General features: G+C 37.5%; 3 protein-coding genes and 1 pseudogene across 10 annotated transcripts in view; 2 read left to right on the top strand and 2 right to left on the bottom strand.

Moving 5' to 3' along the window:
• Positions 1–7,717, bottom strand: part of GPX6 (glutathione peroxidase 6) — an 8,691-nt gene extending 974 nt beyond the window's left edge. The window contains exons 1-5 of one of the 2 annotated variants that reach the window (XM_079148936.1): positions 7,611–7,717; positions 4,949–5,102; positions 2,180–2,297; positions 1,441–1,540; positions 1–191 (exon numbers count right to left, since the gene is read on the bottom strand). The exon at positions 1–191 is cut by the window's left edge and continues 974 nt beyond it. In XM_079148936.1, coding sequence (XP_079005062.1) covers positions 1–191; positions 1,441–1,540; positions 2,180–2,297; positions 4,949–5,102; positions 7,611–7,691 — 644 coding nt within the window. In that variant the 5' untranslated portion in view covers positions 7,692–7,717. Of the gene's footprint in view, positions 192–1,440; positions 1,541–2,179; positions 2,298–4,948; positions 5,103–7,604 lie in introns of both variants that reach the window. The other variant, XM_079148935.1, reaches the window with a different exon arrangement.
• A 13,319-nt stretch (positions 7,718–21,036) lies between these two features.
• LOC306666707 (epididymal secretory glutathione peroxidase-like) lies at positions 21,037–30,854 on the top strand. The gene is made up of 5 exons (XM_079148938.1): positions 21,037–21,191; positions 25,641–25,794; positions 27,876–27,993; positions 28,444–28,543; positions 29,886–30,854. The coding sequence occupies exons 1-5, from the start codon at positions 21,105–21,107 to the stop codon at positions 29,976–29,978; spliced, it is 552 nt and encodes a 183-aa protein (XP_079005064.1). The 5' UTR covers positions 21,037–21,104; the 3' UTR covers positions 29,979–30,854.
• A 19,376-nt stretch (positions 30,855–50,230) lies between these two features.
• SCAND3 (SCAN domain containing 3) lies at positions 50,231–72,898 on the bottom strand. 6 transcript variants are annotated; one of them, XM_079148834.1, is made up of 5 exons: positions 71,933–72,071; positions 70,615–70,678; positions 59,413–59,560; positions 54,657–56,149; positions 50,231–53,404 (listed from the first exon to the last, which is right to left on the bottom strand). In XM_079148834.1, exons 2-5 carry the CDS (start codon positions 70,636–70,638, stop codon positions 51,488–51,490), a joined length of 3,582 nt encoding a protein of 1,193 aa, XP_079004960.1. In that variant the 5' UTR covers positions 70,639–70,678; positions 71,933–72,071; the 3' UTR covers positions 50,231–51,487. The 6 variants fall into 6 exon arrangements, with proteins under 6 accessions (XP_079004960.1, XP_079004962.1, XP_079004959.1 ...); XM_079148836.1 differs by lacking the exon at positions 71,933–72,071 and adding an exon at positions 61,085–61,107 and having other exon boundaries at positions 70,521–70,625; XM_079148833.1 differs by lacking the exon at positions 70,615–70,678 and having other exon boundaries at positions 71,933–72,898.
• Positions 72,899–72,981: 83 nt separating this feature from the next.
• On the top strand, positions 72,982–105,659 carry LOC306665781 (KH domain-containing, RNA-binding, signal transduction-associated protein 1-like; annotated as a pseudogene). Its single transcript has 4 exons — positions 72,982–73,077; positions 75,611–75,855; positions 78,029–79,354; positions 105,415–105,659. The product of its transcript is annotated as a KH domain-containing, RNA-binding, signal transduction-associated protein 1-like (transcript).
• Positions 105,660–144,179: the final 38,520 nt, after the last annotated feature.

Raw genomic sequence — 144,179 nt, 5'->3', positions numbered from 1 at the left:
TGCTTTAGGTACTCTAGGATGTCCGATTTGACTGTGCTGACTGGAATCTGGTGGAACCAGCGCATGACAGGAACTCCATTGGGCCCCACTAGGAACTTCTCAAAGTTCCAGCGGATGTCATGGACCTTCATGGGCTCCCAGAAGAGTTGTTGTGAAGAACCCAAAAGTTCAGAGGTTGGAGGGCAGGAGTTCTGGAGTACAGATATGAAAAATGGAAAGATAAGTTTATTTCTGCTTCTATGTGGTCTGCTCTTCTTCTCACATGTAGGGGGCCTACTCACCATTATATATTTTAATATATTAACTATTGAAAATACTTCCAGTCAACCACGGATATTTCAGTGTATCATCACCAATACACCAAACACCAAACAACCAGAAGTTAGAGTATAATAATAAACAGAAAGCATTCCCCTTCTCTTTGTGTCCCTTTTTTTTTTTCCATTTTTTTTATTAAAAATCATAAATTTACATAGGGCAGTGTTTCTTTGTGTCCCTTTTAAGCCCATGATCTTATCATGGTGTTTCAGTAAAAGAATATCTTCTGTTTCTTTGGTAAGTCATATTCTATAATTTTATTTTCCTTAGGTAAAAAATAATGGATTGGTTTAAAGGACTAATTCCCAGAATTTGGGATTCATAGACAGAAAAAAATTCAATAGCTATTTTTTAAAGCCTAATGTAGAATGATCCACATTCATTTTGACAATAAGAATATGCTATAGCTATAAAGTTAACTATTAAAGGATTTTTTAATATTAGGCTTAGCTGCTTAAAAATGATCACATCACTAGTTTTGAGCAATAAAAGGTCAATTTATACAGTGCAATATAACAGTAATTTGTTATCAATAAATTATGGTCTTTTATATACAAAAAGTTGGGGTTTATTGAAAACTCTCCATATTGTCTCCCCCGCCCCCCAGGTTGCTGTGAATGGGTGAAAATATCAACAAGGATCAGACTTGTTCTGCAGATAAGCATTTGGAGACAAGGGTACTAAGGGATCCTTGGGGATCCTTCTGTCTTGGTATTGTGTTGTTTTAATGTTCTCTAATGCAAAAGGAATTTATCACATGACACTCCACCTGATCCATATCTGTGTTTGTCTCCTGAAAAAATATATGAGTTTCTTCAGGGACGAGACTACATCCTATTAATATTTGTTAATTTATTGTATAACACAGTTCCTTGCATTTTTATGGATTTAATAAATTATTATGAGTGAATGAATTATTGTCATTAAGTAAGGGAGATTAGTCCATGTCAGAGCTATCAGATATTACGTTTCCTCTACTTGAAGCGGAATCTTCATAGGAGATATTGCCATGATCTTTGAACAGAAAATCTTTTTAACCCCAATGATAGACACAATCCCCAACTGCTTTCAGTTTATCTCTACCAATAGAAACCAATCCATGCCAAGTATATGTTTACTCACCTTCAGGAATGTAAAGACCTTCTGTTCTTTTTCTCCATTCACATCACCTTTCTCAAAGAGCTGGAAATTGGGGACAAAGCCACCACCTGGACGCACATACCTGCAGGAACCATTGTTTCCAGGGGGATCCAAATTAAGACAAGAAAAGTTAGTAATGCTACCAAAAATTTACCACAAAAGGAAATCAGAGATAAAAAACGGAGATGTTGTAGACAAGGAAGGTGAAGAAAGAGAAGTCTCTGGGAATAAGCATTTCAAACAGTAGACTCTAAGGAGCTAAGAGAGAATTCCGAGAAATTAGGAAAGCAATATTTTGAGTTTGGATTTACTGATTAATTTTCATTTCCTATATTTCCTCCTTTCCCTTGGACTTCTTTTCTAGTAAATATTCCCCTAGTTTCACCACTAAAAGAATTCAGTGGTAGAGAGAATAGACCAGGGATGTAGTTCAGTGCTTGTTAAGCATGCACCAGACTGGGTACAATCCCCAGTCTGAAAAAAGGGAAAAAAACAAAACAAAACAAAACAACAAAGAAGCAAAACAAAACCAGGGAGAGCGAATATTTGAACACTGCCAACATGGACAGATTGAATTTAAAGCATTATAGCATCATGGTGAGGTTCTTCAACCCATTTGATCTACCAACTACCCTAGAAGTTCCCAGAATGAGAGGGCCTTTAGGCAGAATGAGGAAGGGGAATCATGACAGCCTCTGTAGGGTCCTATGCAGGCACTCACTTGAGCCCAGAAAGAATCTCTGCGTTCTTTCCTGGTTCTTGTTTTCCAAATTGATTACAAGGAAAGCCCAACACAATGACATCCAAATGCTTCAACTCCTCCTGTAGTGCATTCAGTTCTGTAGGTAGAGAATGAACAGTGTGGGTCGACTAGTCAGAAGCCCTACTTCACCCAGTGAAAGACCATTAGATTTCTCCATTTATCACATGAATCAACAGAAGACTGTGAAAGGAGAGGTTCAAGTTACAGACTGGATCGGGCAGAGCAAAAAACTATCACACAGGTTTCAAAAAAAACTCATCCTAGTGGCAGCCAGATTTGTTGTACAGTGGTTCCCATAACTGGCTGTACTTCACCTTCCAATGGAAGCTCTTGTTCAAAGCAAACACAGACTGGTTAGTCTTGCAGGGCATCCTGTTTGATTGTGAAAGAAGCCAGACTTGAATTCCACTGCCTTTGTTAGTTGGTGAGTTGATTGAGCAAATGTTTTTTTTTTTTTTTTCAAGGACAAGGCAAACAGAATGGACATACTACTCTCCCCTCCCCTATATGTCCCAAGATGACACAACCTGACACTTCAGTGAAGTTCCCAGGAGTACTCTTTGGTGGGAGTGGTAGAGGGAATCAGAGAAATTCCAAGCCTGGCTCTAGAGCATTCTCTACCTTCTCATCAATTTCAGTGATCTAACTGATGTCATTTCTCTGGATCACTTGTGGGGTCCCAAGTCACAAACTCCAAACTTTTCTTTGCACTGTCAGGAAACTTCTGATTTACCTGTCTAGATTTGTGCCAGTGTTTCCATCTTTGGCCATTTTCAGTTCAGATTTATTCAGTCCCCAGAACCAGCCCCAGCCTTCCTATGTTTATATGTTTCTTTGATTCTGCCTACACTCAACTCCATCTTCTCTTTAGCAGTCAAGAGTACTTCCTTCCTAAAGCTGAAAACTTAGCAGACCTTGATTCTAGGGCTTTGGCAAGTTCCTTTATGAGTTCATTTCCTCATATGAAGTAAAATTCGAATGAGATGCTCTCTAAAATTCTCATGAACAAGGTCAATAAATTATATTTCAGGAACACAATGTATAACTGTAACTTAAAAATGAATGAGAAAACTCACCATGTACTGACACAGAATAACACCCCAGATATTTTATTGTGTGAAAAGCAAGATACAGAATCATTCGTATGTATACATGTGTGAGAGAGAGAGAGATGCACACAGAGGAAGAGGAGGGGGGGGGGGGAATATTTGCTTATAAATGCATGAAAGATTTCTGGAAATATACACCATAATCTATGACATAAGTTGCCTAAAGGAAAGGGAAGATGGACAGTGTCCCTGTTGAACCCTTTTGTATCTTTTGAATTTTGAATGTTGTGAATGAATTACCTATTCATTCAACACATAAATTTAAATGAGGGAACCTGGGCGTATAGCTCAGTGATAGAGCACAGACCTTGTGCATGTAAGGCCCTGGTTTCAATCCCCAGCACTACAAAGAAAAAGAAAAAAGAAAGAAAGAGAGAGAGAAAGAGAGAAAAAGAAAGAAAGAGAAAGAAGAAAGAGAGGGGGGAGGGAAGGAAGGAAGGAAAGAAGGAAGGAAGAAAGGAAAGAAAGAAAGGTCGGGATTGGAGCGGGTATATAAGGGGGAAAAAAAAAAAAAAAAAAAAGCTACTGAGGCAGACGGCAGCGCACCAAACAGCGACCAATCAAACAGGGGCAGAAAAACTCCACTGACCCTTAGCTCACCTATCACTCAGCAGGACCCCCGCCTATTCCGGCCTATAAAGACCCTGGGCAGCCAGGGCCACGTGAGATTTTCTCCGGTTCTCCACCCTGACCTGTAGGGGGCGGGGGTGCTGGGAATTTCGCGGAGAGCCAAATTCCAATAAAGCTTTGCTTTGGCTACTTTCTGTCCGATTTTGTTTGGCCACTAGCCCTGCCCCTGAGCTTACAAGAAAGAAAGGAAAGAAAGAAAGAAGAAAAGAAAAACAAACAGAGCTAAATTAAAACAGTTTTAAAAGCAGGTTCATGTCCCATGCATCTGCAATTCACACATTATTACTTTTTACATTTACCATATTTTTCAAATTTAACTATTTGAAAGAAAGAAAATTTACACTTGCTAAATGATACTAAACTGTCATTTGAATTCTTATAATTAGATACATTAGGTACTGAGATGTTATAGTCTATAGTTTTTCAGGTTTTCCCGACAGTTGACTGCACATAAAAATAAAATATTTGGGTTCAATCCCTTGCAAGGCAAATAAATAAATAAAAATAAAATATAAAATGACCCCACAATTCTTTTAAATCTCTGGATCTTACCCTAACCTGCTTTCGTTCTCTCTCACTCTTCTCTCTCTCTTTTTGTCCCCAGTGCTGGGACTCAGATCCAGCACTACATTCACAACCCCTGAATCTGTACTTTTGAGAGTATCTTTTTGTTAAACCACATATCTAATACTTTCTGAGAAGCCCAATGGTTGCCTACAAAATATGTCCCCCTCAAGATACAGAGCAGGGTACAGGTATGTCCCTAGTAATCTTTGATCAAATCTTCGAGAATGTCTTAGTTCTCCAATCTGGAGATGAATCTTCTTCATTCTAAGAAGCAGAGCAGTAAAAAGAAATTAGGGGAATAGAGTCACCTCTTCACTATTTCCATCTCCCACTCACAATGACACATTAGTAAAACCTTCGAGAATTAGAATATGGCTGTCTGACAAAGCTAGTTTGCAAAGAGTTGAACTCTAGTGCTTACCAGGATACTGAGCTGTCAAGCCGCAATAGGTGGCCACGTTGACAAAGAGGACATGCTTGCCTGCATACTGTTTGAACTGGATGTACTTGTCATCATTGAGGGTGACAGCTCCATACTCATAGATGGTGCCAGTCACCTCTTTGTTGCAATCCACCTGGAATGTAACAAAAGTACCTGTAAAGTGATCCTATGAATAATTCCTCCCAACACCTGTGGATTTGGGGGGTGGTGGTGTTTGTTTTGTTTTTTCGGGGGGTTACTAGGGATTGAACCTAGTGGGTGCTTTATCCCCAGCTCTTTTGTTTTCTTTTTTATTTTGAGACAGGGCCTGGCTAAGTTGCTGAGGCTGGTCTCGAACTTCCAATCCTCCTGCCTCACACCTGGTTCTGTGGACTTTTTTGAAGAATTTAAAATGCTTCATGGAATATATTGAAATTCTAACAACTGAAGATAATCTTTTCACATAAACTGTTAGAACAGATGCCACAATGAGAATTTGTGTCTTTTAACTTACAAGTAGCCTTTCTTACTATTGTAAGAAAAAGTCACATGGATAACATCCTGTCACTGGTACCTACAAAATTCATTCTCAATATTCCCTTCTTCTCATTCCATGTTGTAGAGAAACAGCCTGATTGTTCATGAATGAGGAATTGTAATTATAAGCACAAATAGCTAAAGTTTTCTACTTACAAGCATGCCAAGATAAAAGGGCAGATAGGACTTGAAATAAAAGGCTAAGATGTTATGTGGTAAGAAAGACCAGATTCCTGGCAATGAGGAAAAAAGTCATAAAACTTTAGAACAATTTTAAATGGGCTTTAAAGAATCTCAGTCCATAAAGCGCTGCCTGGTTCAAGGAAGGAACTGCCTATGGGTGAGTTGCTGTGCAGAGTTTGTTACCTCTTCTGTCACCAGGACATCAGGCAATAGATTCTCCTTCACCTTAGCTCTCCTTTCCTTAGAGAAAAGGAGGCAGGCCCCTTCTGTATGTGTCTATAAATCTGTATATTACTATGTGTATATGTTAATGCAAATATTTGGAAACATGAGCCAAGAAACTCGCTATGATGGGGTTGTCATCTATGTGCCTGCATTTTATTTGCCTTTGTGCCACTTTACCTCTGTGCTATATAATTTCTAGCATTTGCCGTTCTTGCTACTATAAGAAAAAGTTACCTGGAAGTCATCCTATGAACTGTCTTTTGTGTGCCAAATTGCCAAAATTGAAGGGCAGCTTTCAGATTTGCTAAAGAACTGAAGAGTCAGGAAACCCTAGATCATAGTCTTTCATTTATAAGACAGTTTTCTACATCAGGAATTTCACATGCACCAGTGACTGCCATAGACCTGGATGCCCCTAACATGTTGCCCTTTCTAGTAGACTACAATCTCACTTGAAGATAAGCTGTGATCTTACTATAGCTGCTATTTTCAAGCATTTTATGTATAACATCTCAGACATGAACCTCAAAACAGAGGTCAAACCCAAAGCTAAGGTGTGTGAGGACCTGCACAAGTGTCAACTGAGAGTATCTTAGAAATGCAAATTCCTGTTTCTCCCCAAGACAACTGAATCAGAAACTCTAGTGTCTAGTGTCGGGGCCCAGCCATCTGTGCAAGCAGCATTCTGGGTGTCTTTTGTGAGCTCAAATCTGGGAATCACCGCACCATAGGGTAGGCATTGTTCACCTTTTACGGAGGAGAGAAAGAAGCCAACAAAAGATATGTAGCTAGCCTAAGGCCACAAATGAGGTTTTGTTGTTCTGTTTTGTTTTGTTTTGCTGTTACTGAAAGTTTGCATGCTAGAGAAGAGCTCTACCAGTGAGTCACATCCCCAGTTCTGGGACCTTTTTTGAAAGAGTTTGTCTGATTTTAAAGTTAAAATTGTACCTCAAGTCATCTACTTTGGTCTCCACCTTGCATCTGAGGACGTATGCACAACATTCACAGAGGGAGCAACCATTATGGGGACCTTCCTGAATAGCATCAGGCAACTTGGATCAGCACCAAGATCTAAGAAAAAATTCTGTCACTCTGAGCTAAGCCTTTTCTCTACCTCACCACATAACCTTTCCTAAAATCAGTCTAACAGAAAACTATCCTAGCCTTCTTCTTCTTATCATTCTTTATTATTCCCTGAAGAAAAACTCCTTTTTCCCTGACCCTGAAACTCCTGGAGCACATTCCAATAGCAGCTTCTTCATGTTTTTTTTTTTTTGTTTTTTTCTGGGTTTCTGGTCCAACACACTCTCCAAGAGCAACTAGGTCAGTTTCCAATCTATTTGCTATTTTATGCCTCTTTTTCTGAGACCCATAGGGCTACCCCCGAGTCCAGCATGAAAGGGACAGGTGTGGGTCTGTCAAAGGGCACCAGGGGAAAGTGGCAAAGGAGAATGCACCAAGGGAAAACTTCATGCACTGCCTGGTTCATCAGTATTCTGGTCCTTTGAAAGTGCAGAGAAAATATATGTAAAACAGTCAATTAAGGCAAGAGAGAGTCTGCTGCAGAAGACAATGTGGCAAAAGTCTGCAAAGAAAGATTTGGAGGATGGAACTTTGCCCTTCAAAGAGAGGAGAGAACTCCTAGCATCTCTTGGGGCCAAGTTAGTCATCAGATTTTGAAATCAGCCTGTATCCCCTGTGGGACACCCACCTTCACCTTTTGTGACTTCAGGATCTCCTGAGAGAAGCCAACCAGGAATAGCAGGAAAAGACAGGAGACCTGGAACTGCCAGTTCATGGCTCCTATTAGGAGATCTAGGCGAGTCTGAGGTCCCCTGGGATCTTGGCCACTTTTTGAGTCCCTGGCAGGCACCAGTTTGAAGATATGCCATCCAATCTCAGAGCAGCATTCATACACACCCACTCCTTTCCCTCTGTCTTCCTTTTTCTCCTTCCCACCTCTCACCCCACCCCTTGCCCCTCTAGGACATGAGACCTGCACGTGTTCTAATCTTGAAGGTGAAGGCTTCCTTCTTTGGAATCTGAGGTACCATCCCTCCCCTCTCCCAATGATTGGCAGTTCCTCTCTCTAAGCGACTGGCTCCATATCCAGGAAGCAAAGCCACCTCCAATGAATTGGAATCTGCTTTTTAACAAAAGCCTCACATAATTTGTATGCAAACTAAGTTTTGAGACACTTACCCCAGATGACTATTTGTCCTTTCCCCTCAAACTTCCATCACTCAGACAATAGAACATTGTGTTTGCTTATTATGAAGTCCAGTTGTGGGGTCCTGAGTGTCTCAGACTCCATCAGAAGTCCATTCCCTGGAGAAGGGTTTGTTATTGCAGGAGCACAAATGAGGGAAGCACGTTCACAGTGGAAAGTTGTCAAGGAGAAAACTTTAAATCCTGAGTCAGGGAACTTCCCTTGACTTGAGATTCATCCTCTGCTATAAGCCATTATTGTTGAGGTCCTAATAAGACAACAACCAGACAGTTGTTGCAAAGAATTTGGACTGGGAAGTGGTATAGAGTTGTTTTCCCTGGCTACATCCTCTTCCTTTCTGCTATAATCTATCTGGTTTTCACTGCCAGCTTAGGTTTATGAAACCTAGTTGAAGTGAGAAGTTCTTCCTTTTCAGTTCTAAACCTCTTGTCATCCAGCCCCTTCCACCTGCCCTGCCTCTCCTAGGCGTCACAAAAGGCCTTAAACTGCCTCTTGGAACTGAAGTCTGGGTGAACTGAATTCTTGTGAACTCTTCTGGAAGACAAGATTTTTGTTATCTCAGATTTCTGAGCTTTTCTCAAAGACCTGTAATCTACGGCTTGATCCCTGATACCTGATCCAGTCACACAAGTTCCTAAGGCATTTAGGTCAGTCATGCAGAAGGCTTCCCTCTTGTACCACATTCCCAAGCTCTTGAACCTTTTTCAGTTCAAAGAATGACTGAAACTTAGACTATATTTTCCAATTTACAAATGTTAAAATAGATATTTTCCCAAAGTTATAAATCTAGTAATAATGTCAAACTGGGACTTATATTCAAGTGTGTTCTTATCCCAAACCCAAACCTTTCCCTCTCTCTAGTAGGGTAAATGATGGTCCCCACTAATATGAAGCTTTAATCCCTGGAATCTAAATGTTATCTTACACAGCAAATATTTTTCAGGTGTGATTAAAATAAGGCTTTTGAGATGGGGGATTATCCTGGATTATTTTACCAAACCCTAAATCCAATCACATGTATCCTTGGAAGAGGGAGACAGAGGGAGGTCTTACTATACAAGACAGGAGAGGTAAGACAGGAGAGGTAAGACAACGGAGGCTACAGGGTGAAGGGTCATGAGACTGCCTTTCAATTTTATTCCTTTTTTAAAATTTATTTTTCTAATTAAGGAATAAAATTGTATTATCCAAGTACATTAAATTATTTTGAAGTGTATATACCTTGTATAATGACTAAATCTAGCTAATTAACATATGCATCACTTCATATAGTTACCATTTGTTTGGTGAGAACACTTTATATCCACTCCCTTAGCATTTTCAAGACTATGGTATATTGCTAATTATTGTTACCATGTTGTACAATACATATCCTGAATTTATTATTCTTGTTTAACTGAAAACTTTATCTTCTGATCAACATGCCCCCAGCCCTATCCCTAACCACCCTTGTCCCTAGTGTTAGAAATACTGAGGTGCCACAAAAAATCAAAGTGCTCGAAGTGGGTGGGCAACACAAACTTTTCTTCTTGACTTACGGTGTGCTATGGAACATGGCTCTCAAGTGTGCCTGGGTGCGGGTAGTCTGCCTGTTTATGGCAGCATTGCTCTTCGCCCTGACTAAAAGGACTCAGGGGTACAATCTATGCAATTGGCTAATTTTGAAATTAGGGTGGGCAAAGGGAAGGGCTAAAATTAAAATGGCTACAATTTAATCCAATTAAGACTGAATACTGTATTCTGAAAATGGATCACAGGACTTTCTGTTTCTCACACTAGTAACCACTATTCTACTCTCTACTTCCTTGAGATCAACATTTTTGGATACCACATATGAACTAGATCATGTGGTATTTGTCCTTCTGTTCCTGGCTTATTTCACATAAAATAATGTCCTCCAGTTCTATCCATGTTGCTGCAAATGACAAGATTTCCTTTCTTTGTATGAAGAAATAGTATTCCATTGTATATATGGGCCATATTTTCTTTATTCATTATGTGTTCATGAATACTTATATTGATTTCTTTTGATCTTGACTATTGTAAATAAAGTCAATAAACATGAGGGTCAGACATCTGACATACTGATTTCACTTCCTTTGCCTCCTCTTCACACCTTCCATGAGAGCCACACATTAAATCTTTGTGTTACCAGAAGCTTGGTCCTTGTCCCTGATGCCAATCCAATAATGAGGACACAGTTTTGAGAAAAAGGAAGAAGTTTTATTGCTTGGCTAACAAATGAGAAACACAGGGGCTCCTGTCCCGGAGGCTGTGATTCTGCCTATTAGAGGGGACAGGGGGATTTTAAAGAGGTGATTCAAAGGCTACATTCCAGGCGTGCCTTGTCAAATTCACTTGTGGATTTGAGAGGTAGTCATCAAGGACACATAACTTGGCCTATGATGGGAAGAAGGGTAATCTTGCTTCCCCCAGGTTAAGGATGGAAAGAAGGGGAATAAAAAGGAAAAAAATGTCAGTTTTAAAATAAGCCACAGTGGCAGAGCAGTAAGGGTTATGTTCAAGGCATGAAGTGGGTCCCTGTTATATTTGATCGAATATTAGTTCTATTTTTAATTTTTTGAAGACTCCCCATACAGTTTTCTGTGGTAGCTATACTAAGTTGTATTCCTACCAACAGTGTGCAAGGGTCCCATTCTCCACACCCTTGCCAACACTTATTATCTTTAGTCTTTTTATCATATTCATCCTAAAATGTATGAGGTGATATCTCATTATGGGATTGTTTGTTTGTTTTTCTCTGTTTTCCTGTCGTAGGAATTGAACTTGGGACATTCTACCACTGAGCAGCAGACATTAGCAATCCTGCCTACATTGTATTGTTGTACTTTTCCATTGATCTTGATCACAGGTCATGATAATACTACAAGACACCTGAAGAATTTCCCTGTATTCCAGATACAGTCTTCCTTACATCCATTGCGGAGCAGCAGGCCAATGTCCAGTCACCCCAACCGGCACAGTAATTCCCTTCTTAGCCTGCTGATTCAGCCTGTTCATTCAGAGACATTAGGAGCCCCAAGTGAACCAGTGGCAGTCTTAGCCTCTAATTCAATGGAATATTTTTTTCCTGGTAGCAGTATTTCTTACTCTAGAACTAAGAACTCTAGGCCAGCAGAACATAAAGTTGTGGGAACAGGAAGCAAAAATTTGCCAGTGAATGGTACCACTTTTATTTCCACTTCCCTGAACCTGTAAATACTGACTATGGGAGAAATGCCACCATAAATTGGAGGAGGATTAAAAATGTATATAGACTCCTGAAGAAACTTGCCCTAACTCTAGAAGGTATTGCCTACCAGCTGTGGATGGGAAGGGATATGGTACGACTAGTGAATTCCATGAGCACAATGCCACTGCCACATTTCTTTTGCTGTGTAATAATTCCTTTTATTGGAAGTAATGTTATGTACAATTTTATGACAGTATTGCGTGGATGTTAAATCTGTATCTCAGGTATCTATTTCAAGAATAACTACATGCTGCCCCTTACATGATGGAAGTGGTCCCATGTAATCATCTGCCCCAGGGAATGGTGCCACATTGTAGACTCAGTGTTGGTCTCTGCTGCAGGCAGATTAGATAATTAGTAGTGATGATAGCCAGGTCTGTCTTAGTGAATAGAAGTCCAAATAGCTGAACCCACACATAATAATCTCTATCCCTGCCACCATGGCTACATTTTTCACAATCTCATTAGACAATGACAAGAGTGGCTGGGGAAAGAGATTGACTGGTATCCATAGAATAGTCGTCCTATCTACTTGATTATCAAAATCTTCCTCCGCTGTGGTCATCCTTTTTGTAAGCATCCAAATAAGCCAAAATATCATTATGCCTTTTGCTCATTCAGAGAAGTCTATCCATATATTTCTTCCCCAAATTTTCTTGTACTAATTTTCTAATTATGTTCTTTCCAAGAGCCTGACCATCCAGCCAAACTACTGGCCACAGTCCATGAATTGGTATGGAATTGCATGCAAGACAACTTCTCTTTCCAAGCAAAGTTAACAACCAGGTGCATGACTTGAAGTTCTACCTACAGGGAGGATTTTCTTTCATGATTGTCTTTCACAGATGTTCCAGAGGGGGGCTATAACCGTGTAGTTGCCACTTATCAGTAGTGTCTACATGTCATGAAGAACCATCTATAAACAAGGCCCGAATAACCTTTGTTAACTGATTGCATGAACTCTCCATGAAGCCAAAGGTACAGGCTGTGAGAGAGAAGACAGTGTAGCAGCAATGGGGACCATGGATATTTGGGCCTCTTCATGTAGCCCCTTGTGCCTACAGGGCTGCTTAAGCCTGATAATCTATCTCCCACTTCCCTTTTTTTTTTCCTTTACTTTTTTCTTTTTTCTTTCTTTCTTTTTTTTTTTTTTTTTTTTTTTTTTTTTAGAAAAAGTCTTGCTAAGTTGCTCAGACTCACCTCGAACTTGTGATTCTCCTGCCTCAGTCTCCTGAGTCACTGGGCTAACAGGTGTACACCATCACATCTGGCCTATATATAAAATTTATATTTGATAATGGAGAACCTCTTTACATACCAAATTTTATGGCATAGTGATTCAGATAACATTCAGTTCATGATATGGGCAGCTCAGGTCACAAGGTAACTTGGTGGCTCATGATTAAGCGTTCAGTCTCTACTAAGGCTGAGAAGCAGACCAAGAACTATTTCTCAAAAGTATAGTAATTGTTTGTGGAGGATGTCAGGACTTTTCTACAAACTCCTAAAAGCCTGTGCTGTAATTGTCTATAGGGGGCCTACCAAAGTCTCTAAACAGCAATCTTGACTGCCACTGCCACTTCAAGCATCATTGGTTTTGGATCATATGGCCCAAGTGGCAGAGCAGTTTGAATAACAGGCTGACCCACTGCTTTCTCTTTCATCTTGTTTGGAATGCTGTGGGTTACTCAGATTCTTGTAGTTGGGCATGGACACAGTGCTCTATCCTCTATGGCCTCCTCCAGCCCATTCATGCAGGAGTAATAGATAAGAACACTGCCTGGGGGAGTACACATTATTCCTCTCACCACTTCCCACCCCACCCTCCAAGAAGCAGACTCTTTGGGTCAGGTTGGGGGAGGGATGCTTGGCATTAGTGACTGATTCTTCTGGAAGTCTGTGTGTCAGGGTCAGACTCAATGAAAGCTCAGGTTTAGAGCCTCAGTCAGCCTATACCAGTGGTAATATACAAAGTTTATCATGTCTGAGAAGGAGGTCAGAATGTTAAGAACACATGAGGGGGAATATTAAATGCAAAAAGTTATCAGTGAAGTTTCTGGTATTTTCTAATATATATTATGGGACATTGAGCCTAGAGGGTAGAGAGGCAAGATTAATACTATAAAACTCAGGTTTATGATTTAGGTCTACACTATCATAAGACTTTGGCTGAGTCACTTAGCCTTTCCAACTTACTTTTCCATTGTACATTTGAGTTAATGATTTCTGTCTATAACTGACTGTGAGAGTGAAATAAAATTGTTGATATGAAGAGGCTTGTGAATTACAAATTTTTTATACACATAAGTGATATTTCCTTAAAAAGGCAGATTTAGAATAGATCCCATGCTTTACACTTGTAATCCAAAGGATGGAAACTTTTGGAGACTTGAATGGAGATTCTAGAAGTAAGGAGAATGTCTATTTCAGGGAGAATAGTCAAATAAAACCAAAGGGTAGACAAAAATCTCTAAGAATGATTTGGGTGGTTTCAGAGGCTACAGTTTGAATCTGGAATGAAGAGGTGTACCACTTCTTAAAAAGAAATGAACCTGTTTCTTTTGTGATTGAAAGAACTAAAATCAAGAAAATTAGCGTTGAATTTCAGGCTGAATTAAGTCATCAACAGAGGCTGGGGTAGGGAGTCTAAATCCTTCATTCCAGTCTTTAAACTGACACTCACTAGCTATGTGACCTTGGACAAAAGCCTACCCTCAAAAGAATCCCACATCATGGCCGGGTGTGGTGGTGTATGCCTGTAATCCCAGAGACTTGGGAGGCTGAGTCAGGAAGATAGCAGGTTAAAGCCCGCCTCAGCAAATTAGCAAGGCCCTAAGCAACTTATTGACATCCGGTCTCAAAAATTTAAAAAATATAAAAAGATCTGTGGATGTAGCTCAGTGGTTAAGCACCCCTAGGTTCAATCCCTGGTACCAAAAAAAAAAAAAGAATCCTACCTCATGGAAAAATTGGAGTCTGAATAGGAAAAAGAGGCAGTGATTGAGACATTGATTTTTCCCACACTGGTCTTCCTACCACATTTGAGACCATGAACTATTTGTAATTACAGGATTTTTAAAGTCAGTAAGTGACAGACTTCATGGTTCAACTTAAGCTTGGATTTTTTTTTTTTTTTTCAGCCTTAACGTACGCCTTAGTCCACAAACATTTCCACTTAAAATCTTTTTTGTTAAAATTGTTTACTTTGGCCAGTGAGGTTGTGTAATTCCAATGACTCCAGCGGCCGAGGCAGGAGGATCCCATGTTCCAGGACAGCCTTAGTAACTTAGCAAAGCCCTAAGCAATTTAGCAATACCCTGTCTCCAAATAAAAACATTTCTAAAAAATGGTTTAGGGCCGTAGCTCAGTGGAAAGTGCCCTTAGGTTCAGCCCCCAATACCGAACAAACTAACAAACAAAAAACCCAAATTATATTCCTTGTCCTTCTAATGGGAATTCCTAGTCCTTTTAAATTGTGTGTGTGTGTGTTTGGGCATGCTTCACATAAGGACATTCCAGTCAACAGTGAACTGATTATGGTAGTAGTCCTGTGAGATTGTATGTTGTAGCCATCTCAGTTTGTGTAAGTATACTCTGTGACCCTCATGCAATGACAAAATTGTCTAACAATGCATTTCTCAGAACATATTCCCATCATTAAGCAATGTGATTGTATGTGTGTGTGTACATGAGTGTGTATAATCTGAATGAGGGGATGTGGGATCTTTAAGTTCTCAGCACAACTCCAAAATCTCCAAGATCAAGAATCTAAATCCAGCCTGTAATTCCAGCAGTTTTGGGAGACTGAGGAAGGAAGATTGCAAGGTCAAAGCTAGTCTCCACAACTTAGCGAGATCCTAAGCAACTTAGTAAGACCCTGTCTCAAAATTAAAAGTTTAAAAAAAGGGTTGGGAATGTGGCTCAGTGGTTTAGCGCCCCTGAGTTCCGTCTCTGTGTTTTGAGAAATTAAAGAATTCATCTCTGTCTGAGAGATTGGGGTAGGGTGGTGGCGATTACTGGCAGAGAAGGATGGGAAGGAGCTTGAGAGCACAACAGGTCAGCCTTGAATACCACGCTGGAGATTCTGGGTTTGGGGCTATAATAAATTAGTTAACATCATTGGCTTTTTATCAGTAAAGGGATATTATCAGATGGGTATTTAGACTTTGCAGAGACAACAGGGTGGAAGAAAAAGGATTGAAGGGGAAGAGCCTGAAAGAGAAAAGGCATGCAGGTGATTTCATCCTTCTAGGAAAGAATGACAAGGGTTTAATATGTGCTTCTAGTGAAAGATGAGAAGAGGCCGAAGCCTTAAGAGACGGTCTGGAAGTGACAGGAAGTACCCTCCATGTGACCTACGCTGAGCCTCAGCTCCAAGCAGGGGTTCTTGCTCCTGGGAAAACTGAAACAAGGAAACAGAGACTTGGGAAGGCAAGAGTTTTAAGGGCCACTTGATCTGACACTGAGGTAGAGCTTATGCTGAAACATTTCTCTTCCACTCTAGGAGTTACTTATTGTGTGATAAGTAAAGATAAAGTGGCTAAGTAAGGAATTAAGAACAGCGAAGGAATTAAGCCAACGTGTAATAATTTTACCATCACTAAACCCATAACTTAGCTTGTCATTTTTCTTTCTAGTTTAGCCTTAATTTTTTTCATCCACTCAATTTATAAGGCCTGTGCACTTCGGGCCACAAGTTTAAACAAATTATATATTTCCTTTATTTTTTAAATTAACCCTATGAAGTTCATATTAGTGTCCCAGTTTTACAGATAAGGACCAGAGGTACAGAGGGCAATTCACTCAAAGTCACAAAGGTTAGAAAGGATTGAGGAATGAAAGTACATTGTTTTTGAAACTTGATATTTTAATCTGGGAATCAAGATAGAGAGGTAGGGCAGGAAAGTCAGCATCTGTGGGCGGGAAATGCCATAAAACAGAAAACCTGCATAGCTGTTCTGAGGGTTTGGGGAGCTTTGTGGCTGGGTCAGCTGTCATTGTTTGGGGCTCCTCCCCCTAGATTAGAGAGGCCTCTGAGAAGAGATCCAAACTCTGAAACAACAAAAAGCTTCTGTTTTCCAAGAGAGCTCACGAATGCCCAGACTCCACCAGTGTGGAGAATTAAACCCCACTCAGATTTCAGCTCCAAGGAGGAGAAGGCACTTTTTGTGTGACTCTGGAAGGGGAAGAGGGTACTTGGGAAGGAACTTAGAACCAGAGAAGATGAGCTTATTACTTCCCTAAACATGGGAGCTCAGCACAGCTGAGTTGGCAATGCAGGTCCTATGGGAGGAGGGAATGGAAAGTGATAGGTGAGGTAAAGGAGAACAACCTCAAGACTTAACTAATCCAAATAGATTTTAGCATCTCTTTGTTAGTAGTCTCATCAGAACCCAGTTAGTTACTGAATTCAGTCATTTCTTATAGTTCCAAAGCATTAGGAATACCTAGTACACACCAGTATTCACCTGTGTTTTTATCATTTCACCATACACAACAGTTTTACCAAATGTTTTGTTGCAACATAACAAAAGTAACCAATTTTCTAGTCTGTAATATCTGTTTCCTTGCCACCCTTAGAAGGTAGGAAAGTGGGAGTGAATTGGAGAAGAAAAAAACTTTTAATTAGTATAATGAGAGAATTAATTAATATAATTAGAGAATTAGTAATTAGATTCTCTCATTACACTAATGATGATCAAGTGCCATATATTTGAGTTAAAAATCAAACCTTTGGATTTTATCATACAAAAAACCTTCTTCACAGCAAAGGGAACAATCAAGGAAATGGAGAGCCTAAGGAATGGGAGAAAATCTTTGCCATCTGTACCCCAGAGACAGCATTAATCTCTAGGATATTTAGAGAATTCAAAAAACTTAACACCAAAAAACAAATAAATAAATAAAAAGCAACCCAATCAACAAATGGGCAGAGGAACCAAACAGAAGAAACACAATGGTCAACAAATATATGAAAAAAATACTCAACATCTCTAGCAATTAGAGAAATGTAAATTAAAACTGCACTGAGATTCTGTCTCACTCCACTCAGAATGGCAATTATCAAGAATACTAGTAACAATAAATGTTGGCAAGAATGTGGGGGAAAGGCACACTCATACATTGCTGGTGGGACTGCAAATTGGTGCAACCTCTCTGGAAAGCAGTATGCAGTTTCCTCAGAAAACCTGGAATAGAACTATCATTTGACCCAGTTATCCCACTCCTCGGTATATACCCAAAAGACTTAAAATCAGCATACTATAATGATGTAGCCACACCAATGTTCATAGCAGCTTAATTCACAATAGCTAAGCTGTGGAAACAAACTAGGAGCCCTTCAACAGATGAATGGATAAAGAAAATGTGGTGCATTTGCACAATGGAATATTACTCAGTCATAAAGAAGAATAAAATTATGGCATTTGCTGGTAAATGGACGGAACTGGAGACTATTATGCTAACTGAAATAAGTCAATCCCAAAAAACCAAAGGCCAAATGTTCTCTCTGATTTGCGGATGCTGACTTAAAATAGGCAGGGGGGAGGGAGGAGTGGAGGTTCATCAAATTGGACAGGGGGGAGTGGGAGGAAAGGAGGAGGATGGGAATGGGAAAGACAGTAGAATGAATTGGACATAACTTTCCTATGTTCATATATGAATACGTGACCAGTGTAACTCCATATCATGTACAACTACAAGAATGGGAAGTTATACTCCATGTATATATATGTCAAAATATATTCTACTGTCATGTATAACTAAAAAGAATAAATTAAAAAATCAAACCTCTAAAACTGAGATCCAAATTGGGAAAAAAATAATTTTTTAATTTAAGGAATTGATTATTTGATGAGGATATATGTTTTTCAAGCATATGAATATGCATATTAAACATATTAAACAAACCTATGTGTAAGGGGAAGAAAAGTGAAGTTTGGAAATCAAAAGGTATAGATAACAAATAAGACAAGACAGAAGTCTTCCAAGGACAAATGATGGTGATTTTTTGGGGGGCAGGGTGGGGAGGAAGTGTATTGGGAATTGAACCCAGGGGTGCTTTACACCTGAGCTTAACCTCCAGACCTTCATATTTTTTATTTGGAGACGGGGTCTAGCTAAATTGCTTAGGGTCTCTAAGTTGCTTAGGCCCTCACCATATCTGAGGCTGGCCTTGAATTTATGATCTTCCTGCCTCATCCTCCTGAGTCATGAGATTACAGTCAAGCTCTATCACATCTAGCATGATTGCCGCATCTATTTCCTACCACGCCGACACTTGACACAGTTCTGTTGAAAGATCGTCCTCCCTCTTGGGGGCCATAGGCATGGCATGTCTCCATGTATAGTTGCTTTTTAATAGTAATAATCAATATATCATTAGAAACTTAATGGAAAAAAATTGGGAAGGTTGTATTGGGACACAAAATAGTACACAATAAAAATTTAGTAATAATACATAGATAAAATATATGAAAATAAACAATTGTAGCTATGCTTGTGTTAGAAGAAGACTGCGATTACTTTAGTATAATCTAAATATAGATGTGTAAAGAGGCATTCCTCTGAGCTTGGATGCGGTGTTTAGCCTTTGTTGCTTTCCTAGTTTTAATAATTGATTCTAGAGATACTTTACATAATAAAAATATTTAGGTTAGTCATAAATATAATTTGTGTTTTTCCTATGTTTAGTCCAATTCTTTGAGAGTCAAAATAAGATTGTAGTCCACCATTAAGTGAAATAGAATAGACTAAATAATAACTATAGTTGATTTCTTTGCCCTTTGTTAATTTTTATTTGGCAGTGCTGGGGATCAAACCCAGGGCTTTGTGCTTGCAAGGCAAGTACTCTACCAACTGAGCTATCTCCTCAGCCCCTGTGAAAGCTTTTCACTATTAAACACTGGAGTTCATGGTAAGGGTAATTTCTCAGAAAAATCTAGTGACAAATTTGTTCTGGAAATTGAAAGTTGACAGATAATGGTGTCCTCAATTTAGCTGGGGGACAAGGTTGTTTTAATCTAGCTGGGAAATCAGGTTGTTTTGATCTAAACTATCATACAGAAAGAATGTGTACTTTGAGAAGAATCATAGATTGTACTTTGAAGGTTTTTTAAAATTTTGAACCAACTGTAAAATGATATAATCATTACTAAAGAAAAATGTAGAAAAAGGCTGGCAGAAAAATAAAGATAGAGATTCAGCCTCAGAACAGTTGGTGTCTCTGTCTGCTGTTTCTCCACCGGGCTGATGCCTCCCATCCACCTAGGACCCCTGACTGCCGCTAGGGTTGGACCCCGGCACATGATCATGAATTTTGAAGTAAGATTAACTCAAATATTAGCACCTGAGATAAAAAAAGAAAGAAAAAAAGAAAGAAAGAAAAGAAGAAAGAAAGAAAGAAAGAAAGAAAGAAAGAAAGAAAGAAAGAAAGAAAGAAAGAAAGAAAGAGAGAGAGAAAGAAAACAAAGCTGTACTGTCCACAAGAGGAGGGAAGGTCTTGGTCAGCCTTCCATGAGGTTGGTAGGGATTAAATATATTATTTATATGGGAAATTCAGCAATTCCTAGGGCTCAAGGTCTGCACTTATCAATTCATTTATTCCAGAAGACTAAGAGCAGTTGTTGGAAGCTGCTGCCAAATGGATAGAGTTTCATGTGTTGGTTGAAAGGCAGAGCATCTTTATTTTTTCAGTAGCACGTGACTCACTTCCATGATTTTTCTGGGCCCTCGGGCTTTTAGATTCATAGGAATGCTTGCGACTTCTTGTAAACTTATAATTATTTCAAAACCAAATGTCAAAAAAGCTACTTACTATTAAAAAGCATTGTATTCAGAATGGCAGATTATCCTGGGAAAGTGGCAACATTTGTATGTCCCTATTCCCTCACCTAACTTATAAGGCCCTCCAATACAAGACTGCACCCAGGCTGGGCACCCCCATTCCTTTTAACTTTTGCCAATCTGATAATATAAAATGTATCTTTTCTTATTCATACTTCTTTGATTATTGGTGAAAGAGAACATTGTATCCTACCACAGGTGCCATTTGATTTCCTGTCTGGTGTCCGTTTTTCTGTTGTCTGATAGTTTTTCCTACTGATTTATAAACCCTTGAAAGCATTTCTATAATGCATATGATAATGTGCTATCCTCCACATATGTTGTGAATATCTACAACCTATACCCCCAGTTGCCTCTCAACTCTCAGAAAAATCCTAGGTAGTTCATCCTTTGATTTTTAAAAAAACTCAAGTAATAATACTAGGCATGGTACTTACACTTTTTTTCTTTTTCTTTTTTGGTTCTGTATATTGAAGTCGCACTCCACCACTGAACTAAACACCCCCGGTCCTAGAAATAGTATTTGGAATTCTATTTTGACCCATTTGCAGGGAAATCTGGGAGACTGTATCCACATCTAGACATCCCCATCTGCTCAGGAAAAACAAACAATAGACTTCAAGGACCTAAGAAGGATTGCTGTCACCTTCTCATAATTCTCAGAATTTATATGAGTCCTAATCGCACTGATGAGCACTGAGTGCTTGTGGGCATATGTGTAGGCGAAGATGTGATTTGAATTCCCCAGTGCTCATATGGCAGGACTCCTTGAGGCCCTGCAATTGGCCTGCTCAGACTTGGGTCAATCTCTGCCAAAGTAACAAAAGAGTGTGGCGATGCATAAAGACCTCAGGCACTCAGATCAGTGATCTACACCACCAGTCATGACGGTACAGTTAAGAGCCTCCTGTCTTTTCCTCTTTCTTCTGGCTGACTTCATGCAGACGGACACCAAACAAGACAAGATGAAGGTGAGTGAGCTCCAGAGGGGGCGCGGGCGGGGGGCCAAACATGTTACTCTTCTGTCCCACATCTATATCCTACCCTCTGGTACTTCTTGTAAGATCTGTACTTCTGATTTCTATCTCCTTGTGGGTTACCCTAAACCTTTCTTCTCTTTTCCTTGAATCTTCTTCATTCCCCATAAAATGGGATTCCTGAGTTGAATATGAGTAGGGAACACGAGTGTGATCCTTTCTCTCCTTCTTCAAGTGGAGGACTCCTGGAGTCCCCTCCAGTCACATCAGTCAATAACTGATCTGAGTTGGGTCTGAGGGTGACCTCCGTGGGTGTCAGAGTAGGTGGAGATTGAGGTTTGGAAGAGAGGCTGAGCCTAATCATCTTAGACACAAAGGAGGGGTTTCTTGCTAGGTTTCTTACTGAGTCCTTTCTAGTCCACTAACACACTAATGTGAAGAAACACTCATGTGGAAGTTTTAGGGATAAAGTCATAGAGTTATCACAGGAACATAACACATAAAAAAATTAATTGGAGTCTTAAAACAACTGAATTTGGAATCAGGTACTTTTGAATCTGGCCTCAATTTTATTCCCAGTTTATGAATTAGTTGCCTTATTGATAAAACATGTATATATGGCAGTAGAAGGGACAGTTCAAAGAAGGATAGTAATAAATGAGAAGACTGAAAGGCAAAAAGGAATCATGAATTTAGAAACAAGCAGACTTTCATTCACATGGTAGGTAGTCACTTTGGGCCTTGGATATACATTTATTCAATGCTAATTTATTGTAACAGTGTCTAGCTCATGGGTGGATGAGCAACAATCATTACTCCTATAATGTGTTCTACAAAAGACAGCCCTGGTAAGATCTTTCCCTCTATCTGAAATTGCCTAGAAAAGTGGCTGGGTGACTTTCTATTTTGAGAATTGATGGGGTTTTTATGTTACCCAATGTTGCCTAATTGGGTGTGGAGACTCGGGGCTTAGAATTTGCTTAATAAAAGCTGCGTCTGAGCCTTTTTTAACAAACAGTGATGGAAAAACTGGTTAGTCATAGGTACAAAAATGAGACTAGACCTTTATCTCTTACCTTGCACAAAAGTCCAATCAAAATGGATCAAAGACCTAAGAATTAGATCAGAAACTCTACAACTCCTAGAAAACAAAATGTAGCATTAACATTCCAGCACATAAGAATAAGATTCTCAATAGGACCCCTAAAATTAAGAGTTAATAAATAGGATGGCATCAAATTAAAAAGTTTCCGCATAGCAAAGGAAATAATTAAGAAGGTGAAGAGAGAACCTATAGAATGGGAGAAAAATCTTTGCTAATTACTCTTCTCACAGAGAATTAATGTCTAGAATGTATAAAGAACTCAAAAAACTTTACCCCAGGAAATCAAATAACCCAGTTAATAAGTGGGCCTATGAATTAAACAGACACTTCTCAAAAGAAGAAATACAAATAGCCAACAAATACGAAAAAATGTTCAACATCATTAACAATTAGGGAAATGCAAATCAAAACTACACTAAGTCAACATTCCATCATATTGGGGCAGGCACCAACTTCCTTAACAAGAAGACCCCTAAAGCTCAGAAAATAAAACCAAGAACCAATAAGTGGAATGGCATCAAATTTTTAAAAACAAAACAAAACAAAACAACTTCTGCACAGCAAAAAAATTATTAACAGCGTGAGGAGAGCCTCCAGAATGAGAGAAAATCTTTGCCAGCTACTCCTCTGACAGGGATTAATATTCAGAACATATAAAGAACTCAAAAATCTTCACACCAAAAACAAACAAACAAACAAACAAACAAACAAACAAAAAACCCAGTCAATACATGAGCAAAAGAAAGAAGCAGACATTTCTCAAAAGAAGAAACACAGATGGCTAACAAATATATGAAAAAATGTCCAACATCTCCAGCAATCAGGGAAATGCAGATCAAAACTATACTAAGATTTCATCTCACTCCAGTCAGAATGGTAATTATCAAGATTACAAATAATAATAAATGCTGGTAAGGATGTAGGTAAAAAGGTACACTCCTACCTTATTGGCAGGACTGCAAATTAGTGCAACCATTCTGGAAAGCAGTTTGGAGATTTCTCAGATAACTGGGAATGGAACCACCATATAACCCATCACCAGGAATATCCTCCTCAGTATTTATCCTAAAGAATTAAATTCAGCATACTATAGTGATATGTGCATACCTAGGTTTATAGTAGCACAATTCACAATAGCCAAACTATGGAACCAGTAAGGTGTCCATCAATGGATGAACGGGTAAAGAAAATGTAGAAAACACAATGGACTTTTATTCAGCCATAAAGAAGAATTAAATTATGTCATTAGCAGGAAAATGGATGGAACTTGAGAACAATAAGTGAAATAAGCCACTCAGAAAGTTAAGGGTCATAGATTTTTCTCCCATTTGTGGAAGCTAGAGAGGAAAAAGGAAGAGAAAGGTGGTGGTGAAGATCACATGAAAATCAAAGAGGGATCAGTAGAATAAAGGAAAGGGACCAGGCTGGGGTGGGGTGGGGGGAAAACTAGAAAATGGTACTTACCAAATTATATTGTTATATTGTATGCAAGTATGAATATATAACAACAAATCCCACTATTATGTACAGACAACTATAATGCACCAAAAAAAAAAAAAAAAAAAAAAAATGGGAAAAAAGTTGTGTCTGGAGGGGTTCAGACATATCACATAGATTTAAATAAACTGGGAATAACAATCATTATCTGTAGTAAGCTGGACTAAAAGGAGTCTTCAAGTTTAGAGTCTCTGTAAGACCCAGCAAACTGTATATGCAGAGTGATTTTCATTGTGATAGGGGAACAAAAGAAGAGGTGAAAAAGGCAAATTTTTAAAAATGTTTAACCTGGATCTAGACATCATGAAGGTAGAAATGGATGCTCTCATACAATGTTCTCTCATATAATGTACTGGTGCAAGCATGTGTGCAAATTTAGAGAAAGGCACAAAAACTTGTATAGAGAAAACAGCTTTCTCCCTAAAAGAAAGACTGACTAGCTGCAATCTGGTATACTAGTGATATAATCAGTGGATTTATAGAACTGGAAAAAGTTAGGTTTTGTTTCACATTACTCCTGAGTGGGGGCAGAAGGTGTTTAGTTAAAATCCTTTCTGGTTCACTGCATATCCAGGAAGTCTAGTTTAATCCTTGTTTTAAGTCTGGACTTTCCTTAGCAGGTAATACCTTTCTCTCTTTTCAAAAGTTCCTCTGCCTTTTTCTCACTAGGTGGTTCAGACAAGTAGCTTCCTTTTCATACCTCTTATACTCCTTGTATTTCATGGGGAATTTATAACAGCTTCCCCAAAAAGAAAGGGATCGGGTTGTACTGGGGAGTAGTGTGGCTTCAGTGAGGAAAAATAAGATGAGACCTGCTTTGTAGAAGAATTCAACGTAAATACAAGCAATGGAAGTTTCAAGAAGAGCTTATTTCTGTTATGTGAAACTTATTTCTATTTTATGTGGATGTCAGTTCTAGTATGTTCAGGAGATTTGAGAAGGAATGGGATAGATGGAGCTGATAATGATGAGGGTGGGCATTAGATACCTGAAACAGTGGTGGAGGAGCTTGGGAATGCAATAGATCAGAAGTACCAGACGGATCCTAGTGACCTACTTACATATGGTCTTTGGAGCTCTTAATATCTTCTCTTAGGCAGTAGCAGAGGTTACCCCAAGCTGGGATTTCACAATACTGACATATAAGACCATCATATGAGTAAGAGCATGACAGATGAGAGAAAAGTGAGATGGGAATGAATGTTAAACCTGGAGGGTCCCCTTAAGGTTTTACTGGAAATCTTGCATTTTGCTCATGGAGAAACTGAAGTTCAAAGGTGAGAATTGCCTAAGTTCATAGAGGAATTTAATAAAAGATCTGGCTTCTGATTCCCAGCCTAGAGTTCTTTCCATTTTAGCATGTTAATCCATGGATTAAGAAGTCAGAAGACCTAGGGAAAGAGAAGTAACTGAAATACTTAAGCAACTAAAAACTGCCCTTCTTTGAAACATCAATCCAGAGCTAAAACAAAGCTTCATTTTTACAAAACAAAGCTTCATTTTTACAAAACATTGGAAAGCAGTGTGGTGTTCTCTTTGGCCCCACTTACTTTCTGTTCCTCCCTTTGCAGCTCACAAATCTCTTTTCTTTATATTTTTATGCAAGTATTTCCTAGTAGCCTACCTCTGCCCAAATAATAGGAAGACAGAGTTGACTACTTGTTGCTTAAAAAAAAAAAAAAAATTTAAGTTACAAGACCCAAGTTTCAATCTTTTCATTTATTCCTTAGATAATTATTTTTCATTTTCTGAATCTGATAACTGTATTTTTCAAGTGCTTTGAAATCATACACAGATATCAGGAATTATCACTAATACTATCATTTTAAAAAATCTTCCAGATGGATTGCTACAAAGATGTAAAAGGCACCATCTATAACTATGAGGCCCTCACTCTTAATGGGAAGGAACGCATTCAATTCAAGCAGTATGCGGGCAAGCACATCCTCTTTGTCAACGTGGCCACCTATTGCGGTCTGACAGCTCAATATCCTGGTAAGAATTCAGAACCATATATCTTTGGGACTAAATTTTCCAGTTGATTATATTCTAAATCATACTTGGAATTATATTCTAATTCTAATTCTATACCAAAATAAATACTCATAGATGAGTGACTTCATTTTCAATGTCAAAAGTCAATAAACTGTGGCTTACCAGCCAAGTCTGGCCAGTTTTTATAAACCAAGTTTTATTGGGCCACAGCCATGCTCATTCATTTACTTACTGTCTATGGTTGCTTTCATGCCACAAGGCAGAGTTCAGTGGTTGAGTAGTGATGATGGAGACCATGTGATCTGCAAAGTCTAAAATACTATTTAGATTTTATAGAAAAAAAAATTGTTGACCACTTCTCTAAGTTTGGCCTCTGGTTTGTCTAAGGTTTCTAATAAAATTGATATATATCTAAGAACTAGGAGCTTCTTAGAAGATTTCAGAAATCTCCTTGGTAAATAGAGGAGGAAAGATCCACATTTTTGAGACTTTTGTAGGAAATAATAATGACAAGGAAAGAGGGGGGAAAGGTTTATACCTGGAGCTAAATTTGACTAGAGTTAAGCACAGGTAGAAGAGGCTATCTAGAAGCACAAGTACCTTCTCAATCTTGCCTCTTCCCTTGGGTGTAGTTTTCTTCCTCCTTGTTCATTATTCAAGGAAGAATTTTGTCTCTCTCATATTTTAGGGCCATCGGTTTAAAAACAAATGAATAGTGAACAGGATGGATTATACCAAACACAGATGTACTTTATATGTTTAAATTAATAAGAATTTGTTTTTAATTATGTTGTGTTTTACAGAAGTAATAGATTCACAAGGCTCAAAATTCAAAAGGAACAAAGAGGTTTAGAGTGAAAAAAAATCTTTCTACCTCCCTTTCCTCCCTTCAGACAACTAATATTATCATGTTTATAAAATACAGATTCTTTTTCCTGCTTTTTTTCTCAGTTGATAACACAATATAAATATTTTTGCTGTGTTATTTTTTAAATTAGCAACATATTTTTTATTTCAGTTCATTTCCTCATTCCTTTTTAAGACTAAATATTGTTTTTTAAACATAATTCATTTTACTGTTTATAAGGGACTTTAAAAGTGAACTTAATCCATTTCCTTCTGCACATAACAGATGAAGAAACTGAGGAATAGTTGCTCAAGGAATGGAAGACAGGCTTCCCAATTTCTCTTCTTTCCTGGAGGGAGGGATTATCTGTAGTGCTGAAGAAAAGATGGAAGTATGTAGAGAGAGGTTCTGAGGACTCACATGAAAACAGGAAAGCAATCTCTCCTTTAAAAAAAGGGGGGGGGGGAGGTTAAGAGGAGATACCAATTGGGTGAGTGAAATCTGTGTGGTCCTGGTTAGTGTTCGTCAAGGGACTAAAGGCATCTAGTCCAGAAAGGGTTAACATGGATTATTAAAGCCTAAACAGACAAGTTGGAAACTTCCTGGCAGTAGAAGAAAGCAGTTGAAGCTCACATTTGGGCAAACCACTGAGGACTTTTAGTTAGAAAGCATCTTTAACATCCTGAGGATGGTTGAAGAGCATCAGGAAGCTTAACTTGAACTTTTTCTGTTTCTCTTTGGCTCTGTCAGATTGACCTGGACTCTGTCAGCCTGTTCTGAGGACAGAAGCTCAGTTCTCATCATCTTCCTTTAAAAAGAAAGATTCAGTCTATCAATTCACCAACCAGGGAAAGAAAACTGATAAGAATAGTGATGATGTTCCAACCTGACTTGGTTTAAAAATCACTGGATTTTGAATAATAAAAATGACTTGGTCCCATCTCAGAGGAGTAGAATCAGAAACTTCTGGGCATCCTTATTTTTAATGAAAGTCCTCCCATTGATTGGGATGTGGTTACAGGCTTGAGAAATACTGTACTATATTCAAGGGTCTAGAGGGCATGTCCAAAGATCTGGTGTCTAACTCCAGCTATACCACTCCATGCCTCTTTGATCTAGAGATAGTTCCCTCCCTTGTTTCTGTTTCCTTCTCTGAAAAATGAATAACCCCAGGGATCCTTCTCTACATAAAAGTTCTCTGGGCTGGGCCATCATGTCCCTTTTCTAATCACAGAACTGAATGCACTTCAGGAGGAGCTGAAGCCCTTTGGCTTTGTTGTACTGGGCTTTCCCTGCAACCAGTTTGGAAAGCAAGAACCAGGAGACAACACTGAGATTCTTCCTGGACTCAAGTAAGTGCCTGCCTGAAACTCAGTAGGAAGTCCTTGTCCACCTTTCCTGTCTTCAGATATTCTTCCATCTCAGAAACCTCCTGGGAAGGTGGTGGATTATTAGGCTCAGGGGCATCTGCAAACTGATTTTTTAAACATTAATCCTCCTTGATAAGTGTATGATAGAGTCCAGAGATTTTTGTCTCCACCCCTAGTTGAGAACTGGATGGACTGTGGAAGAACAGGAAAACAGAGATAATTGGCACAGAAACAATGAGAGGAGCTGAGACAGATTGTGGAATAACAATAGCAACTCAGAGGACCCAAAGTCCAAAACTGACCTATTTCTGTTACCTCTCCCATCTATTATATCTGTCCCTCATTCTGCCCTTTCCTGTGACTTCAAATCCTGGTGTCCCATCATAACTTTCTCAAATCCTGGAGCTTCCTGGGAACATTTGGTTATTGCAGGTATGTTCGTCCAGGAGGAGGATATACACCTAATTTCCAGCTTTTTGAGAAAGGAGATGTGAATGGTGAAAAAGAACAGAAAGTCTTCACTTTCTTGAAGGTGAGTCAGTTACTGGCTTAAGACTCCTCCTTTTCCCTAATATTCTTAGTGCAGAATTGATATGGTGGAAATGGGCCCAAGAGATCATGCCTAGGGGTTGGACTGATCATTTTAGAGGGAATCTCCAGGTCAGCATGAAGATTTGGGTTTAATCTGTTAGTATCTATGGGGACCTGACTTTCTGTGGTGGAGAGAATTGTGTGAAATGCAGCTTTTACTGGGACCACCCTCTTACTCATTGACATTCAATCATTCATTTATTTAAGGTACATTCAATGAATGTCTACTACCTATAATGCAGGCTAAATAGTAGATTAATAAGGCACAGTTCCTGCCCTTCATGAGATCACAGTTAAGAGACAGAGAAAGAGAGAGAGAGAGAAAGAGAGAGAGAGCTAGAAATCAACAGGGTTAACATAATGTAGTAGGTACTTTTAATGAAACACTGGTTTTTATTTTTTTTGTACTGGGATTGAACACAGAGGTGCTTAACCACTGAGCAACAATCCACAACCCTTTTTTAATTTTGAGGCAGGGTCTCACTAAATTGCTTGGGGCAATGCTAAATTGCTAAGGTTGACCTCCAACTTGTGATCCTCCTGCCTCTTAGTCTCACAAATTGCTGGTATTATAGGCATGTGCCATCATGCCTGGTAGCACTGGTTTTTGGACAAGAGAGGTGCCAGAGCTAAAAAGGATCCTAAATATCACCAGAGAGACTACTTCTAATGCTGGACTGGACCAAGACTAGTCCATGTTAAATTTGTGTATATGCGTCAGTAAATTGAAGAAAATAGAACAGTGTAAGAAGGATTCATTAATTCAACGGCATCTAACTTATAAGGCTGTCCTTTATTTAAAGATTTTGACACACATATAATTTATTCTTAGGATGATCTTTTTAAAATTAGGTGATAAAGTGATGGTATTTGACATTTTTGCTTTGATAAATGTCAGTAACTCTAAGTTGTTCCCAAAGGCATTTATTGAAGTGCTGTTGGCCCCATTAAAACCCTAAAACCTGGGAATCCACATTCTAATCCAAGTCAATCACATTGCAGAAAAAGAAAATGAAGCTTGAGTGGTGACATATCTTACCATGGTGGCATGATTGTGTGATGGGTTCATGGGGAGAATTAGAAGGAAGGAATAGAATTTGGTTACAACAGTTACAACATTCTTGATAGTTGATATTGTTGTGTTTTGGAAATTTTATGGGGAATCGTAGGAAATTAAAATATCTAGATATAGGAGGAAGTGGATTTTATTTCTGGGTAAAATTACCTTGATTATTTGGTATAGAAGTGATACTGTGTTTCTCTTTTCCATCTCTCCACTTCAGCATTCCTGTCCTCACCCCTCTGAGATTTTGGGCTCATTAAAACATATCTCCTGGGAACCCGTAAGAGTTCATGACATCCGTTGGAACTTTTGAAAAGTTCTGGTGGGGCCTGATGGAGTCCCTGTCATTGCGATGGTTTCACCGTGCAACAATCAGTACAGTTAAGTCAGACATCCTGGTGTACCTGAAGCAATTCAAAACGAAATAGGAAGACTGAGTTGGGGGCAGAAGTCATTTTACTTTTCACCTAAAGACCTGTTCTGGAAAAATTTGTCTTCTTACCACATTCTTTTCCTAAATGGCCTCCTTTTGACTAAGTTACGTCCATTCTGCCAAGGTTCCCACTTTTCATCAAGTACATTTGTACTTGGAAGGCTATTCCCCTTTATCTTGGAAAAAGTGGGTCAAGAATAAAAGAATGGAAACTCAAATCCCCAGGTCTCTGTTACAGACTGAATAATTCATATTCATAAAAGGAAAATCATCCTTCCATGAGAATGGCTTAGTTTTCTATCATCTTTGGAAGAAGGCTGTTCCTGGATGTTGACTCCTCCTTTTCCCACCCTGAAGGTGCAGAAATAGTGATGGGGACATAGTCATTCAAATTAGCTTCCACTTCTTAGTAGGACAAACATGTATTGTCAGTTTCCAAGTCTTTTTGGATCAGTTTTCACCCATGACATTTCCTTCCACCTGTCATTCTCCTGTGGGAGCCCTAAGGGAAAGTAGGAGCAAGAACATGATTCAGATGAGGAGAGGGTGTCTCCATGCTAATGGGACCCAGGACTTTTCTCTGTTCTGTCCTACAAAAGTTTTCCTTATTGTCTGATTCTTAGTGTATTCAGATTATGGTTCCTGGGTGGGGATGGATTTTTATCTTTTGAAGGATGAAATTCCCCTCTCAACCCAAGATTTCTCAGCTTCAGAACCAGTCTTGTTACTGTTTCCAATAAAATGTTTTCTGCAGCATCTAAGATCTCTGTGTGGTTTTTAAAATTCCATATTGTACTTGAACTCATCTTATCTCCCTCATAGTGCTTGTTGATGGTGTATTATCCAGAATTCTCGAACTTCCCCTGACAAAGGGATTTATCCTCTCAGATGTCACTTGATGATTCTTAGTTGTCACCAGTCTTTGGGAGTTGCTTTACACCAAGTTTGTCTCCTTCCCTGGATAGCCAATTTCCAATTAGTTGTCCATGAGGAGTTACAAAGGTCTCCATCCCTCATGGTGCTTCTCCAAGTGGTGCCTCCTCTCCCTCAGTGTTTGGTCCAGTGGTGGCTGACTGAATGAGTGACATATATGCACATATGCACAAGCAGATGTGATGAGCTGGTTGCTTGAAAAACATAGGGAGATTGATAATTATTCAGTAATAGGATTGGAGGGTCATTGTTAGAGGAAATTGATGCTTTGGAGATTTTGACAATTAAAAGGTGAGGATGATATTATCACTAAAAAAAATCTCAATGTGAAAGGTGCCTTCATGAGATCCTATTAAAAATCTTTCATATTCTGCAACTCAGGACACAAAAAGTCAAGGGTCTGGCCCCAAGACTTAATCATAGGAATAGCAGAATTTCAAAGAAAGTTATATTCCAAACCTAGATTGTCTTCTATGCCAAGGTCCTGGTAATGATTGGAAAAGAATAAAACTCTGAGACGTTGAATGGACCTTTGGTTTTATGTGTAAAAAATTGAAATCCCCAGATTTGCCAGGACTCCTGAAACTTTTAAAAGTGGTTAAAAGAATGTCTTTCTTGCTTGAAAGCAATGTAGATGTTGCTTGCATTCATTCAGCATCTGCCCATGTACAACTAGAGTCTAAATGTTCCTGAACAAGAGGAGTAGAACATAAGGTCAGTTAAGAAGGGTTTACTGATAGAGTAGCATTTTTCCTGAATACAGACTTTTTATACACTGGCAAGAACCCACCACACTATTAGGATGCCTCCTGCTTGGAAAAAGAAATGGCTTTTGCAAATATAATACAGATGTCAGGACTGTTGTGACAGATGGCAGAATTAAGGAATCAGAAGTTCAGAAAGTGGGCATGTTAGAGTGGATTTAGCATGGGAAACTCACTACATAACTATGTATTGCTGTAGGACCAAAGAACATTCCTTCTGAAAAAATAAAAAGGAATGTGCTGGTAAGAGGGGCAATTTTGTTCAACTTAACACTTTTAACAAAAATGTTTAAAATTATTTAATCTACATCTGTAATCCTTCATTAAAAAAAAAAAAAAGCCTAAACAAAACAAATGTGAAAAATTGAGTTCTCAAGATATGAGACTTGAGAAATTTTTCAAATAATCTTGACTTTTTTGTGCATTTACTTAGCTTGTGTTGCAACCCAAATTTAAGTGTTTTTTTCCTTTTCTTTATTAATAAATAATAATAATTATTATTTGCAGTACTGTAGATCTGAAACAGTATTTTTTTCTGAAGGAAATATTACTTTTAATATTTCAGGGTAGTAAAATATTTTAACATTCTTAGATTAAAAGCCAGCGAGTGACTGAGTCGAGGTGGGAAAATGGCATTCAAAACAAAAGGAAGGTTAGTTGACTGCGGAGTGGAGGTGCAGAAAAGTAGAATGGGGAAGATACAAGGTCCATGTGAAGCGCGGTTTCAGAGCGTCACGTCTGTTTTGCTTGCAGCCATCTTAGCTTCCATTCGTTCTCGAGCTAAGGTGACTTCTTTCATTCTAACCGCGGTGCTGATGACGGCCACCCTCAGTCCGGAGGTGCCTCTGTGTTACCGCGGCGGAGCGCGCTAGGGGAAGACGAACTCGGCTAATTCCAGTTCCCTTGTTTGCTTTTAATCCCATCCGTGGAAACCCTGTACCACAGAGTGTCTTTTTTGTTCATATTATTTAATATCATAAACAAAACTTGAAGAGCAATTAATCTTTAATCTTCACTTATAAATTCATCTTTACTTACGTATGCAACCTACCACCCACAGTGGCTCCAGTGGCGCAATCGGTTAGCGCGCGGTACTTATATGACAGTACGGCTTGTGAGCAATGCCGAGGTTGTGAGTTCGAGCCTCACCTGGAGCAGTTTTGCTGTTCTCTAACCTATGCAAATGAGAAGGGCACATTAAATTTGAATCCTCTTTAAGGAAGTATATTGTGACTTACCCCATTCCCAGACTCTGATTGTGAATTCTTGCTCAAGGTTGCGTATGACCGATGTCATTCTTCCAGACCTTTTGATGTTGCTGCCTTAACCAAAGCTTTAACAACATGTGTTTGGCAGTTGCTGAAAACACCTGTTCACAGTATTCAATTACGTAGCATCTTGAGCATCGTAGTCTCAGGCTTAGAATTCAGGTACACATAAAAATTTGTGAAAAATAACCCTATCCGATTTGTCAACTCTATGAAATGAGGGTGATCTAATTTTTTAAAGTTTTTAAATTTTGGTGGGAAATGTCTTGTCCTTGAACCTGCTTTCCTTACCTCAGTTCTTCATTCTGCTGGACTTTCTCTGAAATTATTATTATTTTTAATAGGTCCATGATGTCTGTAGTTACAACTGAGATACAGGTATTGAGACTTTGAAAAGTCTTGCCCCATTACAACCCTTTAGAGTTGAGCTGGAAGCCTGTGTGGGGCCATTAAGCTTATCCTCCAGATTTTAAATATTGTCTAAGACATCCTGGGAACAGGATTAGAGCTCTCCCACTTTACCAAAGATTTATAATTGCTGTGTGTAAATGTTCTGCACTACCAGTTCTCTTCCAGCTACTGCTACATTTTGGAGTGCTGACATTCTCCCTGGTGTCAACCCTAACTGCCTATCTTGGAAAAGTAAGTTTAAAACCTGACTCAGAGACCAACTTGGACCAAAGCGTGGTAAAAAGTGATCGTGATAATTTACTTACCAAGATGTACAATGGTATGTCAGTAGGAACTACTCACGGTGTTGCTTAATAACCATCAAATATCACCAAGGATATTTGTTTAACGTCACAAATATCCTCTCAACTAACATTCTTTTGTACTATAATTTTGCAGCAGTTTCTTTCAAGAAATGGGATCTATTTCCCGTCCCTTGTTTGTCAGCTGTCTTATGTTTTGCTTTGACCAATAGAAAGCTGTGGAAATTATGTGTGTAAATAATGTTATGGGAGTTGCAGGAAGCCTTGCGACTTCCCCTCCTGCCCTTCTGTTACCTTGAGTCTATGATATAAGGAAACCCCATCTAAACTCTTAAAAAATAAACAACTAGAGTCCCAGTCATCTCAGCCATTCCATTCATTCCAACTGACAAGCCACACAAGATGAATTAGGATTGTCTTGGACCATCCAATCTAAGTTAAAGACAGTCCTCAACTTGGACCATCTATACTGCCAGATGAATACATTTACATGAGTGACCCCAGACAAAACCAGCAACATATTATTAATCACAACTCAGATTGTTTGCCTGAAGAATTGTAAACACAAAAGACAATTGTTGTTTTAAGTCGCTAAATTTGAGTAAGGACTGCTACATGGATATAAAAGATGGATACAAGCATTTACCATAAAGTTCTGAGCATCCAGTAAGAGTTTAAGATAAATTAGCTATTTGTTACTTTTGAGGATCATCTCACTATCCCAAGTATTGGGTACTCTCTGCTCTTGCTACAGCCTTAAGACTCCAGAATCATTTTGACCTCTTACTATTCAAATTTAACAGTGAGGTAAGGTTTCAGGCTTCTTAGGTTCTTGCACCAAGCTCAGTTTTTTTGCCCTGAAAGACCCAGGACTTCCAGATCTCTAGAGTAAGTGGTAGTATGAACGAGCAAGTATGACCCACATTCCACATGCTTGTGAGTGAAATTTATCAGTGATGAATTAAAATGAAGAATGAAGATTGTTGAATAGATAGTTGGTCTATCACATTCTGGGGTGTATGTAGAGTAAAAAAAAAAAAAAACAAAAGGGCTCATTGTATGTTAAAACAGTGAAGAGTTTAGAATTTCATTATTTTCTCATATGTAATATATGCCATATAGTTTGTCTTTTCATTTATTTCGGCCCAATATATTACAATCTATTAGATTTTACAACTCACTATATTATAATAGATCTATTATAATCCAAAAACTTACCTTTGTATACAATCATATCATTTGAAAATAATGGCAGTTTTGTTTCTTCCTTTCCAATCATTTTATCTTTGTTATTATTTGTAAACTGAAGTTTGTAATCTTGAATAGAAGTGATAAGAGGTATCATCCCTGATTTGTCAACAGTGCTGTGAAACAGAATGTTTTCAAGATTATATATTTCCCATTTATGATTGATATCTACTATAAAATTTTTGACTATGTCATTTATAGGCTAAATAACTCACCTTCTATGATGCTTATAGTATTGATCATTATTGAATGTTAAATTTTATCAAATACTTTTTCTATCTATATTTAAGGTGATCACAAATTTTTATTCCAATGTGCTGAATTTAAATGATTTATTTTTTAATGATAAACCAATCTTGTTTTCTTAGTGCCTAGGATAAGTTAGACTCTCAAGACAAAAATGATTTATAATTCATTTTAAACTTAACTTTGTACAGTTCCTTCCTTAACTTTCAGAATAACTTACATCATGTTGCAGAGTGAGAGTGACCATTCCATTTTCCATTCTTGTAATGTTCCAATTGGGTTACATGCAAAAGTGATACCAGTTTGTTTGGCAGTTTCTATTAAAAAATAATAATAATTTAAAAATACAGACCTATCATATGACCCAGCCATTCAACTCCTAGGTATTTACCCAAGAGAAATGAAAGCATATATCCACACAAATCATTATACACAAATGTTCACAGCAGTTTTGTTTATATTAGCCCAAACCTGGATATATTCTAAATGTTCATCAACAGGATAAACAAATTGAAGTATATCCACAGAACAAAGTACTATCCAGTGATAATAATAAATGAATTGTGATGCAAGCAAAAACAATGATGAACCTCAAGATGATGATTATAAGAAAAACAATTTTCTAAAGTTCATACTGTATGGTCCCGCTTAGATCAAATTACAAAAACTACAGACACATGATGTTTCTTTCTAAAAGTACAAATAGAAGGACAGAAAGCAGATCAGTATTGTGGGAGGGATTTCAAAGGTACAAAAGGGCATGAAGAAACTTTGGGGGCTGATGTCTGTGTTCATTGTTTTTATTGTAGTGATGGCTTTATGCATTGTCAATCATATATCATGATTATGTGTAGTTCAGTCTATGGCAATTGTTGCTGGATAAAACCGTTTAAAGTATACATCTGGAATCTCATTATGGCATTCTGCATCCCCCTCCAAACTATGGAAGAGTTTGCATCTCTGTTTTATTTCTTCTTTGAACGTTTTAAATAAATACCTGGGGTTTGGGGGTGTAGCTCAGTGGTGGAGCGCTTGCCTACCACGGGTGAGGAAGGTATTGTGTCCATTCACAACTAAAAATATTAAAAAAAAAAAAAAAAAACAAAAACAAAAACAAAACCTGGTAAGAGAGGAGGCTTGGAATTTTCTCAATATGAAGATATTCGGCGACTAATTAAAAATTTTATAATTTAAGACTATGACTGTTATTCCTTTCTGAATATGATTTGTACGTCATATGGTTCATCAAAATATGCAAGTACAATTCGCCGGATTCTTTCCATTTTTAGAGTAGCTGCTCCCTCCTCATCCTGATCTTTGCCTGGCTCTCTGCTTCTTACTTTTTCAAGACTTTTTAAACCTGGTCCCGGGATCTTGCGGGTAGTCGGACTATCCCCGCCCACTGGGTGGGAGAATGCAGGAGCAGAGAGACCGCAACCTGTCGCCTGCTGCCTCCGCCTGAATCAGAAGCGGGTTTCATAACTTTGTGTTTCTCCAGCTCATCTGAAATGTGGGAAGTTTTCCTCTCGCAAGGGGGCGACATTTAACCTGACTTCAGAAAGACCAAGTTCTCCTGATACAGAGTGCGAGCGTGTGTGCGCGCAGGTCAAGTAGTCACCGAACGCCTGCTGCGGACCAGTGCAGGAGGAAGGGTGGTGGCTCCGCGGGAACAGAGATCCTTAACATGCGTCCCTGACGCTCCCACCTCACTTCCTGAGCCCACCCAAACCGCCAGAAGAGGGTCCTCAAGGATCGGGGTTCACGCTCTGCCTACCCCACCAAACCCACACAAGGGCATGCTCGCCTAGCCGAGTGCTTCTTTCCAAGTTAAGAAAGGAGGGGCTGCTGGCCCCACCTTCTGAATTCGTCAGATCCCAAGAGAGATCTACTGAATGTATAGCTTTATTTCCCACTCGAAAGAGCTGCGGAGAAATAAGGCTCTTTTTCCAAAGTGATCGGAGGATACAGGGAAGAGAGATGGGCAGTGGTGCTTAGGAAATGGAAGGAAAGTGAAAAAGAGAGCGACCAACCACGAAGGGATTCGAACCCTCAATCTTCTGATCCGAAGTCAGACGCCTTATCCATTAGGCCACGTGGTCCTGAGTGCCTAGGCTCTTGAAAAATTATAACAAAGTGTTGGGATTCTGGGCTAAATCCAACATATGGTTTTGTGTAATCTTAGAATGATATAATCTTCATCAATAATCTTATTTCAAATATTGTACAATTAATATACTCAAAAGCTAAGTCATTTCTCCTGTGTCACACAATAGCGGGATAATAATACGAAATGAGAATTCTGATTTTCTCCAAATACTCGCTCTTATTACCAAATTCTACACCAAATTTGCATAATGCAACAGTGTCTCTCTCAGTCGATATTAAACCGTAAAGAAATAGGAAAAGAAAATAAACATTCCTCTGCAATCACGGTTACAAACGCTCAGATTGCAGTCAGAATTGAGACCTTCTGGGAGTACGTGAAAATCACCACAAGAGGGACAAGAAAGACCCTTCCTGCCACCTCCTTAGCTTGGTCTGTCCGCCGCGACGACTTCAACTGGGATTAAAGCGAGACCTCTTCGTAGGCCTGTCGCCTCTCACAAACCGAGACGTGTAGACCGCACTGAGGATTCTCCAGTGTGACGTTTATAAAACGCCCAAGGAAAAACCAAAGGATTATAAAGTGCTTGTGCCACCACCTGGTGCGGGGGTGCGTGCTTTGGCCGGGAGTTCTCCCCAGTCTTATTTTCCCCACCCACCCTCTACGCCTGGGTTCGGACCTCCCACTCGTCGTGTGGGCGCGGGGAAGCTCGCGGGTGGGAGCGGCGCGGGCAGGGCGGACCTGGCGGAGGCCGCGGGGTGCGAGCCGTAGGTCTGGAATCCCAGGCATGTGGAGTGGCCTTCCCGTTACTGGGAGCGCTAGAGCGCCGGATTTGAATCTACGAAACTGGCTTCCTCGCCACTACTTGACTCTCCCAAAGGCTGTCGTGCAGCGTTTCCTTATTTTAGAAATGCAGGAAAAACATTATTTTCTGAAAAAGCTCTGATAATCGAAGCCTGCACCCTGAAGAGGCTGCGCTGTTTTTCTGAAGCCCCCCCAGAAAATCACCTTCTGGGTTCTCTGACCCCAGATCAAAGCGTCACAGTCAGCCAGCCCCGAGGATCTAAACTTACTCTGCGCCTTAAAAGACTTTTCTTTTCTCTCTCTTTAGAGAGAGGGAGAAAGATAGAAGAATGAACAGCATATCCAGAAGATGGATCAATATGTGTAATGGTGTAAAGAATTTTCCCCCAATTAATTAGAAAATTCAAATGAAACAGCAACTTATGCAGAAATATCAATGACAACATTTGATTTAAGAAAAAAAATGACAAAAACGAATAGTCCTAAAACTGTTACATAAACTGAATAGTCAGAAGATTTCTAGCAGAGAAAACTCCAAACTCAGATACTTTAAACTGAGAACTTCTTCAAAACAATCCAGAGAGTATAATTTCATTTAGACACAAACTCTTCCAAATTAGGATGGGAAGACTTTCCATCTCAATTTATAAACCTGACTTCATCCTAATACAAATATCAGACAATGATAGCGTGAGAAAGGAAAGTCATAGAACCCGAACATCAATGCAGTATCCTTTAAAACAAAAACAAAACTGAACACCTAACTGAATTCAACAATGATTATAAATTATAACAAACCTGTTTATACCAAAAATGAGGTGTCAATTAAACATTAGAAAAAACAATTGCTATGATTCAGCACATCAAAAAATTATGTTCACTACAGTAGAGTCAGAAAAAGCATCTGATAAATTTCTGTCCATTCATGATATACGTGTTAATCTAGAAATAGAAGGAAATATCTTTGGATTTTACAAATACAAACATAATTGACAGAAAACATAATAATTACAGGTAAAAAACTTAAAACACTCTGATTAGAATTGGGAACACATGGAGTATACCAGGAATATATTTCTATTCCCTATAAGACAAAAGGCAAAAAATTTAAATATAATGACTAGAAAGAAAAAAAAATTATCTTTTATCTCTTTTTAACATATTGTATGTTTGTGTACCAAAATTAACTAGAAAATCTAAACATAAGTTATTATAATTAGTAAAAATGTCTTAACATATTTTCCTGAAGGCTATAAAATTTCACAAGAGCAATTACATACAATTTAGAAAAACCTAGAAGTCACAGAACAGGAAATATTAACATGATACTATTTCAATAACAAGAAAACATCACAAAATAAATATGGCATGGTTTTATTTATAGAAACTACAAACTAAGTATACTAAAAAACCCATTATTTATGAATACATATATAATTAGTAAAGCTAATACATTAGAGGTAAGAGAGTTATCTCAGGATGAGAGAGGTGTAAAATGGGGTAGAGCAAATGGGACTTCTAACAAACAGGAATTAAAATGTACAAATACAAGTATATAGAGATCACTGAATTTATAAAGATAATATATGTATAAGCTGCCAACTAGATCTTTTGTTTTAATTTATTACCCCTCTTTCCAGCAAATGGGATCCCAGAACTAAGTTTTGTCACTTAGGCTGCCTGTACCAAGAAATAGAACATTGTTAATACCCCCAGAAGTCATTCTCATGCCCCACTCCTATTCACTTTTTCCATAAAAATAATCTCTTTTTTCTTCTTTGCTTCTGACGTCATCTGCTCATTTTGCACATTTTTATTCTTTGTACAAATAGGATTATACAATACACACAGTTAGCCCTCGATATATTCAGGTTCTGTGTCCACTGATTTAACCAAGCATGGATGAAAAATATTTGGGAAAAAAATGACACATGTATTAAACATGTACAGACATTTTATCTTGTTATTATTCCATAAATGATTCAGTGTAACAAATATCTACATGGTGTTTAATTTACATTGTATCATGTATGATACACAATCTAGAGATGTTTCAAAATTTTCAGGAGAGCTGGGAATGATGGCTCAGCAACTTAGAAAGACCTTGTCTCCAAAAAAATTTTTTAAAGAAGTTGCATCTTGCTTTTTGAGATGACTCACATTCTCCCTTGAATTCTTTGTTTTACCACCAAAGCTTCTCACTCTTCTTGAGATGGACCACATTCTCCCTTGAATGTGTCTGCTTTTCTGACTAAATCTGTATCTCTATTAAAAAAAAAAAAAAAAAAAAAAAAAAGGCTGGGGATGTAACTTGGTGATAGTGCACGCCAAGTGCAGTCTACAGTATTACATAATAAATTTAAAAGAAGCATACAGGGGGATGTGCATAGGCTATATACAAATATTATGCCATTTTATATGAGGGATTTGATCAGTCACATATTTGATATCCACGGGAAGTCCTGGAACCAATCCTCCACAAATTCTGATGGACAACTATACTCTATTATACCTTTAGAAAAAACAATATGTGAGATTCATCTGGTTTTGCACAATTATTTTTCCTCACTGATATGTATATTGCATGAATGCAGTACAGTTTATTTACCCATTCTATTGATCGTAGACTGGGTTATTTTCAGTTTGGTGAGATTATGAAGAGGGTGTCTAGGAACAATCCTGTACATTTTGTGTGTGCACATGTGCAGATATTTTGATTGAGTATTAAAGTAAAGAGGCTGAAACTACTTTTTTGTTTTGATGCTGGGAATCAAACCCAGGATCTTACACATGCTAAGCAATGAAACAATTTTTGATGTTTGACTGTTGACAGCTTTCAAGATCCATCACTCCTTCCTACCCTTTTACTTCACTTTTAAGCCAGTCCAGAAGAAAATGCATTGAATCTATAGATTGCTTTGGGCAGTATGAACATTTTAATAACATTAATTATTCCTGTTCATGAACTTGGAATATCTTTCCATTTTTGTGTCTTCATCAATTATATTCATCAATGTATGTAGTTTTCAGTGTATAGATCTTTAACCTCTTTGGTTAAAAATTTTTAAATATTTTTATAAGTGAGATTGTTTTCTTAATTTCTTTTTTGGATAGTTTGCTGTTAGTATAAAAATGCAACTGATTTTTGTTCATTATTTTTATATCCTGCAACTTAGGTGAATTCATTTATTAGTGCTAACAGTTTTTTGGTGAGATCTGTACAGCTTTCTGTATAGAAGATCATGTTGTCAGCAAACAGCAACAATTTAATTTCTCCTTTTCTAATTTGGATGTCCTTTATTTCTTTTACTTGACTGATTAGATTGCTCTGGCAATAAATTCCAGTACTATGTTGAATGCTTAGACTAAGAGTGGGCATCTGTGTTAGTCAGTTTTTCATCACTGTGATAAAATACCCAAGAAAAAAACTTTAAGAAGGAAAGAGTTATTTTGGCTCACAGTTTCAGAGGTTTCACTCCAATGTCAGCTAGCTCCCTTGCTAACTCTTTTATCCCAGGGTCAAATCTCTTTTAATAATTGTACACAATCCTTTTAATGTACTGCTGAGTTCAGTTTTGCTGGGAGTTTGCATTTATGTTCATCAGGGACATTGGTATGTAATTTTTTTTTTATAGAGTCCTCATCTGGTTCTAGTATCTCAGTAATGCTTTCCTTATAAAATGTGTTTGAAAATATTATCTTCAATTGTTTTGGAAGTGTTTGAGAACAGTGGGTATTCACTCTGATTTAAATTCTTGGTAGAATTTATCCATGAAATGACTAGTCCTGGGTTTTTCTATGTTGGAAGATTTTCAACATCTGCCTCAACCTGTTTACTATTTGTATAATCAGATTTCCTGTTTCTTGTTTGTAGGAATTTATCCATTTCTTCTAGTTTATTCAGTTCATTGTTTCCTCTTTCACTTTTAGTTTTGAGTCCTCTTTTTTATTTTTTATTGTTTTGGTAAGTCTAGCTAATGGTTTGTCAATTTTGTTTATCTTTAAAAAAAAACACAGCTCTTCATTTTATTCTCTTTCTATTCTCTATTTCATTTATTTCTGCTTGATCTTTATTATTTCTTTCCTTCTGCTAATTTTGGACTTTGTTCTTCCTTTTCTACTTCCTCAAGATATAAAGTTAGGTTATTTCTGTGATATCTTTCTTTTTTCTTAATGTAGTCCTTTATCTACAAAACTGTCCCTCTTAGCATTGCTTTTGCTGCATACTGTAAGTTTTGGTGTACTTTGTTTCCATTCTCATCTGTCTCAAGCTATTTTTTATTTCCTTTTAATATCTTCTTTGATCCATTTATTCAGGAGTATTTGCTTAATTTCTGCATATTTGCAAATTTCCCAATCTTCATCGTGCTATTGGTGTCTAGTTTCATACCATTGTGACTGGAAATATATTGATATGATTTCTATCATAAAAATATGTTTTCTGGCCTAACATATATATTCTAACCTGGGGAACATTCTGTGTGCACTGATGAAAATGTGACAGATTTTGACTGAAATTTTATTTCATCTGATATAAGTATAGCCATTCCTGATCTCTTTTGGTTACTATTTCTATGGAATATCTCTTTTTATCTCAGTCTATATATACACATAATATATTATTGAGTCTGTTTTTCCCTGTATTCATTCAGTTAATTTTTTATTGAAAAGTTAATTCATTAAAGTAATTACTGACAGGTAAGGACTTAATATTGCCATTTTGTTCGGTTTTTTGGCTATTTTGTTTTTTATATTTATATCTTTAATTTTCATGGCAGAGTTAAAAGTGATTTTTGCACAGCCATTGCAGTATTAGAATTTTTGAAATTTGACTATTTACTTACCTTTACAAGTTAATTTTATGCTTTTTTTCTGTTTTGTTAATTAGCATCTTTTCATTCAATTTGAAGAATTCCTTTTTTTTTTTTTTTTTTGATTTTTTGTAACACGAGCCTAATAGTGATAAACTTTCTCAGCTTTTGTTCATTTAGGAATGTCTGTATATCTCCTTTCTTTCTTTTTTTTTTTTAAACACATTTATTTATTTATTTTATGTGGTGCTGAGGATCAAACCCAGTGCCTCACCCATGCTAGGCAAGTGCTCCACCACTGAGCTACAACCCCAGCCCTCTCCTTTGTTTCTAAAGCACAGTTTTTGCATATAAATCCTTTGTTGGTAGTTTTCTTTCCCTTTCGGCATGTGGAATATTTTATCCCAATGCTTTCTGGCTTGCAAATTTTCTGCTGAGAAATACACTGAAAGAATAGAGGTTCCCTTCAATGTGGAGTCTCTTTTCTTGTCTCCTTTAAAGACTTTCTTTTGACAATTTGATTATAACTTATCTGGATCGTCTGTAGGGAACATTCCTCAAGCTTATCTGACAGCAGTTACTGACACCATGGTCTAAGTAAGCCAAACAGTCTGAACAGAGAATCTGAGGCAATGGTAAAGATTTGCCATGGAATGAAGGTCTTTGCAGTTGCAGAGGCTGAGTTTGAGCTGAAGGGAGGCCTCGTTCTGAAGGGAGGCCTCGTTCTGTCATGCATCACAGAAAGCTGTGATGTGAGCTCACTCACACTGCCTTGCCTCATGCTGTGTGCAGGAGCTTGCCATTCCCCCAGTCCTTTGTCTCAGACCTGTTGCTGGGCAGAGTTGCTTAGGCATGCTTGGTTTGTTTACACTACCTGGACCCTCGACGTACAGTTCACCTATAGGCTGACTCTGTTATACTTTAACAAGCATGTTAACCTGATTGGATAATGTGCCTATATATGTCCTCTGCAACCCTAAATAAAATTAGATCTGTGCCTTCAGAGCTCGATCTCCGATGCCTGAGTAAGCGCATTGGGTAAGGCTAGGTAGGGTAGGCATCGTTCATCCTCACCCTCAGCAAACCCGTCTCTGAACATCTATAGTCGCCTTCTTTGGCTCGATCTTGTTTAGAATCCATTGAGTTTCACGAATCTGGATTTCCACATATCTCCCAAGATTCTGGTCATGTCTGGTGTTATTATTTAAAATAAGCTCTCTGCCCCCTTTTCCTTCTTTCTTTGACTCCCATAATCTGTTTTTTTTTTTTTTTTTTTTTTTATTGATGGTTTCCTATATGTCCCCTAAGTTTTCTTCACTCTTTATTATTTCTTTTATCTTTTTGTTCCTCTAATTGGTGAATATCAACTGACCTGTCTTTCAGCTTACTGATTTTTTTCTTCTGCATGGTTGGGTCTGCTGTTAAAACTCTCTATTGAAATTTCCAATTCTGTTATTGTATTCTTCTGTTGCAAGATTTATATTTGGTTCTTTTTAATGTTTCTGTTTCTCCAGGAAATTTTTAATTTTGTTCATGCTTTGTCTTAGTGATTTCATTGAGCTTCCTATCTGTGTTCTCTTGCAATTCCTTGAGCTTTTCTCAGATGATTATTTTGAATTCTTTACTAGGAAATTTGTAGATCTCCCTTTTTTATGGTTCAGTTACTGATGTTTTATTAGTTTCCTTTGGTGATGTCATGTTTAATTAATTCATCATGTAATTTTGCATTGGTATCTGCACATTCGAAGGAACAAATGCTCCCTCCATTTCTTATAGACTGGTTTTGGCAGATAAACACTTTTTTCTACTGGGTCCCAAAACAACTCTGTGTGTGTGTGTGTGTGTGTGTGTGTGTGTGTGTGTTCTTTTCAAGTGTATATGGAACAATCTTCACAGTGGAACATATGCCAAGTCATAAAGCAAACCTTAATAAACTCAATAAATTTAAAAGAATAAACATACTTCAATTAATTTTCTCTGATCACAATGGAATGAAATCAGAAGCCAACAGGCAGGAGGGAGATGAGAAATGCCCACATATGTTCTGTATAACCAATAAATCAATGAAGAGATCAAAAGGGAAATCAGAAATATTTGAAGATGAATGAAAATGAAGACACAACCTTCTAAAACTTACAGAATACAGCTAGCCAGTGACTAGAAGGAAATTTTTAACACTAAATGCTTCTGTTAAAAAAGAAAAATTTCAAATCACAGATCTAACCTTCTACCTAAATACATGATTAAGAGAATAGCAAACTAAACCTAAAGCAGACAGAAGAAAGGAAATAATAAATATTAAAGAGTTGACATTAATTACATAGAGAATAGAAAAATAATAGAGAAGAACAATTAAATCAAAAGCTGATTCTTTGAAAAGATGAACAGAGTTGATAAACATCTAGCTAGACTGCCTAAGGGGAAAAAAAGGTAAGACCCATCTTACTAGAATCAGAAGTGGCAGAAAAGACATTACTTTTATTCTTAGAAGAATAAAAAGAATTAGAAAGGAATATTAGAAGTAACTAGATACCAACAAGTAAAGAGGTTGAATTAATAATAATATTTTTTAAAAAAATTCACAAAGAAAAACATAGGCCCAGATGGCTTTGCTGCTGAATTTTACCAAGTATTTAAGGAAGAATTAATACTAATTCTTCACCACATTTTTTTAAAAAAATAGAATAGAAAGGAATACTTCTCAAATAATTTTATAAGACCAGAATTGCTATGTCATCTTAAAGAAAAGGTGGACATTAAAGCACACATTCCTAAATGCCCCTTTATGTTCCCCAAAACCTAGCTGAGTTAAGAAAACAATGAAAATGAATCTGGGTCACAATATTCAGATAAATATTATCTCGAAGGGTACTGACTTTCCTTTTGAATATTCTGGAATTGAGGCAAGTTAGTGTCATCTGTAGAGAACTCTGTTTTCTTACATTAGGACAGCTGGTCCTTGGGATGCTGGTTGTACAAGGAGCAAAGTGAATTAACGATGTTACTAATGTTACTATTTCTGTTGCCTAATTTATAAAACATTTCTCCCTGGGGTAACTGGTGAGAATCAGAACACCATGGAGAAGGAAATGCTCATCCAGGTGATCTTGGACAAAGTATCATGAAGGATCGGAGACTCTACTTTCTGGCAAGGCACCAGGGGCACTGGAAGGGGCAGAGGTGCACCTGTCCTTCCTGTCTCCACTGGACTTCCTCTGTAACCATTTCTCAAAAATCCCTACCACATCTCCAGGTATCTTCCTTGGTGTTGGCAATCTATTCTACTGCTCCAACACAACTGGGCTATAATGTTACAATTGCCCTGTCAATTTTTGCTGATGTCGAAACCAGCAAAAGATACTAGGGATATAATAGCAGGGAAAAAGGAATGGTAAATCCCCTGCCTTCGTGGAACTAATATTCTAGTGGAAGAAACATGATAAACAAATAAAAATGAAATGTATTACCTCAAACAGTGATACATTTTAAGGAGAAAAGGCAAAAGGAGCAATAAGATATACTTTAAAAGTTTACTTAGGGTGACAAATGGAAAGCCTCATTGATAAGATGGTTTGTGATAAAAAAAAAAAGACTGAAGGAAATAGAGGAAGTCAACCTTAAAGAGCTCTCAAAAAAAAAAAAAAAAAAAAAAAAAAAAGTCTTAGGCAGAGAGAAGAAAAGTGAAGATGCCTTGAAGCAGGAATGACCCTGAAAAATACAAGAAACCCCAAAGGGACAGTGTAGTTGGAGTGATAACAGATGACATCAGAGGTGAGACACACTTTATAGGATAGATTGCAACACATGGGAAATTCATATTGTCCTTTCAAAATGGACATCAAATTGAGACTTTGTGGTTTAGTTATAGATCACCCTATTCAGTCACGTTTCCCACTAGAGGATTCTATTCTCCTTCTTGAATTTTTCTAGTTACTAGAATAAGAGTACTTGAGTTTTATGAACAGATTTCTGCTCTCCTTATACTTAAATGAAGATTTCTGATCACAAGCCAGAAACTGGATCTTTCCAAAGAAAAATTAAAGAAAGCCCTTGGAACCTCAATGGGAAGAACTATTCCAGGAATTTTTTTTTTTTAAATATTTCTTTGTTGTTCATGGAAACAATGTTTTTATTTTATTTATTTTTACTGGTGCTGAGAATGGAACCCAGTGCCTCATACATATTAGGTGAGCGCATTACCACTAAGCCACAACCCCAGCCCCCCAGGAACTCTTAACTATTTGTACTCCAGGGGGGAAAAAAAGTAAAACCAAAACACTCAGTTCTATATCTAAGACAAATTTTGTTCAAGGACTAGAATAGAACATTAAGATACAGCTCTACCTCCTCTGTGGAGGCAGGTGCTAATTCTGTAATTGTTACTTATCCTTCTTGTTCATATTTTCTGTTTTACTAAATATATGTATATCCACAAACAATAGAAAAATTTGTCTTTAAATGTACAGAAATGAAATAATACTGGAGTATGTACTTGAGTTGCTGTTTTTCATTCAATATATTGAGGAATTAAAAGAACCATTATGTTGTTACCATAATGTTATGCTATCATTATTTCAAGATAAGTTGTTTTTATTTAAAAGGAAACTCCCATTATTTAAAAGAAAAGCGACTTCTCTGACCACCATGTACTTTCTCTGCCTCGGCAGCCAGGGAACAGGAGAGGAGGAGATAGCGGAGATCGCTCCACCTGGAGCCAAGTGGTGGGCTCAGCTGGCCGAGTGTTTCCGGAGGTTTCCGAAGGTGCAGTTTGAAACCCCTTCTGCTGTTACACAGAAAACCTACCCTGCGCTGCCAGACTCAGGAACCCTTCTCTCTTAAGTCTCCAGCTTATCAGTCAATAATTATGTATGACCGGAGCAGAGACTAAAAAGCACTACTTAGGAAAGAGACTTCTGCAAACTACGCCTCAGGATCCGCTAATCCCCAAGTTTCAAGACCGCAAAGTGTCTGAAAGACACACATACATTCTGAATAAAAGAACTTTCCTTCATTACAGAGAGAGAAAGTCTTGCTGGGACCCTGAGGGTAAAAAACATGGACACACAACCCTAATCGGAGGCACCATTCATTTATTTATTCAACAAACACAGCCGAGACTTTGTGCGGGCACAACCGAAGCCCCGCATGGTGTAATGGGCGTCCTCAACCATGCGGATGGGAGCAGGTACACTGCGCTCTTTGGTCAACACAGAAGCGCTACCATTACCTCCCAAACGCCGTACTTCTTATACTAACCAATTGTTGGCTCATGAGTTTATTGAAGCTCTGCTTGAATCACAAAATCTTAGTCCCAGAAAAATCTCAGCATTAGTAATAACCTTTACGTGTTCTTCTGCATGGGACAGAGTTTGAAGCAACAATTGAATCCCTGTTCTCAGCAACTGGACTGTTGAATTCCCCAGCAAGAGATGCTCGGTGGGGTCACGCCCTGGCCACTTGCCGCTCCACCAAAAGAGGTCGAAGCAGGTTAATGTTTGCTCAGGAAGCAACTTAGTAATTACGCTTAGCTTACTCCTTCCTTTCTTTTTATGTTTCGTTCTGTTTTAATGGGAACAAGAGGGAACTCGTTGGAATTCTGCCTTTTCAGGTTAAGAAGGGGCGAGGGGAAGGCGAGGTTCTTACGATCAGTTATCTCCTTTGTTCCTTTTTAACGCTAAAGTAAGATTCACTAAAAGTGGTGGTACGAAAAGGCCCTACTGGGATTCGAACCCAGGATCTCCTGTTTACAAGACAGGCGCTTTAACCAACTAAGCCATAGAGCCAAGCGACCCGGTGGGGTTGCAGACTAACATTTATTTAATTTCCAGTGCCCATGGTCTTGATCATTTATTTAAGAATTTTAAATTTTTTAAAAATTATTATGTATCTTATTTCAATTTTGAAATGACTGAGGAAGTCATCTGTTGAGACAATCCAGGCATTTCCAATCTCAGTTCTTTTTCTATGCCCATCAGGAAAGTTTTACCGAGTTTCTCAGTTCTCTCAACATCTCCTTTCCTAGATTTCTGCTCTCATGATCCTCCTCCGACAGAGAGCCCTATATAGGGCTCTCTGATACTGACTGAGTCTTTGGGGGAGTTTGGGATTCTGAGACAAAACACATGACAACTCGGACGGCCTGCAGGGAAATCCTGCCTTTTGAGTCCTGAACTTTCCAGACGCCAGTCTTTAGGGCCAGAAATTTGTGAATACTTATAAGCAACAGGAGTAGGATGCATTCGCCCTATTTCAGTTTCCAACTCTTCCCTTGAAAGTAGCTGTTTGCAGAACCTTTTTAACTTCTTATAAGCTTTGAAAAAATTCTGCTGATTATTTACCTAAACTCTAATGTATCATTTTCTTTTTAACATCCTCTCTTCAGAATTAGGGACAAATTCTAAAAAGTTTTGCCTACACACACACACACACACACACTTTAAAAACAAAAACAAAAAATAATCTTTCAAATTGTCCCTTGTGTGAACCAAAGAATGATTGACAGAGGGGGAAAAAAAGACATGGCAAACCAAAAAATGTCTCTTGGGTTTTGCTCCAAAGTAACACATTAACTCTGCTCAGAATTAATTTTAAGGCCAAACCTTATGTCTGTGGAGTCTGAGACAGTGGGGAATGGTAATCTTGCCCAGGAAGGAAAAATACTTCTGATACCACAGCTACTACCCAGCATTGTTTCTTATTTGCAAAACTCAGGGTATTTTTTTTTTTAAGTTTTTTTTTTTTCTTTTATGTATTTATCTCCTTTTGTTGAAAATGTTAAATCTTGTGGCTTTTGACATAGTTTTGAAAACATAAATATCAATGTTTCAAAGATGAACTGGACTGTGTGGGCACTATGGAAATCCAATCAATATAATCTATTGTTGGTATCTATGTGGGAAGAGAAGGCAAAAGAACGGAAAATAAGACTGCAGTTAACCAACAGGAGTAAAAACAAGGTGCCCTTGATCTCAGTTCCCAGTAGTCCTGGTCCTACTTTAGTTGCCCTCCCCACTGCCAGAATTGAGGAAGTCTTGCTACTCAATGTGTGGTTTGTGGACAAGGAACATTGGCACCATCTTGGGGTTTGTTAAACATGTGAAATTCTGAACCTCATCCAGACCAACAGAATCAGAATCTGCATTTTAACAGCCTCAAGTGATTCATATGCACATTCCAGTTGAGCATATATTTATAGAAATAAATATAATGTAAAATAAAAATTTTACATTGGAAACACAATACTTTATTTAAGCAATAAAACAAGTGGTAAATGGTTTAATCACATAGGAGAGAAGGTACGTAAGTTGTGGGTTGGAGGAACCAAACCACTTTCTAAATTTATCCACCATTATCACTTTTTTTTTTTTTTTTGTTTCTCGAGAAAGTCATAAGATTTTATTAAAAGCAACACACAATAAAACATAATCCAGCTAAGATTTCAGAACTGCATGTGAATGTTTCTTCTACTTTCAAAGCAAAAACACTTAAGATATTATTGACATTTTATATCACTAAGTATCTTTCTCTTCTTTGTTACATTTCTTTGAGAAGCAGCATATGTGTAAGTTATTACCTTGACCAGGAAAAGACTATCATTTTCTGGCAAATATACAAGATGATTGCTGATAACTTTTAGCAAATGTGCACATATAAATGTGTACATATTTTCAAAACTGTCATCTTTTACCCTAAAGAATCTACCCTGTGCTAATAGTCTATTTTCAGTCAGAAGTGAGTAGACAGATATAAGAACAGAAATGTGTGACATTTTTTTCAAATCACCTCTAAATAGAAGTTGTCTGATGTACTTGAGATGGTAATAATACCTAACTTTGTCCTAAGCACCTTGAAGACAATAGCAAAGTCTAAAAACCTTCTAACAAACTTGTCACTATGGCTCAATCCCGCATACTTTTTTATAAACCAGAATTTGTCAATACGAATTCAAAGCTTTAACACAATTATAAGTGTTTCCTCTACCTTACCTACTAACACACTAGGTAATCATGTAGATACAAAAACTTACTTAACATTGACTTCAAATCTCCCCACGGAATCAGCTTAACTAATTTAACATCTTACTGACCTCCTTTGCATTTGAATTCTAATCCTACCCCTGAATTCAATCTTCACTGACTTACTCTGCCATTTCAAAGAAATCATTCCCCATCCTGAAGTTGTCCTACAATCTTAACATACTAATGAAATACAATAATAAAAAAGACATATAAAAGATAATTTTTAAAATATTAAACAAATTCAAAATTATTTTAATAAGTATAACAAATATAACAGGAAAAAATTATAAAATTATACAAAGTCCTCATTGAAAGTGTACATATAGGCAAATTATCTAGAAAATTGCTATTTTACTCATAACTTTACATTTCCATAATTGTAACTAAACAAAGTTTAAAGTGCTATAGTGAATTCCTCACACTAAATGCCTACATGCATATTTTGAACAACCACCTTGTATATATCAATATTTAAAGTTTTTAATGTGATAAGTGAGCCTGTTTCTTGCTTGTTAATTTGTCTAATCTAGGTTGAATTGATGACAATGCTACTCTCAGGGGATAATGTATATTTAAACTATTTCTATGTTTTGTTTTTATAACACTTAAAGTAGAGAATCCCGTCTCACAGAGGTGTGTTGAGGGGAATAAAAGAAGATATTTTAAAGCAATCTCAGCAAGCTCAGGATATTCATTTTTAACTTTTATCCAAAATGAAGCAAGTGATGCTGTATTTTCAAATTTTATTTTCAATCCTTCATCAGTAGCCAGTTTCAACAACTTATCATGTAGAGTTACCGTTAAATTTAAACTATTTTTTGATGAAAGAAATGGGTTTTGGATCCATGAATTTCCTATGCGTGGATCTTCTTTGGATGGAAAATAAAATTCGAGAAACTCTAACAAATGTCTAAGATGTTCACTGATAATTTTTTGCAGATGTGCAATATCAAGATCATGACCTACTTCATTTATGACTGTTGTTAAATTATGGAACATATCATAACAATCTGTAGAAACTCTGTTTTTCCAACTTTCTAGCTTTTGTTTTTGTCCTTCAATCTTATCAGCCATTGAAAAACATGTTGCATTCTTCCCTTGCATAGAAGCATTAAGATCATTAAAAATACTGAAGATATCAGACAAATAAGCAAGTTTGGCTATCCAATTCACATCTTTAAAAAGTTGAGACCAAACAGGTTTCTTGCCTTGCAGAAACACTAAGAGTTCATTTCGTAGTTCAAATATTCTTGACAAAACTTTTCCCCGTGACAACCACCTTATCTCAGCATGCAGTAGCAATTGCTTATGATCAACTTCCATATTATCACATAATAAAGAGAATAATCTTGAATTCAATGCATTAGATTTTACATAATTCACAATTTTTACTATGTCAGTAAGCACACTATGAAGTTCAGCTGATATTTTTTTCATAGCAAGACTGTCCTGATGAATGAAGCAATGGGTCGTTTTACATTCTGGTGCAAGTTCCTTAATCTGGGTAACCACTTTAGAATGTTTTCCTGTCATTGAAGCTGCACCATCAGAGCATACTCCTACACAAAACTTAAATTCCAAGCCACATTTGTTAACAACATAGTTCTTCACAGCTTCATATAGTTCTGAGCTAGTTGTGTTAATAGGCAAAGAGGCTGAAAAAAAGAATTCTTCTTTTATATCATCATCATGTTCAAACCTCACATATACTAACAGAATTATCAGGTTAGCAATATCTCTGCATTCATCAAGTTGCAATGAAAAATATTTTGCTAATTTTATTTGTTCTATGAGTTGGTCTTCCATATCATTAGCCAGTTCCTGAATACGTCGAGCTATGGTGTCATTGGAAAGTGGTACCTGAGCTACCTTCTTTGCTGCTGATTCACCCAACATTTCTAAGCAAACTTCTTTGATGCAGTCTTTGACTAGTGTCTCAGCAATTGTGTACGGTGTTTTAGACTTAGCAACTGGAAGTGCTACTTTATACGAAGCCCGTAAAGCACTAATATTTATATGAGAAACGTTAAACACCTGCTTTGGCTGAGTTTTTAATTCATTACTCTTTCTTTCAAAGAATTCTTTTGGTTGCGAACTTATTTCTTTATGTTTTGAATATAAATGTCGCTTAAGTTTTGATGGTTTCATTGCTTCATTAGCCAGTACATCTCCACAAATAATACATTGTGGTTTTAGTACTTCTCCATCAATTACAGCTACAAAACCAAACTCAATATATGAAGGATCATATTTCCGAGTAAAACTAGTATGAACTCTTTTGGTTTTCACTTCTTCAGGATGATTACTATTGTTACCATTTCTTTTATTACTACTTCTGTATTCAGAAAAGGCATGTCTTTTCTTGACAAAAAAGTCCAGTGAAGTTTGTTTTGCCATCTGCAAATTAGAATTAAAAATAAAATTTACTTCCCTCTTTTAGTTAATAAAGTATAAATTCAAAACTAGACTTGATTAAAAAGATGATATTAAAATAAATTATAAGGGCTAAGGATGTAGCTCAGTAGTAGAGCCCCCACCCTCTGCACAGTTTGCCTAAGGCCCTGAGTTCAATCCCCAATTCTACAAAAATATAAAATAAAACAAAGTTAAAAAGTTATAAAACAGATGTTTTTTATTTTCTAAGCTTTATATCCATTTGGGTTACAGCTGTCAAACTGCATGAAAACTAGCACACACCATAATGTGAACTGAACTGTGTTTAACTAACATGCAACTCCCACCACCTTTTGAACTTAATAACACCCAAACTATTCTATACTCTATTCAGTAATTTATTAAACAGGTGCTTGAATGTTGCTGCAATGTTGAGTTGTTATAAATATTTCTAATATTGCCAATTTTTATACTTATTTCATTAGGGACTGGTAAAAATTATTTGCAAATCATCACTGGTCTGCAAATTGCACTGGCCTAAATCATGTGTAACCTCCATATTTCAAAACATTAGCTCTACCTCATGAAGCTACTGCTTTAAAATAATTTAGGTTTTAAATCATGCTACTTAAATCCTACAACTGAACTCTTTCCCAGCACAAACCCATATCTTCCAATCAAATTTATTACACTTACCCCTTTTAACTATTTGACTCAAAATGTTCTTTCTTAGCTTATGTTCCCACCCAAATTCACATATAATTGAAAAAAGTTTAACATTAAATTCATTTGTTCCCAATTCATTCTTCTGTAGAAGCATACCATCTGTCATATACACTATTTATCTTCTCACTCTTAGCTTATTCATCACATGAGAAATGCCTGACATCACACTGCAATAAGAGATACTGTTTATAACCACAGAATAAAAAATAAGGCAGCATCTAAGGTTATAAACTCCAAGGTGAAAAAAATGCTGGGGAGAGACATTAAAAGCAATCTGCCAGGGCTGAGGATGTAGCTCAGTTGGTAGAGTGTTTGCCTTGCAAGCATAAGGCCCTGGGTTCAATCCCTAGCACTGCAAAAGAGAAAAGAAAAAAAAAAAAAAAAAAAAAAAAAAAGCAATTTGCCTATCTTTGGGGAAAATGTATGTAAGGTGGCCAAAATGTGTTTTGGTATACCTTGTCAAATAATCTTATTTATCCTGTTCACAGTAAAGTATGAGGCTCTTACACTGTTTTTACTCAAAACTTACCCAGTCTCCTACTGTGTCTGGTGAAAATGGTGTCTCTGATGACTTAAGCATTTTAGAAGGTTGGACTGCCAAACCTCTTTGAATGTCATTATGTTTCCTTTTCATTGTACTGGTCTCATAGCAAAGACTACAAGTTATTTGGTGACCATGGCCCTCAGTCTCATGTTGAGCAGGCACTCCACAGATTGCATGGACATTTCCCAGACATGACGTACAATTATTGGCACCTGTGCATTCTTTTTCACAAACTACACAGGATAAAAATCTTAGCTTGCTTTCAGAAGGGTTTTCTTTAGCCATATTAGGGGTGATAGAAAGATTTTCTTCAATATCACTACTATCTGTTCCAGTCTCAATGTTTTCTTCATATTGGGCTCTTAAAGTATTTTCAAACTCTCTGTTGGCTTGATTTAATTCATTTTCTCCATGCAGTTTGGCAACAAGTTCTTCAGTTAACTGAGAACGGGACAGGTCCAGTTTAGTTTCAGATCTAAATGTACCTTCACATGGAGTCTGCTGTACACCTCTGTGATAGGGTTGGTTTTGGGTCATCTGAATGAACCACAAAAATTCAGTCCAATGTGGAGAGTTGTTTGTTTGCATCCAGGAGAAGATTCTCTTTTGGATCTCATTAGTTTGTTCTGTAGAAATTTGGCTTTGGCAGGCCTGAGGTTTCCCATGGACAATTTTCAATTCTGGCCAAATATTACTGAGTTCACTGACAATCTGGCTTGAAAATTCCCTCCCATTGTTGGACTGCAAGACACTGGGTGCTCCAATAATTGTAAAAATATCTAAAAGAGAATGTGCAACTTCCTCAGGCCTTTTAGATTTTAGTGACCGCAAAAAATTTAACTTTGTATGAAGGTCTTGATAATGCATAATAAATTTATATTCCCCGTCAGGATTCAATTGCATGTCTATGAGATCTACTTGACATCTTGAATTAACTTCCTTAATTGTTTTTGATGTTAGAACTTTTTTGAGTTTAGAGTTTTTCTGTTGGCATGGTTTACAGAGTGTGAGGTATAGCATTATAACTTCTTTTGTGATGTTCTTATATTTTGCTTGTAATTCTTTCTCCATGCGAGTACGTCCACCATGTCCAATGCTGAGATGTGTATCATGAAGAATGTCAAATAAGTCCTCACTGTGTGAATAATAACGTATTTTATCTGTTTCTCCATTTATAGCCTCAATCAGTTTCTCTTTTCCGTGTACAAGGATAACATCAAATCTAGCCAAGCGCCGGTAGTCAACTGATTCTTTTTTTGCTTTAGCTTTAGCCTCCTTTACTTCCCTTATTAATTGACAGTATTTTGCTTTAGAAAATATCTTCGTATTATTACTTTTGTTTTCTAGTAACACTGCTAAGTTTCTGAAGAATTTTTCTCTCATGTTTTCTGGTTCAATTTCTGCTTCATTAGTATCTAAGCTACTAAGGTTATCACTACCCATGCTTTGAGACATCATGGAAAGCCACAAATATGACCCTACAATATAAAGAAAAAATCAATTAGAATATTTGGGAATATAATTTAAAATACATATGTTGCTCAAGTAGCCAAATTAAGCTTGAGTTGAAAATACAACATGAAGGGGGATAAAATTTTGGTTAGAGAGGTTGATCTTGATGGAATAAAGAAAGGGTGAATGAAAAACACCAGCCAGGAACAAAAAGTTCTGATATAGTAAATAGTAGAAAGCCAGTATGTGACTTACCAGAGTAATATTCAGAGTAAGTCTTAAAGCACTGCTTTACATAAAGCAGGATTCAAATTAATGTTTGTATTAATTTATTTACCATATAAGAACATTTTTTTGGCTCAGAAACTCCAGCAATTATATGGTTTGGATCTAGAATGTCCCTCAAAGTTTGTGTGTTGAAAATATTCAAATAACCTGTTTGTGACTGGATGACTTTGTTCTTTATGTTTTTCTGTTTCCTGGAATGTGCATATTAATTTTTAAAACACAAAAGCTATTAAAAAAAAGTTTGTGTGTTCCAAGCATGGTTCAGTGGTAGGCTTTTAGGCAATGATTAGATCATGAAGACTCTTGTCAGTGAATTAATCCATCGATTAGGAGATACACTACAGGAGGTAGGACTTAAAGGAAGTAGGTCACTGAGGATGAAAGGGTTTATCTTCTCCCTGGTCTCTCTCTCTTACTCTCTGCTTCCCAGCTGCTATGAGCTGAGCAGCTTTCCTCCTTCCACCATGATGTTCTGCCTCATGCTTCATTTCAGGTATAGAGCAATAGAGACAGCTGATCATTTGTCTGATTGAATTCTCTGAAACTGTGAGCCAAAATAAACATTTCCTCCTTTGTTATTGTCAGGTATTTTGGTCACAATGACAACAAGTTGACCAACACAGCAATACAGTTATACATTTTTTTTTAACTCCAAATTACAACCACATTTTCTTTTATTCAATCAAGTTATCTGGCATATCAATATTCTGGACTGAAATTTAAAAAAAAAAAAAAAAACATGTTTATATCAGTTCCCTCTGTGGGCCTTGAAACTACAAATTTAGTACAATTACCCTCATCACTAACTTTAATAAAGTAAGAGTAGCAAAGGAGTCCAAACTAGTGAAAAAAATCTCTAATCTAATATTTTTAAATGTTTAGAATATTCACAATAACATAAACACTTGGAATACTTCAAACTTCAAACTTGGCTTACTAAGTCTGAAGAAAACAATTTTGAAAAAATGAAAAAAAATAATCTGGAATAAGTATATTACCTCAACAGCCCTATAGCCATCTCAAAGGTCAATACTGCTTATACTACCAATTTGCATTTGCATACCAAATATTGAATTAGTAGATTTAAATCATTTTCAAATGCTCAAATTTCCCAAACTAGGTTAAAATAATGATATGTTACCCATGTGCTTTGGCCTCATCTAACCCTCAATAGTTCCAATAAGACTTCTTTGATCATTAAATTTAAGCTTACAGCAAGTTCTCCTTTCCTGAGAAACATAATCTATTCAAAACACATATTAGCACTACAGCATTTTCTTTATTAACTCCTTCAAAGATAGAACTAAGGGCTGGAGTTATGGCTCAGTGGTAGAGTGTTTGCTTGCATGTGGTGAGGGACTGGGTTCGATTCTCAGCACCACATATAAATAAATGAATAAAATAAAGGTCTATCAACATCTAAAATAATATTTAAAAAAAGAATTAATAAGATACTAACTTTATAACAGGGATCACAAATTTCTCTAGTATCTTCTCAAAAGTGCTTAATAGTTAGGGCGCGGTGATGCATGCCTATAATCCCAGCTGCTGGGGAAGCTAAGGCAGGATTGAAGCTGAGGCAGGATTGCAAGTTCGAGACAAGTCTGAGCAATTTAGCCAGAACCCATTTCAAAGTAAAAACTAAAAAGGGTTGGGGGTATCCCTCAGTTGTAGAGTGCTCCTGTGTTCAATCCCCAATACCAAACAAAAAATGTGCTTAATAAAATTTGATTGACTGTTGGGCATGCTTGTAATCCCAGTGGCTCAGGAGGCTGAGGCAGGAGAATCTCAAGTTCAAAGCCAGACTCAGCAACTTAGCAAGGCTCTAAGCAACTCAGTGAGACCCTGTCTCTAAATAAAATACAAAAAAGGGCTGGAGATGTGGCTCAGTGGTTAAGTGCCAGTATCAAATAAATAAATAAATAATAAATAAATAAATAAATAGATTTTTGACTGACTAACTCTAAAATGAAATGACAACATTCAAAAGTGCTATCTTAAAATGTAAATAAAGGGCTGGGGTTATGGCTCAGTGGTAGAGCACTTGCCTAGCATGTGTGAGGCCATGGGTTTGATTCTCAACACTGCAAGTAAATAAATAAAACAAAGATCCATTGATAACCCAAAGAAAAAATTTCTTAAAAAAATGCAACTCAAAAACCATTCTATAAACAGTATTTCTTTCCATGCTGATTCATTTTGTGCCATGCTATGGAACTATGAGCAGAAAAGTAAGGGAAACAAGGATGAATTTGGGGAGGAAATGCAGGTCAGTGTAAATGAGAATCATAGCTCATAAAGTTAGAATCAATATGGATAAGTCTAGGAGGAACAGGAAACAGGGACTTGTTAGGGCTGTAAGAGGAAAAAACATTTTATCCATTATCCTTAATTAAAAAAAAAAAAAAAAAAAAAAAAAGGGGGGCTGGGGATATGGCTCAGATGGTAGAGTGCTTGCTTTGCATGCACAAGGCCCTGGGTTCAATTCCCACCACCAAAAAAAACAAACAAACGAAACAAACAAAAAACACTCCAAAACCCAGAACCAGGCCAGTTTAGGCATGCTCCTGCTTCTATTACACATTACACCCTTAAGAGACCTCAGAAAACTAATGTTCTCTTCAGGAGAATTCTAAATGATATTTTCAAGTCATTATGTGAAAAAACTGGGGGTAAGGGCTACAGTACTGGGACTTAGGGTGACACTGACAAGTATTATTTATGTACAGAGGTATCTCTGATTTATCCATAAGTACTAAATTAACTCCATGGCAGAGTACTCATGGAAAATCTTATGTTCAACTATTTTTTGATATTATCACCTGACTACTTAATTCAACTTCTTTAAAAACATTATACTTCACTGATTATTTATACTTGATTTTTCCTTCAAGTACATTTCAGAAACTGAAATACAAAGAGTTTTGATAAACTTTTCAGTGACTAGACGTCCCCCCTCCCCAAGTCTCTCGTATCTTTCCCAGGTCTAAATTATCCTCACCATTATCTTGAAGTGGATGTGGTTCTGGAGATTCACATTCCATTCTGTCTTCTACAGATCGGAGCTGAGTACCTAAGGACTCCTTTCGGAAATCCAGAGGCATTATTTCTTCCATAGGAACTTCCTGCTCATATGTGCCTTGTGGGACCTGAGGACAAATAGGTACATTTGGTAATTGATATGATTACTGCACAAACCCTAGGTAAACCTCAATACATTCTTCTACTGAAACAGAATGTTAAGAAGAAAGGTAGTCTTCACTAAAATCTTAAGAGGAGTGCAAGATAGTGCTTTAAAAAAATAACTGGATTAATAAAGCCAAAGCCATAAATCAAAAACTGTCTTCATTGTATGGAAGTTAATACCATTCCTGTTCTGTTTGAGGGAATACCAATGCAAGCAATTAAGGCATATCTCCTGAATTGTTATAACTGAAAGAAAATTGTAAATGTGTTCAGTGTGATTTCATTAAGAGTAAATATTTTGGGGTGAGGAAAATTATCTAATAGAGATTAATGAGCTATTTAACCCAGGAAGGAATCCAACAGTTGAATAGGACAAAGGTAGAAAATATTAACCTAATGTATTATGGATGAGGACAAAATGACAAAATTGGTTAACTGCATTGGGTAGGAAAAAAGAAACAATCTTCTCCTTAGACTAGTCATTTATTATATGGTTTATAATTAAATATCCCCAATTGCCCCAAAAACACATTTATAGCTTTTAAAAAATCCACAATCCACTCAATATTTATACATCATATTTAGCTATATTTCCTCTTCTTCTTTTAATCAGAAGTAGTTTCCTACTTTTTATGACATTAAATTTGGAAGTCAGAACGAGCTGTGTTATAGAATATCCCACATTAGGAATCTGATTTGTTTTTTCACAAGTAGATTTTGGTTAGACATGTTGAAAGAATACTATATGATGTGTAGTTTTGTGTCACATCACAAGGTACTTTCTATGGGGTTCACTGTTGATAATACTAAATTTTATTGCTTGGTTAAGGCAGTGACCACTAGACCTATCCACTTGAAAAATAATTTGTTCCACTATAAATTATGTCAGTCATAAGTCATGGGATGATAATTTGGGACTATGTGAATATCTTATTCCCCAATGGTTTTAGCATTTGTTGCTGATTGTTGCCTAAATCAGTTTTTATACTGGGGGTTGCAAAAATGGTGACTTCTTTTGTAATTCTTTTTATACCTATTAGCTAGAAATTTTCTCTAAAGTTTTGTCCTTTCACCTTTACCATTTTAAAAAGTTATTACTGTAACTATCGTATTTCCATCCCTAATCACTTTGATGCTCAGACTGCATCAAACTTGGTCAGTGGAAGCCTCTTTAAGCTGCCTCCTACATCATTCTAACATAATTCCACTAGTTTTCTTTTGTTATTGTTTTAGTATATCCTATGCTATTCAAGGCCCACATTTATTTTCCCTATCCCAGACTTGGTTTCAACTATTTTTCCTGTGGTTTTTTTTTTTTTTTTTTTTTTTAAGAGAGCAACGGTGTTTAGTAACAAAAACTCAGTAGAATGTAGGCTTATTGTTAATGAAGTATCATCACCTCTAGGCCCTTTTCATGGTTAGAGCTGGTACATACATTTTTCAAAAAGTGAATTCAATTTAGTTTCATGCCTCAGGGTTTTCCTTACCTTTCCACTTTCCATTTTCGTATCTGCTCTCACAGTTAAAAAAAATGAAATAGTTCAAAACAATGTAAATATATGTATTCATTTGCTCTAGCCTACAAGAATCACAGAATCACTTCCAAATTACTTCCAACAACATACCTACTAAGTAAAATTTGACATATATTTGTAGATTATATATCCATAAGCAGTATCCCACTAAGAATATATGTCAGAATACTGTGTTCAAACCACCTGAATTGTTTTTATTTTGTAATTACTTTGAGATAGTTAGGTTCATTTCTGTTTAATCATTTCAAATTTATTTTTACTTAAAACATTTACATAGTATTAAAAAATCAAAATATATGTTGAGTAGTCTTCCTCATATTCACACAGCCTGCAATCTACTCTCACCCATTCCCATAAGAAACAATAAACATCATATGTGAATACACATGTATGTTTGCACATATATGCATGTGTATGTACTTCTGTGTATATGTAATAGACACAAATCAAATACAATGTGTGTACTTATTTCTTCTTTCATATTATATATACTGGTGCACATCTTCCTTTTGTCACTTAATATAAAATATTGATTGAAAATCATTTCATACCAGTTCATAGATACCTTCCTCGGTCTTCTTTTAGTTCACATAGGATCATATTATATTGATGTACCATAATTTATTCAATCACTCATGTGAGTGGGCATTTAAGTTGTCAACAATATTTTTCTTTTATAAATAATTTAGCAGTGGAAAAACTATTTCTTATTTGTAGACATGTATTTTCAAAGTAAATTCCCTGAAATGATATTGCTAGATCAAAGGATAAATGTGTAAGTTAGTGAAAAAAAATCCCCTCTTTAGGGGTTGTACCATTTTGTAATCATACCAGCAATACATGAGGAAACGTTCTTTTACAAGCAAGCTAACAGACTATTGTCAAGTGGGGCTTATAGGTGAATTTTGCCAGGTTCATAGCTGATAAATGGTACATACCCTGGTGTAATTTTGATTTACTTTTATTATGGCTGAAGTTGAACATCTTGTTATATATTTAAGAATCTTTCTTTCATTTATGAAAACCACTCATGTCTCTTGGCCAATTTTTACTGCATTTCTGTTGAGGAGATTAGCTTTTATCCATGATTCAGTTTGCAAATATTTTCATCAATTTATTATTTTGACTTTGTGAGTTTTTGTCTTATAAAATTTTCATGGAGATGTTGCTACTGGATTTTGAGTAATGATACACAATCAGGTTATAAGTCATTCATGTCTTCTCCTAGTTCCTGTACAATTAAAAATGATAATATTAATCTCTAACACATTTAAAATTACAGAATATGAGGTATGAATCTAATGTTCCTTTCAAATTGGTTACCCTTGCTGGACCTGGTGGTGTACACCTGTAATTCCAGCAGCTCAGAAAGTGGAGGCAGAAGATTCAAAAGTTCAAGTCCAACCTGGGAAACAGTGAGAACCTGTCTCAAAAACAAAATAAAAGGCCCAGGTCTGGTGGCACATGTCTATAATGCAGCAGTTTGGGAGGTCAGCAGGGGGATCAGAAGTTCAAAGCCAGTCTCAGCAACCTAGTGAGGCCCTCTAAATAAAATATTAAAAAGGGCTGGGGATGTGGCTCAGTGGTTAAGCACCCCTGGGTTCAATCCCCTCACAATACAAGGGCTGCTCAGTGTTATAGAGCCCCTGGATGTAAGTCCCCAATACAGCTCCTCCCAAAAGGCTATCCTTTTGTCCTAACATCATTTATTTCCCCTGCCCTGTGATTTGGACTGGCATATTTATCGTATACTATATTTTCAGACATGTTGAGTCTACTTTTATGCTATTGTTTCGTTTTGTTGATCTACCTCTTCATGTGGTCAAAATCAGTTTTACCCAAAGAGGCTTTATGGTACCATTAGTTTCTAGATAACGCTATTTCCCATTTAGTCTTTCCTAGCAATTCTTTCATATTTATTTGCACATCTGAATGAAATTCATGTGTTTTAACCATTTCCTTTTCATAACTAAGCAATTAATTGTTTTTGCTAAGATAGTAGAAATTAATTTTCTGTTGTCTTTAAATTTTGAGTTCAAAGCAGCACAGATTTCTGCACTAGCTATATCCCATTAAATTATTACCTAATTCAAAAATTTCCTTAGAATTCACTTCAGTGGGCAATAGTTGATTGTTCTGTGGACTTACTTCTTTGTTATTTCTAATTAGCAGGTAATTTCTCCTGGACTCTTATTTTACCTGTTTCACTAATGATGTGCTTAATTAAGGAAAAGAGTGAGAAGGAGAGGACATCACTGGTCACAAATAAGTTTATTTGACTGGAATATTCAGGAAAAAAAAGATATTACAGCTGACTTTGGAAAAGTATTGTTGTCATTAAAACATTCGATCCATTTTTTTTTTTATGATAGAGATTAAACCCAGGGGTACTCTATCACTGAGCTGCATGCCCAGTTCTTTTAATTTTTTGAGTCAAGTCTGTTTCCCAGATAAGTCTTGAACTTGTGATACTCCTGCCTTAGACTCCCAAATCTCTGACATTACAAGCATGTGCCACATGTCCAGCTGAAGTGTCTATTACAAAAGAAAAGCATTTGAGTCAGACAGGAGAACTGAAACTTAAACCGAATGATTAGTAGGTTAGAGAATACATAAAATAAATGCTATCTTTAATACAAAAGCATGTTAACCTTCAAATTATCCATATGGCATTGTTATACTACTATTTGGTTAGGTTTCACTTTCTTCACAAATCAGAAGAACATGTTTAGATCTCTAGTGTATTCCTTTTCAGCATTTTGTGTAATTGATTTACTAAATCTTGGTAAAATAAAGGCCTATAAATTCAGGTGTGATACCATCCATTATTTGTGCCAATTCACAAAATGACAGTGTACAACAGGGAATCTTGTAGTAATCCAGGAAGGTGACTAACAGCACACTTGCACAATTGTGAATTTTTGTTGGTCAATTATGCAATACATAAACTGAAAGTATTAGATAAAATCTACTCATAATCTCTGCCATTGTGAAATCTAGTGAACACCTCATGAAAGTGTGTCCAATTACCAATAACCTCCTAAAGACTTCTTGAGAGCAGTCTCTAGGATTAATCACATCTTCATGATTAATTCTAATATTTTTAAACAAGAGATACAGTTTCTCAAAAAGAAAACCTAGTAACTTCCCAAGAACAGAAATTTGAATTTATATTCATCTGGTCTGGACAACAGTGAAAACAGGCCTCATCTCTTCAATTTGAATATGATACCCCTGCTTCCACCTCTGAGTGTGCCACTTAGAATGGAAGTAGCCTGGACATCATACATTCCCGATAAACTTGATTTCTTGCAAATAGCCTTAAGGAAACATACTACACTCAAACTACTTGATCTGCCTTGTGAAATGTTCTTGAGGTCAAGCAAAGGAAAACAATTTGGTATACCAATATATAAGATCTAGCGTGGGAAACTAATTAATTCTAGATTCAGCTTATAAATTTAGTTTATGAATTTGGTTAATTCTGAAATTTTCCTTCACTAGCCTTGTTAAAAGTAACTACTATATGACATCTAGCACCATAAATTCATTTGCTTTTGGAAATTTACATAAACAGAATAATACAACATGCATTCATTTTTGTCTGGCTTCTTTGGTTAACATTGTTTGCAAAATTCATCCCCACTGTTGAATGTAGCAGTTGTTCAATTCATTTTCGTTTTTGTATTCAGTTGTATAAATTTACTGCAATATATTCATCCATCTCATTTCTAATGGGCATGTAAATTTTTGGCAATTATCATAATGCTGCTATATATCCTCTTATATCTTTAAATGTGAGGTACGCTGGCTCATGGAGTATGAGTAAGTGTGGCAGAGATTTCCAAAGTAATCACAACAATTCACTCCTATTAATAGCACATGAGCAGGCTGGGGCTGTAGCTCAGTGGCAGAGCTCCTGCCTAGCACATGTGAGGAACTGGGTTTGATCCTTAGCACCACATTTAAAAAATAAATAAATAAAATAAAGGCTTACTGTCCATCTACAACCACAAAAAAAGAATTAAAAAAAATTAGTACATAAGCATTCCAGTATCTCAACATCCTCACCAAAATTTAGTCATGTTGACACTTTTAATTTTTTAAGTCTTTTCTGATTGGAATAAAATGATATAACTCAATTTGCATTTTCCTAATTACTATTATGTTGTTTATAATTTTGTTGGCCAATTGGTTATTGTTTTTTGTAAAATAGATATTCAAATCCTTTGTTGCTTTTTCTACTGGAGTATGTCTTTTTTCCTATTGATTTGCTGTACTTTATAAGTTCAGATATGAATTTTTTTATGTAATTTGGATTGGGCATAGGGAAAAATGAAATGTTTGTAGGACCTTACTGTTTGGAAGTTATGCTTTCATAGATGTCTTGGATTAATGTTGAGATTTTCAATACTAAGAAGGAACAAATTAAGCAATGGAAAATAATTCCATGGCAAAACAAATAAAGTCTGTTTTAAAAATATACAACTTTAGGTCCATAGTTATACTACGAAAGAAGTTACCATGAGTGCAAACATCAATTATAATGCACAAATAATTTCTTAACCTTGCCTTAGAAATGTTATTTATTGATCGATTTAAATGACAAGTCTTGGAATGAAGTTGTGACATATCTCAACTAAAACACTGTTGACCTCCATGTAATGATTTATTTAAGCTCCCAGCTAAAGTTTATCAACTTCCCATTTGTGTGCACTGAAAAGAAATGGCAAATCAAAAAATCAAAGGTTATCTTATATTTGACAATAAAATGTATTATCTAATGTTTTATGAACTAGGAAAGATGATAATATAGATGTTAACTTATGTATCAGTGACATCTTATTTCCTATGCTAACTGCTAAAATAGGGTTTTCTCTTTAAAAAGAAGGAAAAAAGAAAAGGAAAAAAAAAAAAGGAAAACAGTCCATAACAGTAATTCACGTTAGTCAGTGAAAATGTTTTGCTTTAAAAATGTATAGTAACTTTATACAGATGAAAGATAACTTTATATTTATCAACAGTATCCAATATTATTTCTAATATTGTCATGCTGGTCTCCCAAAATGTATCCTCAACTGAATAAAGAAGTTTCTGAAATGATTTTGGTATGCATAGTGATTCGTATTAAAAAAAAACACACACACATAGTAGAGAAAATTTTCTTGGTCTACCTAACATTAAAGTCTTAGATTATATGATAATAACATTGGGTTTTTATTTGAATTCTACAGATCAGTGAGCCAGCAGAGCCAGGTGGATTCACCAGGTGGAATAAGATGCTTAAAGGGTTAAAGGATTAAAAGTGTGCCAATGGTAGAACTTATTCTGCTGCATGGTTAGAAAAATAGATACTGAACTATACTGCATATAAACCAACATATTCCAAGAGGAAATATTCAACAACATTTGATGCAATGAAAGCCTATGTATATAACGTTATGGTGAGATTTAAGCAATTTGTGTCCTGCTGTTTTCCCCAAATTAGATACACCTTATGATTCTTAGACTGGAGAATACATAAGAAACCAAACCAATATTCTTTTAAAGCAAAATTCACAAAATGGTTAAGAAGTTCCCTTGTTTAATCTTTATAAGATCTTTTGTAGACTGCTTTATATAACATAATTGCATGCATTTGAGTTTGCCTAAATCTTTCCATAACTGAGAAAATATGTTCTGGAAAAGAGAATTACTGCTATTATTAATGTAAGTACCCCAGCTCTTAGGCTAAGGAAAAAACAAATTATGGAACATCCTTCACTGTGTTTGCATTCCCCAATGACGACTCCTCCTCCTTCTTCTTCTTCTTCTTCTTCTTCTTCTTCTTCTTCTTCTCTCTCTCTCACACACACACACACACACACACACACACATATACACACACACACACATTCAGTCTCTTAATTTCTCTACTTTTCCACCAGACATAGGTAGGTCAGAACTTGGAAGGAATACGAGTCTCTCCTGCCTCTACCACATTAGTTTGAAGGGTGACTTGGGGATGTAATAACAAGTTACAAAAGTGAAGTTACTTCAAACTGTTTATGACAGTCATTTATCTTTTACTATGTAATTACAGGTTTTTTTTTTTTTTTTAATTGCTGAAAAGAAACTTCTGGTTGTAAAATGGTGGAGTAAATACTGTTATATTCATTAGAAATGTACATATTTCCATTAAGTTAGGACAATTAACTTACAGTAGCTCAAATAGAGTTTTAAAATTTTTAATTTTATTTATATTTTTGGTACTGGGTATTGAACCCAGGGGCACTCTACCACTGAGCTAAATCCTCAGCACTTTTCATTTTTTATCTGAGACAAGGTCTAAGTTGCTTAGGGCCTTGCTAAATTGCTGAGGTTGGCCTCAAACTTGCAATCCTCTTGTCTCAACCTTCCAAACTGTTGGGACTACAGGTGTGCACCATTGCACCTGGCCAAATAGGGTTTGAATTTTGTCATATAACAAGAAGTTCAGAAGAAGTAGTTGCTGGCACTGGACCACAACAGTTTTGTCAGGAACCCCAGCTGTCTTTATATTTCTGCTCTGCCATTCTTAACATATTGGTACTCATTCTCATATTCATCTTCAACTTAACGGTCACAAGATGGCTACCACAGGAAGTCAGAAAAAAATGGAACTAAACACATCTCTTTCATTTTATCAGGAAAGTAAATCTTTCCTAGAAAACATATTTAGTTCTCCCTGCCCATAACTATGTTGTATGGCTAACTCTAATGCAAGAAAAGCAGGAAAAGAATTTATCTAGGTATACTGCCAGCATGAACAAAAACATTTTGTTAGGGTACAGGAAGGGGAGGATAACTGGGTTGGCAGCTAAAACTGTCTGCCAGTGGTTATTCTCCTCTCAGAAATTACCAAAAGACAAGAAAAATGAGAAACATTTAAGCACATTTGGTCTTCAACAAGACTAAGAGATATTCATAAATTCTGAGTCATAGAAAAACTATCAAATATGACCAAAATATGCAAATGTTACTCACTAACACTAACTCCTACTAGTGGCTGCATTTTTTCAACAAAGCTAGAAGAAATTATAAAGTAATAGGCACGTATTATCAGGAAAAAAAAAAAAAGTTTATTTAAAGCAAAGGAAAAAGATGTGCTAGTTAGAAGTGAGAAACTGCCTTACAGGCATTTGTGCTATAATGTAATGTATGAATCTTCTGAAAGAACATGTTTTCTGCAAAACTGTACAAAAACAACAGAATTCATGAGGAAAATAAGGTTAAAAGGTAGACTATCTAAAAACTAAGTTGTTACTGAGCATGAATCAAATATAGTAACTCCAGTATAAATACATTTGTTAAAAAAGAAATTAAGAAATATTACATAGTGTTTCATCTTAGAAAAGTGATGGTATCTTGTTAGACAGATGTAAGGAAAGGGCAAGGGTAAGGTGGATACTATCATCAGAAGCTGAAGAAGCATTTGCACACTTTCCAAGAATTATTGTAATTATTTTGGCTCATCATCTCATTTTTATTTCTTTGGCACTGACTTATAAAAAAGATACCCAGTATTTTTCTGTTTTAACATTTCCTTTCTTTCCTTCATAAAGAAGTTCCTTCTCTGGCTCTAAATAGGACCCTATGCTAATAAGTACAAACCTGCTGTGTTCTGCACTGTGGTCATTATTTTCTATCTACTACAACCATTTTTCTATCATATTTACAGCAGAAGATAACTGAGAAGTGGAAAGGATTTGAGGGACAGCTTGTTGAATTGTATCATTTTCTTCCTCCACACCTTTCATGTGGGCCTCAGCAAATAACTTGTAGTTCTTGTACAGAAAGATCCTTGGCATGAGACTGCAGCAGTTCCTCCAAACTTCAGTCTCAACTTTAAATTCAACCTCCTTTGCAGGAACAACACAACTTGCTTTGATTTGGGAATATTCTCTGGAAGGCTCAAAGCCTTGGAATCATGTATTAAATCAGGAGAAATTTTATGTTACATCCATGCAACCAGGCTTTTGTGAGATTGTTCTAGATTTCTCCAATAATACAAGCCACAAGTTTAGTATTGATTCAATTCCAGAATTCAAAAACTGTTTGGGTATTATCCCCTTTGCACATGCAATTAACATCTTGAATGTTCACCTCAAATAACAATCTTTAAAGTCTGCAACTGCATCCTGATCAAGGGGCTGGAGTAAATAATTTGCATTAGGAGGTAAAAAGAGAATTTTGGTATTTGAGGAAAATTCAGCAACTAGTAGAAGATGGCATGATATATCACTGACAACTCTTTAAGAATTTTATTTTACTTCATATTTATTTACTTACTTATTTTTTTTTTGGATTGAACCCAGGGGTGCATAACTACTGAGCCACATACCCAGCCCTTCTTTTTTGAGACAGGTTCTTGCTAAATTGCTTAGGACCTCACTAAATTGCTGAGGCTGGCTTTGAAGTTGTGATCCTGTTAACTCAGCCTCTCAAGTCTCTCAAATTACAGACACACATCACCACACCCGGTTAAGAATTTTAAAAGAAATTTTTCCTCTTCAATATTTTATTTTTTGTTACAAGGATTGAACCCAGGGGCATTTTACCACTGAGCTACATCCCCAGTCTTTTTTCTTTTGAGATAGAGATCTCGCTAAGTTGCTTAGGGACTCACTAAATTGATGAGGCTGGCCTCAAACTTGCAATCCTTCTGCCTCAGCCTCGAGAGTCACTAGAATTACAGGAATGCACCACCACACACAGCTCCTCTTAAATATTTTATAAAAGCAACACCCAGAAAATCAGTAAATATCTGCCCTGTCATCTAGCCTCTTGTTAGCTCGCTTGTGGGTTGGCAGAAGAATAAATAAACAGGCTTTAGCTTTATGTGTCCAATGGCTCCACAGCATTATAGTCAGTTGAATCTTTGTAATCTTAAACCCTGGAATTCCTGTTTCTCCTATAGAAAGATCCTTGAAGGCATCTGCTTCCAGTAGAGACTGGTTCATCAAAATTGAAAATCTGGTCCAGGTTCTAGCCCCCTTCATCACTCAGATTTCTTAACACTAGGGGAAATGTCTTTGCAACTTCTTCATCTGCATTCACAGCTTCACTAGACAACTTATTTTGGAAAACAACCATCACTAAATCAGTCACTACTCATGGTAAATGAAGATACTTTTGCAGGATTTTCAGTTTTTTCTTAAGATCTCTATATATTACTAAGGCTCTCTCTTTAATTTTGAGAAAGGATGTACCTGATTGCTTCTTGTTTGGTATTCAACCCACATGTGTGGCAAATATTCCATTTCTTCCATTTCTTTGTCTTGTTCTAACAGATTTTGTAGCACCGGCAGTTTTTCTAGCTAGATAACTTTCTTTTATTTTCCAAATTTGTTCTTATTATAAAATTTACCTCCTTATGACATAGGACCAACATCACAGTTTCTTTCAAAATGTTATAATTTCAAGCTTTTCTTCAGTTAAAGTTTTTCTTCTTTTATACTCACTAGCAGAAACTGTATCACCAGCATGCTTCTGAGGCACTTGCAAACCCCTTTGCTTGCTCATTTTCTGGAACACAAAAAATTTTAACAAAAAGTGCACAAAGATGGAAACCAAGCAAACAACCAATTCCAAGACAGAGAGTATGGCCAAGAGCTCCAAAAGGAAGAATGGGGCTCAGGGGGTAGGAGGGTGAGGCATTATGTAAATATTGTATGTCTTTTTGTATTCGGCTACAATCAGATAGTTTGAATTCAGCTGTTCTTATTTGATGGCCCAAAATATCATCTTACTGGGAAAACTAATGCATGAACAAGCACAATACTGACTCACTTCCAGCATTATACTAATCCCATATGAAAGATTCTACATTCCAGAAACGCATTTTCCAATAGATTAGACTATATACAGAAAAATGTCAAAATTAATAAATTTAAAAAAAGAAAAACATTCATATTCAAAAAGAGTTCAGATAAAAGTATGGATGTCATCATTATAGAAATGTAAGGATGCCTGGCAATAGCCATCGTGTTCTAAAATTACCTTCACAGCCGGTAAATTCTATTAAAAATAACTCTAGTGTAATGGTAACAGTCTTCCAAAATTCTTCTAAAAAGAATACTTGATTCAAAACACTTCACATACCAACATCATTAGGTACTGAAAAAAACCCTAGGAAATGCAACTAATCCTTTCATTGTGTAGATGAAGATATATGTCCCAGAGACGTGTAATATGCCCAAGGCTACACAGTTAATAAGTCATGCAACTTATCTTTTCATTGTATAAATGAAGGTATTAAATTCTTAGAGGCAGTGGGACATGCCAAAGGTTACAGAGCTAATTAGTCATAAAGCCTATCATAGAACCCAGTAGATCTTGTGAGTCACTGTTTCCTGATATTTCCAGTACATTAGGCTCCTTTTCCATTTGTCTCTCCTAGAAAGTATTCCTCATATTCTTATGCTGATTTATCTTCATATGTGATAAAAGTAGTGGACTTCATAAGAAGAAATGGCTACACAAGATATTAGTACCTATTTTACAATTGTTCCTAAGGTATTTGCTTAATCTCACAGTCACTAAATAAATTCCCCACTGGTAAGCAATAGATCAAGGTTTCCCATTTGGTTAGGTCATCTACTTATTTGGATCAGCTCTCATTTACACAAGGGCTGTTATAAACATAATTCTATTCATCCAGTCGGGGACCAAATAAGAAATAATACCCAAAACCAGAACTTGCAGCCACCAGTGCACTTACTATATTCTGGATCTTTGCACCCAAATTCTCTATGTAAAATGGCATCCCCAATTTCTCACCTGCTGTCTAGGTTCATCAAGTTCCCTCTCCAAATCTTCCAGCACAGTTACCACCTCCTCTCCACTCTCAGGATTATGCTCATGCACCCACGCCTGGAGCTCCTCTGGCAGAATGGTCAGGAACTGCTCCAGCACCAACAATTCCAGGATCTGCTCCTTGGTATGTATCTCTGGGCTCAGCCACTGGCAGCAAAGTTCCCGCAGTTGGCTCAGAGCTTCCCTGGGCCCAGGGGTCTCCTGATAGCAGAACTGCCTGAAGCGCTGACGAGAGAGTTCCCTGGTATAAGACAAATCCCTCTGCGGGCAGGACTCCTTATCCCAAATATGGTCTTCTTCTTTAACCTTTACTTTGATAATCTCCCCTGGTTCCTCTGAAACCTGGCCAGTCAAGGCTGGGAGGACCCTAGAGGCTGCCTCCATCGAGAGCTTAGACGGTTCAGGGAAAGGCTCTTTACAATTGTGGTCTAAGCGGGGGATTTTACCTGAGCTCTTTTTTCTTTGGTCACGAAAATGTTCTATATAAGAAAACACTTAACGAAGAGCAATTACAGAGGCAGTTTTAAAGGATTTGTTTACGTCACAACACAGGACAGTTACTAAAACAATTCCATTGACAGTGAAGCCATCCTCTGACAAGACCGGAAATGAGCGCAAAACTACTCACTAAAGCTGCAGGATCACAAATTGAGCGACGGGATACTTGCGAAATAGAAACTGAATTTATCTTGGACACTCTGGCCTTAAATAAAGCCTAGGAAAAGGAAACCAGAGAGAGCTTCGCGCGGAAGACTGGGCCCAGGAGGAAAGGGGCTCCCCCCACACCACGAGCTGCCTGATGAGGAGGCCCGAATGCCGCCACGCACAAGCACCCTTCTCCCTTGCACAGCTTCCTGAGGCGCTCACACAGAAACGCGGAGACTTGGGGGGTGGGGCACACACCAGCCTCAGGGCCAGCGCGTTCCCCCCGCCCCGCGCGCCCCCGGGCCGGCGAGCAAAACTCACTTCCGGTCCGCTCTAGGAGTCCAGGTGGTGCAATCATCTCAGTGGTTATGGTAGCGGGTACTGGTAAAGTTGAGGAGGCGAGTACTCCAGAAGCTTACAAGAGAATTATCTCTGGAGCCATCCCGTTATCTGTCATCGCGATAGTACTGTTAAAGAGGCTGCTCTGGGTTTTCCTGTCATCCTGATAAACCGCCTCTGGCACGCGAAGGAGTGTATTCACATTTGGGTCCTAAAACAAACGTCGAAGAGTGCTTCCTCCCCCGCCTTTTCTAGTTCATTTAGGCCCACTCTCTCTTTTCCCAGTCACTGTAAGTCGGATTTGAAAAAGAACTGAGGTCTAGTTCATTCTTTCCACTTGCGGGTGTGAAAACCAAGATCCATAGAGAATGAGCTTCCCCCTGATGAGTAGCAAGAGTCATTTCTGCCACTTCTATCTGTATGAGCCCAGACTAAGCAATTGTTGGGAAACTGGTTCCAGAAAACGAACAAAATCTGGATAGGTTTTCAGAGTCCAACGACTAGTGTGCAGGTACTGGAATATTCCCACCCGGCTCCTGCTTCTAGCAGCGTGTGCCGCCAGGGAAGATATTTGAAAGTGCACCAGTCTGGTGCCAACTGGAGTGAATATATTTAACTAAAGCGATGATTGTTACCGGAGGAAAAAGCTGAGGCCACCTAATTCAGCCAGAAGTGTAGAAGCACAGAATCCTCCCACACGCTGACCTTGGTTCCTCTTTCCCTCCTCACCCAGCCTGCCCCATGACCTTGAAGAATCTTCAATAAATAACAGATGACCAAAGAAAGTTGTTGATGGATCCCCTTCCCATTCCCTCTTTCCTTCTTTGGTTTCTGTATTATAACATTTTGACAATTCTAGTTTGAGAGGCTTTGAATAATCAGAAACCGTTTCGGAAATCTCTAAATTAAAAAAGAAAAAACAAATTCACAACTAAATTTATTAAAGTTGTGAGTGGTGTTGAGTCGCTGAATCCAATGAAATTACATAAAATTTGTCTATTTGCCTGAAATAGACATAAAATTTTTGTCTATTTACCTGAAATTACACAAAATTTTTGTCTATTTGCCATCAGATCTTCAAAAGAGAGGGAGCCTCCCCATTTATTGTCTTAGCCACTAATAACTTGCTTCACTTATCTTTTGTGTTTTTCCCTAACCCATTGTTAATCTTTTGCATCCAGGGCTTCTGTTGTCTATCTCTTTAATATTCTGCATGGTATAATCACCACCATGTTGCACACAACCAGGCAATCGACATGGAGTAAATGTGACTTCTGAGAAAGTCCTCTACTGAAGGACATTGATTTATTTTTGTAGGTTTGCATTTTTAATTACTAAATTCATATGCACCTGTAATAAAGAAGTCAAATATCACAAAAGTGAACACAACTTTTGAAAACATGAAAACTTCCTTCATCCCCAATTCAATTTTTCAGAAATTTTATTCCAAGAGTTTGGTGTATATTCCTCCAGCCTATTTTTAAATGAATGTATGAACTCATGAGTTATGACTTACAAAAATGTGTAATATTACACATTGAATTCAGCAAATGACTGGATTTTGTTTATTTTAATCTTTAGTCCTCCACAGAAACTACCAAGCCAACATATGGGTGCATAACATACTTCTATCCTGTTCTTTTTAGTGGCTATATATTTCTTCAATTAAATAGAATGGCACATTTCCAAATTTCTGGTGTTATAAACATTGCAATGAATATTCTTAGATGTGTAGATATATATTGTGATGTTTTTGTTTTTCTACATGATGGCTTTTGGGGGGAGAAGAAAAACTGCTGAGATAGAGATTATTTAATAAATATTACCAAATCTCATCCAGAGTGGTATTTATCATGAGTCTCACTAGGAGTGTCAAAATCCCTCACTTGTACAACCCTTTCCATGACCTTGAAAGGGGTTATGTAACTCTGTTTAAAACGTGTTTTTTTTTATTTGTAAAAGTATGCCATTATAATGTAAATTAGAACAGTTACATCTCTCTATCCCATTTTCAAATGAGAGTTCCCTACATTGTGTAAGCTTCAGACCTCACAAAAATCTAGATCTGCTCCCCCACCCCCAAGTTAATATATGCTCCCAAAAGAAGTGCAAGAGTGCCACAATCGTTCTGAATTTTATTTAGAGCCTTGCCTCAACTTTTTTTTTTTTTTTTTAAATCAGCATGAACTCATAGAATTCTGACCTAATGCTTTGGATGTACTACAAAGTTTATTATCCAGGATTCCGGCCCCACCCCACCACTTCCTTTAACCTTTGGTCCCATGATGTGATGGTTAGCACTCTGGACTTTGAATCCAGCAATCCGAGTTCCAATCTCGGTGGGACCTTCCAAGAGAGGAACCTCTAACTTTCCGAGCTGGCATCTGGACCTGGAAAAACTTAACTATCCAGACGTAAGAACCAACGCACTTCTATCGACCTTATCAACTTCTCAGGGGCTAGACAACCACCTAACCTTCTCAACCCCCAAGGATGAACCCTTTGGAAGCCAGGCGCGCAGTACCTGCTCCCTGGAGGTGAACGTTTTGCAGACCTCACATCCCGGGTCACTTCTCACCCCAAATCTCCCTCTTTTTTCCACCTCCAACTCATCTGCTCTTCTGCCTTTCCCTGTTCTCTCACAACCCACCCCAACAGCAACAAGTATCTGGAAACTCCAAAGAGGTGATGCCTGACATCCAAGGCGCTGGAACCCAGCATAGGCAAGGAAACACCTTGCAACAGGATTTGGGCCTCGCTGTGCTGGGAGCTACCATTCCTAATGCAAGACTACATTGGACAGAACACCCTGGGGAGCGACTCAACAGCGTCCACGGGGGAGAGGGGAGGGTGAGGATAGAACATCTTCTGCTCTCTGCGTTTCTCTGGTTTCACCGCCTCAAGTATCAGGGTGAAATGGAGGGAAACTCTGATCTTATTCTCCCCAGAAACTAACTGACATCCTCATCTGAAGCACCGGGGAAGCAGTTCCCCTGAGCTAAAGAAGGAAATGTAACCCCGAACTCTCAGTGTGTAGACTAGGAACGAGTTGGAGACAGAGCTGAACAGAACTGGAAAAGCCAGGAAGTTGAGGACAGACACGTATTTAGTAATTACAATGAGGACTATGTAGGTGAGGGGAAGGAAAGATCTCCCCCAGCAGGACAGAAACTAATGTAGGAAGAAACAAATATTCATGTTTTGTATAAATAATATATTTGTATTAAGAGGCAATCTTTAAATCTGGTGACCCATTTTCAGATTTCCTTCTTATTTCAATATTTTAATTTTCACATACTTAACAAAAGCAAGTTGAGTTCTACTCTCTCCAGATCAGTGATCCATTAAACCATAAATATTTCATTAGCTCATATTGTGAATTGGTTACATAAAGAATCTGTAACAAATTAAGTTTACTAAACTTATAAAAACAGTTCCTGTGGCTCTCATTATGGGCGCTGGTCATTTATGTGTTTTCTGATGGTACCAATGTAGTAGAAGTGATCCTGCCTTCTTTCCATTTTGTTGATGCCACTGTGATGAGGTCTCATCCAAGGTGTTCTCCCTTTTCTAAATGGCCTGACATCCTCCCTTACTGTGTGGGATGCTTATAACTCCAGCTATTCTTCCAACCACCAAATTCCACATGCATTTTTCTCAAGGATTCCCAGCACTGCCTTCCTACCCCAAACAGTCAACTCTTCAAATAGACCTGAGTCCCAAACACCCTCCAGAAACTGTATGAATAGTAACAAGAGAGAAGACTTGTGGAGAGTGGTGAATTGAATCAGGGTCTGACTTCCTCAAGGCTGCGTTTGCATTCTGGGAACTGCCTGTGCCAATGTGCTGGTCAAGATGACCCAATTGCTATGATGATGCAGGCCAGAGAAGGCTACTGGGAAGACACACAGCTGATAAAATCAGTCAGAAACTTGAGCTCAGTCACCAACTCCTAGGAATAGAGAATTCTGAACATAATAAAATAACCCTAATGTCTTGCCAGTCCTGTGTCCTTCAGATTGCCTACTTTGTTAAAACTTTCCCACAAATGACCTTTCGATGAAACCTATATAATAAATGTGCTGAGCTCCATCAGAGTTTGTCTGCCCACCTGGCCCCACCTTTTTCTCTCTTTGTGTGTCTGTCTTTTCTTCATCCCCCATCCCCCCTCTTCAGGTATCTTTCCACAAATGAATGGTAGTAGCTGAGAAATGAGAGGGCAGTGGCAAGGACCGGTTCTCAAAAATTAAAAGACAATTTAATGATGCAATTATGATCACATTCATCATTAAGCATCTATTTGACCTAGCTCAAATCCAGTAACTCAGACTTTATCCCAAAGTCTCTAAATTAAGGTAATAGAAAAGACCCAACTATATGTGGCTCCTGTACCCAAGTGACTTAGGACTGGAAAGAAGTCAAGGGGAAGCTACTACAGTGGAAAAGAACCAGCCACAGCCACTGGGAGAGTCTGGGGATACATGTAGATATTCCCCTGATAACTTATATATTCTGTGGGTCTCCTGTGTCCTTAGGAAGTTGAGAGGATCCCTGGGGAGGGTTTTAAAGACTCCATCTTCAACCAAACTTTAGTTAGGCTTCTTCTGGACTACTTCTTGTACTTGGCCCAACCAGTTTAGTTTTAGCAAGAATCCTACTAAGCCAGGTCACTCTGAATCATTCACTCTCGGTTGTTCAATCAAGTTTCTCTTTCTCCACCCTTGACAAAGAAAATTCCTCTTAGTAATTTCCTGTTCAATGACTCCTTTACCCATTGGCTATAAATTACCAGGTGCTCCTGTTGTATTTGAATCTGAGTTCAATCTCTCTTCTATTGCAATAGTATTGATTAAAGTCTTCCTGTTTAACTCCATTCAATACAATCTTTCTTTGATCCTTCAAAGAAGAAATCCGACTCAGGAGTGAGGATATGATCAGCTGCCTAAAGATGTGTCTAGAATAGAAAACTAAGAAAATTAATGATAGCCAATTTCCTGAGAAAATGAAGACAGGCTTTAATATCTGTCAATAACTGTGATGTATCACATTAATAAAATGGATAAAAACATACAATAGGGGCTGCAGCTGCTCCACGGACCCTCAGGTGCCCACCCCTCGGTGCGTCAGACGCTGTCTGGGTAGCCGCCGCTGCCTCACCAGTCCCGGGGAGGCGGAGGGGGTTTGTGGGGTCGGGGTGGCGCCCGGGACTCACCAGCCATGCAGCCACCACCACTGTTGCTGCCCTCGGCCATGACCAAGGTCAAGATGGAGCCTGAAAACAAGTACCTGCCCGAACTCATGACTGAGAAGGACTCACTGGACCGGTCCTTCACTCATGCCATGCAGCTTCTGACGGCAGAAATTGAGAAGATTCAGAAAGGGATTCAAAAAAGGATGATGAGGAGAATTACTTGGATTTATTTTCTCATAAGAACATGAAGCTGAAAGAGCGGGAGCTGATACCTGTCAAGCAGGACCCAAAGTTCAATTTCGTGGGGAAGATTCTTGGACCACAAGGGAATACGATCAAAAAACTGCTGGAAGAAACTGTACAAAGATCTCTGTGTTGGAAAAGGGCTCAATGAGAGACAAAGCCAAGGAGGATGAGCTTCCCAAAGGTGGAGACCCAAGGTATGCCCACTTGAATATGGATCTGCATGTCTTCATTCAAGTCTTTGGACCCCCATATAAGGCTTATGCTCTTATGGCCCATGCCATGGAAGAAGCGAAGAAATTTTTACTACCAGATATGATGGATGATATCTGCCAGGAGCTATTTCTAGAGCTGTCCTATGCTTGAATAGAGTACCTGAGCCCTCTCGTGGACGTGGGGTGCCAGTGAGAGGCTGGGATGCTGCACCTCCCCCTCCACCTGTTCCCAGGGGCCGTGGTGTTGGACCACCGCGAGGAGCTTTGGTGTGTGGTACCCCAGTGAGAGGCGCCATCACCAGAGGTGCCACTGTGACCCGAGGAGTACCACCCCCACCTACTGTGAGGAGTGCTCCAGCACCAAGAGCATGGACAGGAGGCATCCAGAGAACACCTTTGCCTCCACACCCTGCACCAGAAATATATGAAGAATATGGATATGATGATATATATGCAGAACAGAGCTATGAAGGCTACGAAGGCTATTACAGCCAGAGCCAAGGGGACTCAGAATATTATGACTATGGACATGGGGAGGTTCAAGATTCTTATGAAGCTTATGGCCAAGATGACTGGAATGGGGCCAGGCCATCACTGAAGACCCCTCCAGCTAAGCAGTGAAGGGAGCATACAGAGAGCACCATATGGATGTTATTAAAAACAAACAGGAGGGGGAAATATCAGTTATGAGCAAAGTTGTTACTGATTTCTTGTGTCTCCCAGGATTCCTGTTGCTTTACCCACAACAGACAAGTAATGGTCTAAGTGTTCTTCTTCATGGTCCCCTTCTCCCCACCTTCCTCCATTCTTAACTCTGCATTCTGGCTTCTGTATGCAGCATTTTAAAATGAGTTAAAATAGATTTAGGAATATCAAATTAATTTTTAAGTGTGTAGATGCTTTTTTCTTTTTTGTTTAAATATAAACAGATGGGTACCTTTTATAATAAAAGAAGTTGAGTAAAAAAAAAAAAAAAAAAAAAAAAAACAAACAAAAACCACAAACCTGATAGTTTCAAAAGTGACATTGCTTGCTTAAAGGTTCTGAAGTAAAGGCTTGTTAACTTTCTCTTAGTTTTGATTTGAGGCATCCCATAAAGTTGTAGTTGCAAAATCCCAAACTAGGCTACATTTCAAAATTCAGGGCTGTTTAAGATTAAAATCACAAATGTTAACGGCAGTAGGTGCCACCATGCAAAAGTGAGCTCGGAAGTCTCTAGAAATGTTTTATTTAAAAGCACATGGCAGTTGTAAAACTGACTTTTTCATGATGTGGGTTTTAAAATCTAGCCCCAGACATACAGTGTTGAGAGATACTTAGCGGGGAGTAAGTTTTGAAGAGGATGATTGGGGCAGAGGGGCTGGCCATCTAAATTTAATTTGAGGTAGAGCTTTTTAGCTACATTTTTTCAGTAGTAGTACTAATAATTAAAGTTGCAGTATTCAGGAAGACTAAAAGTATTTTGTCCATTTGAGATCTGCACTCTACAAAAAGCTCATTTGGACACCAGGGCCAAAAGCTGAAGTTTTTCATTAAGTTGACAGTTGTCAATATTGAACTGTTCCCAAGGTAGTCAAGTATGTCTCAACACTAGCATGATATAAAAAGGGACACTGCAGCTGAATGAAAAAGGAATCAAAATCCACTTTGTACATAAGTAAAAGTTCTAATTAGATTTGTACTGCCTCCCATTTCATTCTCGGAAGATTAAATGCTACATGTGTAAGTCTGCCTAAATAGGTAGCTTAAACTTATGTCAAAATGTCTGCAGCAGTTTGTCAATAAAATTTAGCCCTTTTTTAATAAAAAAAATACAATAATCTTAATAAATGGAGAAAAAGCATAGGGCAAAATTCAACATACTTTCATGATAAAAACTCTCAACGGATCAGATATAGTGGAAGTGTACCTCAGCATAATAAAAGGCACATATAACATTGTTAGCTAACATCATATTCAGTGGTAAAAATGAAAGCTTTTCCTCTAATATCAGGGACCAACAAAAATGTCCACTCTTACCACTTCTTTTCAACATAATACTAGAAAGCAGTCAAGAGAAAGAAATAAAAATCATCCTAATAAGAAAAGAAGTGAAATCATCTTTAGATCTCTAATGCTTGTTACCAGAGACTCTTGGATCCAGAGTTGTAGAACCAATGGACCTGGGAAGAATTTAAACTGTCAAGGTTTTATTATACACTTCTGCTGGAGCCAGAAAGGAGATAGCACGTGGTAGGAGTGGGTTGAAGTTTCAAGCAAAGAGCAAAGGGAGCAACTTTTATGGCATCTGTGGGTTAGGCAGGACCTTGGTCTTTTAATGTCATTACATGTAGAAGTGGGATGTCAGTAGCAACTATGCTCTTCATCATGCTTATTAATGTGTTGCATGTCCCAATACCATCTTAAGTATCCTAAACACATACCACATCATCTTAAGTATCATTAGGGTATGTTTTATTATGCTAATAAAGTAAAAGTAACTGTGTGTTACTCTGGTGATTATTCTAATATGCATTTGTACTTCATCACTTGGAGTTGCCCTTATAATCTGGAAAAGTCTCAAGTATTATTTTCAGAGCTAGCATTTCTTCTGACCACACAATCTCAGAGGGCTGAGCTGACTCCTCCCATCTCCCATCTCTTGGTCTGTTATCTCATTCTCATAGCCTTGAAAACTATGAACCTTTTAACTCCTAATTTTCTGGTATAGCTATTAATCCCATAAGAGCTAGCTTGGCTGTCTTATTTCCCTTGAAGGTTTTCTTCCCTTAATCCTAAAGGGTCCTATTTTTGTAGGGGACCCTGAGTGTCAGCACCACAAAAAAGGAAATTGTCTTTATTTAAAAGACAATAAAATTTTTAGATAAAAAATCATGTCATCGAAACTATTAGAATTGGACTGGAGTTGTCCTTCAGTGGTAAAGCACTCGCCTAACGTGTGTGAGGCACTGGGTTCCATCCCCAGCACCACATAAAAAAAGGAAAACAAAATAAAGGTATAGTGTTCATTTACAACTAAGAATATTTTTTTAAAAAACTATTAGAACTGATGAATTCAGTAATTAATATTTTAAAAATCACTGATGTCTCCATGTAACAATAGCGTGTCTCTGAAAATAAAATTAAAAAAAAAATCAATTCCATTTACAATAACAACAACGACCCCAAAAAAGTTTTTAGGTGTAAATTTAAGGAAGTGAAAAAAAATTTAAAAAAAAAGGAAAAGAAGAAAGGAAGTGAAAGACTTGTACACTGAAAACTTGTTGGGGGCTGTGCCATGTTGGCGGCGCCAGGATGGCGCCTGATCACATCGGCAGCGAGGAGGTTAATTGACATAAGCACACTCAGGTGATTTTCTCGTCCACGCACACAATGTATGCACATGTGTTCTCAAGCACTAAGTGCCTGCTCCCAGCATCTCGCCTAATCTTTGCGTAAGAGGCGTGGCCCTGCTCTCCACCTCCTGGAGGTGATATAAGCGTAGGCGGAGCCAAACACGCCCAGCAGCCATTACCAGAAAAGCAGTAGCAGAAGGCACACTGCAGGGCAGTAGCCAGAGAAGACTCAACACAGCAGCCATTAGAAGCAGCCAGAGGGAAAAACACGCGGCAGTAGCTAGTAGGGACATACACGCGTTGGGGCATTAGCCAAACAAGAAGACACGCCACAGCAGCCATTAGCAAAAAAGCCAGAAGAAAGAATACAGCAGCGAGTAGGGGCAGCGGCGGAAGGCAGATTGCGGAACGGAGAACTGAGATGCATCACTAGGGCACCTTATGCAGGACTTTAAGGCGTGGCAGGCCTCTCTCCTTCTAAGCTCTAAGAAAAGCCTGTCTTTCTTTCAAAGTTTCTCTCTTAAGCAAAGTTTCTTTCTCTCTGATAAGCAGGGTCTCTCTCTCTCCTCTCAAAGCAAGTAAACCTCATTTCCTCTATAAATGAACAAGCAAGAAAGCAGTGCACTAAAGAGAAAGATAGAAGTGCCTCAGTTTCCACTCCACCACCCATAAGACCCGTGCAAGTTGTTACTGCAGGTTGTGACAAATATCCACGGATTTTGGAACCACAAAGAGCCAGCAACGAAAACTATAAAACACTGACAAAAAATTTAATAAAACACAAATAAATGGAAAAAAACCAACATTGTTAAAATGTCCATATAACCCAAAGTGATGTACAAATTCAATGCAATCCTTATCAAAATTCCAATGCCATTTTCCCCAGGAATGGAATAAATACTCCTAAAAAATTTGTCTGGAACCACAAAGATCCCAAATAGCCAAAGCAATCTTAAGCAAAAGAGAACAAAGCTGGAGGCATCACATTATCTGATTTCAAAATATGTTATAAAGTGATTATAATAAAGATAAACATATCCAGTGGAACATGATAAAAAGCCCAGAAATAAACTCCTACATTTATGGTCAATTGATTTTTTTAGTAAAGGTACCAAGAAAACACAGTAGGGATGGGTCAGTCTCTTCAATAAACGGTAATGGAAAAACTGGTTTATCTACTTTCAGAAGAATAAAATTGAATTCTTTTCTCACATCATTTACAAAATTGACTCAAAATGTTTAAATGTTAAATGTTTAAATGTTAAAAAGTTTAAATGTTAGATCTGAAACTGTAAAACTACCAGCAGAAAGCATAGAGGAAAAGTTCCATGACATTTGGTTTGGGCAATGATTTTTTGGATATGACTTCAAAGCACAGGCAACAAAACCAGAATTAGATAAATGTGATTAAATTTAAAAACTACTGCACAAAGTAAAGAGACAATCCACAAGATGAGGAAAAATATTTGCAAATTATTTGCTATGTTGTTTGTTCCCAAGGGTTTGTGTGTGTGAAGTGTGATTCCCCAGTGTGGCAGCCTAGGAGGTGATGGGAACTTTAAGAGGTGGGGCCTAGAGGGATGTTCTTAGGTCATTGGTGACATGCCTTCAGAAGGGATTAATGCAGTTCTAGTGGGCCCCCAGTTAGTCCAAGGTGTGTCCCTTTGGTTTCCTGTCTGACCATGTGAGTTCTTTCTCTTGCACACATTTCCACCATGATGCCATCTACCATGAGGTGACACAGCCAGAGGGGAACTCATTAGAACCTCTGCCATGGTCTTTGGACTTGCAGCCTCCAAAACAGTGAACTAAATAAACGTCTTTTCTTTATAAATTACCAAGTCTCAGATATTAGTTATAGTAATGAAAAATGGACAAACACCATACATTTAGTAAGAAGTTAATAACCGAAATATATAAGAAGTTTATACAACTCAGTAGCAAGAAAACAAATAACCTGACTAAAAGATGGTCAGGACCTAAAGAAACGTTTCTCAAAAGATGTCATAAATTCCAAAACATACATGAAAAAATGCTCAACATCACTAATCATCAGAGAATGCAAATTAAAACCACCAATAAGATATAAACCGACACTTGTTAGAATGACTTTCATCAAAAAGAGAAAAAGTACAAGTGTTGGCAAGGATGTGGAGAAAAACTACTGTGTATTACTAGTAGAAATGTAAAATAGTACAGCCATTATGGAAAATGTTAAGGGGGTTCCTCAAAGAACTGGAAATAGAACTGTCATGTGAACAAGCACTCACACTTCTGAATAGACAACCAAAGGTATTGAAATCAATATGTTATAGGGATATATGTACCCCCTTGCTTATTGCAGCATTATTTATAACACCCAAGATATAGAATCAACTGAGTGTCCATCAAGACATGAATAGAGAAAATAATTTGGTATATATACACAATGGAATACTATTCAGCTATAAAAATATTCTGCTGTCATTTGCAACAGCAGAGATGAATCTGAGATGAATAGAGAAATAAGTTCTCTATTATATGCTATACAGCAAGGTAGCTGTAGTCAATAACAGAAAATGAAATGAAATGATAAAAAAATCTGGGAATAAGTTTAGGTATCCATCAGTAGAGGAACAGATAAAGAAAATGTGGTATCTATATACAGTAGAGTTTTATTTAGCCATAAAGAATAATGAAATTATCTCATTTATAGGAAAATAAATAAATAGAGCAGACTGGAGGGAATTAATAGTGGCTATCTGTAGGAAGTATAATCATGTAGTTGAGGAATAAAGGTTAGTGCAAAATTTTGTTGTACAGTTTTATTTACTACTATGTGAATGCAGTGCATAAGTTTAAAATTAAGTAAAGAAATATATATTTCCCTCAAAGGCCCAATGAGTGGAAATCCCAAGAGGGAATCACAGAGGGAATCTTTGGATCTAACTGGGCATATTGTATGAAGTGAATTTTTCAGTCTTATCATATCTCTAAGCAGAGAAACACTCTAGTCTTCATAGCTAGAGATCCTTTGACAATAATAGTTAAGTATTTTATTAGGAGAGAACACTTTAAATTTAGCAAAGATGGTGAAAATTACAGTAAAGTTAAAATTAGGCTAAAAATAACCTATAGGCATAGTATAATTTGTATGTATTTCTGTGAATTATTTTATAGTTTATTTAAATTTGTTAGGCAACGTTTTTCCTATAGCCTTCTCCATTAATTATTCGGTTAGTTCTTTAAAAATTCTGGAGATTCCGTGAAGAATATATCTCCTGTCCTCAAGGAGGTTACTACCAAAGTAAATACCATTCAAATTATTCAGCTAGTTTCATTCACAAGAAATTATCAGTGTCCCTAAGGAAGAACTCTGAGATGTTCAAAGACCCAATATTGGGAACCTGAACTACAGCAAAGGTCAGCGAAGATACCTTTGACAATCTACTTAGTTTGGTGGTGAATACGGGATGAATCTACCAAATATAAATGCTGCATTTAAATTATCCGAAGGATTAAAGAAAACCCTCACACACCGACGAGGATGGGATTCGAACCCACGCGTGCAGAGCACAATGGATTAGCAGTCCATCGCCTTAACCACTCGGCCACCTCGTCACACACATTCCTTTCGGGAATCATTTTATTCCTCCCCATAGCTCATTCTGAAGTAATACTTTTAGTCATCCTTTCTCTGGTTTAGTTCTGACTCAAGACTCACAACCACACCCAGAATCGAGTATTTTTAGGCATGCTTCACAGCAAATATAAAACCGATGAATGACATTTAGAACGATTCCCTTACTTGGCACACATCAAATGAACAGGCAAAACCAGTATGCCCAGCTAGGTATTCAAATGTAGATGCCTGCTGGAAACAGGAATAAAGGAACACCCGGATTTCAATCCTGGTTTGCTGACCCCACTCCAGCCAGCCGCCCAGAGTGGTCTGCCAGAGACTTGACTCCCTGGGTTCCGGCACTCTGCAGGGGAACAAGATTCCCTGCCTTCTAGGGAGAACACTGTCAGGCTTCCTGTTTTCTGGGTGGCGGCTGGGAATAACGACGACAACGTCGTTGCTTCTGAAATATGTGGACAGCTAGGAGACGCCTCCTTGTCTCTCTTGTTTCTTCACTGGGGCTTGAATTGATCCGTCTGCCACACGCACATAGAGCAATAGGTGAAATCGAGACTGGAAAAAGGTAGAAAAACGCAGCGCCCTGATGCGGCCGTTTTAATTCTAAAGTAGAATCCTAAGGTGTAAAATAATTTAGCGTGGGCTACCACCAACACTGAGAAGAGCGGGTGGAGAAATCCAGCGCAGGAAACCAGGATGCCTGAATTCTGTCCCATTCACCGTGTGACCTAGGGCAGGCCACTTCACCAATTCCATCCCCATGCACTCCCGCTCCGCATTTTTTGTCTTTCTAATAGGAGCTAAATTTGACAATATACCTTGAGAATTCACTGTCTGCTTTTCTGTATTTAGCGAAGAATACTGGAGAGAGTCTTGCCAACTTGAGGATGCTTCCTAGTTGTTCTCAGCTTTAACAAGTGGGCCTATTTTCTCTCCCTCTCATATTCCTCTACAGAATGTCGTATACTCCTTGTCCGCATACACTTACCCAGCATGGGAAACGTACCTTCAATCCCTGGGCTAGAGGTCTAAAGATTTGTTCACTTAAAGAGTCTTTTGACAATCTATTTTTTCCTTTGAATGAGGTCAGTTGTTATGATTTTTCTCAATGCCTGAATTAGCACTACCAATCTGCTGTTCAAATCAGTTAATGCTTCATTTCTTTTGTTCCTCTTTCAGGATTCAAAAGAAGCTTAATTTTATACCAATGACTTCTAAACTATTTCTCAATACAAACATCGTGAGGGAAATCTCCTCTGTTAAACTTGCTAAACAAGATTTCATTTAGACAACTTTTTCTCCAAGTAGAGGGCAAGGGTCATATTTCTTTACTCATTGTATTACATCAGCACATAATAGGTATACAACAACTATTTCTGAATGAATTCATAAATAATGAATAAAAATCTAGGTATTTAATAAAAGAACCACCAAAAATCAATGTATTCAGCAAGACTATTTTTAACCCATTAAGTTTCTTGAGCTAGTAAGTTATGTTCATTAGGTTATTGATTGAATTAAGCTGGCACTTCTCAATCACTATTCAAGTGTTTTGCATTATCTCCATCATCCTTAAGGAAAGACAACCCAGTGGGGTGGGGGAGAGACCAATGAATATATTGACCAGAGGTCCACAGAAGTAGACAATGAATACCTGGGTGGGAAAAGTTAAGCTATAGTTATCTAATTACAGGAGACTCGGCAAAGAGTAACTTGAGAATTAAAAACTCCATATGTTCCTGAGTTTTATCTCTACCAAATTTTCTCTGTGTCCATCAAAGAATTTCCCCCATGCTTTTACTACATTCCAACTCTTAAATGTTGCACCAACTCAACACTACCACACTGAGTGCCAAGCTTCCAACACATGAACCCTTGGAAGACAAACCACTTCCAAACCATACCAGTAGCCTAGGACAAAGAGGTTTATCACATAGCTTATGTGTATAGTAAGCTATATCATCTACATTTGTATAGGAATACTCTATAATGTTCACACAACAATGAAATTACTTAATTACACATTTTTGGAATGTATCTCCATTCCTAAGCACATGTGACTGTAACTAAAAACTGGAGTAATTACAACATACACGTAATGGAACACCATAAGGAGAAAAAAGAAAGAAACACAGGATTCAGAGTATACCAAGTAAGAGCAATACCAAAAACTTGACACCAACACAGCATGTTCAAACTGCAGAAGGTAAAAGACCAAGAAAAATCTTGAAAGAAACCAGAGAATAAAAATATCTTATATGCAGAGTAACGAGGGTAAGAATCACATTGGACTTACTTCTCTTCAGAAACCATTCAAAGAATAAGAGAGGAGTGAAATATTTAAATTAATGAAAGAAAAAATATGTCTAGTAAAATTATCCTTCAGAACTGACAAATACGTACATTCTCAGACAAACATTGAGGGAATTTTTCACTAGTAGACCTGCCTTGCAAAAAAATGTTAAATACAAATTCTTCAGCGAGAATAAATGAAAAGATTTAGAAGAGGAATAAATAAATTAGGCCCAGTGATGCATGCCTGTTATTTTGCTACTTGGGAGACAGAGGCCAGAAGACTGCAAGTCTGGGACAAGCAACTAAGTGAGACCCTAGAGGCCTCAGAAAATAAAAGGCCTGGGGATGTAACTCAGTTTGTGAGGCCCTGGGTTCAATCCCCAGGACCAAAAACATAAAAATAAAAAAGGAATAAGTAAAAGTAAAAAAAATCTTGTATTTTTCTTAATCTCAATTGATTTCACAAATTTTTTTTTTAAATAATAACAGCACCAACAACAGTGTACTTGGTGATTATTGTTTATGGATAGGAGAAGTGAATGACAGCAAAGTTATTGGGATAGGAACAAGAAATTGGGAATACTTTTATTATAAGGTTCTTATACTATCTGTGAAGTGACTACTACTTGAAAGTTAAATTCAGTTAGTTTTAAATGTATCTTCTAAACGTTAAGGGAGTCACTAAAAATTTTTTTTCAAAAAAAAAAAAAAAAAAAAAAAGTATAGCTCAGCGGGGTGCTGTAGCACAGGCCTGTAATCCCAGCAGATCTGGAGGAGGATCACCAGTTCAAAGCCTGCCTTAGCAAAAGAGAGGTGCTAAGCAACTCAGTGAGACCCTATCTCTAAATAAAATACAAAATAGGGCTGGGGATGTGGCTCAGTGGTCAGAGTGTCCCTGAGTTCAATCCCCAGGCTCCCCTGCAAAAAAAGAAGAAGAAAAAAAGAAGCATAGTTCATATATTAAAGCAGAACAATAAATGCAATCGAATAAAATGCTCAGTGAAAATCAGAGAAAGCAGAAAAAGAGGTGAAGATATAAACAACAAAGAACTGAGTGCAGCAAAACAGTTACAAGTATGTGTGATTTTTATTTGACTCTACTAATAATCACTTTCAGTGAGGATGGTCTAAATATGCCAAGTAATGAACACAAGAGTGATTTCAAAGACTTGGTTATATGTTGTCTATAAGAAAATCACATTAAATATACAGACAAATAGATTAACAGCAAAGAAGTGGAGAAAAATTAACCGTGCTAACTCCAATCCAAAGAAATCTTGAGTAGCTATATTCATTTTAGACAATACAGATTTCAAAGCAAGGGAAACTAGCAGGGAATATGTTAAGGGAATGAAAAGAAAAACCACACTCAAGAAGAAAATATTTTCAAAATACTTTTCTAATAAAAGAATGTGATCCAAAATATATAGAGAACTCTTAAAATTTCACCAATAAGAAATGAACAACCTAAGAACAATCTAGGCAAAAGATTTGGACACTTCACCAAAGAAGATGTACAGATGGCAACTAAACTCTGAAAAAGATGCTAAGCATCATATAACACTCAGGAATTGAAAATTAAAACAATAATATGATACCATTATGCACCAAAATCCAATACAGTCATAACACCAGATGCTGACAAAATAAAATCTCTCTCTCTCTCTCTTTTTTTTTTTTTTTCTGCTCTGAAAGGAAAATGGTACAGATATTTTTCAAGATAGTTAGGCAAATTTTTTAAAAATAAAACAACATATTTTCACCACACAATCCAGCAATTTCAATCCTTGAAATTTACCCAATTGAGTTGAAAATATGTTCACACAAAAATCTGCACATGTATATTTATAGAAAATTTATTCATAACAGCAAAAAAATTAGAAGCAAACAAGTGTACTTGGATAGCTGAATGGATAAATCAACTGTCATACAACCAGACGAAGGAATATTATTCAGTGCTAAAAAGAAATGACCTACCTGTAGAGAAACAAACCAGTGTGAAATTGTTACTGTGTGATTCCAAACAGATGACATTCTAGAAAAGGCAAAACTACAGAGACTGAAAATATCAATGGTTGCTAGAGTTGGCGATGGGAAGGGTTGAATGGACGGAGCAAATAGAATTTGGGGGATGGATAAATTATTCTTTACATTTCCATAATGGTGAGTACATGTCATTATACATTTGTCAAAATCCATAGAATGCACAACACTCAGAACCAACCATAATATAAACTGTAGACTTGGAATAACAATGATATGTCAATGTAAGTTCATCAATTCTTCCAATGTATAATTTGATGGGGCGTTATGATGTTGGATGTTATGCATATGGGCAGGCAGGGTATACATGGGAACTTTCTTTACTTTCTGTTCAATATTACTGTGAACCCAAAAGTACTCTCAAAAAATAAAATCTATTAAATAATATTGTAAACAAAAATTTATACAGGTTCATCATGTCAGATTAGATTATGGTGTGCTTCAAATCTTTTTAAACTTTGCATACTTTTTTACTAATTTAAAATAGTATTGATTAATAGAAGTGTGTTTAAATTTCCCACAATTATGGTGGATTCGTTAATTTTTTCAAATAGTGCTATGAAATTTTGTTTTGCCCATGTTGAGGCTATTTTGATCACATGCATATATGCTTAATTTTGTCTTCCTAGTGAGTTTTTTTTTATTTTGTAGCATTTTTACCTTGTACTCTATTTCATCTGATATTTTAAAAATATATTTTAGATGTTGATAGACCTTTATTTTATTCATTTATTTATATGTGGTGCTGAGAATCGAACCCAGTGCCTCATACATGCAAGGCAAGCACTCTACCATGAGCCACAACCTCAGCCCCTCATATGATGTTAACATAGCAAACTCAACTTATTTTGGTTAATATTTACCTGATGTAATCTTTATTATCCTTTTGTTTTCATCCTTTCTGTGACCTTAGTTTTAGTAATAGCTTCTCCAAATAGCATAAGGCAAGTTTGGTGTATGTAATTTAACTGTTTTTTAACTGGAGATTTTAGTTCATTTCTACTTATGATTATTGATACATTTGGATTTTTTTCATGTTATTATTTTTGTTAGACATACATTTTATGTCCCCCACTTTTCTTTGTGTCATGGTTTTTTAAACTTATTGGGCTTATGCTTGTTAATGTTCTTTTCTATTTTTTTATATACTGAAGTATTTAAAGAATCTCATGATGCTTGAAAGTAGATTAAGGCACTTCAGAAAAAAAAGGGAAGTGAATGAAGTAAGAATTGCAAATGTTAATCATTGTTGAACCTGGTTAATGTGTGCATGAAGATTCATTATACCATTCTAACTTTATATAAATTTGAATGCTTTAATAATTAAAAAAAAAAAAAAAAAACTAAGAGAAATGTCTTTGGTTCCAGTCTTGGTTATTGCTGTGGTTTGTAGAAATGACCACCAAAGGCCCATGTGTTAAAGGCTTGGTCCCCAGTTGGTGAAGCAATTGAGAGGTGGTGGAACCTTTCAGAAATGAGGCCTAGTGGGAAGTCTTAGATTATTAAGGACCTACCCTTGAAGGGGTTTGAACCCAGCGGCACTTGAAGGACCCCAGTCTCTTCCTCTCTTTTTTTCACTTCCAGTCAAGAAGTGAGCAGCTTTGCTCTACTATGTGCTCCCTGCCATGGTGTGCTTCTTTGTTGCAGACCCAAAAGCCATGAAACCAAAAGATCGTGATGAGAACCTCCAAAACTGTGAACCAAAATAACCTTTCTTCTGAGTTGATTATCTCAGATATCTATTACAGTAACAGAAAACTTACAACATGGTTGTCCATTCCCCGTTTTTTCTATTGCTTTTTAAAAACTCATTTTGCCCTGAGACTCAGGGGGCTGAGGAAGGAGGATCACCAGTTCAAAGCCAGCCTCAGCAAATTAGTGACACCCTCAGCAACTTAGTGAGACCTTGTCTCAAAATAAAAAATAAAAAGTGCTGGGGATGTGGCTCAGTGGGTTCAATCCCTGGGACCAAAAAATAAAAGAAAGAAATAAAAACTCATTTTGAAGGTCAATATGATAAATAGACACTTTTAGACTGACAATTGTTTTCTTTCAATGTATCAAAAATATATTTTATTATTTCCTGGATTTTATCATGACATTAATGTTAATTAATATGCTGGCTAACATTCTAATTGCTCTTTTTTTGCTGAAGACATATCTGTGGCTGCTTATATTTGATCTAACAGTTTCCGTGTGAAGTATGCAATTATAGTTCTTTGTTTGTTTGGTATCTGGTATTGAACCCAGGGGCACTTGACCACTGAGTCACATCCCCAGCCCTTTTTAATATTCTATTTAGGGACAGGGTTTAGCTAAGTTGCTTAGGGACTTGCTTGGTTGCTGAGGCTGGCTTTGAACTCAAGATCCTCCTGCCTCAGCCTCCCAAGCCATTGGGATTACCAAGCCATTGGGATTACAGGTAGGCCTTACAGGTTTATAGTTGTTTCTTGACTTGCTAGTGAAATTCAGTGCTTTCTGAATCTATGGATGAAATTTTTTTCTCAATTTCTAATAAAATTCTAGCTGTTATATCTTAAAATATTACCTCACCTACATTTTTTTTTTCTCTTCTTTTATTCCTGGGCTCTAATTACACATACTTCAGAATTTCTCACCTGATCCTCTATTTCTTTCCTTTTTTAAAAAAATATTTTTTAGTTGTACACGGACACAATACCTTTACTTTTATTTTTATGTGGTGCTAAAGATCGAAACCAGTGCCTCCCATGTGTGAGCGCTCTACCACTGAGCTACAACCCCAACTCCTGATCTTCTATTTCTATTAAGTTCTTTTAGCAGCTTTTGTGGCTGTGTAACAAAGTACCTCAAAACTCAGTAGACTTAAAGCAACAACCATTTATTTGCTCATAAATCTATGGCTTTGGCAATCTGGGCAGAGTTCAGCTGAAATGTATCATCTCTTCTTGTGAAGTTAACTGGGTTTACTGATTCATATGTAGTAAGTTGGAGATCAGCTAGGACTGACTATTCCTGGGCCTCGGTCATATATCTGACAGTTGACAGAGGCTATTTCCTAAGATTCATCTTTTTTTGCTCCATGTGATCTCCCCAGCAGAATTGCTGACTTTTTTACATAATGATGGTGTACCAAGATTATTGTTAAAACCACAAGGTTGAGATCTGTGCTTGGAAATAAATAGTACAATATCACTCCTCTATGTCCCATTGGTCAAAACAGGTTGCCAGGGTGGTTCACACTCCGGGATTAGGGAAACAGAACCTGATGGGAGAATATACAAATAATTTATAGTCCTATTCATCTATTTCAACTTATTTCACATGTTCCATGTTTTTAAATAATTTTTGCTATATTCTGGATCAATGTTTTAGTTTTATCTTTCAGTTTAGTAATTTTTTTTTCACCTGGCACTAATATGCTATTTCATAGTTAATTTTTTAAATTAACTATTTTATCTTTACTTTTGAGGTTTATTTCTTAAGACTAAATTTTCACATAATTCTACTCACTCTTCTTGCATACTGTGCTTGTAATCATATCCCTAATTTACTATATATTTTTTTCATAGTGCTTCTATATTTTGTATCTTAAATATCTGCAGGTCTTTGCATCTAAACATGATTTTTTGTGTGTCGATTCTCACATGTAGTAGTTTATTTTCTTATATCTGTATTTATCTTTATTGTGGACTTTATTTTGTGGTTTTAGTATGAGGGAATCTTGCAGGCTTAACTTGGGGAAGGGTTTTTTCAGAAAGGATTTATTTTAGCCCCTGCTGAAAGCTCTAGGACAAAGTTGACCATGAACCATTTCTGTTTCACTACAGGTTTTGGGCTATTACAAGAGCATCAGGCTCAGGTCCTGTGCCTCATCTGCTATTATGATATTAAATATTTGTGCTCATAGTGGTATTTCCGTTAGCATCTGGATTCAGGCTAAACCTGCTCCTCTGCTGGTCAAAGTTGAGTTCCTCCATTTTTTGCTCCCATCTGCTCCAGTTCCCAGGAATTCAGCTGGGTTGCCACATCTATAACTTTGGCTCTTGACCACCCTGACCTTAGCTCCATGTATTCCCAAATCACTATAGAACCCATATATTATTTTGTTTTGAGTGACATCTAATGAATTCTCTTACCCTTTATGAGACCAGATATGTTACACCAAGTGTACTATCTAGAAACTAATTGCTGGGGAGTAGGAAGTTCCACTAAAGCTTCTAGTCAGTCATAACTGGTAAAAAAATTAAAAAAATAAGAACTAAAAGAACAAATGACTGAAAATGCATACTTTAAAAAATTTTTTTAGTTGTATGTGGACACAATGTCTTTATTTATTTTTATGTGGTGCTGAGTATCAAACCCAGTGCCTCACAGGTGCTAGGCAAGTGCTCTACCACTGAGATACAACTCCAGCTCCTGAAAATGCATACTCTTGTCATGAAAGGTGATGGGTTTTGTCTTAGTTCATTTCTGTTGCTAATAAAGTACCTTAGACAGGTAATTTATAAAGAAAATAAATTTATTTGACTCATGGATCTGGAGACTGGGTTTGGCATCTAATGAGGGCTTCTATCTATACTATAATGTGGTGAAGGACATCACAAGGAGAGACAGAACAGGCTGCTAGCTCAGATTTCTGATAATCACTAATAATAATCACTAATGTATCATGGCAGTTCCACTCTCATGCTTTCCTTTAGTACTAATTACCTCTCAAAGGCCCCACCTTCAAATTCGTTAACATATGAATTAGAGGATTAAGTTTCCAGCACATGAATTTTGGGAGGGACACGTTCAAATCATAACAGTTTTCACTCAACAAAAAACATTGGAGATGAAATTAGGACAATGGTAAGCATAGAGATTTTTGCAACAACTAAAACTTACAAGAAATTAATATAGGCTACATAAAAAGACCCCTCGCAAAAGAAGTAGCAAACAAACAATAATCTAAAAATATCATCAGAAAAATAAGGAAACACAAAAGAAAGAAAAACTCAGAGAAGGGATATCTAAATAGCTTACAATTTGAAGATATGTTGAATCTCACTAGAAGTAAGAAAAAATAAAATTAAAGATGTTGGGAAATTTAACTTATACGCACTGCTGGCAAAACAGAAATGATTGCAACTGTACTGGAATGCAATGTTGCCATACTTAGTGCAATGAAGTATGTATACTAGTTTCATATGGCTGCTATAACAAATTAATACAAGCTTGGAGGCTTAAAACTATTTGTATTTATTCTCTTATAGTTTTAAAGATCAGAAATCCAAAAACAATCTCATGAAACAAAAATCTAGGTATTGCTGTGGACACACTCCCTCCAGAAGCATAGGGAAGAATCTGCTTCTTTGGTTTTTCCAGTTCTTAGAGCTGCATTGATTGCATTCCTCATTTGTGGTTGTTTTCTCCATCATCAAAGTCAGCAGTGTAGCATCTTGCTTTAGTTCACACATTGTCTTCTGCTCTACTTCCCTCCTATGAAGACACATGTGATTATATTTAGGGCACATCTGGTTAATATCATTTTCCTATCTCAAAATTGAAAGAATGGACATTTTTTTAAGCTGTCTGTTTTATCTCAACTCCCTAAAGTCTCCCTCCCAGTGACGGGAACAAAGCCCTTAAAGCTGTTCCAGGAATCAGCCCCCAAACAGGGAGTAAAAGGGTAAATTGAGCCAGATAGCCAGATAGTGCTCAAACAGTAGGATTACCAGAAACTATTGACCAGAATCTACGCCCTGTTGTAAAACATTGTGAAACACGTTGTATGTTATCAGCAAACCCAGACCCCCTTTGAAATTTCCCGGCAGCTTTGTCCCCCTTTTCCCTTTCATGTGCGACCCCTCCCGATGTGTGGTTTCTGCCTTTATAAACCTACAAGATTTTCTGCTAGGGACTCGACTCCTGGACTCCTGCGTGAGTCATGAGTTGGGTCCCAGCACGCTGGAATAAACACCTCTTGCGGTTTGCACCAAGTGACGCCTCCTGCGGTTGATTGGGGTTGTAAGATTCCATATGCAGTCCGATCCACACCAAAGATGGCCCCTGAGCGGCTTCTTCTTCCCATAAGTCTCGGCTTCCCGCCACCTATTTTCCCGCCGGCGGCAAGCCGGACCAATCAGAAACCCACAGGTCACTTTCTCCCTTAACCCGGAAGCCCCAAGAGTATATATGTAAGCCTCATCTTGTAATAAAGAGGACTTCTCCGGTGACTTGCCAACCGTCTCTATCTTTTAGGGGTTGCCGTCGATCCATGGGACAGAGTTGGGGTCTCCTTTTGGGGGGCCTTACAAAATCATTGACTTAATTACATCATCACTCTTCTACCACATGTCCCAGGGATTAGCACCCGGATCTCTTTGGGGGCTATTATTTCACTTACCAAGGTATGAATATTTTTGTACCCAGTAATGTAAGTCCTAGGTTTATCTCTTATTGAAATTCTCCCCAAGATTCTTAGGGGAAACTCTATATTGATGCTTATGGTGAAAAGGTACAATGTATGTTTTTAAAGTCTTAAATCTGGTTCTAAGCCCTATTGTCAGTCAACTATCTGTCACTAGAACACAATACCTGAGATGATCAATGTTCTGGAGGTTTCAGTCCATAATCAATTGACCTTGTTTCGGGTCTGTGGCCCCGAAACAAGACAGCAAAACTGCTCACTTAATGGCTGGGAAGTAAAGAGAAGAAGAGGAAAAGTCTGGGGTTCCACAATCCCCTTCCAGGCCATGTCCCAATTCCCTAAGGACCTCCTACCACAACTCACTTTTCAAAGGTTCCACTACCTCCCAGTATCATCACAAACTGAAGATCAAGTGTTAAAACACGTGCGCCTTCGGAGTATAATCAAGATCCAAACTATAGGAGCCCTCTTATTTATCTCTTCTAATTTTAAATATAATTCATATATGTTGAAAAAACCCCAGAATATCTAGGTTAAGCATCACCGCTAGTTTTGATTTTCAATCCTTTCTGAGTATTGTTTTTCCATTCTCATATCTTCTTCCTTCCTACTTTTTCCTATCAGTAGAAAGTAATTTTTACCTCCTTTTATAGGTTAAAAGAAGCTTTTATTTGTTTTTTTTCACAAAGAATTTCTCATATCAAAATCAATTAGGAGCGGTGAGTTTGTTATCTGGTTAGCACTTGTAAAGGAAAAGTATTCAAAGAACATTTTTTTCTACAAGAGGACTCATTTTAGAAAAGGACCATTTATTTCCCTGTGGTTCTCCCTCCACTGTCAGAGATCCCTGTAGCCAGACATTTAAGAGTTTCTGAGATGGGAAAGATGTGCCAATCAAAAAAATATTTATGGATTCCTCCAAGTTAGGAAGCCCCAATTTAATACAAACAACAAAAATAATAGTAGCCATTGAATAATAAAGACACTTTGTGCCAGGCCCCAAGCAAAGCAACTTTTGTACATTTCTTCTTTAAACTTCACAACAATCCTGAAAATAGGTACTATTATTTACAGTTCAATGTGAAGAAACTGAGATTTTGAGAAATTAAATATTTTGTCCAATCTAGAGAGCTAAGTCTCCAAGGCCATTTCAACTCCAAATGTGGCAAACTTCAGTATGTATAAACAAGTATAAAACACTGCTTCCCTTTTTGCCCCAGGCCAATGTTCTCTATTGCAAAACCTATATGGTGTTTGCTGCAAAGAAATGTCTACCATTTTGTTTTACTGGAGTTCTCAACCATAAAGTAAAATTGCTCAGCACAGCTCTAGGCAAGGAAAAGAGATCCCTTTTGCTCCTGAGTTCTCTTTTGTGTCTCCTTAAAACCTTTTTTAAACTTACTGGGTGAAGAATTTAAAATGAGTATAATTTGCAAAGGGGAATAAGCATATTCTATAGAACATTATTCTGTGCAGAGTGTGGAATGAAATCGGGACCTATCGATAGTGGTCCTGATGGTGGGAGCTGCAAGATGAGGGGGTAGCATTTTTTTTCTTCTTTTAGTTCTAGATGGACACAATACCTTTATTTTATTTATTTATTTTTATGTGGTGCCGAAGATCAAACCCAGTGCCTCACACGTGCACTTTACCACTGAGCTACGACCCCAGCCCTAGCATCTGGTTTTGAGAGTATTTTAAGAGGATCATTCTTCATTATTTTGTCTTTTCTAGAAGGAGACAAAAGAGAAAGAAAAGAAAGGGAGAAAAGGGTTAGAAGATTAACCATCATAAGTAAATATCCACTAAAAGTAAAAGCACTAAAATAAGTTCAGATCACAATTTTCTACTATTCGTTGAGTACAAACTTTTGTTCCTTGATAACTGAGGGGTATTATCTCCAGGAGCACCATGAAGAGCAAAATCCATGGATGCTCAAGTCCGTTATTAAAAAGCAGCATATTTTTTCTCCCACATCTAGACACAATTTTCCTCCAAAATATTTTTAATACACTGTTGATTCCATGGATACAGAACCATGGATATGAAGGGCTGGCTGTATTTATGTTTGTGGAGGAAAAAAAAAAAACAAAAAACAAAAAAAACTCACTTGCCCTCACTCTTACTTGGTTTGAAAGGGATGTATCAGGCCAGGGGAGAAATCAGCTGGGGAAAAATAATTCCCAATCCCAATTCTCACCTTGATTACCCTCATCTATGTGTGCATGTAGGAGACTGCATGTTAGTTGTTTACTTACTGGACATGACAATAGACACAGCCTAGGAGAAAGTAAAGAAAAATAAAGAAGTATACAAGAAATAATGGGGGCATTTCAAATACATAAGCACTGCTTTGAAGGGACATTGGTCAAATATAAGACTACTTGAGCACCAAAATAATTAAGTATAGAAATCAATCATAAACTATTAAAAATAGGAACCCATACAAATGATAAATTGATAAATGAAGAAATATACAAAAAAGATAATGAAATTCATGCTTTGAGCAACATGCCAACCTACTAAGAGAGCTGAGGTTGGAAGATTAACCATCATAAATAAAGATTGGTTTGGACAGTGATGTTAAATCTAGGTTGAAATTATGAGGAGCAGGATATTTGCAATCTTAAATTTTCTCCTCATATAGCAGTGATCAAAATTAACCCCACCTATGAGGGACAGATGGATTTCCCCTGTTTTCAGCTATTATACTGCAAAAAGCACACAACATTATTTACACAGAGTATTTCAGTGGGGAAGGCATAACCTGAGCCTAATTTTAAGAAAATATCAAACTTAAAATTATATTATATTAAAAACATCAAATAAAAACAATATTTTCAAAAGACATCTCAATGTCATAAAAGACAAAGGTATGTTCTAGATTAAGGAAAATCAGAAAGACTTGACAATTAAATGCAATACCAGATCCTAGTCTAGATCCAGCACTTGAGGAGAAAATCAGGTTAATTGGTAAACGTGGAATGCTGAGTATAGATTAAATATGGCTATGGTATCAAAGTTACATTTACAAAAGTTTATAAATAGTATTGTGCGGGGAGAGAGAGCAAATAAATGATAAAGCAAATGGGGTAAAATTCTAACAATAGCTAAATTTAATATATTAATATATTTGTACGGTTTTTTATTTTTTGACTTTTTAGTAAGTTTGAAATTGTTTCAAAGAGAGAGAATAAGAGATTTCCCTCGAAGTGCACCAAAGTCAACGGCTGTGAATTTAGGCAGACCAAGCTTGCTCTTTAAAATATGGAAAGCATTTCCCCCCAAAAATCTAAGGAACCAGTAATTCTTCACAGCTCGCGGGTTCTCTAAGGACTGGTTGCCAAGAAATAGAAGTCAGCCCTGCCTTAATCTGATCATCGGATAGTCACATTTTTAAAAAATATTTTTCTTTGGTTGTCAACGGACCTTTATTATTATGCGGTGCTGAGAATGGAGCCCAGTGCCTCACACGTGCTGGGGAAGCGCTCTTCCACTGAGCTACAACCCCAGCCCAGATAATCACTTTTAACACCCCTTTCCCAACCCGCCCACACACGTTGGTTTAGCAACCGATCGCCAGGTTTTTGCGGCAAGTAAAGGCAGCTTGGGGCGAAATGTGATGTCTCTCGCTAGGCTTCAAGTTTCCAGTTTATCCAGTGATTGATCCGGGACATCTTCAGCTTGTAGGGACATCCCCTGCTATCACCACGAAATGTTAAGTATACACTGTAGCTTCTGGATCCAGAGATGATTTGAGAGTCTTTGTTCCGAGATGAATAGTGCTGGGCGCGGGGACTCCTTTGCACTCAGCCCTCCTTCCCTTCCGCACCTGAGCGGTCTCAGTGGGTTCCCTTCCTGCACAGTTACCTCTCTAGAGGCCTTAAGGCTGGACAGGAAGAAATAACAACTTTGTCCCCTTTCAGTCTCATTCCTTTGGGATCTCATTTTGTTGCTTTCTTCAGAAGCAGCTGTATAGGAATCAGCTCAGCTATTCATAAATGGGAGAGTTTATTTTCACATTTCCTCCTCAATTTATCAAATCTTTTAGAGGCAGAGATTATAAATTATAAAAGATATCCTGCAGTTTTCGCTGCTGGGGGCGTAGCTCAGTGGTAGAGCGTGTGCTTAGCGTGCACGAGGTCCTGGGTTCAATTCCCAGCGCCTCCATGAGCTTTGAGAGGCTGAATCTCAGCTCAGAGGACCTTACTTTTATTTCTGTTGATCAGTATGCCAAGTTCATTTCTCGTATTAAGCTTGTTTTCTTTCATAACTTCCTATCTTTCATTGTGGTACCCAATGATGTCCTGGACCCAATGTAACATAGTTTGCAAATTAATTGTTGGCCTGCTTTCTTTGATTTCCATACTAACAATATTGCTGGAGAGCAGAAAGGGGAAAAGTTAAAATAATACATCCTTAGTGTCATTCACTTTTTAAATTATTAATCTTGAGAGTTCTTGGAACAAAGAACACCCTGTAAGTGTACAAGAAAAAACTAACAAACAAAAAACCAAAACAAAACCTTATTATTTATTTCTTCTGAGCTTCTGACCACTTCATAGGTTACATTTTCTCAAATGGATGTATATATAAGCAATAGTCCTGTTATTACTGTGGAGTAGAAGACATAAGAAAGACAATGCAGTAATCCCAACCCAATAAGGGGTGCGTCCCAAGCCTAAACTGAATGATACAGATAAGACTGGGTGGTTGAATGATTCCAGAACTACAGCCACTTTGCTGAAATAACAGTGGGAGTGTGACAGACCAAAACGTCTGAATATCTTTCTTTCTTTTTTTTTATTTTTAACTTCTCATTCAGTCGAAATAAGTGACATTTATTTGGGGCTCAGTTTAGAGATAACTAAACACCACTTCTCCCCAAAACAAATAAGTATCCCTCGACATTTATGTGTTAACCAATCCAAAAACCAAAGCTGATTTGTCTAGGCCAAAGCTAATCTGAAGTATTGTGAGATTTTAGTACTGGGAATTGAACCTCGGGGTACTTTACCATTGAGCTACATCTCCAGCCCCCTTTTAAAATTTTTTCCTTTATACTTTTTATTTTGAGACAAGATATCCCTTAAGTTGCTGAGGATCTTGCTAAATTGCTAAAACTAGCCTTGAACTTGTGATCCTCCTGTCCTAGCCTCCCCAGTAGCAGCTGAGTTGGGATTACAGGTGTACTGCCACCACACCAGGGTTTTTGTAAGAATTTTTTTCAAAAAAATAAATTCTTTGTAATATATATTGCTCAGAGGTTGTTCCTGTTTTATGGTACTGGGGTTACAGCCTAGAACCTGGTGAAAGAAAGCACTTACCACTGAGCTGTATATCCCCAGTACTTTTTAAAATTTTTATTTTGAAGCTGGGTCCCACTTAATTGCCCAGGATGATCTGGAACCTGAAATCCTCCCACTTCAGCCTCCTGGGTAACTAGGCTGGGATTATAGGTATGTGCCACTGTGCCTAGCTGTTTGTAGGTTTTTATGGTGTGTTTCACCTATTTGAGTCTCCTTATTTTGTGGCCAAAAAGATTAAAATTTTTTTCATAACAAGATAATGATATCTGTTATCTTTATGACTGCTTACCATTGTAATGGAGGTTTTAGCTAAAGCATTTAAACATGAAAAAGCCTGACATCACCTTTAGGTGAAATTTCACATGGTTGAAAGAGAAGGTAGCCACACACGATGTGTCCCTTGATTAAGTAAAATTGAACAAACCCAGAATTAACAGTGAAATATTTGTTAAAAAACTAACTCTTCACATAATCAAACAGATGGAACCATCTATTTATGGAATATGTTGGAAATACAGGAATATATTTAATAACACCATCAGGATGCAATCAGCCAAATCCAGAAAATGGAAAATTTTCCTGGACAAGCTGAACCTCAAAAAACAAATGGCATGGGAAAAAAGAAAAGGGTGAAACTGATACAGGTTAAGTGATGTGTAAGGACAATGACAGACAAACATGACATGGTTGAATCTTGATTCAAATAAAATGATAAATGAAACAATTAAACAAGACCATCAGATTAAGGAAGTTTTGTTCATGTGTTGTGATATTATTGTGATGGTGTTAAAAACATTTATGATTATAAGTTAACATTAATTTATGGATGAAATTAATATAATTAAAGAGTAGGTTAGAGTAGCCACGGGAGAAGGCCCAGTCCCACAAGACTGTTTCCCACTTCAGATGTCAGTTGCCAGTCTCAAGTTGTGACCTGTACTTCTGGCCAACCAGCTACAGATTGGGTGTTCCCATGACACACTTCTCAGGTTCAATTAATTTGCTAGAGTGGGTCACAGAACACAGGGAAACACTTTACATTTATCTATTTATTACATAAAGGATGTTCAAAGGATAGAGATGAACAGCTAGAGGTAAGAGATGCATAGAACAAGGGATTGGGAGGGGCACAGAATTTCCACATCCTCTCTTGTTATCCACCTCCACTTCTCCATATGTGTGGTAATCTAGAGGTCCTCTGAACTCTGCCATTTAGGAATTTTTAAACCTTTATTTTGCAGGCATCATTGATTAAATCATAAGATATTTTTGACCAATTCAATATTCAGATCCTTGTTGGACTCCCTGGAAACTAGGGAGTGAACCTGAAAGTTCCAAGATTCTAATCAGATGGCTGGTTCCCTTGGCAACCAATCTCCAACCTGAGAAAAATTCTCCTAGGGTCCCATCTACAGAGGTTTCATCAGCTCTGCAGGAACTAAGGGTATATATCTTACTTCATTATTATATTTTATTATATCACAATATTATAGTGGTAGATCCATGACATACCATGCATTCATTAGAAACAATGAATAAGATATACACATGGCAAAACACCATGTTTATTTTAAAGGGAAAGAAATATACTAATTCATATAAATGGTTGAATGTAGAAAAAATAAAAATATATTCACAAAGCAATATTTTACAAGAAAACATAAATAATATGACATATTAAACACATTCAAATTATTGTATATTGTGGGAGGAGCCTGAGACAAGAAAGGGGAAGTGGTATAAAAAAGGAACATATAAACATAGTTAACTCCAGGTAAATAATGTCAGAATTGAATTGAAATATAGGTCACCAGGTGGAGAAGTGATCAGTGTTCTCATCAGTAGGGGGGAAACCCACACACATGTAGGTGACAGAGGTGTAGTCTTTTATGTTTTATTGATTGTTAGAGAAGGAAAATACTTTTTTCTCTACACCTCAATCACATTGTACTTTTCCATTCCTTCAAAGATAGGCACTAGATTGCCTCCAAATTCCTTTAAATATGATGAAAGTCGCAATGAAAATCTTCCCACATGTCCCTGTGCAGATATGTGTAAGAATTTTCTTACAATTTTCCATATTCATAGGAGGATAGTGACTTGGTGTCACAGATTAGATTCTCTGTGAAGCAGACCTGATGGTGGACTTGAATGTGCAGGTTGTTTATTAAGGAGTATCTTTAGGATCCACAAGTATGGAAAGCAGGGAGTGGACACAAGGCTGAGAACAGGAAGATGTCAAGCTGGGATGCAATCCTGGCAGACTCAGCAAACACCATGGGAAATTCTGAAGCTAAAACTCCTCCTCAGTCTCTTTGGGACCGTCTTACTGTTCCTTCAGTTATTCGATATGGACTGCCTTGAAAAGGGTATGTCTTTGGGCACGCAGCCCTCTGTAGCTAAGGCAACCCCTGAAGGCCCTGCAGGTTACTGAGGCAATAAGTCTTTCCTTCATGGTGAATCTGGGTGGGCACTGTATTCAGTACAGTTGAATAATATGTTTACATAATTGCTTAAGTCCTGGCACACTTCTCTGCAGGATGGTTATATGCTCCTGAGCTTTAACCCAACTATTCAAACCAAAAAAACAAAGATAAGAAGTCAAATAATGAGTTGGGGGGAAGGATATAAACAGGAATTTACAAAAGGAGATGCAGGGGGCTAACAAAGATGTGAAGTGATACTCAAACTCACTAGTAGTCATTGAACAATTAAATGTTAAGTTACACTTTATAACAAAGTAAACCAGATTCTGAACACTGAAGTGTGACTGGTAGTGCATTCATCTAACTTTAAAAATGGGAGGAAGTCAAAGCATGACAAAGTGGAGATGCCAGGGATCGAACCCGGGGCCTAATGCATGCAAAGCATGCGCTCTACCACTGAGCTACATCCCCACCTGCAGTGGAAGAGTAGGAGTTCTTTCTTTTTATTGATGATCACTAGTGCTCTGTAAACAACATATTGCATAGTCTTGCGACTTTCTCAAACTGCATTCCTAGAAAGATAATAAGGTAGGTTTAATAAATTATTTGCTGAATAATACCATTCACTATTTGTATTTTCCCCTAATATCATTTGGCAGTTTATAAATGTAGATTGTTGTTATCGTTATTTAAAGTTGCTTCCCTCTCTAATAAGATAGCGTCAGGAGGTCAGAGGCTATGACTGGGTTTTCTCATCACTATATACCAAGACCACAACATAGGGCCTGACGCGTAGCAACCATTGGAAGAGCCGGTGAGAAATAAATTACAGGTGTATTCTATTCAAGATACATGTTAGTGTATAGAGTCTTGCAAAGAAGTGTACAGGGAATAAAAAATTTAAGTAGACCATTTTAATACAGTATATGTGCTCTGGCAAAGATAAAAATAAGTAACTACGGCAATAGACAGAAAATATACCACATTCTTGATCAGAAATTGATGACTTCAGGAGTCTTGAAAGATGAAACCTGGCCAAATAAAGGTTCAGAGTTATGCACGGGGATCAATCTGAGGTTCTGTTTCTTGAATTTCGTACAAATTCTGGCGCCAGTGGAGCCAGAATTTATCCCAGGGTAAGTACCCAGCAGCAAACTGTTCAGGCTCACAGCCGGTCCGGGTTGATTAGAAGGTAGATACAAGACCGAAGCAACGTTAGCTGATTTTCACAGAATTTACACTTGGCAGATCTACAGAAAAATGTGATCCTCTTCACTGCTGGTGGGACTGCTCTGGCCTCCTGGTGCCACTGTGATATGGACATGAGGCTGGCGTGGTTTCTCAGATGATTCTGGTGACTAAGAGTGAGTAAGAGCCACCCTGTTCCGCCAGCGTCACGGAAGCTCCAGAAGCGCCTCTCCTGCGTGCGAACTCTCACTGCGCTGGTGAGAGGCGACTGTGATTTTTCAACAGTTCAGTTTCAAGGGTCTACATCCGTACTCCTACCCTTCAGCGACAAAACGTGGTCCTTGCTCCCGCTCTTGGGCGTAATTTCAGCCTTTAACCGTGGTTTGGACCGTCTAACATTCCTCCTAGGCCACGCCTTTGCCTTAGGATTCGGCTTGAGTGCGGGTTGACTCTCCAATGCAGCGCCTAGCATTTGGGGCAGCATCACATTCCCAGACTGTGGCCGGCGCTGCCTTCCATTCCTGCTCTCCTTCCTGCCCTGGCAAAAATGGAAAGCAGGAATACAATTCCTCACCTTCTATCCCGCCCTTTCCTCCTTGATGTGGATTCCTTGGCCTCATGGGGTTTCATTCCCTGAGAAGACCACCTCTCTATGTTGAATGTTCCCAGGTACCCTGGAGCACTTGAAGTATCCCAGGAAATGCCCAAGAGCAGCGATGGGTGTCCTTCTCCTTCCCAAAACCTTCTGCGGTTGTGGAGGGGAGAGGGAGAGTAGAAAAAACCATGGGGGCTAGAGGCAGGTCTAAGGTGAAACGTTTGAAACCGATGGAAGAGGTTCAAAAGTAAATATCTCAAGAAATAAAGCAAATGAAAACTGCGCGTGGTGGTACACGTCTGTCGTTTCAGTTACTCCGGAGGCTGAGGCAAGAGGATCGAGGCCTGTCTTGGCAAATTAGCGAGTCTGATCTTTAAAAGGGAGATGGGGATGTAGCTCAGTGGTAGAAAACCCGAGTTCAATGCCAGTTCCGCAAAATAAATTAATAAAGTGAGTGGTTGTATTCCTTAGCAAGGCACAAGACGAGTATAAAAGTTGTATACAGAAAGCCTCCTCATCGGAAGCACGGACAAGCGGGGCAAACGTCCAGCCACCATACCCTTGCTACTCAATGTGCTCCTCCCCTCTCTCCGGACATCGAAACGTTCTTAGTGTCTTCAGCTCTTTGCATGCGTCTTTCCACCTCAGAACTTGCCTACTAACCCGCAATTCTCGCGGCAGCAAGGTTTTTGTGCACAGGGTGACCCAGTGGGTGCTCTGGTTGGCACGTGCGGACCCCTGGCATAGCAGCAAGATGAGCTGGTAACCAATCCAAGGTCCCCTGGCTCTCAGGCCTGTCGTTCCAGGAGCCGCATAGCCCTGTGCGCTGTGAGGTCCCCTCACACATTCAAATATTTATTTTAATATATGACTATAAAAATTAAGGCCTACTATATCAAATTATTTTCCATTTACATGCTGGAAACAGGGCTGTATTATTGTTAGGCAATGGTAAGTAGTCTTATTCATCAGTACCTTACACCAGTGTTTCTCAAACTTTAGCGCATATCATAATCATCGCCAGGGCTTATTAAAACAAATTGTTGGGCCTTAGCTTCAGAGTTCCTGTCATAGATCTGGAGGGGGCTAGGGACTATATTTTTAAAAAGAATCTAAGTGATGCGGATGTGATTGATACTTATGGTCGGAAGACCACACTTGGAGACCCACTGCCTTATTCTAAAGCCCTTTCAAAAATGTATAACCTGATTTATATTTGAATGTTCAGTATCTCGATTGCACTTTTTATTCCACAGGATACAGATTTACTTGCTCTACTTACTGAGTCCAGGTTTTCTTCTTAGACCGGGTTAAGTGTTTTTATCATGAGTGAGCTATGTCATTAACATAAACCAAACATCTTTGTGTCTTTCCATGATATCAGAATTTATTGAATAACAAATTCACAGCCTATACCACTTTCATTGGTGGCAGTTCACCAAATACTTGTGTGTCACCTGATAGCCAGAAGTTGGTCAAAAGCAAGTTCTTTTATTCCAGTCTTAATTTCTAATATCTATAAAACTCAATTCACATATCACACTTAAAAAACATGTGTGCACGCATGTACATGTGTGTATATGTCACAGAAAGGCTAATAAAGGGTTAAGGCAACCACCAGGTTCAGTAATCTATGAACTAAGAGTAAAGGCAGAGAGCCGATATGAATGAATGCAAAGAGTCACTGTAGGTGGTCAGATAAGATTATGAACTTGTTCAGAGTGCAGAACTTTCAAAGCACAGGAACTTATTCTAGTCTAAGGTCTAATGGCAATTTCAGTGTGTCAGCTTGGAATGTCAACTTGAGATGTCAGCTTGGAGAATCCAGTCTGCTGAAGCTGAAGGAAGGAAATTAGGAAGTTCATTGTTATGGAGATTTTCCTGGGCAAGGCTTGAGATGAGCATTGGGGTTACAGGGTCAGGGTGCTGCTGTTTCCAGTTTTGGTGTGTTCCTTCTTTTATGGGCCTCGAGTGAGAAAGTTGCTTCACTCAGTGGTGTGTTCAATAAGCTCACGGTCTGGTTTTTCCAATATGAGCTTGATATACCATGTGCTTCTGATTAATTCAGTAAATTCATAGATCATTTTTATTAACACTATTTAGTAGTTTGTGCATTATGGTTGTGATAATTGTTTGTGATATGGTTTGTGATATGGTTGTGATAATTGTGATAATTGTTTACTTGAACAAAGAAAGTATAGAGTCATTCCACCTCAGTACTTAAACTTGAAATGGAGTAGCTTATGACAAAGTACTACTTTAAAATATAGAGTAACACAGGTTTAGGCATAGTCTGAGAACTACTATTCTACACATCTGGAATAACTCAGAGCAGGGCACAGCCTGCTCTCCACAGTTGAACATACATTGAGACTGGATGCACCTTGTAATGATGTCAGGAGGAAGAGATAAGGCTGGGGAGATAGAGAGATGGGCCCCTGAGTAACTTCCTGGGCAGTAGAACACAAACAGCACCTGCAGATATTTGCTGAAAAAACTTATAAAAAGACTATTTTAAAATCAGGACCTATGTGACTCCATGCCTCTCCAAAGAAGGAAAAATGCCTGATTGCTATTTTTTGTTTGTTTGTTTGTTTGCATTTGTATTTTATTTTCTTTATTTTTTAATTTTTATTTTTCCAGACTGTATTTTGATTCATTGTACATAAATGGGTTTAACTTTTCATTTCTATGATTGTACACAATGTAGATTCACACCATTCATGTAATCATACATATATACAGGGTAATACTATTGACTGATATTTTTTATTGAATTTAAGTCTGCATGAATTCCTCATAGACACTGAATGTCTTACTTACCCATGATTGGGCAGGGGGTTGACTTCCTTAAACCTATAGATCTATATAAACCCCTAGACAATAGCTACCCTTTGGTATCCCTCTTGGGACCCCTCCCTCTTGGGAGCTCTGTTTTCTTTCTGTTACTCTAATAAACCCTATTACTTTGCTCTCACCCTTGTGTCCTTGGATGTTATTCTTCAAATTCATGAGACAAAGGACTCAGCCCCATGCTCTGTGCCACAGTAAGAAGAATCTATCCCAGTCCTTTACCCAGGTCGATTGGCTCCTGCTAATTATACATCAGATTTCCCAGCAGTTTGTGATTACTATGTATGTATCTACTTTTCCTGATGCCAGTTTTTTCAAATGGCTCTTGATTCTCCTGTTCAAATAAAAATTAATTTTGTAACCACTCTTTCTGAACTGGGTCTTGTCAGTTTCAGATGAATCTAAAGCCTTTAGGGACATCATTTTGCATAAATCCTCTTTCTGATATTCAAGACCTGTATGCACACAAATCTATGCAAAACATATTTTAGAGAAAAGTTGATCAAATGCACATAAAGAATAGTATTTTTGTGATATAAGGGTACTATGGAATTGGGGATGTAGCTCAGTGGTAGAGCATATGCTTTGCATGTGTAAGGTCCTGGGTTCAATCCCCAGCATCTCCACTTTCTTATTCTTAAATCTCCATCTACCACCATTTTTCAAGGCTGAATCTTAATAAACAGATACTTGGGTTTTAGCACTCAATATTTCTAGCAATTTAAAGTTTAAATATCTAGGTCAGATTTCATTTTCCTGCACCTTATTTTGAAAGAAAAAAAATGCTTCTGAAAAAAAAAATAGACTTCTTTCACTGCCAAAGTCACACAGAGTCTGGTGCTATATAACCCTTTTTTGGAAGAGGCAGAAAATTGGGAGGAATAAAAGAGGGTCAAAACAATGTATTGGCTTGTTTTCACCCTTGCCTTTTGTTTTTTTCAACAACACTTTTACCTTTGTCACAAATGTTCCTATGTTTCCAAATAAACAAATATTTTATTTCTCATTTCTTCTACTTTAGAAAAATTATGTTTAAATTTAATTGTTGAATAGAAAATATGCTAGTTGTGTAAGTGGGCAAAAGTATAACTACAGCTGGGGGCACACGCCTATAATTTCAGCAGCTTGGGAGGCTGAGGCAAGAGGATCTTGAGTTCAAAGCCAGCCTCAGCAAAAGTGAGGCACTAAGCTCAGTGGGACCCTGTCTCTAAATTAAATACAAAATAGGGCTGGGGATGTAGCTCAGTGGCTGAGTGCCCCTCAGTTCAATCCCTGGTATCAAACATAATAAAAGTATGACAACTATAATTTCTAGTTAGTTGGCTACCTGGACCTAAAGAACAGCCTTCAACTGGGAGGAGAGAGTTGATAAAAATGTTTGTAAAGATGGGGAAGGAAATGATTTTCATTGGCTGCTCATTAGTTCTTTTTAAAACCACAAAAAAAAAAAAAAAAAAAAAAAATCTGCTTTTGCATTTCTCCTGAACAGTTATTAATATAGGCCAAGAAATGGTATTCTCTAAAGTGGTAAGCTGAGAAAACTTGCTCTTGGAAATTATATCAGTAAGAGTAGGACATTTCACTATTGTCTAGAATATCTGAGCCATGAGACTCAGATGGCTTTTACTAGGGCGTGGAAACAGACTGAGTGTAGCTCAGTGGTAGAGCCTGTGCTTGGCATGCAAGGAGCTGGGTTCAATCCCCAGAACCAAACAAAGAAAAATAAAAACAACTCAGACTTAATAACCAAACAAGTTCAGGGTTTCAGTGAAAGTTTCTCAATATTTAGTATTCATGGGATGCACAGTAGAAAGAGGTTTGCTTAGCATGTGCAGTCCCACATGACTGCAAAAATACACACAAAAAAACATGTATTTAATATTTATCTCCACTTTGTAGCTTCAAGAAAATAGGGTCTGAGTCTACTTCTCAGCCAAGGCCTGATGCTAACTGCTGAGCCTTGCTTTGCTTTGATTCTGTCAAAATACTTGTTTTAAATTAAACTCTTCTCCCTCCTAAATTCTATAATAACTCTGTCTCTTGCTTCTTTTTGCAGTTATCCTTTGCCTGAGCAAGGATTGAATTAATTTTTTATATGTTAAGATTGAACAGTTGAGGATATTTAATATTTTGAATACAAAAGCTAAAAATGGATATTGTGAAGTGAAAAGGTTAAGAAATAAAAACTGACCTTTTGGTTAAAATAAACTTAGTCATTGAACTTAGTACAGGGAAAGCCTTCTTTAAATTTAATAAAAATAACCAGGAGCTTTAGCCTGCCTGTAACCCCAGCAGCTTGGGAAGCTGAGGTAGGAGGACCTTGGCAAGTTCAAAGCCAGTCTCAGCAATTTAGTGAGACCCTAACCAACTTAGTGAGACCCTGTCTTTAAATAAAATATAAAAAGGGCATGGTGGCATATGCCTGTAATCCCAGTAGCTCAGGAGGCTGAGACAGGAGGATTGTGGGTTCAAAGCCAACCTTAGCAAAAGTGAGGCACAAAGCAACTCAATGAGACCTTGTCTCTAAATAAAATACAAAATAGGGCTAGGGATGTGGCTCAGTGGTTTAGCTGCCTGGGTTCAATTCCTGGTATAAAAAAAATTTGAATTAAATTAAAAAAATAAAAACTATACAAATAAAAATGTTGATTTATTTGCATAGACCAAATTTGATATGATCTTTTTGACAAACTGAAAAAAATCAAGGATAAACTATATTTTTCTAGCATATATAAAGTTGAAATGTTATTAAAAATAAATGTTTCTGCAGATCAATTTCCAAAAGAAAACAATTAGAAATTAAGTAATTTATAATTGTCTTTTTCAAGAATATTCAAGAATATTACATAAAATAACTGGTCTGGACTCTAAAAATGTCAATGTTATAAAAGACTTAGTAATTTTATTGATAGCTTACCTTGTAGATTAGTTTAGTAGATATTAAGTAATTTTTAAGTGTCTTTTTAAAATGTAACCAACCATTCTGATGAAAGTGGAATTTGTGCATGGTAACCCTGTTTGTTGAATACATCAACCCATAGGAAAGTACATAACTGGGTGTGTAGCAGGTAGTATTTCAATCTTAGATAAGCCACAAGTGACATTTATTTTGCCTTAAAATATTGAACACGAAAAGTTAAATATATTTTGTCTTAAATTCTTCCTTTGGCCAATAGCACTCATTTTTAATTCAAGCAGATAAATTATAGTGTTACCTATACAGCTACAGCTAAAGTAAAAAGAAAGAATGGAGGAAGGAAAAAAGAAAGGAAGGAGAAAGAAAAATGAAGGATAAAGGAAGGAAGAGAGAGAGAAGGAGGAAGGAAGAGAAAATGTATAAATAAAATACTGAGTAAATTAACAAATGATCACTTTTTAAAATATTTTTTTGTTGTCAATTGATCTTTTGTTTAATTTTATTCATTTATATGTGGTGCTGAGTATCAAACTCAGAGCCTCATTCATGCCAGGCAAGCTCTCTACCACTGAGCCACAACTCCAGTCCGCAAACAATCACTTTTGTTCCAAGAAAATTCCATATGTGCTTAATGAGCCTTGTTAGGGTCAGAAGTGTACATAAAATTCATATGTTAAATCCTAATCTCAGTACCTCAGCATATGACTCTACTTGGAGATAGAATCTTTAGAGAGAAATTTAGTTAAAGTAATTCAGGTGGCCTGACCCAATATGACTGAAACCTTTATAAGAAGTGTATGTTAGGACAGACACACAAAGGAAAGATTTTATGAAGATACCAGAAGACAGCCATTCACAAGTCAAGGAGGGAGAACTTAGAAGAAGCCAACACTTAATAAATGTGATGGTATCAAATTCAAAAGCTTCTGCACAGCAAAGGAAACAATTAGGAATGTGAAGAGATAACTTACAGAATGGGAGAAAATCTTTGCTTCTGACAGAGGACTAATATCTAGAATATATATAAAGAACTCAAAAAACTACACCCAAAAGTCAAATAACTGAATTAATAAATGCTCCAATGAATTAAACAGATACTTCTCAGAAGAACAAATGCAAATAGACAACAAAAATATGAAAAAAGTGTTCAACATCATTAGCAATTAGGGAAATGCTAATAAAAACAAAACTGAGATTGCATCTCCTACCAATCAGAATGAGAGTTATCAAGAATACAGATAGTAGGAGCTGGGGATTTGACTCAGTGGTAGAGTGTTTGCTTAGCATGTACAGGACCTGGGTTTGATCCGCAGTACTACAAAAAAAAATTATTTTTAAAAATACAAACAGTAACAAATGCTGAAGAGGTTGTGGAGAAAAGGAACACACTACATTGCTGGTGGAATTATAAGTTAATAAAACCACTATAGAAATCAGTATGGAGGTTCCTCAAAAGACTAGGCATAGAAATACCATATGACCCAGTTATACAAATCCTTGGTATTTATCCTGAATAATTAGTCATCATACTACAGCACTACCCATGTTTATAGTAGCACGATTCACAATAGCCAAACTATGAAGCAGCCTAGGTGTCCATCGATGGATGAATGGATAAAGAAAATGTGGTATATATACACAATGGTGTTTTATCCAGCCATAAAGAAAAATGAAATTATATCATTTGCAAGAAAATGGATGGAACTAGATTTCATTATGTCACATGAAATAAGTCAAACTCAGAAGGTCAAGGGACATATGTTTTCTCTCACGTGAACAAGCTAGAGAGGGAAAAGGAAAAGAAAGTTGGGGTAGATCTCAAGAAAATCAAAGGAAGATCAATAGAGGAAAGGGATGATGGGTTGAGGGCCTCAAGGGAGAGGGGAAGTGCTGGGGAGTAATATTGTTAAATTGTGTGCATGTACAAATATGTAACAACAAATCCCAACATTATGCACAACTATTATGTACCAACAAAAAAGGTGAGAAAAAAAAAAAAAAAGAACAAGAAAGCAACTCTGTTGATACCTGAGCCTTCTAGCCTCCAGAATTGTGAGATAATAAATTTCTGTTGTTTAAGCCACTCAGTCTGTGTTACTTTGTTATGACGTCCCTGGCAAACTAATATAATCATAAATGTTTATCCAGAAAACATTTTTAAAATAACACACATTTGTTACAAAAAAAAAAAAAAAAAAAAAAAAACTCATTGATTTGTTTTCTATTCTCTTTCTAACCCAGAACATCAGAAGAGTTTAGCTTTCTTGCATATATTTTGGCATTCAGCATCCATTCCCACTTTCTTTTGGATAACATTCTATACAGAAGAACCTGAAAACCTAAGTATATTTCCTTGACATCTTGGCAACCTGGAATCTTGATGCCAATGAGATTTGACCAATTATTAGATGTATGCCTCTGAGATTTAGAAGGCAGAATATCATCCTGATGATTTTGGCTTTTTTTTTTTTTTTTTAATAGCAAGAAAGTTTATGGACACTGATTCTGATTTTTTAGGATCTGAGAGACAATAACAGCAGAGGCAGTAGTCACAGTCTATGTTCCCAAGCCCAGCCATTTGCTTCATGAGTTTGGGATGTAGTCATAGAGGAAGCAGTCTGCTAATCCTAACTTTGGGTTTCCTGTAATGCAACTACAGTGGTGTGTTCTGGGTCTCAATAATTTTATTGATAGTTTCCCTTATAGATTAGTTTAGTAGATATATTTTAGACTGGAAGGTCTATCCTAGTATGTTGTTTTTCCATCTCTTCTGATGGTTTTATATTAATCCAATTTCCTGAATTTAACTCTTTTCTTCTTAAAATTCTTAGTGTACTCCCTATTTCCTACACTGAACACTGAATTATTTTTCAGATTAAGAAATATCAAAATGAATTATAGCAGTGAGTTATAAGAACCCACAAGTCCCCACAAATAAACAAGTAAATGGAGGAAAGGAAATACTCTTCTTATATTAGGACGTCAACATGTAATTATTCAGAATAAATAGTAGATTTAGAAAGTCACCAGTTGGCAAACATTATATTAATAAGTGATTCAGGCGAGAATCCTTTCAATGGGCACTAAATTAAGTGGGTACAATTTGAATGATAATAGCAATTCACATACATAGTCTCAAAGTATCTCCTCACAAGATAGTTATTGCAAAGGAAAAGATATGGAGAAACCTGGCAGACACCATCATAACAAAACAATCAGGTTAACACCACTGGTAATGAGATGACTCCTGTTAATATCCACACAAGGTCAATTCTCTGGTATTCCTGCTGATAATACATGATTTGTATCTAATCATGAGAGAATAGCAGAATATTACATAAAATAACTGGACTCTAAAAATGTCACTGTTATAAAAGAAAAGAAGATTATAGATTAAAGGAAATTAAATGCTTAATCAAAGATTTTCTTTTCCCAAAAGGAACATTTTAAGGACAATTAACAAAGTCTGAATAAGGCCTGTATATTAGATAATAGTAGTGTATCAATGTTAATTTCTGATTTTGATCATTGTATTGTGGTTATATAAGAGAATGCTCTTCTTATTAGGAAACACACTGAAGTACTTAGGAGTGAAGGGTCATGGTTCAAAACAAAATCTCTCTCTCTCTCTCTCTCTCTCTCTCTCTCGTCTCTGTGTGTGTGTGTGTGTGTGTGTCTACAGAGAAAATTGTTTTATTGTTTTTTTCTTGCAACTTTTCTGTAAATATGAAATTATTTAAAGGTAGGAGTTAGGAATGGGATTGTAGCTCAGTGGAAAAGTGCCCCTGGTTCAACCCCCAATACCAAAACAAAAAAAAAAGAAAGAGGAAAAGTAGGAGTAAAAAGAAAAGAGTGAAAAACATACTAGGATAGTCAAGTCTTCATTTAACAAAAATTCCCTTTTGATCAATAGTGGGTCCGGAACACGTATACAGACTTTATTACTCAAAAAAAGAACATGCTAAGTAGCTAGGGATGTAGTCTGATGGTTGAACCTTTGTCTAGTAGGCACAAAGTTATCTAAATAAGAAGGTAAAAAAATGATTTGGGGCTTGGGATGTAGCTGGGTGGTAGAGCACTTGCCTAGCATGGGAAAAAATTAGTTTTGTGCTCCTTTTCCTCCTGTGCATTATCAATTTATTGCTAGACTTTTTTCTGCATTTATATTTACACAGGGGTGTGTGTGTGTGTGTGTGTGTGTGTGTGTGTATGAGCAATGTGGTTCCCCTGAATAAGTTTTGCTTTCTCTAAAGGGAGAAAAGCAACTCTGGATTAAATGAGAGCTCCTTCACTTTACTACTACCTGTAGGAGTTCTCTGCTTTAGTTTACATAGTGAGGAGACTGGCACTTTGCTGAGTTTGCAGATACTACACAGCTCTTTTAAGTTCCTTAGATAACTGCCTTGGGGTTCAAAAAATCTTAGAGGACTTATCATCTGACTTGCCTTATTTTGGCAACTAGGAACTTCTGATATTAAACAGAATAGCAAGCTAAAAATTACAAGAACTCCCAATTAGAAAAACTAAATGCTCATTAAAACATCAGCAAATTCATCAACATAGGTAGAGAGACACGATAGGATTATTTTTTATTGTTCTATAATTGAGCAAACACAATGGATGCAGCTACTTATTTTTCTGCCAAAATCTTACACTTAAAATGGTTTGAAAAATAGTCACATGAGTGAAATGTCCCCCTTGAAGTTGCAGAAATAGACTCAATCTTGCAGGGTTTTCCTTCTAAAACTTGATACCAATTCCTTTTGAGTATTTCATGCATTTGTACTTTCTGCATCTGGTTATATTGCTTGAAATCTGCTCTTTTTGTTTAATTTCAAATCTATTTTCCAAAAAGAAAACAAAAATATTTTAGAAGAATAAATATCAAATGTTACAATGTTTTTCTGGGCTAGTCAATTTTTGAAATAAGTATGTTCTTATGGCGTAGAGGTGAGGTGTCCCCCAAAAGCTCACGTGTGAGACAGTGTAAGAAGGTTCAAAGGAGAAATGATTGGGTTGTAAAACTCTTAATCCAATCAGTGATAGGGATTAACTGAGTGTGTAAGGCCCCCAAAAAGGAAACCCCAACTCTGTCCCATGGATGGACTGCAACCCCAATCAACCGCAGGAGGCGTCACTTGATGCAAACCGCAAGAGGTGTTTATTCCAGCGTGCTGGGACCCAACTCGAGGAGTCGAGTCCCTAGCAGAAAATCTTGTAGGTTTATAAAGGCAGAAACCACACATTGGGAGGGGTCACACATGAAAGGGAAAAGGGGGACAAAGCTGCTGGGAAATTTCAAAGGGGGTCTGGGTTTGCTGATAACATACAACATGTTTCACAATGTTTTACAACAGGGCGTAGATTCTGGTCAATAGTTTCTGGTAATCATTCTGTTTGATCACTATCTGGCTATCTGGCTCAATTTACCCTTTTATTTTCTGTTTGGGGCTGTTTCTTGGAACAGCTTTAAGGGCTTTGTTCCCATTCCTGGGAGGGTGACCTTAGGGAGTTGAGATGACTGGGAGGGTGACCTTAGGGAGTTAAGATAACTGGGAGGGTGACCTCAGACAGCTTAAAAAAATGTCCATTCTTTCAAGTGGTAATTGAAATGGTAGGGTGTGACTGGAGAAGGTGGGAACTGGAGAATTGGAGAGTGACTTTGGGTATATATTTGAATCTGGAGAGTGGAGTCTGTCTGTCTGTCTCTCTCTGCTTTCTGACCATAATGTGAGCTGCTTCTTTCTGCCACACTCTCTCTCCATGATGTTCAGCCTTGCCATCTGAAACCGTGAGCCCACAAATAAACTTTCCTCCTCTACAGTTGTTCTGGTCGGGTCCTTTAGTTACAGCAGCGAAACAGCTAACTAAAACATGTGTTCATGCCTACTCCCACATGGATTTTGGTTGACCTTGGTATAAAATTAAAGCTCCCCAACATGACCTACAAAAGCCTGACGTGGTTTGGTCCTGTTCTCCTGCAGTCTTATTGCTTATGTCCTCATCATGCTCTTCCCACTCTAGCATTACGCCTTTCTTCCGTCCCATACACTTTGCCTGACTCCCTCTGCCTGGATTAATCTGTGCTCTGCCTGTCATTTCTATACTGCTCTCTTTTTTTGCCATTGAAGCCTCTCCTTCTTTCTCCTTGATTAAACTAAATCTCTTTAATGTTAGTCATTATTTGCAGCCTCAATGTTGTATCTATGTCCGTCCTCATGTAAGTAAGTGCTGTCTCTCCCCTTTCCCAGTAAGGTTTTTTATTCATTGGGGTAGCAGAAAGTTTCAGCTCATCTTTCTGCACCTTGGTTATGAGTAGACATACAATTAATAATTTGGGGGATAAATTATGAAATGAATAGAACTTTATAATTATCAGCTAAAATAGATAAAGATTTATTTTCCACTCTTTTGAGACCCACTATAAGAAAGATTTATGTAGCATATGGAGTTTCTTCCAGAACTTATTTCAGTGATCTTACATCCAGAATAACTTTGGGGAATAGCAAGCCAGTCCAGAGTCATTACACCGTTCACTAGTTGTCTGCCTCTAAGGGCCTAATTTAAATCAATTGAGTGCTAGGGGTGTAGCTCAGTGGTAGAGTGCTGGCCAAGGAGGTGCAATGCCCTCGGTTTCATCCCCAACACTTAAAAAAATCAACATAGTACAGGGAGTCCTAGTCCTATAAGGATCAATGTCAGAAAATAAAACGTTTCCCTAAAACAGCCTCAGTTTCCTTAAGATCTATTTGTGATCTTTTAGCCTTATATAGCAGGATTAAGGATTGAACCCAGGGCCTTAAAAATACAAAGAACATTCTCTATCATTGAACTACATTTCCATCCCTAGTGCTAGCTCTTGGTTTATGAAATCAAGGATTGTTTTCCAGTAGAAGATTTATTGATATTTAAGATCATGAGAAATTTGGAGTTTATATCCTAGTCTGATTATTTCTTTATTGGCAGTGAGAATTGGGTAAATTACTCCACTTTCATTCCCAATTTCTTTGTAAAATGTGCATGGTAATTTACTTTAATGAGTATTAAATTACTTACTTTAATGAGTATTTCTGTACATTAAAAGTATTTGAGAAAAGATACAAAATGCCATAGAGTAAGTATTCAGTGAGTTGCGATCATTTTTCATTTGTCCATGAGTTAAGATTGTTGGAGTTTGAGAAATCATCAGAATATATTTTAAATGGTTCGAATTTAAAATTTCCCGATTGTATTGCAGACATTCCCTACCATGGTTCATCTCGAGCCCCCAAGTACAGTTAAATCCCAATGCAAAGGTGAGATAGAAACTTACAGTACTTAAGCAAGTAGGTGAAATGAGGAGTTGCTGGAGAAGTTAAAGCTCGAAACAGCGAGTTTAATATTGTGGTTAAAAATGATTTCAAAGAATTAAAATTGACAGGCTAGCCCAATTTTTTAAGAAAAGTGGCAAATACCAGGCCCTGCTGGGATTCGAACCCAGGATCTCCTGTTTACGAGACAGGCGCTTTAGCCAACTAAGCCACAGAGCCACGTGGCTAGCGTTTCTCCTTTTTTGACCAAACCCTACTTCATTAGGTGAAAAACTACTGCCAATCAAGGTTATTATGCAAGTACTTTTCGAATATATTGATTTTGTAGTAAAGATGTGATCACTCCCTCTAAACCCAACAAAAACATATAACCACGCTCGTGTAATTACTTAGAAAATGTACTAAGCAGATTGAGCCACGGAATGGGAAAGAGTGGAGACCCTCGCTAGCGTTCACAGCAGAGGGTTGGGCGTCTGTGCGACCAGGAGAGTTTCTATCTTCACCGGGTTGTGGTAATTCAGAACCATTCAGTGTTTGGATATTCTAAAAGTGGAATGAAAGACTTTTCTAGCAAAATCGATCAATTAGAACTTTTCTCAAATTAATAATATTCATGGCTGTTAGAAGATAGTACATTTGTGCGTTGAAAAACAAAAATTCCTGACACGTTGATTACCCCAAACAGCTGTCAGATCTTACTCCGCTTGAGAAAATAGGAGACAGCAAGAAGGCAGCTTGCCCAGAGCTCACAGAACGGTTTTATGATTTTAAGAGCCTTCCCTGAAGGAGGGAAATGACCTCTGTTTCTGCGGCTCTTATGAAGGTGCACAGATGGGAACCAAAACCCGCAGGCCGTAGAGAGGCGTCACATGCCAGGGAAATTCCTTCTCCTCCATTCTGCCTTCCTTGCTTTTGGTTCTTCGAGACACGTTTTTCCTCATGGATCCTCACTTGTGGAGGTTAAACACAGTCATGGGACGGTGATCGCGGGGTTTGGGTTCCAGGGCCCCCTTGAACACCAAAATCCGTGGATACTCAAGTGATCTTTATCTACAACCTCAGCACATCCTCCCGTATCCTCGAAATCATCTCGATTACTGGTGATGCCTAATCAATGTAAATTCTGTGTAAACAGTTGTTGTACTCTTTTGTTTAGGGTATAAAGACAAGAAAAAAATCTGTACATGTTTTAATGCAGGCGCATCCCCCCCCCCGCCCGATTATTTTTGTATTAGAGATTGCTTGACTACGCCGATGCAGAATCTACGGATAAGGAGTGCTTACTGTAGACATTAACTGATGGAAAAATTCCAGAGTTTTGACATCATTCTCAAACTGTCCTACTTCCCTGCCTTTATTCCTTAAACAAAGGGCTGAGTTCTCCAGCCTGCTATGCAAATGCTGTACCTCTGAACTATGGCCCCAACCCCAATTTTTTCCCTTTAATTAGAACACAAGCTGGTGCTGAAAGCGAGGGAGCGCACCAGGCAGGCAACTGCCACTGCACATCTGTCCAACTTCCACTGCCCTCTTAAAAAGACAATAAGGATGATTCAAAAATTCTTTGCTTACCCAAGTAAAGCCTTCAGAGGACTCTGGGCCTGATAAGGCTCTTGAATTTCAGTCTTTCTTAATTTCTATCAGGCCGTTGAAAATAGTTCTGTGGCTACAACTAGGTACAAGATAGTCACAGAAAATAGAAAATTGCAAAAGAAATGTTGATAAATTATAGAAGTATCATAATAGAAGAAGAAAAGCAAGGTAATAGACGAACAACAATTAGGCTAGTAATCTAGTTCAATACATGATACAGTACTTCGTTTTAGGTATTTTTCTGACATTGCCCAGTTTCGACTGATTTTTAAATCATTTGATTTAAATTTTACTGAAAAACAGGCTTAATAATTATATATGCATAAATGCTTCATAAGTAATACTTGAATACATCTAGAGTACTTTCATGTTAATTCCAGATATTTAGACAACATAAAGAATATCTGTCAAGGCATAGTGAAATATATCTGATTAAGTCCCTAAAGTAGGAAGTTCAGCAAGGTATTTGAAATGAAATTATCATGAGAATATAAAAAGGCAGAATCAGCCCAATAAAGTACTCCTAGAAATGGATTATGCTCAAGAAAATAAATGAGTAGGGCTGGGGTTGTGGCTCAGTGGTAGAGCCCGTGCTTAGCATGTGTGAGGCACCACATATAAATAAATAAAGAAAATAAAGGTCCATCAACAACTTGTAAAAAAAGAAAATAAAGAAGTAAACTGAAAGAGTAAATAAATCTACAAGAGACAAAAATGCTAGGCAGCCAAGTAAGGAGAGCCAAGAAAAACACTTGAAGGATTGAGAATACATGAACCAAAGTGGCATGTCATTCCCCAGACTAATGTCTTCTTGTGTCTATTAGAGTGAGTAGAGGGAAACATGAAATAGATTAAGAAGAGAGGTGATAGAGAATCAGTTTGCAATTTCAATGTTTGGTGGCACAAGACAGTTTTCTGTGGGCAAGAACACAATAGAATGTGTTCAGGCTCACCACACCTTGCAGAGATTCTTTCAAAGATGGCTAAACGCAGGATAATGGGGGAAGGAGCTATGAGATGAACTGTAGGCAATAGGAATGGAGAGGTAGGGTCTTTGAAAGAGTGCAAGCTGGAATAAATTTTCTATATCAAAGAGTTGTACAGTGGCAAGGCTTTCAAAGAATATGAAGAGCAACCATTTTAGATTCTTGCCACAAGGGCAGTCAAGGAGAACCAAGAGAAGGTACTATAGCCCATTTAAATTATATTCTCCTTATCTTCCTCTCCTGGATCTCTTTAGCCTCCACCATGTATGCAGATTCCAATTTCTCCATGTCTTCTCCAAAAGTGGTTATTCTCTTTTTCTTGCTCTTTCTCTCTCTCTCTCTCTTTCTCTCTCTCCCTCCCTGCCACACCCTCTTTCATTATAGCTATCCTAATAGAACCATAGTGCTATAGGGAAGTGGCATCACATTGTGGGTTTGATTTGCATTCCCTAATGATTAATGATGTTGAGCATCCTTTCAATTGCTTATTGGTCATTTGTTGCCCCCCTCCCCTTTGGAGAAAGGTATGTCCATTTTTAAATTGGGTCATTTTAAAAATTGTTGAGCTAAGTGCTCTTTATATATTCCTGATCTAAGTTCCCTATCAAGTATATTTGAATTTATTTTCTTCCATTTCCCATTCTATGGGTTCTTTGCACTTCCTGGATGGGGTCCTTTGGAACATAAAAGTTTTTTAATTTTGATGAAATCTGATTTATTTTTTCTTTTGTTGCTTGTACTTCAAACTAGGCAATGGTTTCTTAGTACATCAAAAGTTACAAGGATTTACTCTTCTAAGATTTTTCTTCTAAGATTTTTATAATTTTAATTCTTACATTTAAGTTTATGATCCAGTTTAAGTTGGATTCTGTACATAGTGTCAGGTAGGGGGTTCAAATTCATTCTTTTGTATTTGTATATTCATTGCTCCAACATCACCTATTTTGCAGTATTAGGAATTGAACTAAAGGGCTTCTTTACCCCTCCTTTCTTCCTGACAGGATCTCCCTAAGTTGTTCAGGCTGCTCTCAAACTCGAAAACTTCCTGCTATAGATCACCTCTCCATCTGTTTCAAAGACTTCTTTCCCCATTGGGTCATTTGGATATCCTTAAAAAAAAAAAAAAAAAAAACTTGTGAAAATTTATATAAATACTCATTCTTTTATTGTGATGCCCTTTGGGGTTATTGTAATATATAGGGTCGTTTGTGTGGTACTAAATTATGTTTTATATACATTTTAATTTTTTATTTGTGCATTATAATTATGCAAAATAGTGGGATTTCTTGTTACTTATTCATAAATGTACACAATAGAACAATATAATTTGGTAAATTTTATCCCCCCAGTACCTAGTCTCTCCCCTCCTTCTTCCTCCTGGTCTCCTTCTCTACTCTACCAGTCTCCCTTCGATTTTCATGAGATCTCCCACCCTTTCCTTTCCCTTTTTTTCTCTCTACCTTCCACATATAGAGAACACATACCACCATTGATTTACTGAGTTTGACTTATTTCTCTTAGCATAATGTTCTCAAGTTCCATTCATTCTCCTACAAATGACGTAATTGTATTCTTCTTTATGGCCAAATAAAACTCCATTATATATATATCACATTTTTTAATCCATTCATCCTTTGACAGACATCAAAACTGGTTCAAACATTGGTAAGCATAAGTCACTATAGTACTCTGACTTCAATTCTTTAACATAAATATCAAGGAATATTTATCCTATTTAGCTGGGTCTGCAGTGGATCCAGATAGCGGTTCCATTCCTAGTCTTCTGAGGAACCTCCACACTGGGTTCCGTCATGGTTGTACTAATTTACCACCCCACAAGCAGTTCCTTTTGCCCCACACGCTCTCCAGCTTTTATTATTATTTGTATTCTTGAAGGCTGCCATTCTAACTGGAGTGAGACGAAATCTCAATATAGTTTGAATTGCATTCTTTCCTTGCTCTAGATATTGAATACCTTGTCATATATTTGTTGGCCCTTTGTATTTCTTCTTTTGTGAATTGTCTGTTTAGTTCATTTGTATTTTGGCAACCTTGCTGATTTTTTTTTTTTTTTCCTAATGGTCACAGTCTGAGACTGCCATTGATGCCTTGAGTAAATAATTGAGGTATTTAGGTTTTTTTCTTTAACATTTTCAATGCATAACATACAAACTGTGATCCCCTTTCCACCCACCATTCCTTTCTAATGCACTTTACATTATTACAGAGCAGGGTCAACTCAGTCCCCAGTCTTCCTTCTAGTGGGACATTCATTTCAGGTGGCCACAAGTGATAACTTATTTTATAAGTCAGAGATTCTTGCCAAACACTGCCAGATTTCCTTTCCTTTTTAAAAAAATTAACCTTTATTTTATTTGTTTTTATGTGGTGCCAAGGACTGAACCCAGGACCTCACTCATGTGAAGCAAGTGCTTTACCACTGAGCTACAACCCCAGCCCAAGATTTCCTTTCTTGATGTTTAAATTCTTCTGTATTTGACACGATTTCTTGAAGTTAGGTTTCCTGGATCATACTCTGGTTACAAATGTCTTTGTGAGGAGAAATGCTTTCATTGGCATCTTTCTTGAAACCTGGTTTGTTCTCCTTTGGTAATTGAAGGTCCAATATAATCAAGTAACAAGAGATTTTAGCTTTTAAAAAAAAAGACTATATCAGAATATATTTTATTTCAAATTATTGAAAGTTCATTGGCCACAACCTAGGAATAAACTGTGCAAGGATTTCCCTACAGTACAATGTAGATCTGCTTGAAATGAAAGAATACATTATATTCTTCACTAAATGACCTTAATTCACAGCTAATTTTCTCTAGTCACAAGGATTTAAGAAACTACTAAATGGAGTCAAACTCAGGGTAGGCTCACAGAAGTTTCTAAACGGGAGTCTTTGTGCCTTTCTTTTAAATGCTAAGAAGTAAATATCAACAAATAGAAGTATTTTCCCTGACTTTCAGCTCTCTGTTCATTTCTACGTTATTAGAAAACAGGCTTTTCCTACTTTTGCTTCTATTTAATAGTCTTTGGGCAGGGGGGAAAAAAAACTACAGAAAATGAGATCAAGCTTTATCTAATTAAAATAATCATCTATTGAAATACTGTTAAAAGTATTTTTATTTTCCTATCAGGGATCCACAGTCATGTGATAAAACATGAAGACAGTCCCAAGTTATGAATGTCAACTCTTCTATGAAATACATTTATTTCAGGACACTTTCTATCTTCTTTCCTCAAAGTTTAAACCAAGACCATCATCCCATTAACAGATAGCCTCAATTTTAAATGTGGGGAAGCAGGGTTTAGGGTATATCTCTTCTGTCCCAGAAATCCTTGAATTATTATATGAACCACTTTCTTCCCAGCAAGTAGCTTTGCAAATTAGAGATCTCAGGAAATAGCAATTCTGGATTTATAGTCCTGGGATAATTGTGGTAGAATTAAAACATAAACAAAAGCTTCTCTCAACTCAACACAACTATATGTGAAGAAATTTTTACATCCCTTTGATTACTTCATCTGTCCTTGATTTTAAAAACTGGGGACATTATATATCTATGACTACTTTAACAGTCAATGGTGTGTCTAGATAATCTCAGCCTAAGACACTTGCAAATATACCTCCTGAATGTTTTCTCCCACCTTTGTGGATATTTAAAGATAATTTATTTAAAGAGAGACTTTCTAAACTAGTGATTCTCAGTCTTGACTGCATATTCAAAACACCTGGGAGAGGGTTTTTTTAAAATGCCAACAGTCAAGCTACATGTAGACAAACTAGAATTTCTCAAAGAGGGATCCAAGTGTCAGAAAATGTCAGCACTCTCCATGTGATTCCAACATTCTCCCAAGTTGGAGAACCACTGCTTTAGTTTAATGACATTTGGTGGCTGGGGAAACTATATTGATTTCTTTCTCCTCTCACAGGGCACACATCACCTACTGAATGAAATAATTAGAACATTTTTCTTGTACTGTAGCTACATTTCAAACCAAGTCTCTGCGCAGTTGGAAACAGAAATTTCAAAAAAATAATCTTTGGTCAATTGATTGTAATTGATCTTAATCTGGTGATGGCCTTGATGTGACAACAAAAGAAGGAAAGGTGGAGGGAATGATAAGGAAGGGGAAAAGAATAATGACAATTTGAAATTCTTTACTAGGTAGAACTCCTGGTATTTCACAAGCTCTAGCCTAGGTTGTGGGTCATATAGCAGAATGAAAATACCAGAAAACAGAAAGGATACTGATCTGTAGTCTGTTTCCTCATTGGCCACTCAGTTGATAGATGCTCTTTATATATATTATATTAAGTATATAAAATATACTTTTTATTTAGTTCAGAGAGTTCTAATGTCTTTAGAGTTACATCAGGGTTACATTATTATAGGCCTGTAATAATTATTGGCAAGAGCAATTGTTCAATAATTGCCAGCACAGAGGCAAATGGATGAAATTGGAGAATATCATGCTAAGTGAGATAAGCCAATCTCAAAAATCCAAAAGAGGAATGATCTCACTGATAAGTGGATGATGACACATAATAGGGGGTAGGAGGGGGGCAAGAATGGAGGAAGGAGGGACTGTATAGAGGGAAAAGGGGTGGGGGGTTGGGGGAAGGAAAAAATAACAGAATGAATCAAACATCATTACCCTATATAAATGTATGATTACGCAAATGGTATGCTGTTACTCCATGTACAATCAGAAACAACATGTATCCCATTTGTTTACAATAAAAATAAATTTAAAAAAATAATAATTGCCAGCACAGGATGATTTGATCTGAAGGTAATAGATGCTCAAGGCATCGCATTTTCATACGCCCAGTCTGAGACCCATACTTTAATTTTAGTTTTCCCTGGAGAGTCAGGTGGCACAAGTACTGGATACACCTATGGCCAACTAGAGTCCGGACATAAGAAACAGTAGGTAGTTATAAATCCTTTTTAAGAATTTGGTACCTGCCCCTCATGTCCATGAGCTTGACTTCACTGCAGTCAGGCAGAAAGTTGAGGTTGCTGAAGGCTTGACCAAGGGGGAAAAAGGGGACCACAGAAAGTTCTGTAAATTTCCTTTACTTGTTAATGCGACAGGGTGTCACTAGTTGGAAGCTGAGGTTGAAGCTCCAAGATAAAAGAGATGCCGCTTCCCCAAAGGTGGCTAGACCTCCACTGAAGAGACAAAGGAGCTAGCCGGAGAAATTCGGACTCACATGAGTGACATCAAAGCGCCAGTTTTTTTTTTTTTTTTTTTTTTTTTTTTTTTGTGGTACTGGGGATCAAACTCAGGGCCTTGTGCTTGCAAGGCAAGCACTCTACCAGCAGAGCTATCTCCCCAGCCCCCAAAGCGCCAGTTTTAAATTTTTTTTTTTTTTCTTGAGAGGGAGAATTGAAGTGAGCAGTTTGAGAATCAGTAAGGCAAATATAGAAATTTAAAAAGAGGTCACATCCAAAATGACGGGGATGCTGTGAGATTATTGACAAAATGCAATAACTGGGGAAGGAAAAAAAATGCCTGTGTCGAAATGCTTCTATTTCACCACTTGTGTTCGTTTTCTGAGAGACCTGCCGCCTTTTAAGCTCAATTTACCCAATATTTCATAGCCTCAGGCCTGGCAATAGAGCATTTTCCTTCCGGCGAGTTTCCGGTGAAATCCATCATCTCTCCGGAGCCTGGAAGGGTGAAACCTGAGACAGACGCTCAGCCTACCGGCCCATCCCCCATCCCAGCCCCTGCACCAAAACCGAGTGGAAACACTAATTCATGCACAAACTCTTCTAATTTAACATTTACATAAGCGAATATCAATTTTTTTTTCATGGAACATAGTGAAAAATTATTGTTTTCCCTCGTGAGTCACCACATGTAAACGCTGCTGAGGACAGAGAAGAATGAAATGTAAAACTCGAAAGGGCCACAGATAGCCGGAGCAACATGGAACCACTGGGACAAGACGAAGAATTTTCGGAATCTGCATAGTTAGGCTGTGATTGTAATATAGAAGAAATATTTTCCAAGTTGTAATGCAAAAGGCTGGAGATGCTGGGGATCGAACCCGGGACCTCATGCATGCTAAGCATGCGCTCTACCACTGAGCTACATCCCCGACACGGCAACACTGGTGTTTTCGAACCACTTTCATGAAAAAAAAAAAAAAAAAAGGCAGATTTACTCCCTTTAAATATTTATATGTGCTCTTTGGTAAGCGAGAGTGAGAATTTCCATCTTCCTTTTTTTGTAGAAATTTGCCACCTAGGAATTCAGATTACCCCCATTTTGCTGCGTTTTGTAAGGAATGAGAACAGCCTAGTATCGGAAATCTCAGTAAGAAACACTTTCCCTGATTCTCCCTTTCTGAGTGACTTTCTTTAAAAAAAAAAAAAAAAAAAAAAAAAAAAAAAACTTCAGGATAAAGCATAGAAAACATGTAAAGATAGAAAACACTTTACCACGTAAACTTGTGAACTGCCCCCAATTCCTTCCCCCATCTTTGCGTCCTATATTCCCGGACGCCAGAAACCACTCTGCACCTTTTCTTAAAAGACGAGGAACCAATGGAGGAGAGATTTCTGCTAAAATGATAATAATAATAAAATAAACTTGTCCCACTCTCTGAACAGTTGGGAGGCTTAACGGGTAAAGATGTTAGATTTGCTCCCCGCAGCCTCCTGGTCGGCAATGCAAATCAAATCCAGACAATGAGACTCCTGGGGTCTTGCTTGGATTCTTCGGAACAAGAGCCAGGAATGAAGCAGAAACGTGTTACTTCTGAGACCGAAGCGCTCTGCCTCCGTGTTGTCATATTTTCTGCTGAGGGATTGATTCTATTCGGACTTCTGCCAAGAGAGTTCAGGAAGACCACAGATACAGTGACCTGTGAGCAATCAGGAAGGATGGACACTGAATGCCAAGTAGAAATGAGGGCAGAGCTAAGGATGCAGTGTATGCAGAGGCATGGCAACGTTCAGCATGCAAGGTGAAGATGAGGCTACAAAAGTTGTCTTGACGAGATGACACCAGCATTTCTCACCCCTTTTCCCTTACTGAGGGGACCTAAATTTAGTAGTAGACAGTTTGCTTAACTCATGAGAGGTCTAAATTAATTATGGATGGGTTTTTTTTGTTTTGTTTTGTTTTGTTTTGTTTTGTTTTGTTTTGGTCAGTGATAGTTTGAACAGGGGTCTGTGACCTTCTGGGGGTTAAGACGTAATGGGCAGTCTTCCTACAGGACTTCAGATTCCCTGCCCCCAATAAAAAGAAAAAATGTGATTTCAGAGGCTTGCATTTTATTGTAGCATTGCTATTTGCTTTTCAAGGAATGTAATCGGTGATAACACTCAGGAATCTTGAGAGAACTAAATTAAAAATCTTTCTGTGTAAGTAATGATTGTTTAACTAAGAGAAACATGTAAATAAGTTGCTGTTGTTTGAACAGGAAACCATGTTAAATTACATTAACTGTATCCCAAGCTCTAGATACTTTACATATATGGAATAGACTAAATACAGGATGAGACCCAGGCTACAGAAATTAAACAACTTTTTTCTAAGTCACAAAATTATTAATAAACAGATGCCAGACTATTTTATTATACTATATCACTAGATTTTTTTCTTTCAAAATGTGAATTTTTGAAAAAGACCTACTATAAATGTTATTTGTTGCTGAACGCTCCAAAATTTAGTTGATTGGAAAAGAGTTTTATTGTCTTACATATTCTATGGGTCAGGAACTCAGGAGTGGCTTCATTGAATGGCTCTGGCCCTCCTGTCTCTTGAGGTTGAAGTCATGGTGTCTACAGGGTCTTCAGTCCTAGGAAGATTTACCTAGGTCTGTAGAATCTGCTTCCAAGATGGCTCACTGGCACATGTGCAGAGGTCTCAGTTCCTTCCCATGTAAGATGTGGAGATGAATTGGAATGGGAGGAAATTGTACAAGGGTTGGATTGGGAGCCCTCTTGAAGGTTAGCTGCTATCCTATATTATCTTTTCTTCTACATAAGTGTTTATTACAATACCTGAAATAAGTAAATATCTTAATTATTTAAGAACAGAGTAAATGAGTGGTTGGATTTACAGATAGAAGCTTATGTAAATGAATAAACTGGAGAATATTTTCAGTGACTGCTTAGAAGAGTCTCAATGTCAGAAATTGTGATGAAATGGAAAAGAACCAAAGTAATGCCATTTTGTTCTGACCTGATTCCATTGTATACTTGCTTATAATGGTTTTCCTTTCAGCCTCCTGAAACTGTATCTATGTTGACAGTAGAGTATGATCTTCCTATGTCCCTATGGACCTCATGTATAACAAAATGACTCTGAAGCATATAATCAAAACAATTCTCTAATGTAATCAAAATAACTGTCTCTATAGGGCCTTTCTGATCCATATGTGCCTCAATTGTTCTTGTGGATTTTGTGGGTTTTGTCTTTATAAACTCTGTACTTCCAAAATTAAGGGCTGGGAGTTCTTTGAGGCATTATCCTGTTCCTAACCACTGCTTGCCTGGCATGCTCCTTAAAGCACCCTTTTTTTCTCTCTCAATTTGGCTCAATATGTGTGGTGGTTTGTAATTCTCATGCACTGTGTAGCAATGAGATTTGCCTTGAGTTCTCTCAATTTCATTAGAAGAAATGAAAAATTGAGGCTGGGCGTGGTGGCACATACCTATAATCCGAGTAGCCTTGGGAGGCTGAGGCAGGAGGATCACAAGTTCGAAGTCATCCTCAGCAATTTGGCAAGTCCCTAAGTAACTTAGCAAGACCCTTTCTCAAAATAAAAAAAGAAAAAGGAGAGTGGTTAAGCACCTCTGGGTTCAATTCAATCCTTGATACCAAAACATAAAAATGAATCTGAAATTTAAACAAAATTTTCATGAAATATTATTTCCAGTGTGGGACCATTTTATTGGCAAGTTCTATGACATCTTAAAGAAAAACAATAACTCCTATTTATATAAAATATTCCATAAAATTTTACAACTGTGTTATTTTAGGGTATAAGCATAATATTGATACCAAAACCCAATGGAGATAATGCAAGAAAAAAATTATAGGATCAATTCACCAATGAACATAGAGGCAAAATCATTAAAACACACACACACACACACACACACACACACACACAAAATTAAAGTACATTTAAATATATCACTATGAAATGAAGTATTGTGAACTGTTTGGTTTTTGGACCCCCAAGATTCTTTTTTTGAAATTCTAACCCCCAATGTGATGTCTTCGGAAGATAATAAAGTCATCAGGGCCAAGTGCAGTGGTGCTGGTCTGTAATCCCAGCAGTTTAGAGACTGAGGCAGGAGGATCACAAGTTCAAAGTTAGCCTCAGCAATTGAGTGAGGCCTTAAGCAATTTAGTAAGACCCTGCCTCTAAATAAAAACATTGTTTTAAAGGGCTAGGAATGTAGCTCAGTGGTTAAGCATCCCCCTGGGTTGAATCCCCAGTAGGGTGGCACCCCTATGATGAGAATAGTGTCTCTGTGTCACATAAGGATAAAAGAAGACAGACAACTATGAATCAGGTTACAGGCTTTCACCTGAACCCAGCTAAACTGGCACCTTGATGTTGGATTTCCATCTTCCAGAACCGTGAAGATAATTGTTGTTGTTTAAGCCACCCAATCCATGGTATTCTGTTATTGTACCCTGAATTGACTAAAACATGGAGTTTATTTATTTATTTATTTTTTATGCAGTGCTGGGGATTGAACCCAACATGGAGTTTAATAAAGGAATATATGTACCAATGAACATTATAAAACACATTGATTTAATTCAGTACACTAGGGCATTAAATATTCTCAGGTATTTTCCTCATTTCTGAGAGAAGAATAGAGGTTAATTGTTCTAAATATCTTTTCCAGTTCTGACATTCACATAATTAACCATGGACCACTCTAGATCTCAGTGCATACTTGATAAACAGGGAGCAAATCCTCCAAAACCCCCAGACAACTATTAAGGCATATTTATGGAAGCTAATTTTTTGGAGCCATAGTTACGTATTCTCATTTTTTTCCAATATGATTCACTTTAAACTATAGAATTTGTAAGTGGGAGAAGTAAAACCACTGGCTAACATAGAGTAACAGGAACCACAATTTCTATCCCGCCTTTTCTAAGAAGGCAAAATATATGAAATAATAGTTTTTAAGACATTGGGTATTCAGCAACAAAGGATCCTTGAGAGTGGGAAACAAGAAGAGCACAAAGACTGTCTCAGGTTACTGCCTCTTATAAGAGGTATTTCCAGGTCATGCACAGTTGTTAAAGTTTAATTTGCATATAAACTAGGCTAGGCTATAATATCCAGTTACTTGGTCAAACATCAATCTGAATATTACTGTGAAGGTATTTTTTATTTTTATTTATTCACTTGTTTTCCCCTTGTACTGGGGGTTGAATTCAGGGGTGCTCTACCATCCCTGGTCCTCTTTATTTTGACACAGGGTTCACTAAATTTTTTAAAAAACTTTTTAGTTGTAGATGGACACAGTAACTTCATTTTATTTATTTATTTTTTTGTATGGTGTTGAGGATTGAGCCCAGTGCCTCACACATGCTAGAGGAGTGCTCTACCACTGAGCCACAAGCCCAATCCTGCAAGGGTTATTTTTAAGAACTGAAACATTTACATCAGCAGAGTCTGGGTACAGCAGTGGGTGTTCATCCATTATCAGTTGAAGGCCTTAAGGGAAAAGGGGGAAAAGAAGAAAGGAATTCTGCTCCCAGCTGGCCTACAGACTCAAGACTGCAACATCAACTCTTGCTGGAATTGCTAATCTGCAGCTCTACAAACATCATTTACAATAACTGCTTGAACCAATTTCTTAAATCTCAATCTCTCAATGTAACAGGAGTCTGTTTCATGCTTTGAACATAATCTTTGCTGTTCTGCCACATGGTTTATTTTAAAATTGACATTTCCCCCAATTTCTCTTCTCCCCCGACACCTCTTCCAACCTTGGGAGAAGCCCTGTTTTTATCCTGTATCTAGTTATATATCTTTGAGTAGACACATCACAGGAAGGAAGTAATTAAGACTTTAGGGATGGTACCAGAAGACCTAAGAAACAGCTATTTCCCAAGTCTACAAATGAATTACCGCCCCTGACAAGGCACCTCTGGAATGTGCCCTCTGAATCACCTCTTTAAAAGCACTCTTGTTCCCCCTGACTGGCAGAATCGCAACTTCAGGGACATGAGTCCGCTGTGTATCTCTACAAGCAAAGCAGTAAAACTTTTTTTTTCACTTTTTCTCAAAACTATGTCCTCATTATTGGATTGGCATTTTTATGGAAAGCTTCATCCTCATCCCCAATGCCAATTCAATAATGAGGACACAGTTTTGAAGAAAAGGAAAAAGTTTTATTGCTTTGCTAGCAAAAGAAAAACAGGACTCCTGTTCCAGAGACTGTGATTCTGCCCATTTGGGGGAACTGGGGGTTTTTAAAGAGGTAGTTCAAAGGCTCAAGACGTGTTGTCTGTCAGAGTTGTAACTCACCTGTTAATTTGGGAGATGGTCATTTCTGAGATCTTCAGGTGCCATCCCCAGAGTCCGAATTAACTTCATTCCAGTGGTGGGTGTGTGCTCAAGGACAGATAATTCTGTCTAAAATGGGGGAAGAAAGGTAATCCTATTTCCTTTGAGATTAGGGATGGGGAGAATTTAGGAAGGAGCAGGGAGAGAGGAAAGAAACATGTTCATTTTAAAAGTACGTTGCAGTGGCAGAGCAGCAAGGGCTATATTAAAAGCATAAAGTGGACCACTGTTACAATTTCACTGGTATATGTATACGCCTAAATCTATCAAATTGCATATACGTGTAGGTTTTTGTGTATCAATTTTACCTCAGTAAATGTTCTAAAAAGTAGTTTAGGTAGGGCAAGGACAATTTCTATGTAAATTCTATGTAATTAGCACTTCATTTCCGCTTCATTGTTGGATTGGTACCAGGGACAAGGACACTTTAAGGTAACAAAATCATCTTCACAATCAAGTTATTAAACAAATCTAGAAATATTATTCAGTCATAAAGAAGAATGAAATTTTGGCATTTCCTGGTAAATGGAAGACTCTGGAGACCATTACAGTAAGTGAAATAAATCAATCCCAAAAAACCAAAGGCCAAATGTTCTCTCTGATATGAGGCTGCTAACACAATAAGACTGGAGGAGGGAGGGAAGAATAGAAATTCATTGGATTAGACAAAGGGGAATGAAGGGAAGGTGGGGGGATGGGAACGGGAAAGACAGTAGAATGAATCAGAAATAACTTTCCTATGTTCATACATGAATACATGACCAGCGTAACTCCACATCAGGTACAACCACAATGAGAGGTTATACTCCAGGTATGTATGTCAAAATACACTCTACTGATGAGTATATCTAAAAAGAACAAATTTTTTAAAACATATTCATCATCTCCAGAGGTTTCCTATCAACTTATTCTGTGTGTGTACATGTTAAGAACACTTAACTTGAGATCTACCTACTCTGTTGACCATGCAGTATGATTAACTTTAAGCACAATGTTGCCTCAAAAATTTTAAGAGCCGGACCTTAAAAATTCCTTAAAAAGGAATCCACAAACTCCACAAATTTGGTGAAGGTAAGTTGAAATCATTGTCTCTAAAGAGTTGATTATTCTTTGGTAATGGATGGAGGTTGGGGTCCTCTTAACACAATCACCTGAAACATTTGTATGGATTAACCAAAATTTCGTATCTTGAACAGTAAGAACAGAACCTTAAAAAGCATTGTGAATACTTATCATGTGAATTGTTGAGGAGGTAAGACAGGCAGTTTTTATTGTTTATATTTGGGGGATACATTTCATGTCATTTCATGTTCTAGGCATTTTTAGTTTTTCCAGAGAGCTGCCACCAAGGATTGGGCCACATCTATAGGCTCTTGTTGCGCTATCCTGTCTTTAAGATATTTTCAGCTCTTGAATACTCCTGTGAATTGGAAAGCAAAGGAGAAAGGGACTAGGTAAAATGGATTGAAGTAAAATCTGCATAATAAGGAATCAATTGTATAAAGATAAAAAAATGGAATATTCCATGGAGAAAGAACAGAAAAGATAACAAATCTTGTGGTAGGAATTACGTTAGTCAGTTCAAGAATCACTTTAAAAGATAAGTATGGTTGAAACTTGAAAATTAAGAGTACTAGTTTTCTGAACCTTTGTTGCATGTATAAACACAAAGTTTACTTTTATCCTGAATGCTTTTCACATTCAGTGAATAATCCAGGAATATTAGTATTTTGTAAACTGTGGAAATGTTATATTTCAGAACTTAACTAAGATTTGTTTGCCACTTTGGAAAATCAGCTGGACAAGGTGGGCATGACTTTTTGTTTTATGCATTCAACACAACACACTGGTGTCTTCATTTGTATTTATTTCATTCATAATGGTTCTTTTTAAAGTTATATGAACTAGACTATACTGTTATATTTTTCTAAAGTAGTCATTCTCGAGTATTTACATAGAGAAATAAGTATTTTTACTATATATTTAAATTTCTTAATTTTCAGTGCATAATTATACAAAAGTAATTATACTGTCTCAATCATAGCCCAGTTGTGCTTGGGCAGTAGGGTAGGCTGTTGACAGAACAAAAAAAGTTCCCAGAGACAGCATAAGAGACATGGTTTACTGGGGAAAGCTTACATGAGATTAGGAATTGCTCCAAGAAGAATTCATGGCATCAGGCTGACAGCATTTCCATCCCTCACAGTGTTTTGCCAAACGGTTCTTCATTCTGGTGTTTTGTCTAGTGGCAGTTGACCGGATGAGTGATATGTATCCTTTCCACAGTGCCCTCAGTTCCACACCTGTCCCCAAAGAGGGGTTTTTATATATCAGGCTGAAGCAGGACTTCAACATCAGCTTACTTAATTTGCTTGTCTTAACAATGGCAGAGAAATATTTATTGCCATTTTCAATGTATTTTTTAATGTGAACAGAAACAAAATAAATTTACTATCAGTATTCCAAAGCACTCAAATGAATCAAAGAATGAAACTAAGTGCAATGCAGAAATCACATAAATGGAAAAATTCATCTGATTCATTGTCCAGAATGCAACCTTAGTTGGGTTTCAGTGCTGTGAGACAATCTTTTCTAGGTTTCTGACAAACTCTGTCTTCCATTTCCACAGGCTATTTCTAACCTTTGCTACTTTCCTAGTCCTTCTGTGCTGGACATGAACAGTTCTCCTTAACAGAAATCTTGAGATGTAGTGAAAAATAAAATGATAATTGGGGTTAGTATAGCACATGAGGAAATTATTTTTATGGTTCTAGGGTGGACCCTTGAATACCAAAGTACGACACCCACCCTCAATATTAAAAAGGCACACTACCTGGTCCCTCTCCCATATCTACCACCAACTCTCCACAAAAATAAATAAATATGTAAATAAAATTTAAAAAATACTGAGACATATTATTCTCAGATTGCTTTCCACTGTAAGTGGGAATGGTAAGGTCTCGTTTTAATACAGGTTGAATCATTATTTTATATGCAGCTGTATTCCTTTTTCCTGGATTGTCCCTCTAGCTTTGCACTGCTCACAATATAATAAAACACCCCAGGGAATGCTCCAGGAAGCAGAAATGTAGGTTGCTAGTTAACCAAATGGAAGAGAAATAAGCATAAAGGCAAGAAATAGCTCGAGTTAAAGGAAACGATGAGGAAAATGAAATTAAAATATTTAACGAAAACAGCAATAGAAAGTCAGAGTGGAGATGCCGGGGATCGAACCCGGGGCCTCATACATGCGAAGCATGCGCTCTACCACTGAGCTACATCCCCCGACACAAGAGAGCGGTGGAATAGAATTCCTGTCCTGTTAAAACCCCGAAGTGTTTTGCATAATTATCCTGCTATTTTGTGTCCAATTCTGGAGTAGTAGACTCCAAGCATGAATTTTACCTAAAGTGTCATACAGATTACACCCAAATATCTTTCCAGGGCACACCGACAACATGCAGCTCGTATGGTTACTGAGAGTACAGTACAAACCGTAAAGCTTGAGCACAATGGTTCCTTTTATTTACCAAATAGAATTCCAGGCTGAAAGAATGAAGGGTCCCCTCCCCCCGCTTTCCTGTACTCTGAAGAATGTTCTGCTAGTCAAGGCTCATGGAAAGTGCAACCCTAATTCCTTGTGGCTGATTTAGGTTGAATGGTCGCTCCCCCAGGTCCTGATTGGAGAAGAAAATTGTCCATGCAATTGTGAAAAATCTGCCTTGATCTTTGTCCGCACAGGCAATGGATACACAGACCATTTAGCCCACTGACATCGGAGCAGGTATCTGTGAACTTTGACTTCACGAAGACTCCTAGGTCCTACTCAGCCTCCAGAAGGCTGCTACACAGAAGAATGAACCTGGAACCAGCCTTAGGCCAAATACGCGCAGGCCAGGAGCAGCTGCTGCTACAGCGCAAGCTCCGCTGTGATTCATTAAAATAGCTCTTCAATTAAGACTCCGCTGAGCAGCTGGGGGCACAAAGGTTTTTAGCTCTTGGTTTAGAAGTTCTAAAGCAGAGAATAATGACTCTTCAGGACAGGAGTGACAACAACAAAGGAATGATTCACGAAAAGAAGTAATTCATAAATTAGACTTCATTAAAATTAAAAACGTAGGCTCTGGGAAAGTTCCTCTCAAGAGAATGAGAAGACAAGCAAGACTGGGAGAAAATATTTGCAAAACACGTATCTGATAAAGGACTGGTAACCAAAAATATTCAGGAACTCTTAGAATGAAACAATAACAAACAAACAATCTGATTAAAAAATAGGACATCAACAATGAAATACTATACAAACCTATCAGAATAGCCCAAACCCAGAAAACCAACATCAAATGCTGAGGGGGATGTGGAAGAATAGGAACTGTCATTCATTGCAGATGGCAATGCACACTAATACAACTCTTGGAAGATATTTTGGCAATTTTTTTTTTACAAAATTAAACATAGTCTTACCATGTAACTCAGCAATTGCATTCCTTGGTATTTACCCAAAGAAGTTGAAAACTTCTGTCCACACAGAAACTTGCACACAAATGTTTAAAGCTGTTTTATTCATAGTTGCCAAAATTTGAAAGCAGTAGGTGCATGAATAAACCATAGTACATCCAGACAATGAAATACTATTGAATGCTGAAGATAAATGAGTTTTTGAGCCAAAAAAAGACACTTAAATGCATATTACTAAGTGAAAGAAGTCAATCTGAAAAGCCAGTTGTACTGTATGAGTGCAGCTATACAACATTCTGGAAAACAAAACAAGGAAGACAATAAAAAGATCAGTGATTGCCCGTGTTTAGTGAAGAGGAAGGGATTAACGGGCAGAACACAGAGGATTTTTAGAACAATGACAATACTTGGTATGCTACTCCAATGATGGATACACGTCATTATCATTCATCAAAATCTATTGATTGCTGGGAAAACTGGAAACCCATATGTAGCAAAACGAAGTTAGACCCCTATCTCTTACCCTGCACAAAACTCAACTCCAAATAAATTGAGGACCTAAGCATTAGATCAGAGACCCTACACCTAATAGAAGAAAAAGTAGGCCCAAATCCCATCATATCATCTTAGGAACCAAATTCCTCAAAAAAATCTTCAAAAATAAAAGTAGTAAAATCAAGAAACAATTAATGGGCAGGGTGGGTGGTAAATGCCTATAATCTCAGTGGCTTGGGAGGCTGAGGCAGGAGGATTTCTAGTTCAAAGCCAGCCTTAGCAAAAAGTGAGGTGCTAAGCAACTCAGTGAGACCCTGTCTCTAAATAAAATACAAAAAGGGACTGAGGGTGTGGCTCAGTGGTTAAGTGCTCTTGAGTTCAATCCCTGGTACCAAAAATAAATAAATAAATAGGATGGTATCAAACTAAAAAACTTCACAGCAAAGGAAACAATCAAGAACATGAAGAGAGGCCTACAGAATGGGAGAAAATCCTTGTCACCTGAACCTCAGATAGAGCATTAATCTCCAGGATATATACAGAACTCAAAAAACTTAACTCCAAAATGCAAATAACCCAATCAATAAATGGGCAAAGGAACTGAACAGACACTTCACAGAAGAAACAAATAAGGAACTGGGATTGTGGCTTAGTGGCGCAGCGCTTGCCTGGCACATGTGAAGCACTGGGTTTGAGCCTTGGCACCACATAAGAATAAATAAATAGAATAATATGTGTCCATCTACAACTAAAAAAAAAAAAAAAAGACTTAGGAAAAAACAAGAAACGGGATCAGTCAACAAATATATGAAAAAGTTTTCAACATCACTAACAATTAGAGAAATGCAAATTAAAACTATGCAGATTTCATCTCACTCCATCCAGAATGGCAATTATCAAGAATACAAGTAACAATAAATATTAATGAGAATGTGGAGAAAAAGATCCATTCATACATTGCTTGTGGGACTGCAAATTGTTGCAACCACTCTGGAAAGCAGTATGGAGATTCCTCAGAAAATTTAGAATGGAACTACCATTTGACCTAGTTATTCCACTCCTTGGCATACACCTGAAAGACTTAAAATGAGCATACTATAATAATGTGGTTACATCAAGGTTTATAGCAGCTCAATTCATAATAGCTAAACAATGGAACCAACCTATGTACTCTTGAACAGATGAATGAATAAAGAAAATGTAGTGCATATGCACAGTGGAATATTACTCAGTCATAAAGAAGAATGAAATTATGTATGGCATTTTCCAGTAAATGGATGGAACTGGAGACTATATGCTAAGTGAAATAAACAAATTCCAAAAAAAACAAAGGCCAAATGTTCTCTCTGATATGTGGATGCTGACTCAAAATAAAAGGGTGGGGAGATTCACCTGATTGGACAGGGGGAAAGGCAGGAAAGAGGGGACGGGAATGGGAAAGACAGTAGAATGAATTGGACATAACTCCTGTGTTCATATATGAATACACGGCCAGTGTAAGTCTACAGCATGTACAACCAGAAGAATGGAAGTTTTACTTCATGTATGTATGACATGTCAAAATATATTCTACTATCATGTATAACTAAAAAAACAAATAAAAAGAGGAAAAAAAAAGAGTAAACCCTAGGGCTGGGTTTGTAGCTAGTGGTAGTAGAGTGCTTGCTAGCGTGAGGCACTGGGGTGAATTCTCACCATTGCATATAAATAAATAAAGGTCCATCAACAACTACAAAGCAGCACAAGCAGAGGGTTTTTTTGTTTTTTGTTTTTTGTTTTTTGTTTTTTTTTAAAGAGTGAACCCCTAATGTAAACCATGGACCTTGGGTGTCTATGATGTGTCAGTGTAGGTTCATTATCTGTAACAATTCTACCACTCTGGTGGTGAGATAAGTAGGTGTTGGGGGCTGTGCCATGTTGGCGGCGCCAGGATGGCGCCTGATCACATCAGCAGCGAGGAGGTTAATTGACATAAGCACACTCAGGTGATTTTCTCGTCCATGCACACAATGTATGCGCATGTATTCCCGAGCACTAATTGCCTGCTCAAGTGTCTCCCCTAATCTTTGCGTAAGAGGCGTGGCCCTGCTCTCCGTGTCCTGGAGGTGATATAAACGTAGGCTAGGCGGAGCGAGACAGAAACAGTAGCAGCCATTACCAGAAAAGCTAGTAGAAGAAGACACACGCGGGGCAACAGTAGCCAGAAAAGAAGACACGATATAGCAGCCATTAGAAGCAACCAGAGGGAAAAACACAGCAGCGAGTAGGGGCAGCTGCGGAAGGCAGATTGCGGAACAGAGAACTGAGACGCATCACTAGGGAACCTTAGGTAGACACACCCTTAGTTCACAGGATGCAGGACTTTAAGGCATGGCAGGCCTCTCTCCTTCTAAGCTCTAAGAAAAGCCTGTCTTTCTTTCAAAGTTTCTCTCTTAAGCAAAGTTTCTTTCTCTCTGATAAGCGGGGTCTCTCTCTCCTCTCAAAGCAAGTAACAAGCAAGAAACAAAGTCTGTCTCTCCTCTCAAAGCAAGTAAACCTCATTTCCTCTATCCTCTATAAACAAGCAAGAAAGCAGTGCACCAAAGAGAAAGATAGAAGTGCCTCAATTTCCACTCCACCACCCATAAGACCCGTGCAAGTTGTTGCTGCAGGCGGTGACAAATATCCATGGATTTTGGAACTGCAAAGAGCCAGTGACGAGTAGGTTCCTGGGGAGAAAGAAAAAGAGACCTGTAACAGATGGAGGCCTGGAACTAGGGGAATGACCAGTCATGTTTGTCCCATCTAACATGAACAAAATTTCCAGTATATGCTTGTAATAGATCAACTAGAACAAAAATGCAATGAATTTAAATGTCACCAGATTCAAATACTTACGCAATGTGTCCACAACTGATTTATGGCGAGACTGTTCAGCCAAAAAGAAACATTCAAACCCCAGATTTCAAATGATTACCATGAGATTTGATTTTTCAAAGAAGATTGCCTGAAAACCTGCACATTTCTTCCCAGGAAAATCATATATGCAATCAAATATCTCAATCCTGAGTGTGTCACTTGTCTTCTCTTTTCTGAGAGGCACATGGTAACTGCACTCTGCCTTTGGGGTGTATATACATTTGCTGTCCTTAGAAAAACCTCTGCTTGTGCTTTGATTTTAATGTGTCAGTGACAAACACCAAACACCCACCCAGGCAGAACTGAGGACCCATTGCTCCCTAGGGGGAATCCCCTGGGTCCATTGTTCAGTGACCGTGGAACAATTGTGGAAGAGGTTGTGCCAGGGGAGGGAGGGCAGGTACCATACAATAAATCTCTGTATTTTCCACTCAGTTTTGCTAACATGACCTTAAGAAAGGTGACATGGAAGGCATGCCATTACATGTACATCCTCTGCCTGCAGCCTTTACATAAAGAAGGTAAAGGAAACAAGTTTCCAGTAGTATATTGTGGCTGAGCAGCTAGGATTGCCAATTTGTAAAGCTTAACTATAGCTAAGGACTTGCTTCTAGGTGATGAAAAAGAAATACTCTGCCAAACATGATCTTAATCCAGGTCTGATTCTTCGGCCTGGTTACTTAGGAACTAATTAAGAGCTGCTAATGCTTTTTGCTCCTCCTTCTTTCACAATAACTTCCTTCAAACAGATAAACCCACTTCTCTGTTGTCTTTTAAAAAAGGCAATGGGAGTGGGTAGTCTGCTGAAATCTACCCAACTGCCTACACTAATGCTTCATGTGTCAAGGTACTCCCACCAAGGAAGGACTTAATCACTGGACAATCTGAGAAGAAAATTCAGCTCTTCCAGTTGATGATAAAAACAGGTGTGTTGCCTCAGCTCATTAAATTAAAATACTATACAATGGAGAAAATGAACTTGGTATTTTAATATTTACTTTTAAAAAATAGCATTTTTTAGGTTCACAACATGACCAAGTACAGAGTTCCCATATGCCCTCTCCCACACATACCCACAGCCTTTATCTATTGTGCACTCAATTTGTTAATATTTCATTAAGAATTTTTATATCTATGTTTGTAGTTTTCTCTCCTTGCAATATCTTTATCTGGTTTGGGTATTAGAGTAATTCTGGCCTCAGGCGAATGAGTCAGGAAGTATTCCCTCTGTTTCAGTCTTCTGGAAAATTATAGAGAATTGGTATAAGTGCTTCCTAAAAGTTAAAATTCACCAGTGAACCCATCTGATCCTAGTGCTTTATGTTTTGGAAGAACATCAATTATTAATTTATTTAATAATACAGGCCTAGTCAGATTGTCTATTTCTTTTTGTGCAAGTTAGTGTATTTTCTTTTCCCTTTTCCTTTTTACTGTAGAATATTTCAATATGTAAAGAACAAAAGTATTGCAGTGAATTCCTATGTACCCATTACTCAACTTTATTATCAACTGGTGGTAATCTTGCTTCATAATCAAAGTTCTGATGTGCAGTTCTGTTCTTGTGATGATTAGAATGAGACAGAAAAGTTGTTCAACTTCAGAGACTGAGTCATGAAAGACAAGGTAATATATTATAGAGCAAAACAGAACTAATAAATTGGTATGTATTTATTTCCTACTTAGCCTTTCTAGGAACTTTCTTATTGGATTTGTATTGCTTCTGTATTATCAGAACACAAATTCAATTTTGCTCATATTATTTCAATATTGATGCCTTTTTTTTTTTTCCTTGTAGCATTGCTGCTTGACATGATTTCATCTGGACAAGTTTTTAAGTGAGATAATGACTACATTTTTAAATGTAGGAAACTTGTTCATGCTAAAGAAATTTTCTGCCCTCACTGATTTTCTAAGATGACAGATGATGGATATGGAGAATAAGAAATCCCCAAAATAATGAGGCCTGAGAAAAAGAAAAGGGAGTAAAAACAAAGGCCATGTATTGACAGCTTTCATCTCCCAAGATGAATGTTTTCCATCCTCAAAAGGATGTTTTATCATCCTCAAAAGAAAACAGTCTCTAGGAGGAGTTATCTCCTCCAAAGCAAAATTCTTTTCAGGCTCTGTCCACAAATCTTGACCAAAAGGCTCACATTCCTGACTAAACAAAACTGACATAGATCATTCACTAGATCATTCCTCAAAATAACCTGTATAAACCCAGTGCTTTTCTTTGTTCAGTGGCTCATTTTCCACCAGGAGAGTGGGTCCACGGGTACCATTTCATCCCCCTGAATGACCTGTGATGACCTGTGAAGTTTGCATCCTGCCGGGTCTTTTTGTGCTAACAACAGGTATAACAACAGAAGTAACTTTTGGCTGGGCACCGAGCATGCCTATAATTCCAGTGGCTTGGGAGGTTGAGGCAGAAGGATTGTGAGTTCAAAGGCAGCCTCAGCAAGAGTGAGGTGCTAAGCAACTCATTGAGACACTGTCTCTAAATAAAATACAATGGGGAACATGGCCTGAGTTCAATCCCTGGTATACCCCCACTCCACAAAGAAAAAGAAATGGCTTTTGGCATTAATGATATTGTTATAAAGTACTGGATTGTATAGTCCCTAAAGTGATACATAATCTGATTTCCCATCTTGAGTTCACTATTCATGGTTATTGCTATAATTAAATTAGATGTCCACACAAACTGTATAAATGAGTAGTACTTCATAATGGGTGATTATTTATGTATATATATGTATGTGTGAGTACGTATGTAATTTATATTTACACTATAATGTATATCTCTATGCACATATATATATATTTGTTAACATAAGCAAATTTATTTTTACTAATATCCAAATAAGTGAAGACTGGTTCTGAGATATTTTTCTAAATAAGTCCAATGACAAAGTAAACATGGAGTTAATTATCACAAGTTAATTGCTGGAAAACAATATTTTTAACAGTATAAATTTATTTTCTTACAGTTTTGAAGATTGAAGTCCAAGGTCAGGATGCCAGCAAGGTTGATTTCTGGTGGATTCTTTCTCCTTGAGTTGTAGATGACTGCTTGGTAAGTAATTTTTTATGATAAACATAGTTTCTACCCCACCTTTTTCCACCCCAACCCTTATCACCATGACCATTGATTTAGGGACCAGTATCCTTGAAGATACCTTATTAACTTCAGTCCTCTACAAGTTTGTTACTTGTAGATAATAATTTTCAGGTATTTTAGAAGGTGTTTTATTTTCTCCTCCAATATTGGCAAATATTATTCTAG

The sequence above is a fragment of the Sciurus vulgaris genome, assembly GCF_902686455.1.
Source record: "Sciurus vulgaris genome assembly, chromosome: 7".
NCBI classification, from domain to species: Eukaryota; Metazoa; Chordata; class Mammalia; order Rodentia; family Sciuridae; genus Sciurus; species Sciurus vulgaris.
Note: the sequence above shows the minus strand (reverse complement) of the source record. Positions and strands in the feature narration are given on the sequence as shown.

Excerpts from the sequence above, each read along its gene's own strand:
- LOC306666707 (XM_079148938.1), top strand. The coding sequence starts at position 21,105 with ATGACGGTACAGTTAAGAGCCTCCTGTCTTTTCCTCTTTCTTCTGGCT. Across the intron at positions 21,192-25,640 it reads CCAAACAAGACAAGATGAAG|ATGGATTGCTACAAAGATGT; the intron begins GTGAGTGAGCTC and ends AAAATCTTCCAG. Across the intron at positions 28,544-29,885 it reads AAGTCTTCACTTTCTTGAAG|CATTCCTGTCCTCACCCCTC; the intron begins GTGAGTCAGTTA and ends TCTCCACTTCAG.
- SCAND3 (XM_079148833.1), bottom strand. The coding sequence starts at position 72,352 with ATGGAGGCAGCCTCTAGGGTCCTCCCAGCCTTGACTGGCCAGGTTTCA. Across the intron at positions 56,150-59,412 it reads ACATCCACTTCAAGATAATG|GGTCATATTTGTGGCTTTCC; the intron begins GTGAGGATAATT and ends TTTATATTGTAG. Across the intron at positions 53,405-54,656 it reads CAGACACAGTAGGAGACTGG|ATGGCAAAACAAACTTCACT; the intron begins GTAAGTTTTGAG and ends TCTAATTTGCAG.